The sequence below is a fragment of the Coregonus clupeaformis genome, chromosome 9 (assembly GCF_020615455.1).
Source record: "Coregonus clupeaformis isolate EN_2021a chromosome 9, ASM2061545v1, whole genome shotgun sequence".
Lineage (NCBI taxonomy): Eukaryota > Metazoa > Chordata > Actinopteri > Salmoniformes > Salmonidae > Coregonus > Coregonus clupeaformis.
The window spans coordinates 56,959,968-57,085,954 of NC_059200.1; the positions used below are offsets into that span (position 1 = coordinate 56,959,968).

Consider the following 125,987-nt stretch of genomic DNA (forward strand, 5'->3'; position numbering starts at 1 on the left):
CATCTTTGCCAATAATAAGCTACCTGGTGATTTCGTTGATCATTTTCATATTTCAGATAGGCCTAGTTTGGGTAGCACCTGATTACAATCCAAGTGCCAAGGCCATCTGCAAATGCGCTTCCGCGTTGTTGTGCTAATGTGCTGTTTGTTGCGACTTGGCTACCTGCCAAACTTTTCCTTATTTACTTTTAATAACTGTTTAATCAAAACTCTGCATTTCATACATTTACCAATGTCTTAGTTTTTTCCTCGCTGAACTTTTTCATTCAACTTTTTCAACCCGGACGCTTTAGTACCTGGATACCAACAACAAAGCCAGGCTATGAAGAGCTCAACTCATACAACGCTCTCTATAAAACTACTAAAGGAAAGTGCTAATTTCCAGCGTATGAGTGTGACTCCAATTGTTGGCCAGTAAATGCTTTAATTGTATGTTTTGTATCCCCCACGACTACAGACACTGCTCTGAAAGACTACACCGAACACAAACACTCAGCGGGGCCGGTGCGTAGAAAGGAACAGCCGGAGACCTGCCACTGATAACCGACCCAGACATCATCCTCACGATCAACGAGAGACAGACAACAACACAGTTGTTCGGGGGGCTGGTGGAGGCGTCCGCGGCCGTGGAAGGAGCATCTAAGTCCCCGGCGGAGCTGGGAAATGTTTTTTCGCTTGGACTGTCGGCGTGCAGCAGTGAAAACTAATTTGAATCTGCTGGGGACTCGTAAGCTATTAAATGTATAGTATGCGACATTTATTGAACTTGATGCAGCTAAAGAAAGGATTATTACTCTTCATGAAGAAATAAGAAATGTGACCAAGCACCTTCAACTGAATTAGGATTCTATGAGAATATCGGCATCTTTAAATACTTCCTATCAAAACATCCAAGAGGATCATAATGGGACCTTCCTGGACTATGATCAATTTCCGCCACTGCACCCCTCTACTAGCTTGAACCAGAAAATGGCTGCTCACTGTTTGACTCCAGGTGAGCGTAAATGGATGCCTGTCGGAACCAGAAAGGAGAATAATCGTTCTCGGCGCACCTGCCTTCTTCCCCGCGTCCGGACTTAAGACTTTCAAATGGCTTTGAGCCCCTGTACCAGCTGTCCTCTGTTGGGGGCTTGGGTGTTCCCTCCATGGCTGTGGATTACCCTCCAGCTACCTCTCCATGTCCTAGTCAATCAACTGCCTGGGCACAGCCTGGACCACCGCGGCCACCCTCCGCTGGGCCGTGCTCTCTGGATCAGAGCGCTGTCCCTTTGGCGGTTGTGGCCTGCACGCAGCCGGCGTCTCAGCAGCCATCTTCTCAGGTGAATGCTGTGGATCTGGCTTCGCAATCTGCTTCGAGACACGGCGGAGGCCGGATCATTCTGGCAATTGTGGTAGGGAGTTCGATGGTGAGGCATATATCTGTACCTGGGGCAAAGACTGTGTTTTTCTGTGGCAAAAGGTCAGGATATTCCGAGGCTGTGAGTCAGTCACCGGGGGCTGATACCGTCATGGTTCATGTGGGGTCAAATTACATTATGAAAGGCAGCTCAGAACAGCTGTAGATGGATTTTAAAAGAACTGATTGGGTCTCTACTTGACACCAACAAACGCCCCATAATATCTGGCCCTCTGCCCTCCCTAAATCGTGGCATTGAACGGTTCAGCAGACTTTTAGCCCTCCATACCTGGCTACAACACTATTGCAGCTCTGTGGGTGTAACATTTATTGACAATTTGGAAACCTTCTGGAAACAAAGCTCGTATTATAAGGAGGATGGAATCCACCGAAGTCATTTTGGTTCCTGGATCCTTTCACAGCATTATAAGACTGCGTTGAGAAAATGACTTATCAATGCTCATTTAATCCCTACCATTGTGTCGCTGAATTGTCAAAATGATTAAGCAAATGTACATTATCCTAGAGGCGTTTGAAGACACAATGAAAATAACCTAATTTATGTCCTTCTTACTGCCCCAAATGCCCCTGCTGATCCTACAGCTATTGTATGCAGTAATCATATGCCTAATGTAGTGTCGAGAAAGATGCTGAGATGCTGTAATGACAAGAAATCCGCTGACACTGTCCTCGATTATAAAAATGTATTACATTGAAGATTTCAGCGCCAATTTACAGACTTCTGCAGACATCTGGAGAACAACCGGCCAAATCTTTAATATGTTGTTACTCCCCTCCTTTGTCCAAACCATAGTATTTATATCCTATGTAACCTGATATGGGTGGTTTCCCCTACAGGCCAATCCCTGGACGCCACATAACAGACTTCCTCTGTTTTAGGGTGCCCCTATAGTAATGCTCTCCAGATGCTTCCACAGATGCTGAGTCAACTTCCTCTAAGACACCATTTGCAAATGTCAGCAAAGTCATAAATTGTTTAGACACTACACTAAGAACCAGAGTAATACTGTTAGCGCTGAGGTGGTGTTCCCTAGTAGGAAGTCCACTGTGTGCAGCTGACCCTGCACTAATAAAAATAACCAGAGTATGTCTACCTCTGCTACAGTTCCCAGTAAAGCAAGAAAAATTATCAAGCATCACAGAAAAGTGTTAAAAATAGCCCACGTTAACATATGTAGCTTAAGAAACAAGGTTCATGAAATCAATAATTTGCTAGCAACAGATGACATTGATATTCTGACAATCTCTGAAACTCACTTAGATAATACCTTTGATGATACAGTGGTAGCAATACATGGTTATAAGATACAGAAATGCCAATGGGGGCGCTGTTGCGGTCTATATCAAGAACTACATTCCTGTAAAGCTTAGAGAGGATCGCATGTTAAATACTGTTGAAGTAATATGGCTACAGGTTCACCTGCCTCACCTAAAGCAAATTCTGGTGGGAAGCTGCTATAGACCACCAAGTGCTAACAGTCAGTATCTGGATAACATGTGTGAAATGCTTGATAATATATGTGATATCAATAGAGAGGTATACTTTCTGGGTGATTTAAATATTGACTGGCTTTCATCAGGCTTCCCACTCAAGAGAAAGCTTCAATCTGTAACTAGTGCCTGCAACCTGGTTCAGGTTATCAATCAACCTACCAGGGTAGTTACAAACAGTACAGGAATTAAATCGTCAACATGTCTTGATCATATCTTTACTAATGCTGCAGAAATTTGTTTGAAAGCAGTAAACAAATCCATTGGATGTAGTGATCACAATATAGTAGCCATATCTAGGAAAACCAAAGTTCCAAAGGCTTGGCCTAGTATTGTGTATAGGAGGTCATAGAAGTATTTCTGTAGTGATTCCTATGTGAAGAATATTTGTTGGTCTGCGGTGTGTACTGACGAGCAACCAGATGCTGCACTTGACACATTTATGAAATTGCTAATCCTAGTTACTAATAAGCATGCACTCATTAAGAAAATAACTGTAAAAATGGTTAAATCCCCGTGGATTGATGAGGAATTGAACAATTGTGTGGTTGAGAGGGATGAGGCAAAAGAGATGGCAAATAGGTCTGGCTGTACAACCGATAGGCAAATGTACTGCAAATTGACAAATCATGTGACTAAACTGAATGAAAAGAAGAAGAAACAACACCATGAAACAAAGGTAAATGACATAAAGAATGATAGTAAAAAGCTTTGGAGCACCTTAAATTAAATGTTGGGCAAAAAGGCAAACTCCGCTCCATCATTCATTGAATCAGATGGCTCATTCATCACAAAACCCACTGATATTACCAACTACTTTAATAATTTTTTCAATGGCAAGATTATCAAACTTAGGCATGACATGCCAGCAACAAATGCTGACACTACATATCCAAGTATATCTGACCAAATTATGAAAGACAAGCATTGTAATTTTGAATTCCATAAAGTAAGTGTGGAAGAGGTGAAAAAAGTATTATTGTTGATCAACAATGACAAGTCACCGGGGTCTGGCAACTTGGATGGAAAATGACTGAGGATAACAGTGGACGATATTGCCACTCCTATTTGAAATATCTTCAATTTAGGCATAATAGAAAGTGTGTGCCCTCAGGCCTGGAGGAAAGCAAAATATATTCCCCTACCTAAGAATAGTAAAGCTCCCTTAACTGGCTCAAATTGCCGACCAATCAGCCTGTTACCAACCCTTACTAAACTTTTGGAAAATATGGTGTTTGACCAGATAAAATGCTATTTCATAGTAAACAAATTGACAACAGACTGCCAGCACGCTTATAGGGAAGGACATTAAACAAGCACAGCACTTACACAAATGACTGATGATTGGCTGAGACAAATTGATGATAAAAAGATTGTGGGGGCTGTTTTGTTAGACTTCAGTGTGGCTTTTGACATTATCGATCATAGTCTGTTGCTGAAAAAACGTATGTGTTATGGCTTTACACCCCCTGCTATATTGGGGATAAAGATATACCTGTCTAACAGAACACAGAGGGTGTTCTTTAATGGAAGCCTCTCCAACAAAATCCAGGTAGAATCAGGAATTCCCCAGGGCAGTTGTCTATGCCCCTTACTTTTTTCAATCTTTACTAACGACATACCACTGGCTTTGAGTAAAGCCAGTGTGTCTATGTATATGGATGACTCAACACTATACACGTCAGCTACCATAGTGACTGAAATGACAGCAACACTTAACAAAGTGCTGCAGTTAGTTTCAGAATGGGTGGCAAGGAAGTTCCTTCTAAATATTTCAAAAACTAAAAGCATTGTATTTGTGACAAATCATTTAATAAACCCTAAACCTCAACTAAATCTTGTAATGAATCATGTGGAAATTGAGCAAGTTGATGAGACTAAATTGCTTGGAGTAACCCTGGATTGTAACCTGTCATGGTCAAAACATATTGATACAACAGTAGCTAGGATGGGGAGAAGTCTGTCTATAGTAAAGCGCTGCTCTGCATTCTTAACAGCACTATCAACAAGGCAGGTCCTACAGGCCCTAGTTTTGTCGCACCTGGACTACTGTTCAGTCGTGTGGTCAGGTGCCAAAAAGAGCGATTTAGGAAACTTGCAATTGGCTCAGAACAGGGCATCACGGCTGGCCATTGGATGTACACAGAGAGCTAACATTAATAATATGCATGTCAATCTCTCCTGGCTCAAAGTGGAGGAGAGATTGACATCATCACTACTTGTATTTGTGAGAGGCATTGACATGTTGAATGCACCGAGCTGTCTGTTTGAACCACTGGCAGACAGCTCTGACACCCATGCATGTTGATAGGGCTCCCGATTGGCACAGCGGTCTAAAGCACTGCATCTCAGTGCTTGAGGCGTCACTACAGACCCCCTGATTCAATTCCAGGCTGTATCACAACCGGCCGTGATTGGGAGTCCCACAGGGCGGCGCACAATTGGCCCAGCGTCGTCCGGGTTTGGCCGGTGTAGGCCGTCATTGTAAATAAGAATTTGTTCTTAACTGACTTGCCTAATTAAATAAAGGTTAAAAAATAAAATAAAATAAACCACGAGACATGCCACCAGAGGTCTCTTCACAGTCCCCAAGTCAAGAACAGACTATGGGAGGTGCACAGTACTACATAAGACCCTTACTAAATGGAACTCTATTACACATCAAGTAACTCATGCCAGCAGTAAAATTAGATTCATAAACAGACAAAAATACACCTTATGGAATAAAGGGGACTGTGAAGCAATGCAAACATAGACACATGCATACAAACACATGATAACATACGCACTATGCACACATGTACATATGGATTTTATGTTATAGATATGTTGTAGTAGAGTAGAGGCCTGAGGGCACACACTTAATATGTTGTGAAATCTGTTATGAATGTATTGTAATATTTAAAAAATGTATAACTGCCTTAATTTAGCTGGACCCCAGGAAGAGTAGCTGCTGCCTTGGCAGCAGCTAATGGGGATCCATAGTAAATACAAATACAAATACTGGCTATACAATGCATTCGGAAAGTATTCAGACCCCTTGACTTTTTCCACATTTTGTTACGTTACGGCCTTATTCTAAAATCGATTATTACATTTTTATTTTTCCTCATCAATCTACACACAATACCCCATAATGACAAAGAAAAACATTTTTTTACTGTAAATGTGATATTTCTGAATACACCCCTACCTTGTCACAACACAACTGATCGGCTCAAACGCATTAAGAAGGAAAGAAATTCCACAAATTAACTTTTAAGAAGGCACACATGTTAATTGAAATGCATTCCAGGTGACTACCTCATGAAGCTGGTTGAGAGAATGCCAAGAGTGTGCAAAGCTGTCATCAAGGCAAAGGGTGGCTATTTGAAGAATCTCATAGAAAATATATTTTGATTTGTTTAACACTTTTTTGGTTACTACATGATTCCATATGTGTTATTTCATAGTTTTGATGTCTTCACTACTATTCTACAATGTAGAAAATAGTAAAAATAAAAAAAAACCCTTGAATGAGTAGGTGTGTCCAAACTTTTGACTGGTACTGTAGGTATTCAGACCCTTTGGTAGAGTGGCCAACGGGTTACCAGTATATTCAAATAAAATAAAAGGCTTTATTTTGATGAATTTATTACATTTTAGTCATTTAGCAGACGCTCTTATACAGAGCGACTTACAGTTAGTGAGTGCATACATTTTCATGCTGGTCCCCCGTGGGAAATGAACCCACAACCCTGGCATTGCAAGCGCCATGCTCTACCAACTGAGCTACAGGGGACTCAAACTATTATTCAAACTATTTCATCCATCCACAAGATATAGTCCCAACACAAATCTAGGGTTGCTACCCAAGCCGGGCCTTGGTCAGGGATGTGACCAAGAACCCGATGGTCACTCTGAGAGAGCTCCAGAGTTCCTCTGTGGAGATGGGAGAACCTTCCAGAAGCACAACTATCTCTGCAGCACTCCACCAATCAGGCCTTTATGGTAGAGTGGCCAGACGGAAGCCACTCCTCAGTAAAAGGCACATGACAGCTTTCTTGGAGTTTGCCAAAAGGCACCTAAAGGACTCTCAAACCATGAGAAACATGATTCTCTGGTCTGATGAAACCAAGATTGAACTATTTGGCCTGAATGCCAAGCGTCACGTATGGAGGAAACCTGGCACCATCCCTACGGTGAAGCATGGTGGTGGCAGCATCATGCTGTGGGGATGTTTTTCAGTGGCAGGGACTGGGAGCCTAGTCATGATCGAGTTAAAGATTAACGGAGCAAAGTACAGAGAGATCATTGTTGAAAACCTGCTCCAGAGCGCTCAGGACCTCAGACTGGGGCAAAGGTACACCTTCCAACAGGACAACAACACTAAGCACACATCCAAGACAACTCAGGAGTGACTTCGGGACAAGTCTCTGAAACCCAATCGAACATCTCTGGAGAGACCTGAAAATAGCTGTGCAGCGATGTGCCCCATCCAACCTGACAGAGCTTCAGAGGATCTGCAGAGAAGAATGTGAGAAACTCACCAAATACAGGTGTGCCAAGTTTATATAACTAGCAGTTAAGAGTGTTGGGCCAGTAACTAAGAAGTAGCTGGTTCATATCCCTGAGCCGCTCAATGCATTTGGCAAGTAGTCAATACCATCATAAATGGTTTGGCTCGTGAGACCGCTTTGAAATAAATCTTAATCACCAAAGCTTTATTAAAAGATCAAGTTTGGGAACATCCCGTATCTATACCGAGTATACCAAACATTAGGAACACCTTCCTAATATTGAGTTAATTGTAACTAGATCATAATTGTACATGAAGTACAATTGATGGGACTTGCTTTAACTCTTTAAAAGTATTTTTGTTGTAGATGTTTAAAAAGTTTTAATTTACTAGCAGTTTTAAAGTATGTATGGTTTAGAAAAAGTGTATAGTAGTGATGGTGCCTGAGGATTTAATGGTGGTGACTGCTTACAGTATAAAAGTAGGAAGATGAAAAGTTAGAATAGCTTGAATGGTTTAAGAGTTACTGTTGGTGTTATATTATGCTATTTTATGCAAATGTATATAGTGATAGACGCTAAACAAAATTAAGAATTAGAAGTTAGGATAGCGTGTCACACCTGACCTGTTTCACCTGTCTTGTGCTTGTGTCCACCCCCCACCAGGTGTCTCCCATTTTCCCCATTATCCCCTGTGTATTTATACCTGCGTTTTCTGTTTGTCTGTTGCCAATTCGTCTTGTCTTGCCAAGTCTTACCAGCATGTTTTCCAGTCTCTCTAGTTTCTGTTTTCTAGTCCTCCCGGTACTGACCTTTCTGCCTGCCCTGACCCTGAGCCTTTCTGACGTTCTGTACTTGTCGGACTCTGACCTGGTTTATGAACCTCTGCCTGTCCTCGACCTACCCTGGTGTCAGAGCTGGGAATCCCCATTCAACCCATCTCCATTCCCATGGACGTCAGAGCGCTGGATGGGCGCTCTATTGGTAAAGTCACCCATAATATGGTTCCTATCAACCTGCGAGTGTCAGGTAACCACAGTGAGTCTATGCAATTTATGCTCATCGAGTCTCCTCAGGTACCCGTGATTTTGGGGTTTTCATGGCTCCAGAGGCACAATCCCCTTATCGACTGAACTGTTGGTTCTATCAAGGGTTGGAGCCCGTTCTTTCAAGCTCATTGCCTGAAGTCGGCGCAGCCTGCCCCGGGACGTCTTCCTCTGGGCTTGGGAGAAGCCTTGGACTCGCTGGCTGCAGGGTGTATCCGTCCTTCTGCCTCCCCGCCGGCGCAGGGTTTTTCTTTGTGGAGAAGAAGGACAAAACCCTGTGCCCGTGTATCGACTACCGGGGTCTACCACTCCTAGCCTCGGCTTTCGAGCCTCTCCAGGCAGCTACGATCTTCTCTAAGTTGGACCTTCAAAATTTCTACCATCTGGTGTGGATACGGGAAGGAGACGAGTGGAAGAAAACCTTTAACATGGCTAGCGGGCACTACGAACACCTGGTGATGCCATTCGGACTGACCAACGCCCTGCAGTGTTCCATGTTGAACCGGTTCGTGTTCGTCTACCTCGATGACGTCCTTGTTTTTTCCTGCTCAGGTCAAGAACAAGTCCTCCAGCGTCTCCTGGAGAACCAGCTTTTTTTGTTAATCCATCCGGACCCATCCCGTCAGTTCATGGTGGAGGTTGACGCCTTGGACATCGGAGTTGGGGCCGTCCTGTCCCGGCATTCTGTCCAGGACCAAAAGCTGCATCCCTGTGCTTTCCTCTCCCATCATCTTAATTCCGCTGAGAGGAACTATGACTTGGGAAATTGAGAACTACTCGCGTGAAGATGGCGTTGGAGGAGTGGAGGCACTGGTTAGAGGGGGTGGAACATCCATTCATTGTGTGGACTGATCACAAGTGCCTCAACTCTAGGCAAGCTCGATGGGCCCTGCTATTCACTCGGTTCAACTTTACCCTCTCCCTACCACCCGGGGTCCAAGAATGTGAAGCCGGATGCGCTCTCATGTCTCTATAGCCCCGCTGCTACACCGTCGGACCCTGAGACCCTCCTCCCTACTTATTGTCTAGCGGCTGCAATCATCTGGGGTATAGAGAACCAGGGCCCAGCTAACCGGATGTTTGTCCTGGACTCCGTCCGTTCCCCGGTCCTGGAATGGGCTCATTCCTCCAGACTCGCCTGCCATCCTGGATCCCGTTGGACCCTGGCCTTTGTACGACAACATTTTTGGTGGCCCACCATGGTTCCTGATGTCTCCACGTTCATCGCGCCTGCACTGTGTGTGCTCAATATAAGAGCTGGCCTCCTTCAACCACTCCCTGTTCCTCACCACCTCTGGTCCCATATATCCCTGGACTTCGTCACTGGTCTCCCTCCATCAGATGGCACACCACTATCCTTACGGTGGTGGTTAGGTTTGCATCTGGGTCTTATCCTGACTCGTGATATAGCGTGAACATGTGAAAATTGGTTTGGTGTCTTTAGCTTGAATGGTTCAATAATGAATGTTGTTATTTTACACAAATGTATGTAGTTATTGTTGATAAAAGTTTTTAATAATTTGAAGTTAGGATAGCCTGAACATGTGAAAGTTGGTTTGGTGTATGTAGCTTGAACAGTCCAAGAGTTACAATTATTGTTGTTAGTATATTATATGCTAATATATACACATTTAAGTAGTTATAGACTGGCTTTCTGTATAAGCACTTTGTGACATCTGCTGATGTAAAAGGGCTTTGTAAATACATTTCATTTATAATTTATGAGAGAGAGAGAGAGAGAGAGAGAGAGAGAGAGAGAGAGCGGGAGAGAGAGACCACCCTCCCAGCCTACTAAGGGCTCTCGCATAGCTCACATACATGGGCCTGGCAGGAGAGAGACGGGTGTGAGGAGAGGAGACGGAGTGCAACTTTGACAAGTCCCAAAATAAAACTTTTAGAGGGAGTTGAAACTTGCTGCGAACGGGACGACAGTCAAGGCGGCTGCAGCAGAGGATGGAGGTAAACAGAGTTTTGGGGTGTTTTTAAATATGTTTTTGTTTGTGTTGAAGAGCTAAGTTGTTGATTCACCATGTCATATAGAATTATATCTGTGATTCTGTGCTGTCCAGTACAATGTAGTCTATAGCGGACTAAACTCGTAAATTGTTGAGTTGAGTTTAGTCGGCTATGTAGTCTAATAACATGCATAAGACATGACACTCTCTGTTTGATCTGTATGGACCAAACTGTGGCCTAGATAGCATGCAGATTAGATGATTCACGTGTTTTGAGTTACAGAGGGGCATAACAACCAGGCCTGGGCTTAGTTCTAACCCATAAATTACACTGAATTAAACTACTTTTAGTCATGCATATTGTCACTTGTCATGACATCTAACTCTCATTCTCTTTCTCTCATGTTCATCGTGCCATCACTATTTGAGAGACTGTCAAGCATATAGCCTAATGACTGGATTTGTATGCATTAAGCCCGGGGTGTCAACTGTCAAACTCAATTCCTGTTTTTTGTTATTACCTTTCAATTTGTGTACAATTAAGACAGACTTTTAAAAAGTATTTTTTTATTAGGATCCCCATTAGCCGACGCCAATGGCGACAGCTACTTTTACTGGGGTCCGAGACATAATGAAGAAGACATTACAGACAAAATACTTTACAATTTACATACATTTAAAAACATTAACATGTAGTGTGCGTGTGCATCCATCAGTTACACATCAGTACGTTGTGCCGTGAGGTGTTGCTTTATTTGTTTTTGGAAACCAGGTTTGCTGTTCACTTGTGCTATATGAAATAGAAGGGAGTTCCATGCAATGATGGCTCTGTATAATACTGTATGTTTCCTTGAATATGTTCTGGACCTGGGGACAAGAACAAATAGACAACCAGGTGAGGGGAGTTTCTAACTAATCAATATTCTTAATTGATCAATCAAGGACAAAGGAGGAGCAAAAACCCACAGACACTCGGCCCTCCAGGAATTAAGTTTGACACCTCTGCATTAGGCGATGATGAAAGAATGTTACTTGTGTGTCAGTCGTAAAGGGAGTAGTAGTTTTTGGAATAGAGTTGTAGCATTTGGGAGCAGACATATTGGTTTGTGTTAGATGCATGATGCATGTGGTGGTGGAATGATGGCGATGGTAGCCTATCACAAGAACACTTCCTGGTTTGCTGACCTTATACTGTAGCTGATTCTCCTCATCAATGCTGTTCAGTACGTTACTCAAACAGGAAATATGACAGGAACACACACCACACACACCCACACACATGCACACACACAGAGGAAGTGGTGTAACCGTTACCTTTGCAACAAGTTTCTACAGATGGAGTTGCTCAATTCTACACGCTGTAGCCATATACATGAGTGGGTTGTGAAACGTGATATTGATTGGCCGACTAGTTGTCCAGAGAAGAGGAGATTTTAGACCAAGGATGTGCATCCCAAATGGCACCCTATTCCCTATTGTCAAAAGTAGTGCACTAAATTGGTATATGGTGCCATTTGACAACAGGTCCATGCTAAAGACATGTTTTACACTCATTCTCTAGGTCTCCTGCCTTTAAGGATGAGAATGCATTTGTTTGTGTGTGTGTGTGTGTGTGTGTGTGCGCCTACGTGCGCCTGGCCTCCGGGCTATGTGATTTCATTATCTGCTGAATGCCAGCAATGTGAGTCCTTCAATTTAGAGGAGTGTGTATCAACCCCACTTCAACAGCTGTGTGTGTGTGTGTGTGTTTGTGCCTGAAGTGAGGGCAGATAATGAAGGACAAGGAGATACAAGACAGAGAGGGGGAGAACGAGAGCACGAGAGGGAGAGAGAGAGAAAGGAAAGAGGGACAGAGGAAGAGGAAGAGAAAGAGAGGAAGGGGAGTAAAGGACAGTAAAGATCTGGATATGGTCTTACTGAAAGTGTGTGTGTGTGTGTTCGGGGTGTGTTTGGGAAGGTCCTCTGAGCTAAATGTTTAGTCTCTGCCAACACACACACACACGCTGGACTCCACCTCATATCCACCACACATAAACAGCGCCAGATGATGATGTCATGAGAGAGAGAGTGAGAGCGAGAGAGAGAGCGAGAAGGATTTGTGTGTAATTTGTGTAATCTGACTGTTCCATTCTGACACACCTCTCTTGCTCTCTTTCTCTCACTCTCTCTCTCTCTCTCTCTCTCTCTCTCTCTCTCTCTCTCTTCCCCCTCTCTCTCCCACCATCCCTCTGTCTCTCTCTTGCTTTCTCTCACTCTTCTCTCTCCTCTTTCTGTTTCTCTTTCTTAAACACACATGCTGCCTCTCCCATGAAGCACCACTAATAGAGTCATGCTCATGAGTTCTGATGCTGGTGGTCTCAATCACACACTGACAAAGAACATCTTTGTGATGCTTAAACATACACACACACACACACACACACACATCACAGGATACAGGCATCCTTCCTAACTCAGATGCCGGAGAGGAAGGAAACCACTTAGGGATTTCACCATGAGGCCAATGGTGACTTTAAAACAGTTACAGCGTTTAATGGCAGTGATAGGAGAAAACGGAGGATGGATAAACAATGTAGTTACTCCACAATACTAACCTAACTGACAGAGTGAAAAGAAGAGAAGGAAGCTTGTACAGAATACAAATATTCCAAAACATGCATCCTGCAAAAAATACATCAAAAAAATGTGTCAAGCAATTAACTAATTAATTAACTGTTATGTTTGGGGCAAATCCAATACAACATTACTGAGTACCACTCTCCATATTTTCAAGCATAGTGGTGGCTGCATCATGTTATGGGAATGCTTGAAATCATTAAGGACTGGGGAGTTTTTCAGGATAAAAAATAAACTGAATGGAGCTAAGCACAGGCAAAATCCTAGAGGAAAACCTGGTTCAGTCTGCTTTCCACCAGACACTGGGAGCTGAATTCACCTTTCAGCCGGACAATAACCTAAAACACAACGCCAAATCGACACTGGAGTTGCTTACCAAGAAGACATGAATGTTTCTGAGTGGCAGAGTTACAGTTTTGAATGAAATCTACTTGAAAATACAGTGGGGAGAACAAGTATTTGATACACTGCCGATTTTGCAGGTTTTTCTACTTACAAAGCATGTAGAGGTCTGTAATTTTTATCATAGGTACACTTCAACTGTGAGAGATGGAATCTAAAACAAAAATCCAGAAAATCACATCGTATGATTTTTAAGTAATTAATTAGCATTTTATTGCATGACATAAATATTTGATACATCAGAAAAGCAGAACTTAATATTTGGTACAGAAACCTTTGTTTGCAATTACAGAGATCATACATTTCCTGTAGGTCTTGACCAGGTTTACACACATTGCAGCAGGGATTTTGGCCCACTCCTCCATTCAGACCTTCTCCAGATCCTTCAGGTTTCGGGGCTGTCGCTGGGCAATACGGACTTTCAGCTCCCTCCAAAGATTTTCTATTGGGTTCAGGTCTGGAGACTGGCTAGGCCACTCCAGGACCTTGAGATGCTTCTTACGGAGCCACTCCTTAGTTGCCCTGGCTATGTGTTTCGGGTCGTTGTCATGCTGGAAGACCCAGCCACGACCCATCTTCAATGCTCTTACTGAGGGAAGGAGGTTGTTGGCCAAGATCTCGCGATACATGGCCCCATCCATCCTCCCCTCAATACGGTGCAGTCGTCCTGTCCCCTTTGCAGAAAAGCATCCCCAAAGAATGATGTTTCCACCTCCATGCTTCACGGTTGGGATGGTGTTCTTGGGGTTGTACTCATCCTTTTTCTTCCTCCAAACACGACGAGTGGAGTTTAGACCAAAAAGCTCTATTTTTGTCTCATCAGACCACATGACCTTCTCCCATTCCTCCTCTGGATCATCCAGATGGTCATTGGCAAACTTCAGACGGGCCTGGACATGCGCTGGCTTGAGCAGGGGGACCTTGCGTGTGCTGCAGGATTTTAATCCATGACGGCGTAGTGTGTTACTAATGGTTTTCTTTGAGACTGTGGTCCCAGCTCTCTTCAGGTCATTGACGAGGTCCTGCCGTGTAGTTCTGGGCTGATCCCTCACTTTCCTCATGATCATTGATGCCCCACGAGGTGAGATCTTGCATGGAGCCCCAGACCGAGGGTGATTGACCGTCATCTTGAACTTCTTCCATTTTCTAATAATTGCGCCAACAGTTGTTGCCTTCTCACCAAGCTGCTTGCCTATTGTCCTGTAGCCCATCCCAGCCTTGTGCAGGTCTACAATTTTATCCCTGATGTCCTTACACAGCTCTCTGGTCTTGGCCATTGTGGAGAGGTTGGAGTCTGTTTGATTGAGTGTGTGGACAGGTGTCTTTTATACAGGTAACGAGTTCAAACAGGTGCAGTTAATAAAGGTAATGAGTGGAGAACAGGAGGGCTTCTTAAAGAAAAACTAACAGGTCTGTGAGAGCCGGAATTCTTACTGGTTGGTAGGTGATCAAATACTTATGTCATGCAATAAAATGCAAATTAATAACTTAAAAATCATACAATGTGATTTTCTGGATTTAGTTTTAGATTCTGTCTCTCACAGTTAAAGTGTACCTATGATAAAAATTACAGACCTCTGCATGCTTTGTAAGTAGGAAAACCTGCAAAATCGGCAGTGTATCAAATACTTGTTCTCCCCACTGTATATGGCAAGATCTGAAAATGGTTGTCTAGCAATGATCATCAACCAATTTGACAGATCTTGAAGAATTTTGAAAAGAATAATGGGCAAATGTTGCACAATCCAGGTGTGGAAAGCTCTTAAGAGATTTACCCAGAAAGACTCACAGCTGTAATCGATGCCTAAGCTGCTTCTACAAAGTATTGACTCAGGGGTGTGAGTTCTTATATTACCAGTCAAAAGTTTGGACACACCTACACATTCCAGGGTTTTTCTTTATTTTTACTATTTTCTACATTGTAGAATAATAGTGAAGACATCAAAACTATGAAATAACACATATGGAATCAAAAAATTAACCAAAAAAGTGTGAAACAAATCAAAATATATTTTATATTTGAGATTCTTCAAAGTAGCCACCCTTTGCGTTGATGACAGCTTTGCACGCTATTGGCATTAGCTGAATGAGTAGGTATATCCAAACTTTTGACTGGTACTGTATGTCAATTTGATATTTCTGTATTTAATTTTCAATACATTTGCAAAAATTTCTAAAAACATGTTTTCACATTATGGGGTAATGTGTGTAGATGGGTGAGAGAAAAAAAATAATTAATACATTTTTAATTCAGGCTAACAACAAAATGTGGAATAAGTCAAGGGGTATGAATACTTTCTGAAGGCACTGTATGTGTGAGGATGATGTATACAGGCATATCGATAGGGATCCAGTCATATAGATAGGGATCAGATGAGTTATGTCTGGATGTTTCCGGAAGGGTGCAACCAATAACGTCTACCCAGAACCCACACACATAGCAACATGACTGTAAAGAGAGCAGAGCGGAGAGGGAAAGAGAGAAAGAGAGTGTGGAGATTATAAAGAGTGTATGCTTGAGAGAAAAAGAGAGATAGAGGGAGGGAGAGAGAGAGGTCCAGCATGGTAAAGTGATTAAGATGTTGTGTTTTTGTTGTGCCGTTGCAGTGTTTCTCCTCTCCCTGTGGTTGGAGTGCTGCCCAGCCTAGTTAACACACGCACACAAACACACACTAAGTTAACAACAATTCTAGCGGGAAGGGGCGGGGCTGGGAAGGGAGTGCGTGAGGCTGGCGTGTTTATTTAACGTTGTAAAAGCATTGTAAAAACAACAGTTCAGAGGTGTTGAGGCTGTCTGCCATGGTGTGACATCATCTCCCATCATGCACTGTGGAACAGGTGTGTGTCTAGTAATGATGTTAGAAGAAGGCCAGGCAGCACTCACTGGATGCAGTGTGTAGTTTGGTTGATTAAGTACATATTTTTTTAAAGACAATTTTCACACAAATTGTACATAAATGTCTGAAGTTTCACCTTCAGAGAGTGTGTTTGGTTAGACCAGCTATAGTGTTTTCCTAAGCTCTTCTGTAACACACGTCTTATAGGAGACTAACTGAAGATGCACAGATAGTGAAGGAGAATAATTGTCTCATAGAGGAAGGAGGCTCAGTGAGCTAACTTGGAGCATGGTGGAGCATAGTACTGGCAGTGGCAACACTAGGTTTGGGGGTTTGATTCCTTGCATGGGTCCCAAATACTGAGTGTATGTGTTAACTGGCCACATTAAACAGGAAGAAAGGTCTGTACTGTAGAAGCAGGCCTGAATGAGGCATTAGAGCTGTCAACAGCTCTGGTCTCTCTCTCTCTCTCTCTCTCTCTCTCTCTCTCTCTCTCTCTCTCTCTCTCTCTCTCTCTCTCTCTCTCTCTCTCTCTCTTTCTCTCTCTCTTTCTCTCTGTCTCTCTCTCTCTCTGCCCTGAACAATGCACCTCAGGCAGCAGACTCTCAGTCTGTTACTGATATCCCTCCTTTTTCTCCCTCTCCCTCTCATTATCTCTCTCCCTCTCCCTAGTAGATCTCTCAGGCCAGTGCTCTCTCTCTCTCACCAGCCTGTCATTTACCTTATTCACTGCCACTTTATGTAATGTCCTCCAGTCTCAAGTCCCCGGGTCCCCAGCCACCAACCAACCAACCCACCCACCCCCAGCACTTCTCTCTCACACACACACACACACACACAGACACACGGGTTGCGCTCTCTCTCTCTCTCTCTCTCTCTCTCTCTCTCTCTCTCTCTCTCTCTCTCTCTCTCTCTCTCTCTCTCTCTCTCTCTCTCTCTCAATTCAATTCAATTTGCTTTATTGGCATGACGTAACAATGTACATATTGCCAAAGCTTACTTTGGAGATTTACAATATTAACATAATAAAAATAATTATAATAAATATTTTCAATATTGTCTCTCTCTCTTTCTCTCTTTCTCTTTCCATCTCTCTGTCTTCCCTATTTCTGTCTTCACTCTCTCTCTGTTCCTCTCTCTCTCTCGATTCAGTACCAAGATGTTTTGAGTTGTTTAAGTTGAGCAAAGAAATATAGATTGTCAGTGAGTGGGCAGTGGGGATGTCTAGAGAGTGAAGTGCTTGTTGACCAGAGCAGGGGAAAGCAGCTGAGAGTGGGGGAAAGAGAGAGGGTTATGACCTCAGCTCTGGATGGAGGATGGGGGCATGGGCTCTGTCCCAAATGGCACCCTATTCCCTTTATAGTGCACAAATCTTGACCAGGGCCCTTTTGGGATGCAGTCATGATCTGACTAGGTCTTGCCCTAGGGAGAGAGAGAGAAGGGTGAGGTCATACTTAGACTGTAGAAAGAGCCACAGTATATGGCAGAACTACTTACCAAAACAGACATTATGGTTCTCATCTATTTCTATGTTAGACTTACAGGAGTATTGAGGAAAGCTCCAAACTTGCTAGGAACTCTGGGTAGCCCAGACAGACAGAGAGAGAGGGAGGGGAGGGGAGAGGGGGAAAGAGAGAGCGAGAGAGAGAGCGAGAGAGAAAAAATGTTTATGCACTCACTAACTGTTAAGTCGCTCTGGATAAGAGCGTCTGTGTTAAAAAATGGGTGGAAGGGGGATGGAAGGAGAGAGAGAGAGAGAGAGAGAGAGAGAGAGAGAGAGAGAGAGAGAGAGAGAGAGAGAGAGAGAGAGAGAGAGAGAGAGAGAGAGAGAGAGAGAGGATTTGTGAGTAACCTGTGTAACCTGACTGTTCCAGAGCTAGAAGGAAAAGGGAGTGGGCCTGTGAATCTCACCATGGCCCATCCAGTCAAATATAAGTGTGGTGAGGTCACAGGATACAGAGAGACAGAGAGAGAGAAGAAGAGAGGGAGAGAGAGAGAGCATCCATAGACAGACATAATGGCAGACAGGCCGACAGACACATCCAACTGTTCGTTCTATTTCTATACCCCTCTCTCGGTTTTCTTTTAATCATGCTCCTCGCTGTATTCCCCCCTATATCCTACCTAGCCAAGCTGAGAGTGTGAGGTCATTTCCTGTTGTGGAAAATTGGAAAAGTACGAAAATGTATGCACTCACTCACTGTTAAGTCACTCTGGATAAGAGCGTCTGCTAAATGACTAAAATGTCAATGTAAATGTCCTGTGGTGTCAGTATGGTTGTGTATAGGGGAAGGGGTGTCCCAAATGCCACCCTATTCCCTACATTATGTGCTACTTTTGACCAGGGCTCTGTAGGGGAATAGGGTACCATTTGGGACGCAATCCCTGTCCAATTTCCCCCCCAGCTTCTCCCATATCAATGACCTCACCTCATCTGTGTGTGTGTCAGCAGCCATTTACTTTGTGTGTGTGTGCCAAAGTCATATTGTACTTTTTGTGTTTCATGAGGACGCCCCGCCTAAGAAGTCAGTTGCGGAGCTGGCTGGAAAGTTCAAAGGTCATGCCCCTCCCATCCCCACTGGAACTGACGGGGTGAGGTCATTATAACTTCCTTTTCCTCTCTTTCTCTATCTTTCTCTATCTCTCTTTCGCTCTCTTTTCTCTTCTCATCTTCTTTCTCTCTCACTCTATCAGATAGTTAGATAGATAGATAGATAGATAGATAGATAGATAGTACTGAAGCAGCTAAACGTATTAATACACAGAGACGTGAAACAGGAAGTTACACACAGGAAGTGAGGCGCAGGAAGTGGTTCTATGAATATCTGTGCCTCTGTGTGAATGCCGTGTCAGCCCTGCTTGAAAACACACTCACAACCACATTCATTGATGTAAAGATGGGCACTATATTGTGTTATTATAATACTTTTAGCTCCTCATTGATGTTTTTTTACTTGTTTATTTCTGTATGACCAAATAGATCTTAAACACACACTCGGTCGTAAACACTCTTTCATGAAATGTACTTCAACATGTCATTTATGTGTCATGTTGTGTGTCCTGTCAACATCATTTGTTCTGACGTGCTGCACAGTTCTTGTGCTTTGGTGTGTTCGTTGATGTCAGCATGCCAGTGTGTGTATGTGGAGTATGTTTGTTTGTCAGTGTTCATGTATGGATTGTGGTTGCTGTGTTGTCATTGTCAGTCAGTCTACTGCATTTGTGTTTTGTGCCTCTGAGTCATGTCAGTGACAGTACACTGTGATCGTTTTTGTTTATCACTAAAATGAACATTTATGTTGATGGTCAGTGGCATGTGTCAGTGTTGTAGTATCTTCTAAGATCCTGACATGGTTGAGTTATGTGTTTATTTGGTCAGATTTGTATGTCTGCATGTCTGTAGCGCCCTGTGTTCTAGTTGTGTTGTTCTGTTGTCTCCTGTTATGTTGACGTTTCAGTGTTGTGTGTGTGTTGTGTTGCTGGTAGGCCCATTGTGTCCTTGGCAGAGTGTTGGTTTAGTAGCCTCTGGTCTTGTGTCTCTTAATCTGTGTGTGTGTGTGATTACTATGCTATGCTAGTGCCATGCTAGTGCTATGCTATGTGTAATAGTATTATGTCTGTTGGTATAGCATTGTTTGAGTAGCCCCCTGGTGTTGGTTTCTCTTCCAGAGTACGCCTGTTAGGAGACGCCCCCCTCGAACCCTACAGCTCCCCAAGACCACAGCACAGGGACAGGGACAGGTGGAGGAGGAGGTGAGAGGAGTGTGTGGGTGTGAGTGTTTTACGGGGAATGTTTGACCATTGTGTGTTGTACAGTTATATTATGCCATGTCCCTTTTATGTGTGTGCGTACCTGTGCGTGAATGTGAGGGGAAGTGATGTGTGTTCTGCATTGTGTGTTGTACAGTTCTATTTTGTGTACATCATCTGTATCTTAGTATCATTGAATTAAGGGTTGAAATAGAGTTGACCCTAAACCTGGTATTTAATACAGACTAAGATAAAGTTAAAATATAGGATGAGACAGAGAAAGCATTCTGTGACGCAGTGTGTGTGTGTGTGCGCGCGTGCGTGTGTATTTCTCACCTGTGTTTCAGAAACCCATCTCCCCGTCTCTGCATCCTGCCAAAACCAAAAGGAACTCTGCTCTCATTGAGAAACTGCAGGTGAGCATGGTGTGTGTGTGTGTGTGTGTATGTACGTGCTTGTCTGCATCTGTGTGTGCTTGTTGATTTGGAGAGGGCAATGCTCTTGCTGTACCATACAGTTGGTGGTATGTGAAGAGTAGTCAAGGCTGCCCCCTGGTGTATGTAAGTGAGCAGTGCAGGTGCATGCAGAGACAGAGGGAAGAGAAGGGAAGGGAGATCAGGCAGAGAGGATCAGGTACAGTACGGTCTCACAGGTTGATAATAAGAGAGAGCAGCCATTTCCTGACTGAGTCTCTCACACCTCAACATCCAGTCAGTGTCACTGAGGACAGCCCACAAAAAATGGCTGCAAGCTCTCTGAATCTTAGGTACGTCTTAGTGTGTAATAACATTACAATAACTCTCTCTCTCTCCCTGTCTTTCTCTCTCTCTCTTTCTTCCTTGCTCTCTCTACTTCCTCTCGCTCTCTGTCCGTCCGTCCCTCTCTCTCTCCCTCTCTCCCCACCCTCTCTCTCTCTCTCCAGGCTAACCTGGCGTTATCCCCCTCTTCCCTCCTGCCCTCTCCTAAGAGCCCTGGGCTGAGACTGTTGCCACCCCCCTTCACCCCCATCTCCCCATGCTCCACCACCCCTCCTGTTACTACAGTAACCCCCACCTCCCCAGTCAGCAGGGCGCCCCTCCCTCGGTCGCTGAGCGAGGAAGAGACGCCTACCACCTTTGAGAACCCAGCCACACCCACTGAAGGAGCCCTACTGCCCAGCATCAACAAGGTCTGCTCAGTGTGTGTCTGTGTTTGGTTGTACTATCCTTGTGGGGATCAGAAGTCCTCACAAGGATAGTAAAACAAGGAAAATTTGGACACGTGGGAACATTTTAGGGCGGCAGGTAGCCTAGCGGTTAGAGTGTTGGGCCACCAACTGAAAGGTTGCTGGTTCGAATACCTGAGCAGACAAGGTGAAAGACAATGGCTGACCCTGTAAAATTTCACTGCACCTATCCTGTGTATGTGACAATAAAACACACACACACATACGGTACCAGTCAAAAGTTTGGACACACCTACTCATTCAAGGGTTTTTCTTTATTTGTACTATTTTCTACATTGTAGAATAATAGTGATGACGTCAAAACTATTAAATAACACATATGGAATCATTTAGTAACGAAAAAAGTGTTAAACAAATCAAAATATATTTTATATTTGAGATTCTTCAAAGTAGCCACCCTTTCCCTTTATGACAGCTTTGCACACTCTTGGCATTCTCTCAACCAGCTTCATGAGGTAGTCACCTGGAATGCTTTTCCAACAGTCTTCAAGGAGTTCCCACATATGCTGAGCACTTGTTGGCTGCTTTTCCTTCACGCTGCCGTCCAACTCATCCCAAACCATCTCAATTGGGTTGAGGTCAGGTGATTGTGGAGGCCAGGTCATCTGATGCAGCACTCCATCACTCTCCTTCTTGGTCAAATAGCCCTTACACAGCCTGTAGGTGTGTTTTGGGTCATTGTCCTGTTGAAAAAACAAATGATAGTCCCACTAAGCACAAACCAGATGTGATGGCATATTGCTGCAGAATGCTGTGGTAGCCATGCTGGTTAAGTGTGCCTTGAATACTAAATAAATCACTGACAGTATCAGCAGCAAAGCACCACTACACCATCACACCTCCTCCTCTGTGCTTCACGGTGGGAACCACACATGCGGAGATCATCCGTTCACCTACTCTGCGTCTCACAAAGACACGGCAGTTGGAACCAAAAATCTCACAATTGGACTCATCAGACCAAAGGGCAGATTTCTACCGGTCTAATGTCCATTGCTCGTGTTTCTTGGCCCAAGCAAGTCTCTTCTTCTTATTGGTGTCCTTTAGTAGTGGTTTCTTTGCAGCAATTCGACCATGAAGGCCTGATTCACGCAAAAACCTCTGAACAGTTGATGTTGAGATGTGTCTGCTACTTGAACTCTGTGAAGCATTTATTTGGGCTGCAAACTGAGGTGCAGTTAATTGCCGATTTCTGAGGCTGGTAACTCTAATGAACTTATCCTCTGCAGCAGAGGTAGCTCTGGGTCTTCCTTTCCTGTGGCGGTCCTCATGAGAGCCAGTTTCGTCATAGCGCTTGATGGTTTTTGCGACTGCTCTTGAAGAAACTTGAAAAGTTCTTGAAATTTTCCGGATTTACTGACCTTCATGTAATGATGTACTGTCATTTCTCTTTGCTTATTTGAGCTGTTCTTGACATAATATGGACTTGGTCTTTTACCAAATAGTGTTATCTTCTGTATACCAACCCTACCTTGTCACAACACAACTGATTGGTTCAAACGCATTAAGAAGGAAATAAATTCCACAACTAACGTTTAACAAGGCACACCTGTTAATTGAAATGCATTCCAGGTGACTACCTCATGAAGCTGGTTGAGAGAATGCCAACAGCGTGCAAAGCTGTCATCAAGGCAAAGGGATGGTTACTTTCAAGAATCTCAAATATAAAATATATTTTGATTTGTTTAACACTTTTTTGGTTACTACATGATTCCATATGTTTTATTTCATAGTTTTGATGTCTTCACTATTATTCTACAATGTAGAAAATAGTACAAATAAAGAAAAAGCCTGGAATGAGTAGGTGTGTCCAAACCTTTTACTGGTACTGTATGTGTATTCCCAGTCATGTGAAATCCATAGATAATGGCGTATTGACTGATTTCCTTATATGAACTGTAACTCAGTAAAATCTTTGAAATTATTGCATGTTGCATTTATATTTTTGTTCTGTGTATATATACAGTGTATGCAACCAAATGCTTCCTGTTGTTGTTGATCAGTCTCTCACATCACTGTCGGGGAATTGTGGCCCACTTCTGCATGCAGAACTGGCCAAAACCAAATACTGCATTCCACATTAAGAAGCTCATACCAATGGTCAAGCATGGTGATGGTAGTGTAATGGTTTGGGGATGCTTTGCTGCCTCAGGACCTGGATGACTTGCCTTAATAGAAGGAACCATGAATTCTGCCCTGTATCAGAGAATTCTACAGAAGAATGCCAGGCCATCCGTCTGTGAGCTGAAGCTGAAGCACAGCAAGACAATGATCCAAAACACACAATCAAGGCTACATGATAATGGCTGGTCAAAGTCCAGACCTAATCCCAATTGAGATGGTGTGGTAGGACTTGAAAGGAGCAGTTCATGCTTGAAAACCCACAAATGTGGCTGAGTTAAAACAGTTCTGCATGCAAGATTGGGCCAACATTCCTCCTCAGTGATATGAAAGACTGATCAACAACTACAGGAAGCGTCTGGTTGGAGTCATTACATTTACGTCATTTAGCAGACGCTCTCATCCAGAGCGACTTACAGTTACTGAGTGCATACATTTTCATACTGGCCCCTCGTGGGAATCGAACCCACAACCCTGGCATTGCAAGCGCCATGCTCTACCAACTGAGCTACACGGGGCCCAGTCATTGCAGCTAAAGGTGGCACAACCAGTTATTGAGTGTAAAGGGGCAATTACTTTTTCGCAGAGAGGGATTGGGTGTTGCATAACTTTGTTTATGAAATAAATTAAATAAGTATATCATTTTTGTGTTATTTGTTCACTCAGGTTCCCTTTATTAGGTTTTAGTTGAAGATCTGATAACATTCAGTATCAAAAATATGCAAAAGTAGAGAAAATTAGAAAGGGGGCAAATACTTTTTCACGGCACTGTGTATATATATATATATATATATATATATATATATATATATATTTACTTATTTAGCCGGTCCCCACAAGGAAAAAGGCTATTTTAGTCTTAGGGGTTAGGTTTAGGGTTACAATTAGGGTTTAGGGTTAGGTTTAGGGGTTTGGGGTTAGGGTTAAGGGTTAGGGTTAGGGAAAATAGTATTCTGATTGGAATCAATTGTTTGGTCCCCTCAAGGTTCATAAAACAAATGTGTGTGTGTGTGTAAGTGCACGCAAGTGTGTGTGTGTGCGTGTGTGCCAGGGTGTGTGTGTGTTACCTTTAAGCCTGTGTGTTTGTCTGTATGTGTATTATGTCATATCCTGTGTCATAGCTGTTCTTAATGGTCTGTGTCCCTGCCTCTCCAGGGAAGAGCCCGCCTCTCCATCCGGCGACGCCCACCTTCGAGACGACACAGGAAGTCCAGCGGAGAGGAAGGAGGCGGGGCCACGGGCGAAGAGACGCCCCTAACTACACCTGACGACCCTGCGGCCAAAGTTGGAGAGGAGGAGAAGGGAGAGGGGGAGGAGGAGGTGTTTGAAAAGGAAGAGGAGGAGAAGGAGGGCGAAAGAGCAGACACCACTCTGTCTACCAAAGCAAAGACAGAGACAGGCTCCTCCACCCCTGCTAACTCACAGCAACAGATTGCCACAACAGACAGCTCAACCACAGACACTGACCCACTTAAAAAGACAAAGTCAGAAAACACACTGGAGCCCCAGAGAGAGGAGAGACAGGAGAGACAGACTGGGGAGGAGAGACAGGAGGAGAGACAGACAGGAGAGGAGAGACAGACAGGAAAGGATGTAACTAGAGGAGAGGAGGTGAAAGATTGTGGTCAGGGGTGTGGAGGAGAAGAGGAGAAGGAGAAGGAGAGAGAGAGTTGTTCAGCATTCAGTAAGGACCAGGAGGAGTCATCTACAGAGAGAGAAAAAGAAGAGGGGGAAGAGCTGGCCTGCAAAGAGAAGGAGTGAGAGAGGGACACAGACCACAACGAAGAGAAGGTGAGGAAGGTGTTCTTTCACGTTCAGGGGCTCTATTCAATCCGCATCACAGAAGTTCAGCTTTACAGTGTGATTGAAATTTAAATGTATATCGTGGAATCGGTAAAGCTTCGACTTTACAGATTGAATAGAGCCCCAAGATATTGATATTAGATATTTCACGAACAAAGATCACTGAACTATCTATCTATGGACTATACATTTCCTAAAAACTCTGAAACAACTCCATTCAACATCAAGTCACCTCAAGTGATCCTTTACCATCCCCATGCACAGAATATAATCTGCTTGCTGATAACACGCCAATACAAAATATGTATGTACCACAACAATTGTTATTATCTTTAAGAAATGATTTGTATTATATCGGCTCAAGCTGACCTCTAACAGTCATGTGTGTATGTTGCTATGTTTCCACCTCTCAGGAGGACACCAAGCTCTGATGGCGTCACAGACTGAGTCCGTAACCGCACCATGCCCCTGCCTTAGAGAGAGGGAGACCCCCATAGTGTGCCCTGCCTCCCCTCATCCCATAGCACATACTGTAGAGGAAAAGGAGAGACTGGTATGGACTGCAGACTCTGCCACTGGATGGACTCCCTTTAGTCCTCTGCATCTGGAAGATGCTACACTCTGTCTGTGTCCAAAATGGCACCCTATGCCCTATATAGTGCACTACGTTTGACCAGGTTCCATAGGCCTCTGGTCTAAAGTAGTGCACTATGTAGGGAATAGGGTGTCATTTGGGACATACCTATGCTAATTTTTGGACCTGTTTTTTGTCAATTTTTCTTTGGTGTCTTAGCCTGTGACTTTGTTATCTTTAGGCAGAATAATGCAAGGGATTTGCCTGTACAGCTTTTTTCCCCCTTATTTGGTTAGCTTGAATTGTTTCCGCACAGAATGTTTTGGTGTTCCACTTGATTCTGTGTCCTTGGTAAGGATTAAGACAAGTAACCAGGATCCCGGGACCACTCTTCACATTTCCCAAAAACATTTTATGACAAGACCTGGGAAATTATAACTTTTTCCCTGAATGTCGCACTAATGCAATTCCGCAAAATACACAACATGCACAGCAGCAGATTAGCAAAAAATGTAATAGCTCATTCTCCAAACAGGTTGTCGCATGGAAGCCTTTAGCCTAGTGTATCTACTTCACACAAAGTCGCCATAAATTCAAAGCACACACATAATTAACACTGCTGGACTGCATACAAGACCCGAATGCAGTTATGAGTTTTCATCAGAACTGAAAATGTGATCCTGGTGGGCTGAAGCCCGAGCCCAGGCCTGGTCCGACATCACAGAATTTAAATGAGCCCGAATCCGAAAACCCCCCCCAGATTTCTAGAAAACAGTAGGCTATATTGATTTAAACTGGTGTTGAGAACAGCGCGGCGGAGGTGGGCGGCAGCGGAGTGAGGAGACAGGGAAACAGCCATTGGGCCAAGAAAAAGCACAGAGAGAGAAAAACTCACCTTAGTTATGATCAACTGAATGATGAAAATATTGGAATGTAGTAGGCTAATGCAATTGAAGGCATGTATCACATTTTTGCTTATACTGAAACTCCAAAAGTCAACTGTTATACTAATTTAAAGCAATAGTCGTGTGTGGTCACCTAGATTATAGTTTCAGCACTGTTTTGATTGGGACAGCACCATAGCGCTGCTTTGAGACAGGTGTGGGGGATTCAACTAGATCAGGGTTTCCCAAACTCAGTCCTGGGGCACCCCATGAGAGCAATGTTTAGTTTTTTGCCCTAACACTACACAGTTGATTCAAATAATCAAAGCTTGATGATGAGTTGGTTATTTGAATCAGCTGTGTAGTGCTAGGTCAAAAAACAAAACATTGCTCTCATGGGGTGCCCCAGGACTGAGTTTGGGAAACCCTGATCTAGTTGAATCCCCCACACCTGTCTCAAAGCAGCGCTATGGTGCTGTCCCAATCAAAACAGTGCTGAAACTATAATCTGTGTACCAGGGATTCCCACCGAGTTTGGGAATCCCTGGTCTAAATAAATCAATCAATGTCAGATTTTTGTTTTCACTTAATTTCCATTTGGATATTTGGTTACAATTAGGCTGGGAAAATGTTAGCTGAGTTGAGGTGAGTGCTAATGATCATCTTTATTCTAGTTTGCTCATATATTAGCTGATCAGAACATTTTGCTAGCATTTTATACAAGTTCATTTTGCTCTTCAGCCTGTCCTACTCCTGACCAAAAGCTTGTGACTTGTCTGATAATCAATCAATGTGATTTGGTTTCACTTCATCTCTGTCTGTATATTTGGTTAATTGATCTCTGGCTGGACACGTGGAAGAGGTAGCTTATGTATTTGTTTGCTCATCTATCACCGATCAGAAACATTCAGCATGCAATAATGTAGCCTAAATCAAGTGTTTTATTTATCTATTGACTCACATACCGTAGTAGCTTTATATAGAGGCTATTTTCCTATCGTCCCAATTCCTCTGAAACCCCAAATCCTGACTCCTGTCTTGCATGAACATTCCTAACTTTATTCTGCAGTCCATGGCTGCCGATATGAGAGCTTCGGTACAGAATGTGTGATCAACAAACGGTAGGCTGATGAGAGTAGATATGGATATTTTATTTTAACAGTTGGTCCCCGTTAAGATACCTTGATATTTAAACAATTTCCTCTCTTCATATCTCCGTTATTCATGAGCTGATATGCTATCATCAACTCGATTTTGCCAAATAGTCATTTGTTGGAGGTTATCTAGCAAGCTTAGCAACTTTGGCATTTTTTTTTTTGACTGCCGTTACAAAGTTTGTATGATTCGACAACGCTATAGCCTACTCTGGGTGCACTCTGTGTGTCCTGAGCGCGCTCTGTGTCGAGATAGCCTAGGCCTAGGTCTACTGCTGAAATGCGCTGAATTAATGCTAACGCTCTAAATTTATGAACGGCCTGTTTCGTAATTCACAACAATGTAATTGGCAATCAAAGTTACTCATGACCTAGTATCAGTTTCACTTGCTGTGAAATCTTTACAGCGCAGCGACAATCTTATTTTGGGAGAACCCTGGCATAGTGACCATATCTTGGTTTTAAACACTTTAAATAGGCATTTCTGATTTTAGTGGTATTTCCCGTGCCATCGGGATAATATGTTTTTTTTATTTAACTAGGCAAGTCAGTTAAGAACAAATTCTTATTTACAATGACGGCCTACCCAGTCCAAACCCGGACTACACTGGGTCAATTGTCCGCCGCCCTATGGGACTCCCAATCACGGCCGGATTGTGATACAGCCTGGAATCGAAGCAGGGTCTGTAGTGACACCTCTAGCACTGAGATGCAGTGCCTTAGACCGCTGCGCCACTCTGGAGCCCTAGTCCTTAGGAAGCCTATTTGGAGTTACAGGTTACAGTAGTAGATCTTCGGTCACAACATTGATACAAATGTGAGATGTTGTCCATGTTGTTCAGTTCTGTCAACTGTTTCCCTCCTGGGTCCTTAGTGCAAAACGGAACAAAACTTTTCACCATGGAAAGCGAATACAAGTTTTTCTTATTGGACAAGTTCAGGTAGATCCCTTCCGTTTTGGTTTGTTTGCTTCGGTTTGGTCTAGTGATTATGGCCCTAGTTTGTTCCTAATTTCAAATGGGTGTTATGTACTGTATGTTTGTCTTCACCACCTGTTGAAGCTATTATACAGCACAAGTACAGTTGGATATGTTGCCCACTAGGTGACAGTGCCTGCCGTATCACAGAGCAGTACACAGGCCTGCACAGTGCATTCGGAAAGTATTCAGACCCCTTGATTTTTTCCACATTTTGTTATGTTACATCCTTATTCTAAAATTGATTAAATCATTTTTTCCCCTCATCAATCTACACACAATACCCCATAAAGACAAAGCAAAAACAGTTGTAGAAATGTTGGCATATTTATTAAAAACAAAAAAATTACATTTACTTTGTTGAAGCACCTTTAGCAGCGATTACAGCCTTGAGTCTTCTTGGGTATGACACTACAAGCTTGGCACATCTGTATTTGGGGAGTTTCTCCCATTCTTCTCTGCAGATCCTCTCAAGCTCTGTCAGGTTGGATGGGGAGCGTCGCTGCACAGCTATTTTCAGGTCTCTCTAGAGATGTTAGATTGGGTTCAAGTCCGGGCTCTGGCTGAGCCACTCAAGGACATTCAGAGACTTGTCCTAAAGCCACTCCTGCGTTTTCTTGGCTGTGTGCTTAGGTTCATTGTCCTGTTAGAAGGTGAACCTTCAACCCAGTATGAGGTCCTGAGGGCTCTGGAGCAGGTTTTCATCAAGGATCTCTCTGTACTCTGTTCATCTTTCCCTCAATCCCAACTAGTCTCCTAGTCCCTGCCGCTGAAAAACATCCCCACTGCATGATGCTGCCACTACCATGCTTCACCGTAGGGATGGTGCCAGGTTTCCTCCAGACGTGACGCTTGGCATTCAGGCCAAAGAGTTCAATCTTGGTTTCATCAGACCAGATAATCTTGTTTCTCATGGTCTGAGAGTCCTTTAGGGGCCTTTTGGCAAACTCCAAGCGGACTGTCTTGCCTTTTACTGAGGAGTGGCTTCCGTCTGGCCACTCTACCATAAAGCCCTGATTGGTGGAGTGCTGCAGAGATGGTTGTCCTTCTGGAAGGTTCTCCCATCTCCACAGAGGAACTCTTGAGCTCTGTCAGAGTGACCAACGGGTTCTTGGTCACCTCTCTGACAAAGGCTCTTCTCCCCCGATTGCTCAGTTTGGCCAGGCGGCCAGCTCTAGGAAGAGTCTTGGTGGTTCCAAACTTCTTCCATTTAAGTATGATGGAGGCCACTGTGTTCTTGGGGACCTTCGATGCTGCAGACATTTTTTGGTACCCTTCCCCAGATCTGTGTCTCGACACAATCCTGTCTCGGAGCTCTTCGGACAATTCCTTCGACCTCATAGCTTGGTTTTTAATCTAACATGCACTGTCAACTGTGGGACATTATATAGACAGGAGTGTGCCTTTCCAAATCATGTTCAATCATTTGAATTTACCACAGGTGGACTCCAATCAAGTTGTAGACACATCTCAAGGATGATCAATGGAAACAGGATGCACCTGAGCTCAATTTCGAGTCTCATAGCAAAGTGTCTGAATACTTATGTAAATAAGATATTTCTGTTTTAATTTTTTTATAAATTAGCAAACATTTCTAAAAAACTGTCTGTCATTGTGGGGTATTGTGTGTAGATTGATGAGGATTTTTATTAATTTAATCAATTTTATAATTAGGCTGTAACATAACAAAATGTGAAAAAAGTCAAGGGGTCTGAATACTTTCCCGAATGAACTGTATGTTATGTCCCAAATGGAACCCTATTATGGGTTGGTGAGAGCCTTTCTCTCACCAACCATACATGATCAAACATTAGTGTTGCAACACTTACTGGAAGGCGTGGAAAAAGGAAAGCAGGTCTAGGTGGACCCTGGTCAAAAGTAGTGCACTACATAAGGAATAGGGTGCCATTTGGGACAGATCATAGGCTGTAGGGCACTGGTCAAAAGTAGTGTACTAATTAGGGAAAAGGGTGAACCATAATAGACTGGATCATGTCATGTAAAATATTATGTGATTCTATTTTCATGTGGGCATTTATTTATGCAATATATGCAACTAAGACAACATTGTTGCTTCAAAGCTGCTTTTTGAGCTTGTGTCCCAAAGATCTGAATTTTATCTCATGTGCCAAAAATCTCACCTCGTTTTTTTCTTTCTGCTGGACTGGAAAAATAGATAAATGACAAAGACTTGAGCATAGTTATCATTATTGAAAATTAAATGAAAGCACTGTTTAATGTCTTTAAAAAATGAGTGACTAAAATTGAGACTGATTTTGTAAATAAATAATAATAAAAACATTTGGGGTGGCTTGAGTTTTTGCAGGCAGTTTTTTTAACTGAATCTGAGAAAAATGACATGACCAAAAGTATGTGAACACCTGCTGCTATAACAGTCTCCACTCTTCTGGGAAGGCTTTCCACTAGATGTTGGAACATTGCTGTGTGGACTTGCTTCCATTCAGCCACAAGAGCATTAGCATTAGGCATTGATGTTGGGCAATTAGGCCTGGCTCACAGTCGGCGTTCCAATTCATCCCAAAGGCAATCAGAGCTCTGTGCAGGCCAGTCAAGTTCTTCCACACCAATCTCGACAAACCATTTCTGTATGGACCTCACTTTGTGCACGGGGTATTGTCATGCTGAAATAGGAAAGGGCCTTCCCCAAACTGTTGCAACAAAGTTGGAAGCACAGAATCGTCTAGAATGTCATTGTATGCTGTAGCATTACGATTTCCCTTCACTGGAACTAAGGGGCCTAGCCCGAACCATGAAAAACAGCCCCAGACCATTATTGCTCCTCCACCAAACTTTACAGTTGTCACTATGCATTGGGGCAGGTAGCGTTCTCCTGGCATCCGCCGGAATGTCAGATGGTGAAACGTGATTCATCACTCCAGAGAACGCATTTCCACTGCTCCATTGCTCCTAGACGTTTCCACTTCACAATAACAGCACTCACAGTTTACCGGGACAGCTCTAGCAGGGCAGGAATTTGACAAACTGACTTTGTTGGAAAGGTGGCATCCTATGACGGTGCCACATTGAAAGTCACTGAGCTTTTCAGTAAGGCCATTCTACTGCCAGTGTTAGTCTATGGTTGGGTTAAATGCGGAAGACACATTTCGGTTGAATGCATTCAGTTGTGCAACTGACTAGGTATCCCCTTTCCCACTCCTTCTCCAGCTGAGTTTGCTCCTGTTCCTCTTCAACTATTTGTGGCGGCTGACACCTCTCCTGTACTTCAGGTGTGCTCTGAGGATGGAACTCATGTGCTTTGTGGTTCAGTGTGGGTGGACATGGTGGCTTGGTGGTTGACCAGGTAAGTAGTCACAATCCTAGATTGCTGTTGTAGCTTCATGTTTTGGTTCTGTGTCTCTGTTAGGATGTTGGGTCAGCAATATTTCTGTAGTGATCTCAGTCAGCTAAAAGTTTTTATATCCCTCAGTTAATGGTATCTCTCTTCCTAATATATCTTCATACTCTGCTTCTTTTCAACAATGCGTTTTTATCCCTTGTGTTTTTAATACTCTTTTTATTCTCTTTGTCCCCTTGCTTCACTTCCCATTAAGATAACACACTCACTTTCCTGTGCTTCGGTATTATATTCTTATTTTTCTTTGTTCCCTTATCTTACCTCAAACCTATAAAACCACTTTCCTCTCCTGTGCATAGGTATTTTCCCAATGATTTATTCAGCTTTGGGTCACTAGACCCCACTCTATTTGATCAAGTATTCCTACTTTCTATTTTCTTAATCTATGGTTTCTTATCTAAATTGCTATACCTGTCTTTCAGTATATCTATATCATACGTTGTTATTTTTATGTTTGCTGTCACTGCGTAATCCACTACTGTATATCCCCTTATCCTATACTTAAATGCTGCTGGTTCTCGTTCTAATCTTCGTCTTGTCATTTATTCCCTAACATTTCCTTCTTATTTTTTCTCGTTTACTTGTCTATATCTGGACGCCTAGTTCATATCCTAAATTCTCCTACCTTCCATGTTATTACTATTTCCGGCTCCAACCACTGTTTTAATAATCGTGGTCTGACTGTTATCTTTTCTCCCGGTCTGCGCCCCCACCTTCGAATTTCATGTATCAATTTGGGTAATTCTATTTGTGCCTATTTCCGATAATGTTATCATTGTAGCCTATTGTATTAATTTATTCAAAATATAAATCTGTTGTTTAACAAATCTAGAACCTCCAAAAAGTTGGCGCTACCCTACCAGCGTAATAGTCCAAACTAACTGCCATTCACGTTAACATATTGTATCAACAGAACCCTCACATTTACACCATGTAGCGATCATTGAAATGCGTCGCCATACAAAGTTTGACTATTTGTAAACATCAATCGTGCCCTCGCACATACATACCACTAATTTCAATCTTACCGCATATCTTTTCTCCTTGATTCTCACAAAGGAAATCCAGCTCCCAAGCTAACTGGCTAAAGGTGGCTAGCTTGCGAGCTACTTCCTCATCATACCACTCCATTCACTCTAGCGGAGCTGGCTATGCTTTGAAATTCATGTTATCACATAAGATCATGGCCACAGTTATATCTCAATTGTCAATCCGCTGTTATTAGAAGTCAGTACATTTAGGTAACTGTCCCTTCCAATTAGGCTACAGGTAATACAAATATCTACTTGCTATAGTTGACAAGCATATAGTCCATTTGTATCCATAGTATTAATATTCAATTTAGTGATTGAAATTACGACCCCATTCACAGTAGTTTATGCTAGCAAACCATTAGGCAACGCAAAAAATGACTACCTCGAAATCGTCTCGCTATTCCGGTGGCATAAGTGAGTCTTTCGATTTGAACTCATCAAGCTGCAAAATCGTCCAGTCTACATAACAAAACCAACATTGGCTGCAGTATCTGTCTAAGCACCACATACCAACAGTTGAATTACAATCAGAAACCCAGATTTTAGTCAGTAACACCAAACAGTCATATAATGATTACCCTTATCTCTACCAAATGGTCCATAAACGGCACCAACTCAGAAAACGTTCATTTATTGTTTCCCTTCCCTCACGTACATCTACGTTTTGGGTGCGCAAGTTAGTATTCCAATTATTACTTTATCAAATCTCTAATAATCGATTACACACACATAAAATTCACCCTATTTTCATATATTCACATAAACCATATAGCACGTTAGAAATCCTTATCTACTCAAATCAAACAATCCCTTCGTGTTTTAAAGATTTTCAATCGACACAAATCAACTTCTTCAAACATGCTCCCACCGGAACCGAAAAACAGACTGTAGTTTCCAGGACACTGCCCTACCTGTCATGGGATCGTCCCAGAAAATACAGACTTTCCACTACTTTCTAAAACACCATCCTGCTCTCAATACCACTCCTTGATCTTCTATGACCTAAGTCTGTTATATATTAACCTTTAAAGACCAAATAATGATGATCCACACTTCTTTGACAATATGTATAATAAATGATCAACCCTGCAAGCAATACAAGACTCTATTATTATGGTGGGAGATTATAATACTGTTTTAAATAGCTGAATGGACCGTAAAAGAAATCACACTACAAACTATACCCTCATGCTCTTAAGGAAATCGTGAATGTCATGGATACATTAGAACTAGTAGATATATGGAGGCTTAAATATCCTGATCTAGTGAGATATACACGGCAGAGACTCAATCAAGCTAGTCGTCTTGACTTCTTTCTTATGCCATTCTCGTTGGCACCAAAAGTTTAAAAAGTGTTGATAGGGGACAGAATGCAGTCGGACCATCATATAATTGGCATATACATTACTCTTACTTAATTTCCACGTGGGCAAGGATATTGGAAATTTAATCAAAGCCTATTGGATGATAACTTGTTTTTAACTAGGACAGAGGAATTTATAACTGATCTTTTCCATCATAACATAGGTACAGCAAATCCCCTTATTGTATGGGACACTTTAAATGTGCCTTTTGGGGCCATGCAATTCAGTACTCATCTTGAAAACAAAAGCAATTTACAGTTGAAGTCGGAAGTTTACATACGCTTAGGTTGGAGTCATTAAAACTTGTTTTTCAACCACTCCACACATTTCTTGTTAACAAACTATAGTTTTAGCAAGTCGGTTAGGACATCTACTTTGTGCATGACACAAGTAATTTTTCCAACAATTGTTTACAGACATATTATTTCACTTATAATTCACTGTATCACAATTCCAGTGGGTCAGAAGTTTACATACACTAAGTTCACTGTGCCTTTGAAAATTCCAGAAAATCATGGCTTTAGAAGCTTCTGATAGGCTAATTGACATAATTTGAGTCAATTGGAGGTGTACCTGTGGATGTATTTCAAGGCCTACCTTCAAACTCAGTTCTTCTTTGCTTGACATCATGGGAAAATGAAAAACAATCAGCCAAGACCTCAGAAAAAAATTTGTAGACCTCCACAAGTCTGGTTCATCCTTGGGAGCAATTTCCAAACGCCTGAAGGTACCACGTTCATCTGTACAAACAATAGTACGCAAGTATAAACACCATGGGACCACACAGCCGTCATACTTCTCAGGAAGGGGGCGGCAGGTAGCTTAGTGGTTAAGACCATTGTGCCAGTAACCGAAAGGTCGCTGGTTCTAATCCCAGAGCCGACTAGGTGAAAAATCTGTCGATGTGCCCTTGAGCAAGGCACTTAACCCTAATTGCTCCTGTAAGTCGCTCTGGATAAGAGCGTCCGCTAAATGACCTAAAAAAAAAAAAAAAAAAAAAGGAAGGAGACGCGTTCTGTCTCCTAGAGATGAACGTACTTTGGTGCGAAAAATGCAAATCAATCCCAGAACAACAGCAAAGGACCTTGTGAAGATGCTGGAGGAAACAGGTACAAAAGTATCTATATCAACAGTAAAACGAGTCCTATATCGACATAACCTGAAAGGCCGCTAAGCAAGGAAGAAGCCACTGCTCCAAAACCGCCATAAAAAAGCCAGACTGCGGTTTGCAAATGCACATGGGGACAAAGATCGTACTTTTTGGAGAGATGTACTCTGGTCTGATGAAACAAAAATATAACTGTTTGGCCATAATGACCTTTGTTATGTTTGGAGGAAAAAGGGGGGCAAAGAACATCATCCCAACCGTGAAACACGGGGGTGGCAGCATCATACTGTGGGGGTGCTTTGCTGCAGGAGGGACTGGTGCACTTCACAAAATAGATTGCATCATGAGGAAGGAAAATTATGTGGATATATTGAAGCAACATCTCAAGACATCAGTCAGGAAGTTAAAGCTTGGTCGCAAATGGGTCTTCCAAATGGACAATGACCCCAAGCATACTTCCAAAGTTGTGGCAAAATGGCTTAAGGACAACAAAGTCAAGGTATTGGAGTGGCCATCACAAAGCCCTGACCTCAATCCTATAGAAAAAGTGTGGGCAGAACTGAAAAAGCGTGTGCGAGCAAGGAGGCCTACAAACCTGACTCAGTTACACCAGCTCTGTCAGGAAGAATGGGCCAAAATTCACCCAACTTATTGTGGGAAGCTTGTGGAAGGCTACCCGAAATGTTTGACCCAAGTTAAACAATTTAAAGGCAATGCGACCAAATACTAATTGAGTGTATGGAAACCTTTGACCCACTGGGAATGTGATGAAAGAAATAAAAGCTGAAATAAATAATTCTCTCTACTATTATTCTGACATTTCACATTCTTAAAATAAAGTGGTGATCCTAACTGGCCTAAAACAGGGAATTCTTACATGGATTAATTGTCAGAAATTGTGAAAAACTGAGTTTAAATGTATTTGGCTAATACACATCATGTCCAAGCAATTGAATTTACCACAGGTGGATTCCAATCAAGTTGTAGAAACATCTCAAGGAGGATCAATGGAAACAGGATGCACCAGAGCTCAATTTCGTGTCGCATAGCAAAGGGTCTGAATACTTATGTAAATAAGGTATTTCTGTTTTTATGTTCAATACATTTGCAAACAAATCTAAAAACCTGTTTTTTGCTTTGTCATTATGGGGTATTGTGTGTAGAGTAAAAAAAAAAATGTTAGTCTATGCCAAATTTTCCAACAGACCCACCCCTAAACCATCTATTGATCAACAGCACTATAGACAACTCCCACACATTCAAAATCCAGTCCTATTCCACAACTCATGACCATTCAGAGCACTAACATTGTCTGTGTCATAACATGCATACTATGTCACAACATTTATATAGGAGAAACCAGCCACACCATCTTAACACGCCTCAAACAACACCTCTACACAATTGAAAAAAACACACACTACAAACACACCTGGTCAGACACTTTCAAACCCACCCCACAACATCCCTCCGCATCACCAATCTGGAGATGAAAGCCTCCTGGACCATTGGCCAGAGAAGAAGCGGCTGAATCCAGGTGGATAGCCAAACTTAAGACCTTGGCTTCACTTGGCTTGCCTGGTAAAGAATAGCACACAGCCTTGGGGGTCGGTGAAGGCCCAATTAGGTGTCTCGGAACATTTGGTTATCAATATCCAGTTTATCGACCATGAGAGCTACACATTTCCCTTTTAATCTATTCTCCTTGAAGATTGGGTACAGAACTTTGCGCCGTTCTGCAATTTCCTTCGGGAACTGATCATTAAAATCACATCAAATCAAATTTTATTGGCCACATGCATCGAATACAACAGGTGTAGACATTACAGTGAAATGCTTACTTACAGCCCTTAACCAACAATGCATTTATTTTTTTAATAAAAAAAAGTAAAATAAAACAACAACAATAAAGTGTTGATAAAAAAAGAGCAGAAGTAAAATAAAATAACAGTAGGGAGGCTATATATACAGGGGGGTACCGGTGCAGAGTCAATGTGCGGGGGCACCGGCTAGTTGAGGTAGTTGAGGTAATATATACATGTGGGTAGTTAAAGTGACTATGCATAAATAATTAACAGCGTAGCAGCAGCGTAAAAAGATGGGGTGGGGGTGGGGGAGGGGGTGGGGGGGCAGTGCAACTAGTTCGGTTAGCCATGATTAGCTGTTCAGGAGTCTTATGGCTTGGGGGTAGAAGCTGTTGAGAAGTCTTTTGGACCTAGACTTGGCACTCCAGTACCGCTTGCCGTGCGGTAGCAGAGAGAACAGTCTATGACTAGGGTGGTAGGAGTCTTTGACAATTTTGAGGGCCTTCCTCTGACACCGCCTGGTATAGAGGTCCTGGATGGCATGAAGCTTGGCCCCAGTGATGTTTTCGTGCCAGCATGTAGTTTACCCAGGCTTTTAACCATTATTTTATATTTAAAGAAAGCAAATTTGGCAATGATTGGGTGCTCATATCGCTGTCCTCTCTGTCCAAAACGATGTACACGTTCGAGTTGGATTTTGTCGACAGCTTCACATGGGATCTGAAGCTCTGTAAGGAGGAACTCCCTCACTACACCCTCAGGAACTTCTGGGGACACCCCCGACACAGCTCTGAGAGGCTACACCAAAAGTTAACATGCAACCGGGCCGGTGCTTAGCAAGGAACAGCCGGCGACCTGCCACTGACAACCGACCCAGCCATCACCTGCCCCCCTGCGCTTCTCTCTCGCTCTTCAATCAATCAATCAATCAATTTTATATAGCCCTTCTTACATCAGCTAATATCTCGAAGTGCTGTACAGAAACCCAGCCTAAAACCCCAAACAGCTAGTAATGCAGGTGTAGAAGCACGGTGGCTAGGAAAAACTCCCTAGAAAGGCCAAAACCTAGGAAGAAACCTAGAGAGGAACCAGGCTATGAGGGGTGGCCAGTCCTCTTCTGGCTGTGCCGGGTGGAGATTATAACAGAACCATGCCAAGATGTTCAAAAATGTTCATAAGTGACAAGCATGGTCAAATAATAATCAGGAATAAATCTCAGTTGGCTTTTCATAGCCGATCATTAAGAGTTGAAAACAGCAGGTCTGGGACAGGTAGGGGTTCCATAACCGCAGGCAGAACAGTTGAAACTGGAATAGCAGCAAGGCCAGGCGGACTGGGGACAGCAAGGAGTCACCACGGCCGGTAGTCCCGACGTATGGTCCTAGGGCTCAGGTCTCTCAGTTGGCTTTTCATAGCCGATCATTAAGAGTTGAAAACAGCAGGTCTGGGACAGGTAGGGGTTTCGTAACACGCAGGCAGAACAGTTGAAACTGGAATAGCAGCAAGGCCAGGCGGACTGGGGACAGCAAGGTGTCAGCATGCCCGGTAGTCCTGACGTATGGTCCTAGGGCTCAGGTTCTCAGAGAGAAAGAGAGAACGAGAGAATTAGAGAGAGCATACTTAAATTCACACAGGACACTGGATAAGACAGGAGAAGTACTCCAGGTATAACCAACTAACCCCAGCCCCCGACACATACACTACTGCAGCATAAATACTGGAGGCTGAGACAGGAGCGGTCCGGAGACACTGTGGCCCCATCCGAAGAAACCCCGGACAGGGCCAAACAGGAAGGATATAACCCCACCCACTCTGCCAAAGCACAGCCCCCGCACCACCAGAGGGATATCCTCAACCACCAACTTACAATCCTGAGACAAGGCCGAGTATAGCCCACAGAGGTCTCCACCACAGCACAAACCAAGGGGGGCGCCAACCCAGACAGGAAGATCACGTCAGTAACTCAACCCACTCAAGTGACGCACCCCTCCTAGGGACGGCATGAAAGAGCACCAGCAAGCCAGTGACTCAGCCCCTGTAACAGGGTTAGAGGCAGAGAACCCCAGTGGAGAGAGGGGAACCGGCCTGGCAGAGACAGCAAGGGCTGTTCGTTGCTCCAGAGCCTTTCCGTTCACCTTCACACTCCTGGGCCAGACTACACTCAATCATATGACCTACTGAAGAGATAAGTCTTCAGTAAAGACTTAAAGGTTGAGACCGAGTCTGCGTCTCTCACATGGGTAGGCAAACTGTTCCATAAAAATGGAGATCTATAGGAGAAAGCCCTGCCTCCCGCTGTTTGCTTAGAAATTCTAGGGACAATTAGGAGGCCTCGTCTTGTGACCGTAGCGTACGTATTGGTATGTACGGCAGGACCAACTCGGAAAGATAGGTAGGAGCAAGCCCATGTAACGCTTTATAGGTTAACAGTAAAACCTTGAAATCAGCCCTTGCCTTAACAGGAAGCCAGTGTAGGGAAGCTAGCACTGGAGTAATATGATCAAATTTCTTGGTTCTAGTCAGGATTCTAGCAGCCGTATTTAGCACTAACTGAAGTTTATTTAGTGCTTTATCCGGGTAGCCGGAAAGTAGAGCATTGCAGTAGTCTAACCTAGAAGTAACAAATGCATGGATTAATTTTTCTGCATCATTTTTGGACAGAAAATTTCTGATTTTTGCAATGTTACGTAGATGGAAAAAAGCTGTCCTTGAAACAGTCTTGATATGTTCGTCAAAAGAGAGATCAGGGTCAAGAGTAACGCCGAGGTCCTTCACAGTTTTATTTGAGACGACTTTACAACCATCAAGATGAATTGTCAGATTTAACAGAAGATCTCTTTGTTTCTTGGGACCTAGAACAAGCATCTCTGTTTTGTCCGAGTTTAAAAGTAGAACGTTTTCAGCCATCCACTTCCTTATGTCTGAAACACAGGCTTCTAGCGAGGGCAATTTTGGGGCTTCACCATGTTTCATTGAAATGTACAGCTGTGTGTCATCCGCATAGCAGTGAAAGTTAACATTATGTTTTCGAATAACATCCCCAAGAGGTAAAATATATAGTGAAAACAATAGTGGTCCTAAAACGGAACCTTGAGGAACACCGAAATGTACAGTTGATTTGTCGGAGGACAGACCATTCACAGAGACAAACTGATATCTTTCCGACAGGTAAGATCTAAACCAGGCCAGAACTTGTCCGTGTAGACCAATTTGGGTTTCCAGTCTCTCCAAAAGAATGTGTTGATCGATAGTGTCAAAGGCAGCACTAAGGTCTAGTAGCACGAGGACAGATGCAGAGCCTCGGTCTGACGCCATTAAAAGGTCATTTACCACCTTCACAAGTGCAGTCTCAGTGCTATGATGGGGTCTAAAACCAGACTGAAGCATTTCGTATACATTGTTTGTCTTCAGAAAGGCAGTGAGGTTGCTGCGCAACAGCTTTTTCTAAAATTTTTGAGAGGAATGGAAGATTCGATATAGGCCGATAGTTTTTTATATTTTCCGGGTCAAGGTTTGGCTTTTTCAAGAGAGGCTTTATCACTGCCACTTTTAGTGAGTTTGGTACACATCCGGTGGATAGAGAGCTGTTTATTATGTTCAACATAGGAGGGCCAAGCACAGGAAGCAGCTCCTTCAGCAGTTTAGTAGGAATAGGATCCAGTATGCAGCTTGAAGGTTTAGAGGCCATGATTATTTTCATCATTGTGTCAAGAGATATAGTACTAAAACACTTAAGTGTCTCTCCCGATCCCAGGCCCTCGCAGAGTCTGTGCAGATCCAGGACAGCTAAGCCCTGGAGGAATACGCAGATTCAAAGAGGAGTCCGTAATTTGCTTTCTAATGGTCATGATCTTTTCCTCAAAGAAGTTCATGAATTTATTACTGCTGAAGTGAAAGCCATCCTCTCTTGGGGAATGCTGCTTTTTAGTTAGCTTTGCAACATTATCAAAAATAAATTTTGGATTGTTCTTATTTTCCTCGATTAAGTTGGAAAAGTAGGATGATCGAGCAGCAGTGAGGGCTCTTCGGTACTGCACGGTACTGTCTTTCCAAGCTAGTCGGAAGACTTCCAGTTTGGTGTGGCGCCATTTCCGTTCCAATTTCCTGGAAGCTTGCTTCAAAGCTCGGGTATTTTCTGTATACCAGGGAGCTAGTTTCTTATGACAAATGTTTTTCGTTTTTAGGGGTGCAACTGCATCTAGGGTATTGCGCAAGGTTAAATTGAGTTCCTCAGTTAAGTGGTTAACTGATTTTTGTCCTCTGACGTCCTTGGGTAGGCAGAAGGAGTCTGGAAGGGCATCAAGGAATTTTTGTGTTGTCTGAGAATTTATAGCACGACTTTTGATGCTCCTTGGTTGGGGTCTGAGCAGATTATTTGTTGCGATTGCAAACGTAATAAAATGGTGGTCCGATAGTCCAGGATTTTGTGGAAAAACATTAAGATCTACAACATTTATTCCATGGGACAAAACTAGGTCCAGAGTATGACTGTGGCAGTGAGTAGGTCCAGAGACATGTTGGACAAAACCCACTGAGTCGATGATGGCTCCGAAAGACTTTTGGAGTGGGTCTGTGGACTTCTCCATGTGAATATTAAAATCACCAAAAATTAGAATATGATCTGCTATGACTACAAGGTCTGATAGGAATTCAGGAAACTCAGAGAGGAACGCTGTATATGGCCCAGGAGGCCTGTAAACAGTAGCTATAAAAAGTGATTGAGTAGGCTGCATAGATTTCATGACTAGAAGCTCAAAAGACGAAAACGCCATTTTTTTTTTGTAAATTGAAATTTGCTATCGTAAATGTTAGCAACACCTCCGCCTTTGCGGGATGCACGGGGAATATGGTCACTAGTGTAACCAGGAGGTGAGGCCTCATTTAACACAGCAAATTCATCAGGCTTAAGCCATGTTTCAGTCAGGCCAATCACATCAAGATTATGATCAGTGATTAGTTCATTGACTATGACTGCCTTTGAAGTGAGGGATCTAACATTAAGTAACCCTATTTTGAGATGTGAGGTATCACGATCTCTTTCAATAATGGCAGGAATGGAGGAGGTCTTTATCCTAATAAGATTGCTAAGGTGAACACCGCCATGTTTAGTTTTGCCCAACCTAGGTCGAGGCACAGACACAGTCTCAATGGGTATGGCTGAGCTGACTACACTGACTGTGCTATTGGCAGACTCCACTAAGCTGGCAGGTTGGCTAACAGCCTGCTGCCTGGCCTGCACCCTATTTCACTGTGGGGCTAGAGGAGTTAGAGCCCTATCTATGTTGGTAGATAAGATGAGAGCACCCCTCCAGCTAGGATGGAGTCCGTCCCTCATCAGCAGGTCAGGCTTGGTCCTGTTTGTGGGTGAGTCCCAGAAAGAGGGCCAATTATCTACAAATTCTATCTTTTGGGAGGGGCAGAAAACTGTTTTCAACCAGCGATTGAGTGCTGAGACTCTGCTGTAGAGCTCGTCACTCCCCCTAACTGGGAGGGGGCCAGAGACAATTACTCGATGCCGACACATCTTTCTAGCTAATTTACACGCTGAAGCTATGTTGCACTTGGTGACCTCTGACTGTTTCATCCTAACATCGTTGGTGCCGACGTGGATAACAATATCTCTATACTCTCTACACTCGCCAGTTTTAGCTTTAGCCAGCACCATCTTTAGATTAGCCTTAACGTCGGTAGCCCTGCCCCCTGGTAAACAGTGTATGATCGCTGGGTGATTCGTTTTAAGTCTAATACTGCGGGTAATGGAGTCGCCAATGACTAGGGTTTTCAATTTGTCAGAGCTAATGGTGGGAGCCTTCGGCGTCTCAGACCCCGTAACGGGAGGAGTAGAGACAAGAGAAGACTCAGACTCAGACTCCGACTCGCTACATAATGGGGAAAACCGGTTGAAAGTTTCTGTCGGCTGAATGAGCGACACCGGTTGATCATTCCAACAGTATTTCCCTCCAGAAGCCATGAGAAAGTTGTCCGGCTGCGGGGACTGTGCGGGGGATTTATACTAACGTTACTATCTGTACTTACTGGTGGCACAGACGCTGTTTCTTCCTTTCCTACACTGAAATTACCCTTGCCTAACGATTGCGTCTGAAGCTGGGCTTGTAGCACAGCTATTCTCGCCGTAAGGCGATCGTTCTCCTGTATATTATGAGTACAGCGACTGCATTTAGAAGACATCATGTTAATGTTACTACTTAGCTTCGGCTGTTGAAGATGTTGACGAACCATGTCCAGATAAAGCGTCCGGAGTGAAAAAGTTGAATGAGGGAAAAAAGTTGCGATGGAAAAAAGGAAAATAAAGTAAAGTTGGCAGCGAGAGACAGACAACAACACAGTTGTGCAAGGCACTGGTAGGGGTGTCCGCGGCCATGGAGGGAGCATCTAAGTCCCCGGCGGCGGCAGGAAATGTTTGTTCCCTTGGACTGTCTGCGTTCAGCAGTGAAAACTCCTTTGAATCTGCTATGGACTCGCGTGCTATTAAGTGTATAATCTGCGACATGTTCGTAGTTGTCACGGGGAAAGGGCCGATGGATACCTTCATTGGTGAAACATTTCTTGAACTTGATGCAGCTAAAGAAAGGATTATTACTCTTCATGAAGAAATAACACATTTGACCAAGCGACTTGAACTAAATAAGGATTCCATGAGACTATTGTCATCTTTAAATGTTTCCTATCAAAACATCCAAGAGGATCATAATGGAACCTTCCGGGACTATGATACATTCCCACCACTGCAGCCCTCTACTAGCTTGAACCAGAAAAAAGCTGCTCATTGTTCGACTCCAGGTGAGCGTAAGTGGATGCGTGTCGGAATCAGAAAGAAGGAGAATAATCTTTCTTGGTTCGCCTTCCCCCGCGTCCGGACTGAAGACTTTCAAATCGCTTTGAGCCCCTGTACCAGCTGTCTTCTGCCGGGGGCTTGGATGTTCCCTCCATGGCTGTGGATGTCCCTCTAGCTACCGCTCCCTGTCCTAGTCAATGAACTGCCTGGGCACAGCCTAGACCACAGCGGGACCCCCTCCGCTGGGCCGTGCTCTCTGGATCAGAGCTCTGTCCCTTTGGCTAGTGTGGCCTGCACGCAGCTGGCGTCTCAGCAGCATCCTTTTCAGGTGAGTTCTATGGCTCTGGCCTCGCAATCAGCTTCGAGACACAGCAGAGGCCGGATCATTCTGGCTATTGTGATAGGGAGTTCGATGGTGAGGCATATATCTGTACCTGCAGCAAAGTATGTGTTTTCCTGGGGCAAAAGTTCAGGATATCACCAGCTCGTTTCCCGAGGCAGTGCGTCAGTCACTGGGGGCTGATACTGTCATGGTTCATGTGGGGTCGAATGACATTATTAAGGGCAGCTCAGAACAGCTGAAGATGGATTTTAAAGAGCTGACTTTTGGGTCACTACTTGACACCAACAAACGCCCCATAATATCTGGCCCTCTGCCCTCCCTAAATTGTGGCATTGAATGGTTCAGCAGACTTTTAGCCCTCCATAACTGGCTACGAGACTATTACAGCTCTGTGGGTGTAACATGTATTGACCATTTTGATACCTTCTGGAAACAAAGCTTGTATTATAAGGAGGATGGGATCCACCCAAATCATTTGGGTTCCTGGATCCTTTCAAAGCATTATAAGGCTGCATTGAGACAATGACTTATCAATGACCCAAGCTCAGCTCATTTAATCCCTTCCATTGTGTCGCTGAGTTGTCATAATACTTCAGCAAATGTACATTATCCCAGGGGAGTTGGAAGACACAATGTAAGTAACCTAAATTATGTCCCTCTTACTGCCCTGAATGCCTCTGCTGATCCTACAGCTATTGTATGCAGTAATCATATGCCTATGAACCAGAGTTATAATGTTAGCCCTTTGGTGGTGTGCCCTAGCAGGAAGTCCACTGTGTGCAGCTCACCCTGCACTAACATAAATAACATGTCTACCTCTGCTAAGCTTCCCAGTAAAGCAATAAAAACAGTCAAGCAATCAATCAAGTGTTAAAAATAGCCCACTTTAACATATGAAGTTTAAGATACAAGGTTAATGAAATCAATCATTTGCTAGTAACAGATGACATTCATATTCTGACAGTCTCTGAAACTAACTTAGATAATACCTTTGATGATACAGTGGTAGCAATACATGGTTATAAGATCTACAGAAAAGACAGAAACGCCAAAGGTGGAGGTGTGGCTGTTTATATTCAGAACCACATTCCTGTAAAGCTTGGAGAGGATGTCATGTTAAATACTGTTGAACTAATATGGCTACAGGTTCATCTCCCTCACCTAAAGCTCATTCTGGTGGGAAGCTGCTATAGACCACCAAGTGCTAACAGTCAGTATCTGGATAACCTTTGTGAAATGCTTGATAATGTATGTGATATCAATAGAGTGGTATATTTTCTGGGGGATTTAAATATTGACTGGCTTTCATCAGGCTGCCCACTCAAGAGAAAGCTTCAAACTGTAACTAGTGCCTGCAACCTGGTTCAGGTTATCAATCAACCTACCAGGGTAGTTACAAACAGCACAGGAATTAAATCATCAACATGTATTGATCACATCTTTCCTAATGCTGCAGAAAGTTGTTTGACAGCAGTATCCAAATCCATCAGATGTAGTGATCACAATATAGTTGCCATATCTAGGAAAACCAAAGTTCCAAAGGCTGGGCTTAATATAGTGTAGAGGTCATACAAGACATTTTGTAGCGATTATTATGTTGTTGATGTAAAGAATATTTGTTGGTCCGTGGTGTGTAATGAGGAGCAACCAGATGCTGCACTTGACACATTTATGAAATTGCTTATCCCAGTTACTAATAAGCACGCACCCATTAAGGAAATGACTGTAAAAACTGTTAAATCCCTGTGGATGGATGAGGAATTGAAAAATTGTATGGTTGAGAGGGATGAGGCAAAATAAATGGCAAATAGGTCTGGCTGTAGTACAACTGATTGACAAACGTACAGCAAGTTGAGAAATCGTGTGACTAAACTGAATAAAAAGAAGAAGAAACTACACTGAAACAAAGATAAATGACATAAATAATTATAGTAATAAGCTTTGGAGCACCTTAAATTAAATTTTGGACAAAAAGGCAAACTCTGCTCCATCATTCATTGAATCAGATGGCTCATTCATCACAAAACCCACTGATATTGCCAACTACTTTAATTATTTTTTCATTGGCAAGATTAGCAAACTTAGCATGACATGCCAGCAACAAAAGCTGACACTACACATCCTAGTATATCTGACCAAATTATGAAAGACAAGCCTCCCTACTGTCACTTTATTTTACTGTATATATAGCCTCCCTACTGTCACTTTATTTTACTTCTGCTCTTTTTTTCTCAACACTTTTTTGTTGTTGTTTTATTCTTACTTTTTTTGTTTAAAATAAATGCACTGTTGGTTAAGGGCTGTAAGTAAGCATTTCACTGTAATGTCTGCACCTGTTGTATTCGGCGCATGTGACCAATAAAATTTGATTTGATTTGAAGCATTGTAATTTTTAATTTCGTAAAGTAAGTGTGGAAGAGGTGAATAAAGTATTGTTGTCTATCAACAATGACAAGCCACTGGGGTCTGACAACTTGGATGGAAAATTACTGAGGGTAATAGCGGACGATATTGCTGCTCATATTTGCCATTGTCACGGATTCTGCCGAGACTGCTCCTCCTCCTGGTTCGGGCAGGCTTCGGCGTTCGCCGTCCCCGGAGTACTAGCTGCCACCACTCCATGTTTCTTGGTGTGATTGCTTTCGTCTGTCTTTTACACCTGTGTCCGTTTGTGTGCTGATTCCTTGTCCTATAAGTTCCTTGTTTTGCTTAGGTTAGATTGTGTGTTGTTTTTCTCCTGTCCGTTGTGCTGCGTGTTTTGTACCTGTTTTCTTGTTTGTTTGTTTTACGCACAGTTTGCGTATTTGCTCGCCTCTGTTTTATGTTGAGGCCGTTCTCTGTATTTTTGCCTATTGGTAAACTTCAGTAAACTTTGTTGGACTAGCTTCGGTGTCCTGCGCCTGACTTCCACACACCTTACACCTCAGCCCGTGACAGAACAACACACCTTCATGGAGTCAGCAGGAGCAGTGGCGGCACCCAAGTCGCTGGAGGATCGGATCAGCGATCAAGACACCATGATCCGGCAACTTGGGGCCGCCATGAACGAGGTGTCCAACACTCTGCGCCGGTTGGTGACTGGAGAGGTGCCCACGCCTTCTCACACCATCCCATCACCAATGGCCAGTCCTCCTCTCTCAGCACCGGAACCCAGTGGCATACGGCTCTCGCTCCCGAGGGCATATGACGGTTCTGCAGCCGGGTGTCAGGGGTTCCTCCTGCAGGTGGAACTCTACCTGGCTACCATACACCCAGCGCCCTCGGGGTACGAGAGCGTCTCCGCCCTCATCTCCTGTCTATCCGGCAAGGCGCTTGGAGTGGGCCAACGCCGAATGGAGGGGAATAGACGCCGCTACCATCACCTACGCGGAGTTCTCCCGCCGCTTCAGGGCTGTCTTCGATCACCCACCTGAGGGGAAGGCGGCGGTGGAGCGTCTGTTCCACCTCCGACAGGGGAAGAGGAGCGCACAGGAGTTCGCCCTGGAGTTCCGGACTCTAGCGGCGGATGCGGGGTGGAATGAGAGGGCCCTCATCGACCATTACCGGTGTAGCCTACGAGAGGACATTCGTCGTGAGCTGGCCTGCAGGGACACCAACCTAACCTTCGACCAGTTGGTAGACATCTCCATCCGTCTCGACACCCTGCTGGCTACCCGCGGACGTCCCCGAGTGGGGGTCGTCCATTCCACCCCTCCAGCACCTCCGAGCCGATTCCCATGGAGCTCGGGGTGCTGGCGCTAGAGAGAGGAGGAGAGAGAACCCGAGGGGGGGCAATCCCCTGCACCAACTGTGGCCGTGGAGGACACACCGCGGCCAGGTGCTGGGGAGGGTGTCCTGGGAGAGGGGACAACAGGTCACGCACTGGGAGTCATTTCAGGTGAGTAGGCGCCCCACTTACCCAGAGCTCTCTGTTGGTCACATGAGTATACCTGTGAGATTTCCACAGGTGGCACCTCATTCCCAGCATAAGGCGCTAGTAGATTCAGGCGCAGCTGGGAATTTTGTTGATCGTGCATTTTGTTATAAGTTAGGAATTCCCCTTCGGCCGGTAGAAGCCCCCTTTCCTGTTCACGCCCTAGACAGCCGGCCGTTGGGGTCGGGGCTGATCAGAGAAGTCACAGCACCACTTAAGATGACGACGCAGGGGGGGGTCTGAGGAGACCATTCAGTTTTATCTGATTGACTCTCCTGCGTATCCCGTGGTGCTGGGGCTTCCCTGGTTAAGCACCCATGATCCTACCATTGCGTGGCAACAGAGGGCTCTTATGGAGTGGTCTGCCCAGTGTGTAGGGAGATGTCTAGGTGTTTCCTTAGGGGCGGCCTCGGTAGAGAGTCCGAACCAAGTGCTCGCAATGCGCATTCCCCCCGAGTATGAGGATTTAGCACTTGTGTTCAGTAAAACGAGGGCTACACGGCTACTACCTCATAGACAGGGGGATTGTGCGATAGATCTCCAAACAGGAGCGGCACTTCCGCGGAGCCGTGTGTATCCACTGTCTCAAGAGGAGACAGCGGCTATGGAAACTTACATAGCCGAGTCCTTGGCACAGGGGTACATACGGTCCTCCACTTCCCCGGTTTCCTCGAGTTTCTTCTTTGTGAAGAAGAAGGACGGGGGTTTGCGCCCGTGTATTGACTATCGTAGTCTCAATCAGATCACGGTTAAGTACAGTTACCCTCTTCCACTGATTACGACTATGACAGAATCATTACGCGGAGCGCAGTTCTTCACAAAGTTGGATCTCAGGAGCGCGTACAATCTGGTACGCATTAGGGAGGGGGATGAATGGAAGACCGCATTTAGCACCACCTCGGTCATTACGAGTATCTCGTCATGCCATACGGGTTAATGAATGCTCCTTCAGTCTTCCAATCCTTTGTTGACGAGATTTTCCGGGACATGCATGGGCAGGGTGTGGTAGTATACATCGACGACATCCTAGTGTACTCTTCCACACGAGCCGAGCATGTAGCCCTGGTGCGCCGAGTGTTGAGAAGACTGTTGGAGCATGACTTGTATGTCAAGGCAGAGAAATGCCTGTTCTTCCAGGAGTCCGTCTCCTTTTTGGGTTATCGGTTGTCCGCGTCTGGTGTGGGAGATAGAGGTAGACCGTGTGTCGGCCGTGCGTAATTGGCAAACTCCAACCACTGTCAAAGAGGTGCAGCAGTTCTTGGGTTTTGCTAATTACTACCGGAGGTTTATCCGGGGCTTTGGACAGGTTGCAGCTCCCATTACGTCCTTGCTAAAGGGGGGTCCGGTTCGGTTGCAGTGGTCAGCTGAGGCGGACAGGGCATTTGCCAAGCTGAAGAATCTGTTCACCTCGGCCCCGGTGCTGGCACATCCGGATCCCTCTTTACCATTCCAAGTAGAGGTAGACGCGTCCGAGGCCGGCATAGGGGCAGTCCTGTCACAACGGTCCGGCACACCACCTAAGCTCCGCCCCTGTGCGTTCTACTCCAAGAAGCTCAGCTCGGCGGAGCGAAATTATGACGTTGGGGACAGGGAGCTGTTAGCTGTAGTCCAGGCCCTAAAGGTGTGGAGGCTTTGGCTTGAGGGGGCTCAACACCCTTTCCTCATTCTGACTGATCACCGTAACCTGGAGTACATCAGGGCAGCTAGGAGATTGAACCCTCGTCAGGCTAGGTGGAACATGTTCCTGACCCGGTTTGTTTTTAAGATCACATACATCCCAGGGTCCCAGAACGGTAAGGCAGACGCCCTGTCCCGGCGGTATGACACAGAGGAGAGGTCCATTGAGCCTACTTCCATACTGCCGGAATCTTGTTTTGTGGCTCCGGTGGTGTGGGAGGTCGATGCGGAAATCGAGCGGGCACTGCGTACCGACCCTACTCCCCCCGAGTGTCCTGTGGGACGGACGTACGTCCCGCTCGAGGTTCGTGATCGTCTGATTTATTGGGCTCATACATCACCCTCCTCTGGGCATCCAGGTATTGGCCGGACAGTGCACTGCCTTAGCGTGAAATATTGGTGGCCAACGTTAGCTAGGGATGTGAGGGTTTATGTCTCCTCCTGCTCGGTGTGCGCCCAGTGTAAGGCGCCTAGACATTTGCCCAGGGGTAAGTTACATCCCCTGCCCGTTCCACATCGACCATGGTCCCACCTATCGGTGGATTTTGTGACCGACCTACCCCCCTCCCAGGGGAATACCACCATTTTGGTCGTTGTGGATCGGTTTTCCAAGGCCTGTCGTCTCCTCCCAATGCCGGGTCTCCCTACTGCCCTACAGACCGCTGAGGCCCTATTTACCCATGTGTTCCGGCACTATGGGGTCCCCGAGATATTGTGTCTGACCGAGGTCCCCAGTTCACCTCCAGAGTTTGGGGGCGTTCATGGAGCGCTTGGGGGGTCTCGGTAAGCCTTACCTCGGGGTACCACCCAGAGAGCAATGGGCAGGTTGAACGTGTCAACCAGGATGTGGGTAGGTTTCTGAGGTCCTATTGCCGGGACCGGCCGGAGGAGTGGTCTAGGTTCATCCCCTGGGCAGAGATGGCCCAGAACTCTCTCCGCCACTCCTCCACCAATTTAACACCTTTCCAGTGTGTTTTAGGTTATCAGCCGGTCCTGGCACCATGGCACGAGCCAGATCGAGGCCCCTGCGGTGGACGAGTGGATTCGGCGCTCGGAGGAGACGTGGGGCGCTGCCCATGTCCATCTGCAGCGTGCCATCCGTCAACAAAAGGCGAGCGCCGATCGCCACCGCAGTGAGGGACCGGTGTTCGCACCGGGAGATCGAGTCTGGCTCTCGACTCGAAACCTGCCCCTCCGCCTGCCCTGCCGGAAGCTGGGTCGGCGGTTTGTGGGGCCCCTTTAAAGTCCTGAGAAGGTTGAACGAGGTGTGTTACAGGTTACAACTGCCTATTGAGTACAAGAATATTAACCCCCTCGTTCCATGTGTTTCTTCTCAGGCCGGTGGTAGCTGGCCCACTCCAAGAAGATGAGATAGGAGAGACCCCTCCGCCCCCTTTGGACATCGAGGGGGCCCCGGCGTACAGGGTCCGGACCATCTTGGACTCGAGGCGCCGGATGAGTGGTCTCCAGTATCTCGTGGAGTGGGAGGGGTACGGTCCGGAGGAACGGTGCTGGGTGCCTAGGAGGGACATCCTAGATCCGTCCCTCCTGACTGAGTTCCACCGTGGGCATCCCACGCGCCCGGGTCCGCGTCCTCCTGGCCGTCCCCGAGGCCGGGGTCGGCGCACGGCTGGAGCCGCGTCAAGGGGGGGGTACTGTCACGGATTCTGCCGAGACTGCTCCTCCTCCTGGTTCGGGCAGGCTTCGGCGTTCGCCGTCCCCGGAGTACTAGCTGCCACCGCTCCATGTTTCTTGGTGTGATTGCTTTCGTCTGTCTTTTACACCTGTGTCCGTTTGTGTGCTGATTACTTGTCCTATAAGTTCCTTGTTTTGCTTAGGTTAGATTGTGTGTTGTTTTTCTCCTGTCCGTTGTGCTGCGTGTTTTGTACCTGTTTTCTTGTTTGTTTGTTTTACGCACAGTCTGTTTTATGTTGAGGCCGTTCTCTGTATTTTTGCCTATTGGTAAACTTCAGTAAACTTTGTTGGACTAGCTTCGGTGTCCTGCGCCTGACTTCCACACACCTTACACCTCAGCCCGTGACAGTCATATCTTCAATTTAAGCCTACTAGAATGTGTGCCCTCAGGCCTGGAGGGAAGTAAAGTTATTCCCCTACCTAAGAATAGTAAAGCCCCCTTTACTGGCTCAAATAGCAGACCAATCAGCCTGTTACCAACCCTTTGTACATTTTTGGAAAAAATTGTGTTTGACCAAATACAATGCTATTTTACAGTAAACAAATTGACAACAGACGTTCAGCATGCTTATAGGGTAGGACATTCAACAAGCACAGCACTTACACAAATGACTGATGATTGGCAGAGAGAAATTGATAATAAAAAGATTGTGGGGGCTGTTTTGTTATTATCGATCATAGTCTGTTGCTGGAAAACGTATGTGTTATGGCTTTACACCCCCTGCTATATTGTGGATAAAGAGTTACCTGTCTAACATAATACAGAGGGTGTTTTTTAATGGAAGCCTCTCCAAAAAAATCCAGGTAGAATCAGGAATTCCCCAGGGCAGCTGTCTAGGCCCCTTACTTTTTTCAATATTTACTAACAACATGCCACTTGCTTTGAGTAAAGCCAGTGTGTCTATGTATGCGGATGACTCAAAACTATACACGTCAGCTACCAGAGCGACTGAAATGACTGCAACACTTAACAAAGAGCTGTATTTAGTTTCAGAATGGGTGGAAAGGAATACGTTAGTCCTAAATATTTCAAAAAGTAAAAGCATTGTATTTGGGACAAATCATTCACTAAATCCAAAACCTCAACTAAATCTTGTAAGGAATAATGTGGTAATTGAGCAAGTTGAGGAGACTAAACTGCTTGGAGTAACCCTGGATTGTAAGCTGTCATGGTCAAAACATATTGATACAACAGTAGTTAGGATGGGGAGAAGTCTGTCCATAATAAAGCACTGCTCTGCATTCTTAACAGCACTATCAGTGCATGTCCTACAGGCCCTAGTTTTGTCGCACCTGGCATCATGGCTGGCCCTTGGATGTACACAGAGAGCTAACATTAATAATATGCATCTCTTGGCTCAAAATGGAGTCTAGATTGACTTTATCACTACTTGTATTTGTGAGAGGTATTGACATGTTGAATGCACCGAGCTGTCTGTTTGAACTACTGGCACACAGCTCGGAAACCCATTAATTCCCCACAAGACATGCCACCAGAGGTCTCTTCACAGTCCCCAAGTCCAGAACAGACTATGGGAGGTGCACAGTACTGCATAGAGCCATGACTACATGGAACTCTATTCCACATTAAGTAACTCATGCAAGCAGTAAAATTAAATACAAGAAACAGATAAAAATACACCTTATGGAACAGCGGGGACTGTGAAGCAACACAAACATAGGCAGAGACACATGCATGCAAACACACAATAAATTCCGCACTAAACACACACATACATGTGGATTTTGTGTTGTAGATATGTGGTAGTAGAGTAGGGGCCTGAGGTCACTCGCTTAACATGTTGTGTAATCTGTTGTGAACGTATTGTAATGTTTTAGAAAATGCCTTAATTTTGCTGGACCCCAGCAGCTAACGGGGATCCATAATAAATACAAATACAAATATAAATTAGGAGAGCCAGAGGGGCCATCAACATGAGTAGGCAGTTCAGAAAAAAGTATATTTTTATTTGTCTGGTATTGTCTTCAATATTTATTTCAGTTTCTTGTATTAAGCCCTTTAGCATAGTACTTATTTTTGCAGCCCTTAAGCTCTTGGTGTGATTTTTCATGATTTACTATATTATTTACTTATTCAATTATTTATCTATACATTTATTGATCCAGCTTGCATGCTTTAATATTTTTTGTTTCAGCATTTAATCAACCCTTGTCTTCCTCTTAATGTTGAACTGTCATGGGTGACCCCTCTGAGCTCTTGGACTTCATTGATCCCTCTTGCAAAAACCCACCCAATGTTCTCCCACCCTCCCCAGACCAGACTGACTTGCAATTTACAGACAGAGCAGAAAGTTGTAGTAAGCCCGTGCAACCCAAGGTTTGATACCAGCACAAACAGAAACCCTCTTAAACCTAACCCTAATCATAGCTTCATGTCCACATCTCTGTTCAACCCTAACCCTGGCCTCAACCACAACCAGAACCCTAACCTTAGCTTCATGTCCACATCCCAGCTCAACCACAACCCCAACCTAGGACTTACCTACTCACTGATACACTAACACTAAACCTGACACACACGCACACACAGTTTAGCCAAATACAACACTGATCTCTGAACTGTGACACAAGACTGTGTTCTGTTGAAAAACACTAACATTCTGCACTTTTAATAGTCCCTCTCTATCATTTTCCAAGTACTGTATGTTAAAAAGGCCAGGCATTCAGATATAGAATTGTTCTATGCACCCGTAGTTTGTCCCCTTAAAACCCCCTCGAGTCAATGTCCCCAGTATGAAAATGTATGCACTCACTAACTGTAAGTCGCTCTGGATAAGAGCGTCTGCTACATGACTAAAATGTAAATGTAATGTCCGCGCCCCCGTAAAAAGCTAATTAACATAAGAAAACAATCCTCATACAAATCCGTCAGTTTAAGCTAGAGACATCCATTTTATTTGCATTGGATGCATCTCAATCCACCGCATCCGCCGATGTCACACTTCCATGGTGAAAGGTGACAGAGCTACAGAGGTGTTTGTTAGACCATGAGACATCCGGAAAATTGGTCTTCTCACGAAATCATTTGTAGCGTCCGAACAGTTTGGCCTACAAACGTCTTGGGACTTGTCTGAAGTCGGTACAGCCGATCTGGCAACTTCTGTCTGTAGCGTCCGAACAGTTTGACCTACACATTGTGGGAAGGTGAGACTCTCTCGAACACGTACATGTCGGTTGTTATGCTCTAGGATGCCCACAGGCCTCACAAGACTCGTCTGACGGTCCCCCAGTACCAGTTGAAAAAATGAATGGAAGTATTGTATATATGGAGGCTGTTTAGTGCCAAAAATAAGGCGTTAACTACATGTAAAAAATAAAAACTACAAGTGTTTCCTGATCTGTCTTATATGTCTTAGACACTTCGGAACAAACTTCCTTTAGATTTTTTGGGGGGACTATCTGTTGTTCCATTTAGTGAATATGTTATTCAATGCATTTGTATGGGCTAATAGCAGTAAGGCCAAAAATAATTTTTTATCAAATATTTTTTAAATACAGTATATTTTTTTATACTTCAAGGGGTCTTAAAATTCCAAATCAAATAGATAAATTATCCTTGGTATGACCTTCTTAAAGCAATTCCATTTAGCTTAGTAGAACCCCCCCCCCATCTTAGACAGGGCTTAGACTTTTATGGGTTAAAGGGATACTTACGGATTTTGTCTACTTCCCCAGAGTCAGATGAACTTGTGGATACCATTTTTATGTCTCTGTGTCCAGTATGAAGGAAGTTAGAGGTAGTTTCGTAAGCCAATGCTAACTAGTGTTTACGCAGTGACTGGCAGTCTATGGGTATCTGCCAGCATTAGCACAATGACAAAGTCTAGCAGATACCCATAGACTTCCAGTCATTGCGTTAACGCTAGTTAGCAATTGCACTAGCGCTCGTTAACAACTTCCTTCAAACTACACGCAGAGACTGTCAGTGTTGATGTGGATGCGGTTGAGGAGTCAGACGCAGGACGCATAGGCTGAGTCAAACAAGACTTTACTAACTGTATAAACAATACAAAATAAAGGACCTCAAAACAAGGAGGCGAGCGACAACGCAACACAGTGCGTCACAATAAACAAAGTCCAGAGTACTGCACAGGTGACACCAACGGACAGGCGGAAAATAACACACAAACTAACGAAAGCAACATAGGAAACTTATAAGGCACATAATCAGACCCAAACGGACACAGGTGTAACAGACAGACCCAACCAAACGAACATCGAAACATTCAACGGTGGCAGCTAGTACTCTGGGGACGACGAACGCCGAAGCCTGCCCGAGCAAGGAGGAGGAGCAGTCTCGGCAGAATTCGTGACAGAGACATACAAATGTTATCCACAAGTTCATAGATAAAGGCAAATCCTTAAGAGACGCACAAGTGCATCAATCTAAGTAACATAATAAAACATCCCCATCACAATCTGTCAGTTTAAGATTTTTTTTTTTCTTTCAAAAAGGTAGGGGTCAAACTTATTATACTTTATAAATAAAGTAATCAAAAGTGTAGTATTTGGTCCCATAATGCTAGCATGCAATGACTAAATCAAGCTTGTGACTCTACAAATTTGTTGGATTCATTTGCAGTTTGTTTTGGTTGTGTTTCATATTATTTAGTGCCCAATAGAAATTAATGGTAAATAATGTATTGTATCATTTTGGTGTCACTTTTATTGTAAATAAGAATATAATATGTTTTTAAACACTTCTACACAAATGTATATGCTACCATGATTACGGATAATCCTGAATGAATCGTGAATAATATAATATATAATAATAATAATAATAATAATAATAATAATATAATATAATAATATATAATATGCCATTTAGCAGACGCTTTTATGCAAAGCGACTTACAGTCATGCTTGCATACATTTTTTTTTGTGTGTTTATTGGTGGTCCCGGGGAATGATGAGTGAGAAAGTTAGAGGGTCAAAGATCATACCCCCAGGATATGCTAACCTCTCACCATTACCCATAACAGGGGAGGTTAGCATATCTTACAATAAAAGTGACTCCAAAATGATGTAATACATTATTTACCATTTCATTTATACTGGGCAAAAAATAATCTGAAACAAAACCAAAACGAACTGCAAATGCATCCAACAAGTTTGTAGGGTCACAACCTTGAAGTAGTCATTGCATGCTAGGAATATGGGGCCAAATACTAAACACTTGACTACTTTATTTATAAGAATCTTTAGGGGTGTCAATCATTTTGACCACTACCTTTTTGAGAAAAAATGTATTACTTGTTAAAGGGATACATCGGGATTATCTACTTCCCCAGAGTCAGATGAACTCGTGGATACCATTTGTATGTCTCTGCGTGCGGTTTGATGGAAGTTGCTAAATAGCGCTAGAGCAATTGATAACTAGCGTTAGCGCAATGACTGGAAGTCTATGGGTATCTGCTAGCATGCTAGCGGTCGATGGACAAGGTAAGATAGCAATCCATCCTTTGGTTTTGTTTAGCATTTTTAGCATGAAACCAATGCAAGTGGAAATCCCCGGTATAAGCATTTCCATGTTCCATTTCCAAATCATCCCAAATTATAAAAATTTGATTGTATAGCTCAATAAAGTTACTTTAAGATGATTTAGAAATGAAATGCGAAAAATGCTAACATCACGGATATTCACTTACATTGATTTTGTGCTAGAAATGCTAAAAAGTTGGAGACAGTGACCAGGTAAACAAAACCCAAGCATGGATTGCTGTCTTATCTCATTCATAGACTGCTTACAGGGTAAGGAAACCAATATGTCATTTTGTAATTTGTGTGAACTATCCCTTTAACACTAGAACCACCATAGGCCAACGGCCACTGATGTTTGATTTTGTTAAAAAAATCTTCCCCCAAAAATTGCCTGCTCCTTCCCTGACTTTTCCTGAATGTTTGTATTTTACAGCGCTCAACTGTCAGAATTTTGAAATCACAAACAGAAAAGTATTTAGAGCCTTTTTAACCTTTTTCTTCAACACCTATTGCCAACTTCACCCGCCAAGACAATGTGCTGGAGGACGTTGGTACGCAGCCAGGCACTAATGCGTCTCTCTCTCCTCACTGAATGATTGACAAATGAATGAATTGGGATAATTGTGCACCTTACTTCACAATTTAATTTAAATTAGGCCTAACTGAATGATAAGGTAAAGAGGTTGATTTAATGTAGAAAGAAAAGAGTGTATAGATGAGTTTGTGTTATAATTTTACCGCGCATCTCGCGGGTTGATACCATTATCTTTTACGTTTTACTTTGTAAAAATAAGTTGTTATGGGACTGTTTTATTTACTATAACTCTATTACTAATGTCCTCTATATTTTTAGTGTATGCAATATGATGGACTGACTGGTTTAAATGTGTATGATGTGAGAACGTATGTGTATGCGATTATTTTAATGTAATGTGATGCCAAAGGAAAATGTCCATTCTGGATGGACAATCAAGTTTTATTCTGTTCTATTCTATTCTAATTTACAGATGCAGGGAAAGGAGCATCAATTTATAAAATCCTCCTTCAGAGTTACATCCATTTAAAACATTTTGATTTCTATATAGTATCAGAAAGAGCATATTCTGCAGTTTCTATGACACTAACCTTTGTCAAATCACTCAAAATTCAAGAGGTGCAGCTCTATATCCAATCTGTCCATGCATTCAACACATGACCACTCACTCGGCAGCATTGCTCTGGCTATTAAGCAAAAACTGGTAACATAATCAAATTAAACTTAAAATATGCTATTCTGTCGTCAATGGATGAATGGGTGATAGAAAGCAGATAGAAACTGATAATGGTGAATGTGACTTCAATGAACTGAATAATGAGGAGGGTGAAGATGGTGATTGGATTTGATTGATCTGAATGATGATGAGGATGATTGAATTTAGAACAATAGTGTAATGATGATGAAGAATTGTGGGCTGTCTAATTCTTTTATTATTCCAAAATCATGGCCATTAATATGCTATAACAGCCTCCAGTCTTCTTGGATGGCTTTCCACTAGATGTTGGAACATTGCTGCGGGGACTTGCTTCCATTCAGCCACAAGAGCATTAGTGAGGTTGGGCACTGATGTTGGGCGATTAGGCCTGGCTCGCAGTCGGCTTTCCAATTAATTCCAAAGGTGTTCGATGGGGTTGAGGTCAGGGATCTGTGCAGGCCTTTCAAGTTCTTCCACACCGATCTCGACAAACCATTTCTGTATGGACCTCGCTTTGTGCACGGGGGCATTGTCATGCTGAAACAGGAAAGGGACTTCCCCAAACTGTTGCCACAAAGTTGGAAGCACAGAATCGTCTACAATGTCATTGTATGCTGTAGCATTAAGATTTCCCTTCACTGGAACTAAGGTGCCTAGCCCGAACCATGAAAAACAGCCCCAGACCATTATTCCACTTCCACCAAACTTTACAGTTGGCACTATGCATTCGGGAAGGTAGCGTTCTCCTGGCATCCGCCAAACCCAGATTTGTCCGTTGGTGATGGTGTCAGATGATTCATCACTCCAGAGAACTCCAGCACTCGGCGGTCCCGTTCTGTAAGCTTGTGTGGCCTACCACTCCTAGATGTTTCCACTTCACAATAACAGCAATTACAGTTGTCTGGGGCAGCTCTAGCATGGTAGAAAGGTGTTCTTCTCCAGGGTTACAACAAAATGTTTGCTGTAGTGTTGGGGGTACTCTTGAGTTTGGAACAACGGTTAAATGAAGGTTGGGTTTTGATTTGAAGATGTCCATTTGCCCACTAACATGGAGTGAACAGCTGCAGTGATTGCTCTCTATCCAATAGCATAGACAGTGAAACAAACCTGCCCAGCTGCTTCGACTTTGTTTACATAAGACAACACGTCACCAAAATTTTTTTACTTGAGAAATACTGCACCAAACGCCTTAGTTAGATGTAAATATGTGCAACTAAACATCCTCGGCAAAAACGTCAAAATTAATTATAGATTTCTTGAGTTATCTTAGATTCATTCTGGGGATTTTGAGGAAGTGAAATAGGCTTCCGCAGTGTCTCATGGGGGACAAACATCATTAACCAAGCGCGGAATCGGTCAGGAAACACACTTCTAAGACTGAAATCTCATTTTTCTAATGAGCAACAGAAAAACGCACATGCCAATCAACGTGTTCAGTGGCTCTTTAAGTGGATCGCTAACCTGGTCTTTGACCTGTTTATGCTCTTGCCAACTCTATTGTTGTCATTGTCAAGCCATACATGTTTGGCATGACAATGAGTGACAAGGAGTTGGCATGATGGCACAAACAGACTGGCACTCAGGGTAGATGATTGTAGGTGCAGCACAAATGAACCACTATTCAAACCTTATGAACTACTATTCAAAGCTTATGAACCACTATAAAATTTTATGAAACACTATTCAAAGTCTTCTTCTTCTGGAACAGGGTGACCAGACTATTGCTCTTGCTTTGTGTGTCTGTGTTTATTTTGTTGTTGACAATGTGAGGCAGGAGCACACGCTCGGTCCTGGGCTCCATCTCATAGTAAGGGCACACCTTCAGGTGGTCTGACATGGAGGGTACATCGTTGTCGAAACACCATGCTTCCACTGGAGAGAACAGTGTACTGAACTGCCACACCTGGGCAGAGGGAGGGGAGGCGTGGAGGGAGAGTACAGGGGAGGGGAGGCGTGGAGGGAGAGTACAGGGGAGGGGCGGCGTGGAGGGAGAGTACAGGGGAGGGGAGGTGTGGAGGAAGAGTACAGGGGAGGGGAGGTGTGGAGGGAGAGTACAGGGGAGGGGAAGATGAGAGGAGGAAGGAATAGAGAGAAGAGGAAATCAACAAAGGAAAAGCACCGTAAAAAAGTAAGATAGAGACTTCTCCTGTCTCGGCTAACTCACCACCTTCTTGGCCTTCCACTTGGCCATGCCAGTCTTGTAGGTCTTCTTCTCCCAGAGGAGGGAGACCATCCCCCTGTCCTGCAGCAGAGAGGAACACACCTCCCTCATGAGGCGGGAAACCAGGGCCAGTTGGGACAGGGACAGGCTGTCCAGGAAGCTGGTCATGTGGTACAGCACCTCGTAGGGCAGAGCGCTCAGAGAGTCCCAGTCCCCTCCTCCTCCTCCCCTCGACCTTCGCCTCCTGAGGTTTGAGACTGGTTCTTGAGCAGGCTGGGACTTGGAGTGTTGGGGTTCCTCATTTAGAGAGGCAGGGACACTGGGTCTCAGGCTGAAGCTACTAAGCTCTTGGCTGGAGGTACAGGTTAGATAGAGTTATTGTCAGGGTCAAGGTAAGGGTAAGGGCAGTCTGTATATTTCTATGAGGGAGCTTTCTTACTTGTAGGTGACGGTGGCGGTGTGTGTGGAGGGCTGGAACCTCCTCTGGCTGTAGGTGCAGCCCAGGTAGGCCAGGGGACACCTCTGCTCAAACCAGCCACTAGCGCACATCTGTATGTCGGTGTGCACGTTCCTGAATAATAATGATGAGGAACATTCCTTTTATTTGTCTAGACACCATACTAAAGGAGGCTGTACAGCCATATCAAGGCTACTACATGACAGAGTGTCAGGTACCTGAAATGTTTGGGGTACCTGAAGTGTTTGGGGTAACTGAAGTGTTTTGAGTACATTACGTTTTTGCGGCACTCTCTCCGTTGGAAGTGTTTGAGATACCTGAAGTGTTTGGGCTACCTGAAGTGTTTGGAGTACCTGAAGTGCTTGGGGAACTCTCTGCGCTGGAAGGAGTGTCCACAGAGGAAGGTGAAGGCGGAGCTAGTCTTGTTGTGTCGGGTCGTCACACTCTTCGCCTGCAGTTGGAGGTGGAGCTGGAGGGGGCGGTCCTCCGTCAGACTGGCCAATGAGGTGTCACGACCGAACGGAGCTGACAGGAAGGCGTAGGTCTGCGTCCCCGTGTCGCTCAGGAGAGCGTCGCTGGACTGTGACTCAGCGATTAGGTGACCCCTCAGCTCCTTCTCCAGAGAACACAGCAGACTGGCCTGGAGGATACATGCAGGAAGAGTTTGGGAGTAATATGCAATCCTAACCTTTTACACTGTTGCTGGACAAGATTAAACACCCACACCAACCAGTAGAAATCCACTTTTTTGAGCTGAAAGAAAATGGCCAGAGCTTACCCATGATATAAGTAAATAAGTCATTGTTTTAGTCAAAGTATGATGTATTTGGGCTTGAAGTGACAGAACCGAACTGCCCGCTTTGTGCAAATTTGTGCCAATGACGTGTCTTTTCCTATGAAATGACGTGTAAATTATTTTTCGCCTACATTTCGTTTCAGTGCTGGGTTTAATTTGAATGGTACCACCCACCAGCATGGAATTGTTTATTAATCAGAAACACCTGCAAAGTTCGCAAGTCACCACTGAGCTGAGCAAAATAATAGATTATCTTTGGCTACAGCAAAGATGGTGGATAAATGAAGATAGTTCACTAAGACCGTTTACCATTTTAGAAAAATTGTCAGTTCCGGTCTACTTAACACTAGAACCGCTAACGCAGTCATTTTGACTGCTCATGAATTTATTTATTTTATTACTCTACTATTTTCTAAATCATGCCCTCCTCCGTCCTTGACTTTTCCTAAATAAGTATATACAGTACCAGTCAAAAGTTTGGACACACCTACTCATTCAAGGGTTTTTCTTTATTTTTACTATTTTCTACATTGTAGAATAAGACATCAAAACTATGAAATAACACATTTGGAATCATGTAGTTACCAAAAAAGTTTTAAACAAATCAAAATACATATTATATTTGAGATTCTTCAAATAGCCAACCTTTGCCTTGATGAGCAAGGGGAAGTGAATGATGCATAATTATGTGTAATCACCAATTGTGAATGAAGAACAAGGCGGGTTATTGTATTGTATTTGTATATTCAAATTATAATCTCAAAATGGTATGTACCCTATATCAGTCCACCAAAATCCAAGCAGTCTTATGAATCTACTCTGGCCTACATGGAGTACACAGTGAGAGAGTGCGTAATTTACAATAGCAAGAAGACCAAGACGAATGGATGCACATGCTGCGTTAGCGCTGCTACAATCAAAGGTATGTCAATATTATATAATACCCATCGCCATATATATAGATAAACTTATGCAATGCATTATTCTCTTCTGTATAACAAGTTTTTTTTCTGATGGAAAAATCATCCTAATGTTTTCTGCTCTATTCTGTTCCACAGGTTGGTGTGGATGTTTTGGAGAGACTTCATCATGAGTCTGGCATGTGGGCTACGTGAGAGACATATGAGGGCCAAGGCAGCAGCAAAGATTCCATGGGAGCCTTTATGCATGTCAAATTCTCCAAGCTTCCAGGGAGGAGACAGTGCCTTGTGACCAGATGCACAAAGAACAGAACCCAAGACACTTGTGTCACCTGCAAGTGACGTGTTTGTGGGAAGTGTGTCAAGCAAGTGAAAGGGGTGAAGATTTGTGTCGACTGTTAGCACAAGGGATAAGCGCTAAATGAAATCCAACTGATGCCATTGCGTGAAACCATGTAAGCATGAGCTGACAATAATTGACTATTTATGACTGCTGTCATATCGACACTTATATTCATTATAATGCCATTATTGCTTTTGTGCAAATTAATTACTTAAAAATCATACAATGTGATTTTCTGGATTTTTTGTTTTAGATTCCGTCTCTCACAGTTGAAGTGTACCTATGATAAAAATTACAGACCTCTACATGCTTTGTTAGTAGGAAAACCTGCAAAATCGGCAGTGTATCAAATACTTGTTCTCCCCACTGTAGCTAGCTAGCTTGTTACTCTGACAACTGTCAGTCAGTATCTTATTTGTTGTTATTTCTCTGCTACACATGGAAATCACCACAACGTTCCCACCCCCAATTCCTGAATATGTATTAGCATCCTGCGTCAGTCTTTGAGGTGGAACCTAAATGAGAATTTCCGCTCTAGGACAGGAATTACTCAAAATACAGTGCCTTGCAAAAGTATTCATCCCCCTTGGTGTTTTTCCTATTATGTTGCATTACAACCTGTAATTTAAATTGATTTTTATTTGGATTCCATCTAATGGACATACACAAAATAGTCCAAATTGGTGAAGTGAAATGAAAAAAAATTCTCAAACATAAATAACGAAAAAGTGGTGAGTGTATATGTATTCACCCCCTTTGCTATGAAGTCCCTAAATAAGATCTGGTGCAACCAATTACCTTCAGAAGTCACATAATTAGTTAAATAAAGTCCACTTGTGTGCAATCTAAGTGTCACATGATTTTAGTATATATACACCTGTTCTGAAAGGCCCCAGAGACTGCAACACCACTAAGCAAGGGGCAACACCAAGCAAGCGGCACCATGAAGACCAAGGAGCTCTCCAAACAGGTCAGGGAAAAAGTTGTGGAATAGTACAGATTAGGGTTGGGTTATAAAAATATAACCAAAACTTTGAACATCCCACAGGGCACCATTAAATCCATATTTTTTTTATTGAAAGAATATGGCACCACAAGAAACCTGCCAAGAGAGGGCCGCCCACCAAAACTCACGGACCAGGCAAGGAGGGCATTAATCAGAGAGGCAACAAAGAGACCAAAGATAACCATGAAGGAGCTGCAAAGCTCCACAGCGGAGATTGGAGTATCTGTCCATATGACCACTTTAAGCCATACACTCCACAGAGCTGGGCTTTACGGAAGAGTGGCCAGAAGAAAGCCATTGCTTAAAGAAAAAAATAAGCAAACACGTTTGGTGTTCGCCAAAAGCCATGTGGGAGACTCCCCAAACATATGGAAGAAGGTACTCTGGTCAGATGAGACTAAAATTGAGCTTTTTGGCAATCAAGGAAAACGCTATATCTGGCTCAAACCCAACACCTCTCATCACCCCGAGAACACCATCCCCACAGTGAAGCATGGTGGTGGCAGCATCATGCTGTGGGGATGTTTTTCATCGGCAGGGACTGGGAAACTGGTCAGAATTGAAGCAATGATGGATGGCGCTAAATACAGGGAAATTCTTGAGGGACACCTGTTTCAGTCTTCCAGAGATTTGAGACTGGGACGGAGGTTCACCTTCCAGCAGGACAATAACCCTAAGCATACTGCTAAAGCAACACTCGAGTGGTTTAAGGGGAAACATTTAAATGTCTTGGAATGGCCTAGTCAAAGGCCAGACCTCAATCCAATTGAGAATCTGTGGTATGACTTAAACATTGCTGTACACCAGCGGAACCTATCCAACTTGAAGGAGCTGGAGAAGTTTTGTCTTGAAGAATGGGCAAAAATCCCAGTGGCTAGATGTGCCAAGCTTATAGAGACATACCCAAAGAGACTTGCAGCTGTAATTGCTGCAAAAGGTGGCTCTACAAAGTATTGACTTTGGGGGGGGTGAATAGTTATGCACGCTCAAGTTTTCTGTTTTATTTGTGTTATTTCTTGTTTGTTTCACCCCAAAAAATATTTTGCATCTTCAAAGTGGTAGGCATGTTGTGTAAATCAAATGATACAACCCCCCCCAAAATCAATTTTAATTTCATGTTGTAAGGCAACAAAATAGGAAAAATTCCAAGGGGGGTTAATACTTTCGCAAGCCACTGTAGGTGCGGCAATTTCCTCAGTGGTGAGCCCAAATTTTCACTTAGGCAATGAATTGATGTTAGTAGGAGACTAGAGAACTATAATGGGAGACTGTCGGTCTGCAACTACTTTGACTGGAGATATCCAGAGAGTTCACCTTGAACTCTTACCTGCACCTCCTCCCAGATTGGCATGTCCTGTGGCTCCACCCCCAGGTCGCTGGTGTCCACGGCCACATCCACCCTCTTCCAGTGTCCGGGGTTCCTGATGCGTGTGTGTTTGGCCGTGAAGCTGGTGGGAATCTTAAAGGTCCTCACTGTGTTGATCTTCATGGGCTCCAGCTGGCCGTAGTAATACATCTGCTTCTTCTTAGGGCCGGCCAGACAGGCCACACACTGGGAGTTGGGGCATGTGTCTGTGTGTGCGTCATTAAGTGCGTGTGTCTCTGTGGTGGTCAGGGTCTGTGACTGATGTGCCTCCGTCTCTTGACCTCTAACCCCTGATGCTTGACCCTGACCTCTGCCCCCTGCCCCTGCCTCTTGGTTAGCCTCAGCTATCATGCAGCCTCCCCTCTCCATGTTAAACATGCGCTCCCAGATGTAGCCCACCAGGCCCTCTGATCCTACCCCCCTTCCCCTGGCCAGCTCCTCCCTCTCCTCCTGGGTCAGCTCTCTCTCCTCCTCCCTCTCTCTGTCCCTCTCCCTAACCGCCTCCTGAATATTCTCAGGGAGGGGTCCATACCATCCTCGATCAGCAGGAGACCCACAGCCTACCCTGTTAGGGAAAGACACTCCTCCAACCACTCCCTGTGCCTCCAGGGCCTCCCTCTCCTTCTCCTCCTTCTCCCTCCTCCTCCCCCGCCTTCTCCTCTGCTCCTCCCTCTCCTCTTCTTCCACCCTCTCAGTCAGCTCAGGGAAGAGATTCTTCATCTTCAGGGAGTGGAACAGGTGGTGCTGATCTCTCAGAGCCATGGCCAGGTCCAGCGCCTCCCCGTGTCCTCCTCCCTCCTCCTCTTCCTTCACTAGGTTCTCCTGCAGGGCCGTATGTGTGTGTGACTGGGCGTCCTCGGCTGGCCAGCGGTTCCACTCCATGGAGCAGCACACCACGCTGGCTGGACAGACGTGCAGGTGCGCCGCCAGCCTGGAACGGGGCATGCTGATTGGACAGCCGAAGCCCGCGTTTAGGCATGGCACCCTCTCATTGGGGCAGAGCAGCGCATGCTCCTCCTCTTTGCACAGGTGGAAGAGGGCGCCACACAGCAGGTGGCAGGGGATGAGCACACATGACACCGAGATCTCCACAGGGGCCTTGCAGCACTTGTTGAAACAGCTGTCACAGTGGCGGTGACCAGGTGGGCGGGAAGGACGAACCTTAGGGGAGGGCGAGACACAGGGAGAGAGGGAGGTAGAGGGAATGAGAGAGACAGCAAGAGAGTGAGGGACGGAGCGAGAAAAACAGAGACAGAGGGTGAGAGGGAGGAAGGGAGTGAGGGACAAAGCAAGAGAGAGGTAGTCATAGGCAAAGAACACAGGCAAAGAGTCAAAACTACTCTCAATCAAAAACATGAACTCTGTTTTAACTTCCTATTTTATGATTGTCTTTATTTGGTTTCAATAGCTATTGAAATTTGATTCATTTTTAGTTCAAATTAATTTTGAACTTACCATACCCACAGAACTTCAGTGTGTCATATAATTGTTGAATATCCTGAAAAACAAATAATTGATATCATAAGTCAATAAAGTTGTTTTGTGTCAACTTGCCTAAAGGTAGAGGTAATAACAACAAACAATAACAGGGCAGATATAACACTGACAATCATGAGAATCACATTAACTTTGTTGGCAAGTAATCTGTCATAAATCTGCCGTAAAGACATGTAATCATAATATAGTCACTGTTATGCCCCACTCCCTCCATGTACACAACCATAAAACAAGAATTGACATTGTCAGCTAGAGACCTGGGGGTGGTCCAGCGGTTAGTCCCACCACCCCCATGGGTGAATCCGTCCCACTACCTATTTGACACAACGTCTGTGTTCTTATTATCTTCCCTTGTCCAGAAGTGTGCACTCATTCACTCCCCCTTATGCATTTAAACGCATTGGATTGGTGCAAGCATGCCTGGAGGGAGTTTCCACCATATTCCTCAAACAAGTGCGCACTTCTGGCTAGGGTAGAGAATCGGAATGTAGTCCATGTTTTCTCATGTCTTTCCTGTTACCTCTAGTCACTGTCTATCAACAAGTAAAAACATGTTTAAAATACAATGAACAAAAATATAAACGCAACATGCAATAATTTCAAAGGTTTTACTGAGTTAGTTCATTTGAGGAAATCAGTCAGTTGAAATAAATTCATTAGGCCCTAATCTATAGATTTCACATGACTGGGAATACAAATATGCATCTGTTGGTCACAGATACCTTAAAAGAATGGGCCTCACAATGGGCCTCAGGATCTCGTCACGGTATTTCTTTGCATTCAAATTGCCATCGATAAAATGCAATTGAGTTCGTTGTCCCACCGCCACCATGGGGCACTCTGTTCACAACGTTGACATCAGCAAACCGCTCACCCACATGACGCCATACACATGGTCTGCGGTTGTGAGACATTCCTGCAGTCAGCATGCCAATTGCACGCTCCCTCAAAACTTGAGACATCTGTGGCATTGCGTTGTGTGACAAAACTGCACATTTTAGAGTGGCCCTTTATTGTCCCCGGCACAAGGTGCACCTGTGTAATGATCATGCTGTTTAATCAGCTTCTTGATATGCCACGCCTGTCAGGTGGAGGATTATGTTGGCAAAGGAGAAATGCTCACTAACAGGGATGTAAACAAATTGGGGCACAATATTTTAGAGAAATATGCTTTTTGTGCTTGTGGAAAATTTCCAGGATCTTTTATTTCACCTCCACTTTGTCCATGACAGCCAACAGACACTCATCATAGAAATTATTGAAGACTTTGGATGGACTGTTTGTTGTATTGTGTGTGAAGTTGAATTATGACTGATATGAAGATGATCCCATCTGTAACTTGGGTGTTTGCTTGCAACACCCAAGTTACAGAAATAAGCTTTTGTGCGTATGGAACATTTCTGGGATCTTTTATTTCAGCTCATGAAACATGGGAACAACACTTCACATGTTGCGTTTATATTTTTGTTCAGTGTAGTTTCTGAACAATATAATGATTTAAATGTGTATACATTTGCATAAAAGGAATATATTTATCACATTACCTAACTTCCCCCATGATGTGTTTTAGATGTTGTTTAATCCGTTTTTTTAAGATCATTTTGCTGTTGTTTGGATCCTGATTGGACGAGCAGTGTACCAAGCCGTGCTGTATTGGCCGTCACAGGCACACTATGCCTGCCAACAGTTCCATTATCACAAAGCCTTCATAGGAATATCATCATGTTCATGTTGCTGTCCAAATCATCTCATCTTAACTCGCACATTATTTCCCCTTGCTTCTATCCTAAGATTTCATTTGGTACCAGTTGATTGATTTGATACAATGATGCAATTCACTAGCGATAGCTCAAGTCAAGACAGATAGAAAGGAAGGCAGACAGGCGGAGCAGAGAGATGAATGCGATTGAAATAACCAGAATTCTTATCAGGATATTTTCTACTGTTTTCATTTGTCGGCTTTAGCCCTACCGTGTATTCGGAAAGTATTCAGACCACTTTACTTTTCCACATTTTGTTATGTTACAGCCTTATTCTAAAATTGATTAAATAGTTTCGTTTTTTCTCTCATCTACACACAATATCCCATAATGATGACGCAAAAACAGGTATTTAGAATTTTTTGCAAATGTATTAAATATAAAAAACTGAAATATTACATTTACATACAGTACCAGTCAAAAGTTTGGACACACCTACTCATTCAAAGGTTTTTCTTTATTTTGCTATTTTCTACATTGTAGAATAATAGTGAAGATAATGTTTTGATGTCTTCCCTATTAGTCTACGATGTAAAAAATAGTAAAAATAAAGAAAAACACTTGAATGAGTAGGTGTGTCCAAACTTTTCACTAGTAGTGTAAGTATTCAGTCCCTTTATTCAGTACTTTGTTGAAGCACCTTTGGCAGCGATTACAGCCTTGAGTCTTCTTGGGTATGACGCTACAAGTTTGGCACACCTGTATTTGGGGAGTTTCTCCCTTTCTTCTCTGCAGATCCTCTCAAACTCTGTCAGGTTGGATGGGGAGCATCACTAAACAGCTATTTTCAGGTCTCTCCAGAGATGTTCGATCGGGTTCAAGTCCTAGCTCTGCTGAAAAACATCTGCACAGCATGATGCTGCCACCACCATGCTACACCGTAGGGATGGTGCCAGGTTTCCTCCGGACGTGACACTTGGCATTCAGGCCAAAGAGTTCAATCTTGGTTTCATCAGACCGGAGAATCTTGTTGCTCATGGTCTGACAGTCCTTTAGGTGCCTTTTGGCAATCTCCAAGTGGCTGTCATGTGCCTTTTACTAAGGAGTGGCTTACGTCTGGCCACTCTACCATAAAGTCCTGATTGGTGGAGTGCTGCAGAGATGGTTGTCCTTCTAGAAGGTTCTCCCATCTCCACAGAGGAGCTCTGGAGCTCTGTCAGAGTGACCAACGGGTTCTTGATCACCTCCCTGACCAAGGCCCTTCTCCCCCGATTGCTCAGTTAGGCCGGGCGGCCAGCTCTAGGAAGCGTCTTGATGGTTCCAAACGTCTTCCATTTAAGAATGATGGAGGCCACTGTGTTCTTGGGGACCTTCAATGCTGCAGAAATGTTTTGGTACCCTTCCCCAGATCTGTGCCTCGACACAATCCCGTCTCAGAGCTCTATCGACAATTCCTTCGACCTCATGGCTTGGTTTTTGCTCTGACATGCACTGTCAACTGTGGGACCTGTGAGACAGGTGTGTGCCTTTCCATTCCTGTCCAATCAATTGAATCTACCACAGGTGGACTCCAATCAAGTTGTAGAAACATCTCAAGGATGATCAATGTGAACAGGATGCACCTGAGCTCAATTTCGAGTCTCATAGCAAAGGGTCTGAATAATCATGTAAAAAAGGTATTTCTGTTTTGTTATTTTTAATACATTTGCAAAAATTTCTAAAAACCTTTTTTCGCTTTTCCATTATGGGGTATTGTGAGTAGATTGATGAGGAATTGTTTGTTCCAATTTCGATCTTGTCTCATCGCTGCAACTCCCCAACTGGCTCGGGAGAGGCGAAGGTCGAGTCATGCATCCTCTTAACACCTGCCCGCTTAACCCGGAAGCCAGCTGCACCAATGTGTCAGAGGAAACACCGTTCAACTGATGACCGAAGTCAGCCTGCAGGCGCCCAGCCCTCCACAAGGAGTCGCTAGAGCACGATGAGCCAAGTAAAGCCCCCCGGCCAAACCCTCCCCTAACCCGAACAAGACTGGGCCAATTGTGCACCTCCCTATGGGACTCCCGGTCACAGCCAGTTGTGACACAGCCTGGGATTGAATCCGGGTCTGTAGTGACGCCTCAAGTACTGTGATGCAGTGCCTCAGACCGCTGTGTCACTCGTGAGGACCTGGAAAACATTTAATTTAATCAATTTTAGAATAAGGCTGTAACTTAACAACATTTTGAAAAAGTCAAGGGGTTTGAATACTTTCCAAATATACTCCAGAAAATATTCACACCCCTTGACCTTTTACACATTTTGTTGTGTTACAGCATGAATTAAAAATGTGTTAAATAGAGATTTTTTGTCACTGGCCTACACACAATACCCCATAATGTCAAAGTGTAATTATGTTTTTCAATTTTTGTCCAAATTAATTAATAAGTCAGTATTCAAGCCCTTTATAAATTCAGGAGCCTAAATAAGTTCATTAGTAAAAAATATGCATAACAAGTCACATAATAAGTTGCATGGACTCACTCTGTGTGCAATAATAGTGTTTAACATGATTTTTGAATGACTACATCATCTCTGTAAAACCACACATACGATTTCCTGTAAGGTCCCTCAGTTGAGCAGTGAATTCTAAGCACATATTCAACTACAAAGACCAGGGAGGTGTTCCAATGCTTCGCAAAGAAGGGTACCTATTGGTAGATATAAATAAAAATAGTAGACATTGAATATCCCTTTGAGCATGTGGAGTTATTAATTGGATGTATCAATACACCCATTCACTACAAAGATACAGGCGTCCTTCCTAACTCAGGAGAGGAAGGAAACCACTCAGGAATTTCACCATCAGGCCAATGGTGACTGCCCAATCAAGAGAAAGCTTCAAACTGTAACTAGTGCCTGCAACCTGGTTCAGGTGATCAATAAACCTACAAGGGTAGTTACAAACAGCACAGGAATGAAATCATGTATTGATCAAATCTTTACTAATGTTGCAGAAATTTGTTTGAAAGCAGTATCCAAATCCATCGGATGTAGTGATCACATTATAGTAGCCATATCTAGGACAACCAAAGTTCCAAAGGCTAATATAGTGTATAAGAGGTCATATAAAAAAGTTTTGTAGTGATTCCTATGTTGTTTATGTAAAGAATATTTGTTGGTCTGTTGTGTGTAGTGACAAGCAACCAGATGCTGCACTTGACACATTTATGAAATTGCTTATCCCAGTAACTGATAAGCATGCACCCATTAAGAAAATGACTGTAAAAACTGTTAAATCCCAGTGGATTGATGAGGAATTAAAAATGTTATGGTTGCGAGGGATGAGGCAAAAGAGATGCTAAATAGGTCTGGCAGTACAGTACAACCGATTTTCAAATGTACTGCAAATTGAGAAATCATGTGACTAAACTGAATAAAAATAAAAATAAACTACATTATGAAACAAAGATAAATGACATAAGATTTGGAGCACCTTAAATGAAATTTTGGGCAAAAAGGCAAACTCCGCTCCATCATTCATTGAATCAGCTGGCTCATTCATCACAAAACCCACTGATATTGCCAACTACTTTAATGATTTTTTCATTGGCAAGATTAGCAGACTTAGGCATGACATGCCAGCAACAAAAGCTGACACTACACTTCCAAGAATATCTGACCAAATTATGAAAGACAAGCATTGGAATTTTGAATTCCGTAAAGTAAGTGTGGAAGAGGTGAAAAGTATTGTTGTCTATCAACAATGACAAGCCACCGGGGTCTGACAACTTGGATGGAAAATTACTGAGGATAATAGCAGATGATATTGCCACTCCTATTTGCCATATCTTCAATTTAAGCCTACTAGAAAGTGTGTGCCCTCAGGTCTTGAGGGAAGCACAAGTTATTCCCCTACCTAAGAATAGTAAAGCCCCCTTTACTGGCTCTAATAGCCGACCAATCAGCATGTTACCAACCCTTAGTAAAGTTTTGGAAAAAATGGTGTTTGACCAGATACAATGCTATTTTACAGTAAACAAATTGACAACAGACTTTCAGCACGCTTATAGGGAAGGACATTCAACAAGCACAGCACTTACACAAATGACTGATGATTGGCTGAGAGAAATTGATGATAAAAAGATTGCGGTGACTGTTTTGTTAGACTTCAGTTCGGCTTTTGGCATTATCGATCATATTTTGTTGCTGGAAAAATTTACAGTATGTGTTATGGCTTCACACCCCCTTCTATATTGTGGACAACGAGTTACCTGTCTTAAAAAACACAGAGGGTGTTCTTTAATGGAAGCCTCTCCAACAAAATCCAGGTAGAATCAGGAATTCCCCAGGGCAGCTGTCTAGGCCACTTACTTTTTTCAATCTTTACTAACAACATGCCACTGGCTTTGAGTAAAGCCAGTGTGTCTATGTATGTGGATGTCTATAATGCTATACACGTCAGCTTCCACAGAGACTGAAATGACAGCAACACTTAACAAAGAGCTGCAGTTAGATTCAGAATGGGTGGCATGGAATAAGTTAGTCCTAAATATTTGAAAACTAAAAGTATTGTATTTGGGACAAATCATTACGAGATGAAAAGAGTAGCAGATCGAGCAGCAGAAGAAAATTCAAATGTGGAGGAGAGATTGACTTCATCACTACTTGTATTTCTGAGAGGTATTGACATGTTGAATGCACCGAGCTGTCTGTTTGAACTACTGGCACACAGCTCGGACACCCATGCATACCCCACAAGACCTGCCACCAGAGGTCTCTTCACAGTCTCCAAGCTCAGAACAGACTATGGGAGGCGCACAGTAGTACATAGAGCCATGACTACATGGAACTCTATTCCACATCAAGTAACTCATAAAATTAGATTTAAAAAACAGATAAAAATACACCTTATGGAACAACGGAGACTGTGAAGCAACACAAACATAGACACTATACACACACGTTATAGATATGTGGTAGTAGAGTAGGGGCCTGAGGGCACACACTTAATATGTTGTGAAATCTGTTATGAATGTATTGTAATGTTTTTAAAATGTTTAACTGCCTTAATTTTGCTGGACCCCAGGAAGAGTAGCTGCTGCAGCTAATGAGGATCCATAATAAATACAAATACAAATGTTATGGGTATGCTTGTAATCGTTAAGGACTGGGGAGTTCTTCAGGATGAAAAAATAAACAGAATGGAGCTAATCACAGGCAAAATCCTAGAGGAAAAGCTGGTTCAGTCTGCTTTCCACAAGACGCTGGGAGATTAATTCAACTTTCAGCAGAACAACAACTTAAAACACAAGGCCAAATCTACACTGGAGTTGCTTACCAAGAAGACAGTGAATGTTCCTGTTACAGTTTTGACTTAAATCTACTTGAAAATCTATGGCAAAATAATAATGGGCAAAAGTTGCACAATCCAGGTGTGGAAAGCTCTTAGAGACTTACCCAGAAAGACTCACAGATGTAATCGCTGCCTAAGGTGTGTCACGATCGTCGTTAAGAGAGAAGGACCAAGGCGCAGCGTTGAATGCGAACATATTTATTTAGATAATGATCACACGAACAAAAACGAAAACGTGACGTCCCTGGTTACATACACAAACCAACACGGAACAAGAAACCACAATGAATGAATGCCTAACGGCTACCTAAGTATGACTCCCAATCAGAGACAACGAGCTACAGCCGTCTCCGATTGGGAGCCACCCTGGCCAACATAGATATACAACAACTAGAACCAACACACATGAAAACTCACACCCTGGCTCAACATACTAGAGTCCCCAGAGCCAGGGCGTGACAGTACCCCCCCCTAAAGGCGCGGACTCCGACCGCGCTAACCAAATACCACAGGGGAGGGACCGGGTGGGCACTCCGCCTTGGCGACGGATCCGGCTCCGGGCATGATCCCCACTCGCTCTCTAACCCCCCAAAGTACCCCTGGTCCGGTCTGGCCCTGCTGACCGGAGCTGGACTGCACACTGGTGGAGCGGATTGCTCTAGCTCCGGCGTGAAGCAGCTGACCCGTGCTGAACCAGGCACCAGTGGAACAGGCACGGGCTGTGCCGGACTGACGACGCACACCACTGGCTTGGTGTGGGGAGCAGGAACGGCCCGAGCCGGCCGACCAAACGCACCCCTGACTTGGTGCGGGGAGCAGGAGCGGGCCGAACCGGGCTGAAGAAACGCACCACTGACTTGGTGCGGGGAGCAGGAACGGGCCGAGCCGGGCTGACGGGCGCACCACTGACTTGGTGCGGGGAGCAGGAACGGGCCGAGCCGGGCTGACGAAGCACACCACTGACTTGGTGCGGGGAGCAGGAACGGGCCGAGCCGGGCTGACGAGCGCACCACTGACTTGGTGCGGGGAGCAGGAACGGGCCGAGCCGGGCTGACGGGCGCACCACTGACTTGGCGCGGGGAGCAGGAACGGGCCGAACCGGGCTGACGGAGCGCACTACTGACTTGGTGCGGGGAGCAGGAACGGGCCGAGCCGGGCTGACGGAGCGCACCACTGACTTGGTGCGGGAGCAGGAACGGGCCGAGCCGGGCTGACGACGCGCACCATTGGCCTGGTGCGGGGAGCAGGAACAGGCCGGACCGTACTGGGGACACACACCACTGGTCCTACGCAGGGATCTGGAATGGGCCGGACCGGACTGGTAACACACCCCAGTACCTCTCGCCGTGCCTCTACACCTTCCATCCCCTCTTCGACCAGTGGCCCCCGTAACCTGGCGGCCTCCTCTGCCAACCCGCTGGGCCGCTCTGCCGCGGTCTCCTGCTGGCCCGTCGTCCACGGCGTTAGCCCCCCCCTAAAAATTTTCTGGGCGTCTCTCCTACCCGTGGACCAGGTCTCCATGTCCCTCACCAGCCTTTCGCCCTTCTGCTTCCATGTCAAGCCCTTCTTTTCCTCACCCGGCTTGACCCAGTCGAGGAGGCGAATGAGATCTGCTAGAGATCTCCCTGGCGATGGCTCCTGGACACGCTGCTTGGTCCAGTCTTGGTGGTTTCTTCTGTCACGATCGTCGTTAAGAGAGGAGGACCAAGGCGCAGCGTTGAATGCGAACATATTTATTTAGATAATGATCACACGAACAAAAACGAAAACGTGACGTCCCTGGTTACATACACAAACCAACACGGAACAAGAAACCACAATGAATGAATGCCTAACGGCTACCTAAGTATGACTCCCAATCAGAGACAACGAGCTACAGCCGTCTCCGATTGGGAGCCACCCTGGCCAACATAGATATACAACAACTAGAACCAACACACATGAAAACTCACACCCTGGCTCAACATACTAGAGTCCCCAGAGCCAGGGCGTGACAAGGTGCTTCTACAAAGTATTGACTGTGGGGTGTGAATACTTATGTAAATTAGATATTTCTGTATTTCATTTTCAATTCATTTTCAATCATTTCTAAAAACATGTTTTCACTGTCATTATGGGGTATGGTGTGTAGATGGGTGAAAAAATATATATTTCATAAATTTTGAATTCAGGCTGTAACAACAAAATGTGGAATAAGGGGGATGAATATTTTCTGAAGGTACTGTATTTTACTTAGTTGACGATGGAAGTTATAGGCCTACTGCTTAATTGGCCTATAGGTTCTTTGAGTTCCATTCTTATTTATTTAGTTGCCAATGGATCACGGTGTGTCAATGTGTCCATATGGCAGAGGCTGGTGCTCTCGCTTTAGCTGAATTTTTACTTTTACATTTTTATCATTTTTAATTAAGATTTTTATGATTAACCACATCACAATGATTTTGAGGAACAAAAACGCTATTATTGAAATGAAACTGTTCCACGAAAATGCAGATATAAAAATGATCATGACTGGCATGCAGATCAGTAGAAATGGTAGGATAAATTGTAAACTTCCCCAAACTTGAAACTCAGGTGCCGCCTATGGTCTTTACTATAACACCCATAAAAAAAATAGGAGGTCCGGTGAAAAAACGTGCCCCCCTATGGAAATCAAATGCCCATCCAAATGATTTGTTCTGGTGCCAGCCCCGAGCTGTACGGAATCATGGTGGAAGCAGAAGTGCTGCTTGATTCTGATGGCGCATTGAGGAAGCTCGGCGAGAGTGAGTGGAAGACTGTGGAAATGTAAGATAGAGCTAAAATAGCAAAAGTTGTAAATGATCATCGGTGAAGTGCAATTTGTTAATAATTATGTATACTTGGGAGATCCATTTGAGATCACAAAGATGATAAAGGATGCATTAGGAAAGGTAGAATCATTCAGAGATACCAGGAGTGGTTTTCATGCCTCTCGGAAGAGCAGAAGGAGAAAGCTTTGTGGGTCCATAAGTTGGCAACATAATATTATGAAGTGGAGAGCTTAGATTTTTGGAGCAGGGCATCAATTAAAGGTGTGAATTAAAGGTGGGACATTGAGGCTTCATGTTTTAAGAAGAAGATTCCAGGAGTGGTGGGAGCACGGAGCCTGCACCATGTAGAGTATGGAAAGAATGGAGGAAGCCAGTCGGTTTTACTGATGTTTGATGTAAAGATGGGATACATGAGATACGCTGTAAGAGCCTTCGTAAATAAACCGTTACAGTGCCGAAATTGCAAAAAGTATGGCCATGTCTCAAATGTGTGTCGACGGAATCAACATGTAGTTGAAGAATGTGATGATGTACTGTGTAGCAATTGTGGTGGAAATCACGTTGCCGAATTCTCGGAGTGCCCTGCAAGGGCAAAGGAGGTAGAATTTGGAAGGGTCTGAGCTGCACAACAGATCTCCTACAGAGAGGAGTGGGAAATACTATAGTTGAAGGAGCAAGTGGAGCTGAGGAATCTATGGCAGTGGATGACCCGCAGCCGGTTCAGAATGTCGCTCAACAGTTGAGGGATACTGATACATTTATTGTAAAGAAGGTGCGTTTTGGCGTTTATTGCGCAGGTGATTAATTGTACTCCCAAAAAAACAAGAAGTCTAATAATTAGACATAATTGTAGGTGCGGCTAAAAGGTTTTTGGGTCTGAGGGAATTATTAGATACACCAGATAGTGGCAGTGAAATGTGTTGTTTTAATAGCCGAAGCATTGCAGGGAATACGCAATGAAGATGTTCCCCCCCTTCCAGGCCCCTGAGCCTGTGTAGGTATTTGATTTGGTTTGGACTGTGACTGAAGGAGTGAGATGTTTTTTTAATTTATCTGTTGTTTTTTGTAAAAATAAATAAACAGTACATTCCGCAATGGATTTATTTTTTCTACAGTTTACTACCCGTACAGCAGGTTGCTAAATGCACAGCAGGTGGCTAAATGCATGGGAAGTAAAGTTGAATCGGCGATATTAGCAGACACGTTAGCTAGCGAATTAGCTATCTAACAAGCTAGCTAGCTAACGTTAGGTCACAGACAATTAACTAGCCAAGTTATGTATTATTGTAGCCATTTGCTACAGCCTGTCAACTATGCCTCTGCCTATCCCTGTTCTCTCCTCTCTGCACAGGCTACACAAACGCCCCACACCGCGTGGCTGCTGCCTCTCTAACCTGGTGGTCCCTGCACGCACCCCACACCTGGAGTTCCAGGTCTCAGGCAGCCTCTGGAACTGCCGTTCTGCTGCCAACAAAGCTGACTTCATCCCAGCGTATGCTAATCTCCAGTCCCTCGACTTCCTGGCGCTGACGGAAACATGGATTACCACTGAAAACACTGCTACTCCTACTGCTCTCTCCTCGTCTGACCATGTGTTCTCGCATACCCAGAGAGCATCTGGTCAGAGGGGTGGTTGCACAGGAATCCTCATCTCTCCCAAGTGGACATTCTCAATTTTTCCCCTAACCCATCTGTCTATCTCCTCATTTGAATTCCATGCTGTCACAGTCACTAGCCCATTTAAGCTTAATATCCTTGTCATCTATCGCCCTCCAGGTTCCCTTGGAGAGTTCATCAAATTAGCTTGACGCCTTGATAAGTTCCTTTCCTGAGGATGGCTCACCCCTCACAGTTTTGGGGGATTTCAACCTCCCTATGTCCACATTTGACTCATTTTTCTCTGCCTCCTTCTTTCCACTCCTCTCCTCTTTTGACCTCACCCTCTCACCGTCCCCCCCTACTCACAAGGCAGGCAATACGCTTGACCTCATCTTTACTAGATGCTGCTCTTCTACTAATCTCACTGCAACTCCCTCCATGTCTCCGACCACTACTTTGTTTCCTTTTCTCTCTCGCTCTCCTCCCACACTACTCACTCTGCCCCTACACAGATGGTAATGCGCCGCCCGCAACCTTCGCTCTCTCTCTCCCACTACTCTCTCCTCTTCCATCCTATCATCTCTTCCCTCTGCTCAATCCTTCTCCCTCCAATCTCCTGATTCTGCTTCCTCAACCCTCCTCTCCTCCCCTTTCTGCATCCTTTGACTCTCTGTGTCCCCTATCCTCCCGGCCGGCTCGGTCCTCCCCTCCAGCTCCGTGGCTTGATGACTCATTGCGAGCTCACAGAACAGAGCTCCGGGCAGCGGAGCGGAAATGGAAGAAAACTAAACTCCCTGCCGACCTGGCATCTTTTCCTCCCTCCTCTCTACATTTTCTTCATCTGTTTCTGCTGCTAAGGCCACTTTCTACCACTCTAAATTCCAAGTATCTGCCTCTAACCCTAGGAAGCTCTTTGCCACATTTTCCTCCCTGCTGAATCCCCCCCTCCTCTCTCTCTGTGGATGACTTCGTCAACCACTTTGAAAAGAAGGTTGACGACATTCGATCCTCGTTTGTTAAGTCTAATGACACTGCTGGTCCTACTCACACTGCCCTACCCTATGCTTTGACTTCTTTCTCCCCTCTCTCTCCAGATAAAATCCTGCGACTTGTGACTGCAGGCCGCCCAACAACCTGCCCGCTTGACCCCATCCCCTCCTCTCTTCTCCAGACCATCTCCGGTGACCTTCTCCCCTACCTCACCTCGCTGATCAACTCATCCTTGACCGCTGGCCATGTCCCTTCCGTCTTCAAGAGAGCGAGAGTTGCTCCCCTTCTCAAAAAACCAACACTCGATCCCACTGATGTCAACAACTACAGACCAGTATCCCTTCTTTCTTTTCTTTCCAAAACTATTGAGCGTGCCGTCTTTAGCCAACTCTCTTGCTATCTCTCTCAGAATGACTTTCTTGATCCAAACCAGTCAGGTTTCAGGACTGGTCATTCAACTGAGACTGCTCTTCTCTGTGTCACGGAGGCTCTCCGCACTGCTAAAGCTAACTCTCTCTCCTCTGCTCTTGTCCTTCTAGACCTGTCTGCTGCCTTTGATACTGTGAACCATCAGATCCTCCTCTCCACCCTCTCCGAGCTGGGCATCTCTGGCGCGGCTCACTCCTGGATTGCGTCCTACCTGACCGGTCGCTCCTACCAAGTGGCGTGGCGAGAAGCTGTCTCCGCACCACGTGCTCTCACCACTGGTGTCCCCCAGGGCTCAGTTCTAGGCCCTCTCCTTTTCTCCCTATACACCAAGTCACTTGGCTCTGTCATATCCTCACATGGCCTCTCCTATCATTGCTACGCTGACGATACACAACTAATCTTCTCCTTTCCCCCTTCTGATAACCAGGTGGCGAATCGCATCTCTGCATGTCTGGCAGACATATCAGTATGGATGACGGATCACCACCTCAAGCTGAACCCTGGCAAGACGGAGCTGCTCTTCCTCCCGGGGAAGGACTGCCCGTTCCATGATCTCGCCATCACGGTTGACAACTCCGCTGTGTCCTCCTCCCAGAGTGCGAAGAGCCTAGGCGTGACCCTGGACAACACCCTGTCGTTCTCCGCCAACATCAAGGCGGTGACCCCCTCCTCCGCACACTCCACTGGCTTCCAGTTGAAGCTCGCATCCGCTACAAGACCATGGTGCTTGCCTATGGAGCAGTGAGGGGAACGGCACCTCTGTACCTTCGGGCTCTGATCAGTCCCTACACCCAAACGAGGGCATTGCGTTCATCCACCTCTGGCCTGCTGGCTCCCCTTCCTCTGCGGAAGCATAGTTCCCGCTCAGCCCAGTCAAAACTGTTCGCTGCTCTGGCACCCCAATGGTGGAACAAGCTCCCTCACGACGCCAGGACAGCGGAGTCACTCACCACCTTCCGGAGACATTTGAAACCCCACCTCTTTAAGGAATACCTGGGATAGGATAAAGTAATCCTTCTACCCCCCCCCCCCCCAAAAAAAATTGTAAAGTGGTTATCCCACTGGCTATAGGGTGAACGCACCAATTTGTGAGTCGCTCTGGCTAAGAGCATCTGCTAAATGACGTAAATGTGCCCTTGAGCAAGGCACTTAACCCTAATTGCTCCTGTAAGTCGCTCTGGATAAGAGCGTCTGCTAAATGACTAAAATGTAAATGTAAATGTAAATGTAGCTGGCTAGCTACAGACTTGCAACCTTCTGCAATGCGACACCATTAACAACTAGCTACAGGCTTGCTAGTTAGCATTACATTCCTCCTGCTAGTAGCCTATTCTCTCTGGGAGACCTGTACACATTGGATACACCAATGTGTGCACATCTCCTGGAGCGAAGAGGCTATCTTGTTTGCTGATGGTACCAATAATAGTTTTTACCTGTCAGAGAACTCGTCTAGGTCCAAAAGGTTATGACGTTAGCTAACTATCCAGTTATTTAGCCAGCTAGCTAGCTATTTATGACTATGCCAGAAATACAAATATCTGGCTATACATTGCTTTGACCTAGCTAGTTAACGTTATCAACCAGAGAGACATGCAGGTCCTGTCTATGATTCCTAGCTAGTTGTCTAACACTAGCTGTAAATAGACGAGTTGACTTCCTGTTTTAAAAGGGCTTGATGAGTAGAATAACTAGCTAGCTATCTAATTAAAGTTAGTATTTGAAACCATCCAGTTCTTTGATTAAATGTCTATCATTTACAAAGTTTTATTTGTTTCTGGCAGTGTAGTGTTTTTAAAAAAAATTCTAGATCAAGGATATCCACCTGTAATCCATCAACACGTTTGAAAATACAGTACAACCCCAATCAAAGTAAGTACAGAATATATATATTTTTTTACATTTACCCTTTTTTCAATATTGTAATATTGCAATGACATGATGTTCTACTGGAAACCTACCTTTATCTATGTATGTGGGTGTGTGTAATAATGTGTACATCTCCCTCCAATGCGACACCCCCAGGTGTGAGCCCGCTTTGAGAAGGTTCTGGACGAGGTGACCAACCTCCATCTGGAGTAGATGGAGTCTATCTTTGACGCATCACAGGAGGAGATGAAGAGGATCGTTATTAGAGACTGCTGGAGGGTAATATACAGGAGTCTAATGAAACCTCTCTTTCAGGAGTGGGCACCAGAAAAGAAAAGCGAAAAAGGGAAGAAAGAGGTAGAGGCACAGCAAGGAACAATAGAGGTGAGCATGTCTCCATCTGTCTTTATGTCCTCATGTTACAGTACAACTATCATTCAGTACCCACTTACCATCTCATTATGATGAGTCATCAGTTCCTCATTACTGATTGGTTTGTTCATTGTTTGTAGATAGTGTTAGTGTATGGTTGATTTACATTTCTGTCTCCTCTGTCTCTGTGTCTGTGTGTGTTTTTGGATGGATGCATTCACAGACACAGCGATCAGCTGGTTGGGGGTGAACTGGGAGCACAGTGCTGTAGCAGTTGGACAGAGGAGATAGCAACAGAGAGGGCTTCATCCTGAGCCCTATACTACGAGTCAGATTTGAGGAGTTAGCAAGGTAACTTTGGTTTTGAGTTCAACTCGGGATAACCAGTACCATGAAAATGGCTCACCTTTTAGCCAAATACATTTCTATAGCAATGAATTCTTCAGAACTAACCTGCTCCGTGGCAAGTGTCTGAGCTACGAGTTGAGGACCAATGAAATCAGATACCCTCCCTTTTGCAAAGATTGTGTCATCATTCCCTTCATCTGAGGAAGACGACTGATTAAATATTTCATTAATGAAATGTTTTTTTGTGTGTACATTTTTTAAATGTTATAATACCTATCACATTACACATTTAGTAAGGACAGCATTTGCTTTCCAAACTGTAAGTTTTCCGTGCAATTGAATTGTGAAATTTGCGAAAGGCAAATCACAGCCACAACCAACCATAGACATATCTAAAACAAAAATCCAGAAAATCACATTGTATGATTTTTAAGTAATTAATTTGCATTTTATTGCATGACAGAAGTATTTGATCACCTACCAACCAGTAAGAATTCCGGCTCTCACAGACCTGTTAGTTTTTCTTTAAGAAGCCCTCCTGTTCTCCACTCATTACCTGTATTAACTGCACCTGTTTGAACAAGTTACCTGTATAAAAGACACCTGTCCACACACTCAATCAAACAGACTTCAACCTCTCCACAATGGCCAAGACCAGAGAGCTGTGTAAGGACATCAGGGATACAATTGTAGACCTGCACAAGGCTGGGATGGGCTACAGGACAATAGGCAAGCAGCTTGGTGAGAAGGCAACAACTGTTGGCGCAATTATTAGAAAATTGAAGAAGTTCAAGATGACGGTCAATCACCCTCGGTCTGGGGCTCCATTCAAGATCTCACCTCGTGGGGCATCAATGATCATGAGGAAGGTGAGGGATCAGCCCAGAACTACACGGCAGGACCTGGTCAATGACCTGAAGAGAGCTGGGACCACAGTCTCAAAGAAAACCATTAGTAACACACTACGCCGTCATGGATTAAAATCCTGCAGCGCACGCAAGGTCCCCCTGCTCAAGCCAGCGCATGTCCAGGCCCGTCTGAAGTTTGCCAATGACCATCTGGATGGGAGAAGGTCATGTGGTATGGGAGAAGGTCATGTGGTCTGATGAGACAAAAATATAGCTTTTTGGTCTAAACTCCACTCGCCGTGTTTGGAGGAAGAAGAAGGATGAGTACAACCCCAAGAACACCATCCCAACCGTGAAGCATCATTCTTTGGGGATGCTTTTCTGCAAAGGGGACAGGACGACTGCACCGTATTGAGGGGAGGATGGAAGGGGCCATGTATCGCGAGATCTTGGCCAACAACCTCCTTCCTTCAGTAAGAGCATTGAAGATGGGTGGTGGCTGGGTCTTCCAGCATGACAACGACCCGAAACACACAGCCAGGGCAACTAAGTAGTGGCTCCGTAAGAAGCATCTCAAGTTCCTGGAGTGGCCTAGCCAGTCTCCAGACCTGAACCCAATAGAAAATCTTTGGAGGGAGCTGAAAGTCCGTATTGCCCAGCGACAGCCCTGAAACCTGAAGGATCTGGAGAAGGTCTGTATGGAGGAGTGGGCCAAAATCCCTGCTGCAGTGTGTGCAAACCTGGTCAAGACCTACAGGAAATGTATGATCTCTGTAATTGCAAACAAAGGTTTCTGTACCAAATATTAAATTCTGCTTTTCTGATGTATCAAATACTTATGTCATGTAATAAAATGTAAATTAATTACTTAAAAATCATACAATGTGATTTTCTGGATTTTTGTTTTAGATTCAGTCTCTCACAGTTGAAGTGTACCTATGATAAAAATTACAGACCTCTACATGCTTTGTAAGTAGGAAAACCTTCAAAATCGGCAGTGTATCAAATACTTGTTCTCCCCACTGTATATGGCCAAAACGCAACAAGCTGTTCCATAATGCCAGAGAAGCTGGTTCGTTCTATCGGTTCGTTTGCCAGTTGTTCAGTCTTTTTGTTCTGTATCTATGGACGCAACCCAGTCGTTTGTTCTAAATATTCCATTGCTATACTGGCTGGCAACGTTCTTATATCTTGCTTGCTAGCTAGCCAACTACGGCTAATTTACATTCATGTCAAAATGTGCAGCCAGAAAAACAGCAAAGGAGCTGCATCTGCATTTGTTTAAGCTTTTTTCTAGAGACATTTATTTGGATACATCCATAACAATGAGCGAATGACGTGCGATTTTGCCTGGCATAGAAAATGTGCTCACTCGTCAGGACACTGTTTTTCAGAGGAGCTAGCCAACAACACAGCTAACACAATCACTTCAAATTGAAGCTGGAAAGATGGCAAACTAGCTGCACTTCGTTTCGTTTGACCTTTTTCAATTGACATTTCTTTGTATATATCCATTAAAATGATGCCAGCTGATTCATGATTTCGACTGGTTGAGAAACGCTGCCTGCCTGCCTGTCTGTCTTGTCCTGGCACGTACATTACTATGGGACAGCTGGAGATCGAATTTGAATATTGAAATAATATTGCAAATGTTGGAAGACAGCAAGGTTTATACAAATCTCTGCTGTTGAAAACTAAATGTTAGTCTGAAAGAAAAGGGAGATAATGTCTAGATGCTTTTATAGTGGAGATAAAGTTTCTAAATGACATGGCTGGGCTGATAAGACAGTGGATTGCGCAGTCACATGGAACAGAGTATCATTTTAACGTCATAGATTTAGCCGGTGGTAACTTGTGGAATAGACACCGGCTGTAATGCGGTTTTAACCAATCAGCATTCAGGATTAGAACCACCCGTTGCATAAAGTGTGATAGGAGTGGGAAAAAGGTTCTCGTATATTGATAAGCACACCAAAGACAGCATTAACAATAAGTAATACAAAAAAGACGGCACTTTAAAAGCCTATTTCACACCATAGTCTGCTGAATTTGCAAGATAACTTTTATTTCATTTTCATTTCGGCGCAAATTAAAATGTGACACTGACTCACCCATGGATTGATGTTTCAGCATTGTCTCAATGAAGAGTTTGGCGTTGGACTAGCAATGTGCGACATGCACACGCAGTTACAAGCCTGGTAGAGTTAGCGGCAGGCGGGCGGGCGAGCAATATCCACCGTCATAGTACGGATGAAGCCTGACCTGGAATGTGAAGCTAACTGAAGCTGGCTAGCTTTACAAAAGCCTGTGTAGATCTAGCTTAGTATCTAGCTGGTGACACACAGTGAGACCCACACACTAACCACCATTCCCTTGTATCTCTCTCTGTTAGTCTAATGGCTGGGATGCCATTGAGATATTCAACTACGAGACGTACAGATTCAACTCCACCTATGGCTTCCTTTCCATGTACATGTAAGTATTGTTATATCTAGCTTAGCTGTAGAAGAAAGCACATCTGCACAGTTTCACATTGTACATCACTCTGACGTTTTATGACGTGCCACTCATTCTGACAACCCATTCATACATAAAGCAGCACACCGTCATTAACCATAACAACTGACAGTACGACGTACAGCACGTTGTACCATACATAAAATTTTACCCCCCCCCCCCTTACCAAAACCAGGGACTGGTACCATATATAAAAATGTCCATAGGGCAAGAACCTAGAGTGTTACCTGTAAGAAATAAACTTTAACCCTTTAACGGAAGAAGTAAACAACAACTCTCCAAACTAGACAGTTCAGTCCATTAACCTGGAGGTTGGCTAAGACCCCTAACGGAGCCTAAAAATGAAAGGAGGTTAAGTAGTCCCCCAGATGAGCAGGGCGAGTTCGTGCCCGCATAGGCCGTTCTTCAGCCGCCACCGCTTGTGGCTCTGGCCCTTGGGGAGCCCACAGAGGCTGGGGCTCGGGTGGTAGTAGTGGAGGAGGTCCATCGGGTGTTGTCTCTGGCCTCTATGTCCGTTTTCCGTTTTGTGGGCATTTGTATACCTTGAGGGGCAGGGATATTTCTGAGGCGGCTGGCATTCCAGCGTGATCCATTGCTCAGCATGAAGGTGGCGGGCCCCAGTTGTCACCTGACCTGCAAGGGGTCCGACCAGAATCAGGCTATTTTGTTGCACCGCTGAGGCCGTCAGGCTCGGACCCAGTCTGACATTTGGATGATTGGCTTCTTCACCCTGTGTGCCTTGTCAAAACGCTGTTTCATTGCTCTTTGGTGCCTGGTCACTGCCTGCTTTGCCTGGGTGCGCCTAGTCACCGGTGCTACCACGATCTGTGTTCTGAGTCTGTCCAGTTGCAGTTCCATCTCACGACCTAGCCTGAGAGATGCCGGGGAGACCTGTGTTGTTGTGTGTTTGCTTGCTCTGTAGTGCATTAGCGTATGGTTCATGGCAGTTTGGAATGTGCACCCCTGGACCAGGTAAGCTCTGATGCCGTTCTTCAGTGTTTGGTTGAAGCGTTTCACCCCTCCGTTAGCTTATGGGTTGTAGTAGGCCATGCGGATGTGTTTGATTCCCTTGTTGCTGAGATAGGAGGAGAACTAGACAGAGGTTAGCTGGGGCCCATTGTCCGTGGTGAGGGTGAGGGGTAGGCCCCACCTTGTGAACAGGCTGTTTAGGATGTCCACAATGGCCTGTGCTGTGACAGTTCCGACAGGAACCACTTCTGGCCACTTAGAGTGGAGGTCATATGCCACCACCAGGAAGTGCTGATGGTGAGGGACTGCGTGCCAATGGATCTTGCCACAGATGTCCAGCTGGATGTGCTCCCAGGGACGGGATGGCCATGAGAGAGGCTGCAGGGGGGGTGGGGCAGACTTTACTGTTTTCCCACTGAGGAGGCATGCAGCACAATCCCTGACCAGGGCTTCAATGATGTGGTCGATGTGTGGCCACCACACAAGGTCTCGACATCGCTGCTTGACCTTCACTATGCCCAAGTGACCTTTGTACGCCATGGATAGAACACACGCACGCAGGCCACTCAGGACCACAGTGCAAAACCCTCGAGAGATGCAGATGTCTTCCCAGCAAGAAGGTTTGTGCTTCACCCTGGCGAAAGGCACCAGCTCTTCTGGCACACGTGCTGGCCATCCAGTGGGGGGTCCTGTTCCGATGCTTGCTTCAGCTCCTCCAGTGAGACGGCTGGCTGAAGGGGAGCGTAGAGCATTTGTACGAGCTCTGTTTCGTTGTCGTCTGGCAAGACGGTCGGAGTAGGAGCGTCAATGGAGCGTGAGAGTAGGTCTGCAACCACATTATCCCTCCCTGGAGTGAACTTCAGCTGATAGTTATACTGTCTGAGGCGGTCGGCCCATCTGTGCAGCCGAAGTGGCTTGAGGCTGACAGTAGCACCGTGAGGGACTGGTGGTCGGTTCGGAAGCATGAACAGCCGGCCGTATAGGTAGAGGTGCCACCTTTCACATGCCCAGACACAGGCCAGTGCTTGTCGTTCGTCCACAGAGTACCGATGCACAGTGGGGCGAAGGGCCCTTGAGGCGAAGGCAACAGGCCTCTCAAAGCCATCCTGCAGCTGTGAGAGGACAGCTCTGAGTGCTCCAGCTGAGGCGCACAGGTGACAATGGTGGGGCAGACGGGGTCAAAGTGAGCCAAGACTGGAGCTGTGGTGAGCTGGCTCTTCAGTGAGCGGATATCATTTGAGCAGGCCACAGTCCAGGCCCATGGCTCATCCTAGAGGAGCTGGCGAAGGGGCGCTGTGGTCTGAGAGTAGTGTGGCAGAAACTGGAGGTAGTAGGCTGTCATGCCCAAGAATGAGGCCACCTGAGAGGCTGAGGTCGGTTCCGGGATGTGATGGACGGCTTCAATATTCGACATGAGTGGGGCAATGCCTTTGGACGACAGGCGGAACCCCACAAACTCAACAGCTGGACCTGCAATGGTGCACTTTTCACTGTTCAGGGTCAGGTTGTTCCGCAGTAGAGCACTGAATACTCTGTGGAGTCTTCTACACCTGCATTACTAGCTGTTTGGGGTTTTAGGCTGGGTTTCTGTACAGCACTTCGAGATATTAGCTGATGTACGAAGGGCTATATAAAATAAAATTGATTGATTGATTGAGTCGATGGTCATGAATGTGGAGGTCGGGCCATGGACCACGATGTCGTCCAGATAGACTGCCACTCCGGGTATTCCAGCGAGGATGGTGCTCATCACCTTCTGGAAGCAGCTGGGGGCGGAGCTAAGTCCAAAAGGCATGTGTGTATATCTGAACATGCCAGCGTGTGTGACAAAGGCCGTGAGGTCTCTGCTGGCTGGGTGGAGGGGCACCTGAAGATAACCCTGACACAGGTCGAGCTTCGTGAAGCCATGTAATTGTGCGGTCAGCTCCTCAGCTGTAGGCAAGGGGTCCTTATCCGGGACAACAACCTTGTTCACAGCACGGAGATCCACACAGGTCCAGGTTCCAACTGACATTTTGGTTGCAATGACCAAGTTTCAAATCCAAGGGGCAGCATTGACTGGTTCAATGATGTCTGCCTCCAACTGTGACTGGAGATCTTTTGTGACATCATCACGCAGTGCAAAGGGAATGTACCGCAGGGGCTGCATGACTGGGGTCACGTCCGGGTTCCCTAGGAGCCTGTGAGTAAAGGCTGTGAGGCAGCCTGGCCAGCTCTGTCATGTGCAGGTAACCTGGTGGATAGCTGACCCACTGTCATCTCTCAACGTGAACCCCAAGCCTGTAAAGAGGTCGTGGCCTAGGAGGTTGGCACCCCGCTTTGCAACGTGAAATATGAATGATGGTAGATGCTTGGCGCCGTAGTGCATTGGGACCTGGAGGGTGCCTGCAATGTATATATTGGAGCTACCATACCCACACAGGGCAGTGGAGGGCTGTTGGAGTGTTAGGTGACTGAAAACATTGTAGTAAGTGGCAAGGTTGAGCAACGACACCGCAACGCCAGTATCCAGTATCAAAGGCAAACCCACCTCACCCAGTGCATGTCTTGAATGACACATGGTTAGTGGAGACGGTTCGGATTTCAGTGTGTTCATGTTGAGAGCGAGACGAAAATAAGGGCCTGTTCTGAGTGGAGCTAGTAGCTGGGGCAGAACGACACACTTTTGAAAAGTGATTGTATTTTGAACAGTTGTTGCATATTTTTCCAAGGGCTGGGCAATTTGAAGCCCTTGAATTGCGAGAGCTAGCCCCACAGTTGCCACAGCTACTTCTATTTGTTTGTCTGTGTGCCTGCTGCACGGGCATGCCGGTGTCTGTGTCCATGCAGCTATCGACTTGGGAGGGGGTGCGCAGCACGTGATCACTGTAGTGCGCCTGCTTGGGCTGAAGCTGCTGTGTGAGAATGGCTGGGGGCCGAGTGTATGCTGCAGAGCTGTCTGTTAGCATAGTAGAGCATTCCAAAGCCGCTTCAACCTGGAGTGCTATTTTAATAGCTCCATCAATTTGTAAATCATCTGATTCCAAAAGTAGTTTCTCCCTTGTCTTTTCACATAACGTTCCCTCTATCAGCTGATCCATGATCTTTTCCTGAAGTGTCCCGTAGTTACAAAAATTTGGCAAATCCCTCAGATTAGCCACGCAGTTTTGACCGTAGAAAAGTCCATAGCTTCGAGATTAGCGGTACCGGAGCGCCAAATCTAGGTCCAAGAGGCTTCTAAACAGCTTCTACCCCCAAGCCATAAGACTCCTGAACATCTAATAAAATGTCTACCCAGACTATTTGCATTGCCCCCCTCTTTTACGCTGCTGCTACTCTCTGTTTATTATCTTTGCATAGTCACTTTAATAACTCTACCTACATGTACATATTACCTCAATTACCTCGACTAACCGGTGCCCCTGCACATTGACTCCGGTGCCCCCGCACATACCCCCTGTACATGGCCTTGCTATTGTTATTTTACTGCTGCTCTTTAATTATGTGTTACTTTTATTTCTTATTGTTTTAGGTATTCTTTCTTAAAACTGCATTGTTGTTTAAGGGCTTTTAAGTAAGCATTTCACTGTAAGGTCTATACCTGTTGTATTCGGCGCATGTGACAAATAACATTTGATTTGATTTGATTTTGATTAGTGTTAAAACTTTCAAGCCAGTTATTCCATGGGACTGGAGGTTCACCAGGCATGGCAAGAAATGGTGCTGGCGGTGGTAAGCTGAATTCAGCCATCTTCGTCGCCAATGTTATACAGTGGTTCTTCCTTTAAAAGTTGCGTCATACCTCAGCACAGCTTGTGGGATGCTGCGGAATGGTATGGCACGTTGGAGAGCATGACGTCGTAGTATTTCACTGTCAGTCATTGTTGCATTTATACTAGTTTGACCACCAGAGGGCATCTTTGAGAAGCTAAATTATTGAAATGACATGGAGCTGTAGGCCTAAGAGTCCTGTTTACTATAGCTGTTTTAGCGTAACTTACTTATTGGCATAAAGGCCTACTTCAATATACAGTATATCAATCAGTCATTCATTCATTTGTGCATGTCATCACACAGCATACAAGTCATCCATGTCTTTAAATACAGTCAAGCATTTTAGTTATAAAACAAAATAACAATTTAAATTTTCCTTTATTGAACTAGGCCAGTAAGTTAAGAACAAATTCTTATTTACAATGACGGCATACACCGGCCAAACCCAGACGACGCTGGGCCAATTGTGTGCCGCCCTATGGGACTCCCAATCACGGCCGGTTGTGATACAGCCTGGAATCAAACCAGGGGGTCTGTAGTGACGCCTCAAGCACTGAGATGCAGTGCCTTAGAACACTGCGCCACTCGGGAGTCCAAAGGGAGCCTTGAATAATTAAACAATAAATAAATAAACACAATTTAATTCACAAATGTATTTGATTGTTTTTAATATTGGCTGTACTAGAGACTTTAAAACATTTTTTTGTTAGAACAGACTATATGGGATTGATTATAATTTTTGTAAATTATTATTGTATTTGTTTGACTGTTTATACTGTTAGAAATGTAGCTTAATTAAATTGATTAATATTATGGTATTTCTATTCCAAGAACAATGAAAATGCATTTTACAGTAGCCTATGTAGGCCTCAAGGTTTCCGTTAGGAAAAAATGGCGCTGTATAACGTGACTGGTCGGAAGTAGGTACTAAGTGACCGTGAGTGAAGCGCAAAATAATCCTAACATTTCCACACACTAATTGTAGGCTAACCAATACCCAAACGGAGATTCAGTGAAAATAAAATCTGATTGATTTTTCAAGACCAGTCCCCATGCTTATCTCAAAGCAGCGCGAAACGGTGCTAAAATAGTTGACCACACGCGGGTAGGCTATTGCTTCAAATCCTATTATACAAATTGGATGACTTTGGGTGTTTCAGTAAGCAACTATTTGTTGCCTTCAATTGCATTAGCCTATTTTATTCCAATATTTGTTGTTATCTATTAAAGTAATATGTTATCTAGTAAATGTAATAAATAAAACACCTACATTAAATAGCTCAGGTCTTGAAAATATGTGAAACCTATTTTTTATTTTATTTTGTGTTTACTAGCGGAGGATTTACGGCTTCGCCATCAACGTGTTAATTTAGCAGACATCATATTCAGTCAACACATAAAACTCAGCAAAAAAAGAAACGTCCTCTCACTGTCAACTGCGTTTATCTTCAGCAAACTTAACGTGTAAATATTTGTATGAACATAACAAGATTCAACAACTGAGACATAAACTGAACAAGTTCCACAGACATGTGACTAACATAAATGGAATAATGTGTCCCTGAACAAAGGGGGGAGGTCAAAATCAAAAGTAACAGTCAGTATCTGGTATGGCCACCAGCTGTATTAAGTACCGCAGTGCATCTCCTCCTCATGGACCAGATTTGCCAGTTCTTGCTGTGAGATGTTACCCCACTCTTCCACCAAAGCACCTGCAAGTTCCCAGACATTTCTGGGGGGAATGGCCCCAGACCTCACCCTCCGATCCAACAGGTCCCAGACGTGTTCAATGGGATTGAGATCCGGGCTCTTCGCTGGCCATGGCAGAACACTGACATTCCTGTCTTGCAGGAAATCACACACAGAATGAGCAGTATGACTGGTGGCATTGTCATGTTAGAGGGTCATGTCAGGATGAGCCTGCAGGAAGGGTACCACATGAGGGAGGAGGATGTCTTCCCTGTAACGCACAGTGTTGAGATTGCTTGCAATGACAACAAGCTCAGTCCGATGATACTGTGACACACCGCACCAGACCATGACGGATCCTACACCTCCAAATCAATCCCGCTCCAGAGTACAGGCCTCAGTGTAACGCTCATTCCTTCGACAATAAACGCAAATCCGACCATCACCCCTGGTGAGACAAAACCGCGACTCGTCAGTAAACAGCACTTTTTGCCAGTCCTGTCTGGTCCAGCGACGGTTGGTTTGTGCCCATAGGCGACGTTGTTGCCAGTGATGTCTGGTGAGGACCTGCCTTACAACAGGCCTACAAGCCCTCAGTCCAGCCTCTCTCAGCCTATTGCGGACAGTCTGAGCACTGATGGAGGTTTTGTGCGTTCCTGGTGTAACTCGGGCAGTTGTTGTTGCCATCGTGTACCTGTCCTGCAGGTGTGATGTTCGGATGTACTGATCCTGTGCAGGTGTTGTTACACGTGGTCTGCCACTGCGAGGACGATCAGCTGTCCGTCCTGTCTCCCTGTAGCGCTGTCTTAAGCGTCTCACAGTACGGACATTGCCATTTATTGCCCTGGCCACATAACTGTGACCTTAATTGCCTACCGTCTGCAAGCTGTTAGTGTCTTAACGACCGTTCCACAGGTGCATGTTCATTAATTGTTTATGGTTCATTGAACAAGCATGGGAAACAGTGTTTAAACCCTTTACAATGAAGATCTGTGAAGTTATTTGGATTTTTACTAATTATCTTTGAAAGACAGGGTCCTGAATAAGGGACGTTTATTTTTTTGCTGAGTATATATCTTAAGAATATAATGGAATATAACAGACCAGTTTATTTTCTCTTAGAATAAAACCCTTACAGTGTAACAACAGTTTTAGTAAGTAATAAGCTACGGTCTTCCTCTGACAAAGTAGAAACAAAAAAATGTGTCAGAGGAAGAGCAATTCTTACACTATTGTACTAAATTAAATCACTCTCTTCTTTATCTTCATCATTCGGTTCATTCAAATTCAATTGTAATACATTTTGTCACTCCCGTTCAAGAACTCCAAATCGCTTTTGCATGTGCTTTTTGAAATGACATGATATAGGTTAATTAACTAATCGAAAGGAAAACTTTGATTATTTATTAGCCTAGTGGATATACAGTACCAGTCAAAAGTTTGGACACACCTACTCATTCAAGAGTTTTTTTTTTTTTTTTTTACTATTTTCTACACTAGAATAATAATGAAGAAATGAAAACGATGAAATAACACATATGGAATCATGTAGTATCCCAAAAAGTGTTAAACAAATCAAAATATATTTTATATTTAAGATTCTTCAAATAGCCACCCTTTGCCTTGATGACAGCTTTGCACACGCTTGGCATTCTCTCAACCAGCTTCACCTGGAATGCTTTTCCAACAGTCTTGAAGGAGTTCCCACATATTCTGAGCACTTGTTGGCTGCTTTTCCTTCACTCTGCTGTCCGACTCATCCCAAACCATCTCAATTGGGTTGAGGTCGGGGGAATTTGGAGTCCAGGTCATCTGATGCAGCACTCCATCACTCAGCTTCTTGGTAAAATAGCCCTTACACAGCCTGTAGGTGTGTTGGGTCTTTGTCCTGTTGAAAACCAAACGAAAGTCCCACTAAGCCCAAACCAGATGGGATTGCGTATCGCTGCAGAATGCTGTGGTAGTCATGCTGGTTAAGAGTGCCTTGAAATCAAAATAAATTACAGACAGTGCCACCAGCAAAGCACCCCCACATCATAACACCGCCTCCTCCATGCTCATCCGTTCACCCACACCGCGTCTCACAAAGACACGGCGGTTGGAACCAATAATCTCAAATTTGATCTCCAAACCAAAGGACACATTTCCACTGGTCTAATGTCCATTGCTCGTGTTTCTTGGCCCAAGCAAGTCTCTTCTTATTATTGGTGTCCTTTAGTAATGGTTTCTTTGCAGCAATTTGACCATGAAGGACTGATTCACACAGTCCGCTCTGAACAGATGATGTTGAGATGTGTCTGTGACTTGAACTCTGTGAAGCATTTATTTGGGCTGCAATTTCTGAGGCTGGTAACTCTAATGAACTTATCCTCTGCAGCAGTGGTAACTCTGGGTCTTCCATTCCTGTGGCGGTCCTCATGAGAGCCAGTTTCATCATAGCGCTTGATGGTTTTTGCGACTGCACTTGAAGAAATGTTCAAAGTTCTTGAAATGTTTCGTATTGACTGACCTTCATGTCTTAAAATAATGATAAAATAAAATTGTATTTGTCACATGCGCCGAATACAACAGGTGTAGACCTTACAGTGAAAAGCTTACTTACAAGCCCTTAAGCAACAATGCAGTTTTAAGAAAGATGGACTGTCGTTTCTCTTTGCTTATTTAAGCTGTTCTTGCCATAATATTTTACTAAATAGGGCTATCTTCTGTATAAATAGGGCTATCATCTACCTTGTCACAACACAACTGATTGGGTCAAACGCATTAAGATGGAAAGAAATTCCACAAATTAACTTTTAAGAAGGCATACCTGTTAACTGAAATGAATTCCAGGTGACTATCTCATGAAGCTGGTTGAGAGAATGCCAAGAATGTGCAAAGCTGTCATCAAGGCAAAAGGTGGATATTTGAAGAATCTCAAACATAAAATATATTTAGATTTGTTTAACAGTTTTTGGGTTACTACATGATTCCATATGTGTTATTTCATGGTTTTGATGTCTTCACTATTATTCTACAATGTAAAAACAGTAAAAATAAAGAACAACCTTTGAATGAGTAGGTGTGTCCAAACTTTTGACTGGTAGTCTAAGTATGTTAGGCATATCATGTAAATTAGGCCACATGTAAAATCATTGTCAAAAGCGCAAGAAATACAGTGAGGGAAAAAAGTATTTGATCCCCTGCTAATTTTGTACATTTACCCACTGACAAAGACATTATCAGTCTATAATTTTAATGGTAGATTTATTTGAACAGTGAGAGACAGAATAACAACAAACAAATCAAGAAAAACGCATGTCAAAAATTTTATTAATTCATTTGCATTTTAATGAGGGAAATAAGTATTTGACCCCCTCTCTTAAAGGGAGTGCTCCTAATCTCAGCTTGTTACCTGTATAAAAGACACCTGTCCACAGAAGCAATCAATCAATCAGATTCCAAACTCTCCACCATGGCCAAGACCAAAGAGCTCTCCAAGGATGTCAGGGACAAGATTGTAGACCTACACAAGGCTGGAATAGGCTACAAGACCATCGCCAAGCAGCTTGGTGAGAAGGTGACAACAATTGGTGCGATTATTCGCAAATGGAAGAAACACAAAATAACTGTCAATCTCCCTCGGCCTGGGGCTCCATCCAAGATCTCACCTCGTGGAGTTGCAATGATCATGAGAACGGTGAGGAATCAGCCCAGAACTACACGGGAGAATCTTGTCAATGATCTCAAGGCAGCTGGGACCATAGTCACCAAGAAAACAATTGGTAACACACTACGCCGTGAAGGACTGAAATCCTGCAGCACCCGCAAGGTCCTCCTGCTCAAGAAAGCGCATATACAGGCCCATCTGAAGTTTGCCAATGAACATCTGAATGATTCAGAGGAGAACTGGGTGAAAGTGTTGTGGTCAGATGAGACCAAAATCGAGCTCTTTGGCATCAACTCAACTCGCCGTGTTTGGAGGAGGAGGAATGCTACCTATGACCCCAAGAACACCATCCCCACCGTCAAACATGGAGGTGGAAACATTATGCTTTGGGGGTGTTTTTCTGCTAAGGGGACAGGACAACTTCACCGCATCATAGGGACGATGGACGGGGCCATGTACCGTCAAATCTTGGGTGAGAACATCCTTCCCTCAGCCAGGGCATTGAAAATAGGTCGTGGATGGGTATTCCAGCATGACAATGACCCAAAACACACGGCCAAGACAACAAAGGAGTGGCTCAAGAAGAGGCACATTAAGGTCCTGGAGTGGCCTAGCCAGTCTCCAGACCTTAATCCCATAGAAAATCTGTGGAGGGAGCTGAAGGTTCGAGTTGCCAAACGTCAGCCTCGAAACCTTAATGACTTGGAGAAGATCTGCAAAGAGGAGTGGGACAAAATCCCTCCTGAGATGTGTGCAAACCTGGTGGCCAACTACAAGAAACGTCTGACCTCTGATTGCCATCAAGGGTTTTGCCATGTTTTGCAGAGGGGTCAAATACTTATTTCCCTCATTAAAATGCAAATCAATTCATAAAATTTTTGACATGCGTTTTTCTGGATTTTGTTGTTGTTAATCTGTCTCTTACTGTTCAAATAAACCTACCATTAAAATTATAGACTGATCATGTCTTTGTCAGCGGGCAAAATCAGCAGGGGATCAAATACTTTTTTCCCTCACTGTACTGTTGCATGACAAACAAGTTCTGTTAGATTACGATATAATTTATCTGCCAGTTTGGAACAGTGTAAACAATACTAAATAAAGTATAAGTAATACCAGAGAGTCTGTTGTAATGATTTTTTTTGTAAGCCTTTAATACTGCATAGCAAAGTTTAAAAAACAGCCGAATTTGTGAAATTGCTTTATCCGATATTTTGCGATCGCATGAGGCTTGGTGATCACAGAATCAGTAGGATACTAAACAAACACTCAAATAGGCAACAGAAGCAGAAACAGCATACGGTTGAGTGGCTTTTCTTCAAAATAAGTTATATTATAATGCAGGGTTAAAGACACATTCTTTCTGATTTTCTTTAGAATGCAGTCTCTCCTCTCGCTAATTTTGTTTGAATTATTATGTGGATCCATAAATTACTATATTTGTAGGGGTTGATGCATTTTTCGTTAGGGCAAATCTGGTCTGTGATATTGAGTTAGAAATGTAAAACTTTATAGTACTTAAGCATCATTGCAAGTTTGCCCTTTTTTGGCCATTAGGCTACACTTTACAATAGGACTCAACTCTGAGTGACCGCAGCACCTATCGGTAGTCTTAACTGTGGCACAAATTGGGGGATTTTTCACACCTAGCCGAGCTATTAGACTATGTGTGAATGTTTTAGTCAGTCTCCCTCCTATCGCACTAGAGTCTTGCGTCAGGCAGAAAAAATCAGCTGGCGGGTGGTCCCGGAGTTGAGAGAGAACTTGGGTAAATACAATGATGCAATTACACTTGACATGTGGACTGACGATTTTCGAAAAAGAAGATACTGCATCTTAAAACTGCAGATAATATAAGGCCAGCTACTGTGAAAGAATATTTGTGGATCTTGTTGATTTCCTCTATCGCTTCAAGAGGCCTACTGTCCACCTGGTCATTGTGTGGTTCCAAAGGATAAAGCATCACCTTCAGATGGATGTGTGGTTTCAGAGAGAAGCCAGCTGCGAGCCTGCGAACAGGCACGGTGGACGACATCCTTTTCCTGCACAGCAATTTGAAGAAATCCAGTGATGAATGGACTGTGTTGAAGTTATTGTTTTCGTATATTTATTTGTTGTCTAATATTAAAAGGCTCTTTAAAGCGATTTGAGTTGTCAAACTGTGGCACAAATTGCATTGTAAAAAAAAAAAAAGATATCTGTTATTAATTAATGGCGGGTTTCTTTTTAGCCAAATGTTGAATAGACATGCAGACAAATTAACACAGGAAAAGAGGAATAATAGCCTACTGTCTGTAGTCATAAAACCAATTAGGCTAAATCAATTTATATTATTTTGTTGGGTAACGGATCGGCTCTCGGAAGATATTATATCTTCAATATAATCATTCATTCAGAAGGTTAAACCCATAGTCTTAGGCCTGCAGTAAATTAAATTAGATAACTAGGTTAATTTTTCATTAGGTTATAATAATCCATGCCTTCTGGGAATGTTATAAAGCCAAAAAATTATGGGTGGAGTTAGAAATTTGGCTGTCAGAAGTATTACAATGGAAATTAACTTTTAATCCGTCTGTCTGAATATTTCAAGACAAGGCATATAAGGGTGCTGTTATGTGGGCAGCTTGTCTCTCCCTTTTCTGTTTCCCTTCCTCCTTGTTTTGTCCCCTCTGTGTCTGTTGTATCTGTATGTGTGTTTGTCCCCTTTATGTGGGTGTGTCTGGAGTGGATCAGGGGGCGTGCTCAGGATCTGCCTCTCCTGTGCAGCTGCGGGTTGTTTCCAGTGATTCCTGCCTACGCAGCTGCATCCTATTCTCTAATCAACCTGCACTACTTATTCCGGGGCATGGCTCTCCACCGGCGCCAGATCGTTGTTCTTACCAGAGCGGTAACTTGGCTCACCAGTAAAGTTATTTTGTCTTTGTCTTCAGCCTGGCTCTCCACTCTCCTTAACCTGTCGTTTGTTTTGTCTTTAGTTTCGGACATACCTCCCAACCTGCCTGCCTTCCTGCCTGTCGGTCTGCCTGCCTGCCTGCCTGCCTGCCTGCCTGCCTGCCTCAGCCTCTCCTTCCTCCGGAGCCGACTAGCCCACTCTGTTCCTTTACTTCAGTTGTTTTTTGGACTAAGACAATTTTAACTTTTATTAAATATTTTTGTTTCTTCCACTCCCTTTGTCGTGTTTGTTTCTCTGAGTGCTGGGTTGAACCATAGCCTAACAGAACGATCTGGCCATGGACCCAACAGAGAAACAGCACGGGGCAAACGAAGACAGCTTCCAACAAGCTATCCAGGCTCAAGGAACGTTGCTAGGACAGCATGACCAATTGATTCGGACTCTTGTGGAAGATAATCATCAATTGCTGAACCAGGTGACTCAGTTAACTACACAAGTCTCTAAATTGTCTGTTATCAGTTCTCCATCTCTCTCTGACCCCCAGTTTGATGCACCCCAAGTTGTTTCCTCTGACATTATGCAGGCGTCGTTCCGTCGGGAACCCCCTGTCACGTCGCCTGAACCGTTCAATGGAGAATTGGAAAAGTGCCGGGATTTTTGCTTCAGTGTGACTTGATTTTTTGGCAGAGACCACTGTCGTTTTCTACTGATTCCTCTAAGGTACATTATGTTCTGGGGCTGTTAAGAGGGAGAGCTCTGGTTTGGGCTGAGGCTGTGTGCTCAGATCAAACTTTGACTGGATTGACTTTTGCTGATTTTTCTGCTAAATTGAAGACTGTTTTTGACCATCCTGACCATGTGGGTAATTCCTCCAAGATACTTTTTAATTTGAGGCAGGGTTCTAACAGTGTGGCTGAGTACTCTATTGAGTTCTGGACTTTGGCAGCGGACTCCAAGTGGAACAATGTGGCACTTCAAGGAGCATTTCTAAACGGTTTGAATGAAGCCATTAAGGATGAACTGGCTGCTCGTGACGAGCCACATGATTTACATTCTCTCGTTTCCCTGTCCATTAAGCTAGACAACCGGTTGCGGAGAGGCGTCGGGAGAGAGGCGGTCGGCCGCATCTAGAGGACGAGTTCCCCAGCCGTCAACCACTCGAGTCTCGCCTCCCGGAGCCGGCAGCTTCTTGTTCCTGATTCCATCCCGAGCACAGAGGAGGAACCTATGCAAGTGGGTCGAGCTCGACTACCTCCAGCAGAGCGGCAACGGCGCCTCCAGGCGGGTGAGTGCCTGTACTGTGGAGACGCCACACACATTCTGGCTACATGCCCTAAGCGGCCAAAAGACAAGGCTCGCTCGTAACGGTGGGTCTACTTGCGAGCCCAGAGTTAGATCCTGAACCCATCATTCCCCGATTACAAGTACCTGTAACCTTACGTTTCCAGAGTCATTCCCTGCCACTCTCAGCTCTCATAGACTCAGGTGCAGAAGATAACTTTATTAGCCACCAGTTCGTTTACACAAGCTCGTATCCCCATGGAGCCACTACCTACCCCCATTCGGGTCACAGCCCTTGATGGGCGCCTCCTCGCGGAGATAACTCATCAAACCACCCCCGTTTCCCTAGTGATTTCTGGCAATCATTGTGAAAGCATTCAGCTAAGAGTTATGTCTGGCTCAGCTACCTCACTAATCCTTGGCTTCCCCTGGTTGGCTCTTCACAACCCACAAATTGATTGGACACGTCACACCATTCTCAGTTGGAGCACTAACTGCCATTCAGAGTGCCTTAGGTCAGCGGTACCCCCACTAAGTGTAACCCAACTCATCCCTCAGCTCCTCTTGATCTGTCATCTGTCCCCAAAGAATACCATGACTTAGCGGAGGTTTTCAGTAAGGACAAGGCTCTGTCTCTACCACCACATAGGCCTTATGATTGCCCTATTGAACTGCTTCCTGGTGCTCCCTTGCCCTCTAGTCGCTTATACAATCTGTCCCGACCGGAAAGAGAGGCAATGGAGCAGTACATTGGTGATTCTCTGGTCTCGGGCATAATCCGTCCCTCGTCGTCTCCCTTTGGGTGCAGGTTTCTTTTTCGTGGAAAAGAAGGACAAGTCGTTACGCCCCTGTATCGATTTCAGGGGGTTTAAACAACATAACTGTTAAAAACAAGTATCCCCTTCCACTCATCAACTCTGCTTTTGAACCTCTGCATGGCGCCACGGTTTTCTCCAAGCTCGACCTCAGGAACGCTTATCACCTTGTCCGGATCCGTAAGGGAGATGAGTGGAAAACCGCTTTCAACACTCCACTGGGACATTTTGAGTATTTGGTCATGCCCTTTGGGCTCTCAAACGCCCCTGCTGTTTTCCAAGCCATGGTGAACGATGTTCTTAGGGATTTTTTGAACCGTTTTGTCTTTGTATACCTGGATGATATTCTTGTTTTTTCCAAGTCACCCGAGGAGCATGAGTCACACGTCCGTCAAGTCCTTCAACGGCTCTTGGAAAACAAGCTGTACGTCAAAGCAGAGAAGTGTGAGTTCCACAAACAGTCTACATCGTTCCTGGGGTTCATCATTGAGAGCGGGCAGGTGAAGGCGGACCCGAGAAGATCCGGGCAGTGACGGAATGGCCCATACCCACCACCCGTAAGCAACTTCAACGATTTTGGGCTTTGCTAACTTCTACCGTAGGTTCATTAAGGGTTTTAGTAAAGTGGTGGCACCCCTTACTAGACTCACATCCCCAAAGGTCCCTTTTCTGTGGTCCCCTGAGGCGGAGCAGGCGGTAGGGGTTTTGAAGGAACTGTTTTCCACCTCCCCTGTGTTGATACACCCCAATACCTCTCTGCAGTTTGTTGTGGAGGTGGACGCGTCGGACTCAGGTGTGGGAGCCGTCCTCTCCCAGCGCTCCCCCCACTGACCAAAAGCTTCACCCCTGTGCTTTTTTCTCCAAAAAATTGTCACCCACAGAACGGAATTACGACGTTGGAAACCGAGAGCTGCTGGCGGTCAAGCTAGCACTGGAAGAATGGCGGCACTGGCTGGATGGAGCTGAACTGCCGTTTGTGGTCTGGACTGACCACAAGAACTTGGCTTACATCCAAGCCACTAAGAGACTCAACTCACGCCAAGCCAGATGGGCCCTGTTTTTAGTAGGTTTAACTTTATTCTTACATACAGACCGGGGTCAAGAAATGTTAAACCAGATGCTTTGTCCCGCCAGTTTGCTGACCCTTCGGAGACCAGCGAGCCTGAGGCAGTCCTGCCTTCCTCATGCGTCGTGGCGGCTGTTCAGTGGGAGATCGAGTCTCTTGTGAAGACTGCACTTGCCACGGACCCGGGACCGGGTGATGGACCTCCCAACCTACTCTTTGTTCCCGAGACGGTCCGGTCTCAGGTGTTGCAGTGGATTCACACCTCCCGTTTTGCTGGTCACCCTGGGATGAGACGCACGTTGACGCTGCTTAGGAGACATTTTTGGTGGCCTTCAATGGAAACTGACGTTCGGGCTTTTGTGGCAGCCTGTTCAACCTGTGCTCGGGGCAAAGCCTCCCATCAGTCCCCTTCGGGGCTGCTGCTACCCCTCCCAGTTCCCAGCCGTCCCTGGTCCCACATAGCCTTGGATTTTGTCACCGGCCTACCCAAGTCTGAAGGTAATGATACTATACTTACCATTGTGGACAGATTCTCTAAATCTGTTCACTATATAGCATTACCAAAATTACCGTCTGCCAGTGAGACAGCGGACCTCCTAGTCCAACATGTATTCCGTCCCCATGGAATACCTGTGGACATCGTATCTGATAGAGGCCCACAGTTTACTTCCCGTGTTTGGAAGGTTTTCTGTTCTGCTTTGGGTGCTTCCGTTAGTCTGTCCTCAGGGTTTCATCCCCAGACCAACGGTCAAACAGAAAGAGCCAATCAAGACCTCGAAGCAACCCTTCGTTGTGTGGCTGCTCAACATCCATCATCCTGGGCCAAACATCTGCCTTGGATAGAGTACGCCCACAACTCCCTCACCACCTCTGCCACTGGTCTTTCACCCTTCGAGGTTACCATGGGTTATCAACCCCCTCTGTTTCCTGCTCAGGAGAAGGAATTGGCTGTTCCTTCGGTTCAGGAGAACCTCCGCCGCTGCCAGAGAGTGTGGCGCGACGCTCGGGAAGCGTTGCTTCGGACCACTGACAGGAACAAGATGACAGCGGATAGGAGCAGGACTCCCGCACCTGTGTTTCATCCTGGTCAAGAGGTTTGGCTGTCGTCTAAGAACGTACCTCTTCGTACCAAATCACGCAAGCTGTCTCCTCGGTACCTGGGTCCGTTTGTGGTGGAGTCCATCATTAACCCCGCTGCGGTTCGTTTGAAGTTGCCTTCAGCCATGAAGATACACCCTACTTTCCACGTCTCCCAACTGAAACCTGTGTCCTCCAGCCTTTTGTGTCCGCCGGCTGTTCCACCTCCACCTGTTCGTCTCATTGACGACCATCCGGCCTACACCGTCAGTAGGCTACTGGACTCTCGGAGGCGGGGTAGGGGTCTCCCAATACCTAGTCGATTGGGAAGGTTATGGACCAGAGGAGAGGTCTTGGGTCCCGAAGCGTTTTGTGTTGGATCCTCAGTTGATCACGGACTTCCATCACGACAACCCTGACAGGCCTGGTGGGTCGCCAGGTGGCGACCATTGAGGGGAGTACTGTTATGTGGGCAGCTTGTCTCTCCCTTTTCTGTTTCCCTTCCTCCTTGTTTTGTCCCCTCTGTGTCTGTTGTATCTGTATGTGTGTTTGTCCCCTTTATGTGGGTGTGTCTGGAGTGGATCAGGGGCGTGCTCAGGATCTGCCTCTCCTGTGCAGCTGCGGGTTGTTTCCAGTGATTCCTGCCTACGCAGCTGCATCCTATTCTCTAATCAACCTGCACTACTTATTCCGGGGCATGGCTCTCCACCGGCGCCAGATCGTTGTTCTTACCAGAGCGGTAACTTGGCTCACCAGTAAAGTTATTTTGTCTTTGTCTTCAGCCTGGCTCTCCACTCTCCTTAACCTGTCGTTTGTTTTGTCTTTAGTTTCGGACATACCTCCCAACCTGCCTGCCTTCCTGCCTGTCGGTCTGCCTGCCTGCCTGCCTGCCTGCCTGCCTGCCTGCCTCAGCCTCTCCTTCCTCCGGAGCCGACTAGCCCACTCTGTTCCTTTACTTCAGTTGTTTTTTGGACTAAGACAATTTTAACTTTTATTAAATATTTTTGTTTCTTCCACTCCCTTTGTCGTGTTTGTTTCTCTGAGTGCTGGGTTGAACCATAGCCTAACAGGTGCAGTGAGATATCCTATTGGTTGGACGATACATTTCTCATCAATCATCTTGAAAAAACGTAAACTTAAAAACTGAAAATCAACCAATGTCAGCCTTTTAATACTTTATTGAAAGTGCGTGTGGGCGACGGAGAAAAACAAAATGGTGGAAAATGGTTTGAGGCCATGTGGCGGAGAGTGATGCGAGCGCTGGAGATGGGGGTGTGAGCAGGTGGGTCTGGGCAGGTGTGATGTAGTTGTCATTTGTATGTGTATGTTTTCTATTGTCTAAAAATATCAAATAAAATTGTACCAAAAAATTTAATAAAGAAAAATGATAAGCTCGCAACACGCATCTGATCATTCATTATGAATAGGATTTATATGATTTATTTCGTTTACATTCTTCATTGTAACCACAATGTCACAAATAATTGAACACACACAACATGAGCAGATTAACTTGGCCCAAAACATTTCTTTATGAAAGAAAATCAGAAAGAATGTTGGTATTTATTTATTTTGATCCAAAGCCACGAATGAGTGAGTCACTCAGCTTTATGCTGACAAATATAGCTTTATGCTGCGAAATAGCCAACTAAATAGGCCAAGCCTAAACAAATACATTAAATTGCCTAAATAAACTACTACATTTGATTAATAAATGAAGTAGCTCAGGTCTTGAAAATATGGGCAGCCTTTTTCCCCCTCCCTATCCTCACAGGACTCTCTTTCATTCAGTTTCTTCTTCACATCAGCAAAAGGACTCTGTGTCTCAGAAACACGTACAGCACGTCTTACCATAGATAACAAGTATCATCCCCTCAGCTCCTCAATGTCTCAATCAGTGGAGGCTCTTCAGAGCAGGAAGGAGAGGACCATCCTTCTCAGTGAATTTAATAAAAATACAAAGAGTGAAACATAAAAAGAAGTTATCCTTTTTAGATAAAACTCGACTAAATATGTCACCTGATTAAACTGATTAAAACACACTGTTTTGCAATGAAGCTCTACAGCAGGCTCAACAGTACTCAACAGGGTAGCACCATGGTGTAGCCGGTAGACAGCTATTTTTCGCACTCTTCTGGGTACATCGACTTCAATACAAAACCTAGGAGGCTCATGGTTCTCACCCCCTTCCATAGACTTACACAGTAATTATGACGACTTCTGGAGGACATCCTCCAACTTATCAGAGCTCCTGCAGCATGAACTGACATGTTGTCCATCCAATCAAAGGATCAGAGAATGAATCTAGTACTGAAAGCATAAGCTACAGCAAGCTAGCACTGCAGTGCATAAAATGTGGTGAGTATTTGACTTAAAGAGAGAGAAAAACAATAGTTGAACAGTTTTTAATTTTTAAAAAAAATCTAAAATTAAGGAGAAGCAGCAGAGAGAGAGAAATATTTCGTTGTATTATTTTTTTCAGTTTCAGTTTCACTTATGCTAGCTAATGCAGCTAATTAACCTACTCAACAACCTGACTCAAACAGAGAGGAATTATATTTATATTAGGTAGCTGGCTAAGGCTATCCAACACTTCCAATTCAAGGTAATCTTTCGGGCCCGCCGTTGTAACTGCTAAACTGCTGGCTGTACACTACTGCATGATTGTACACATGGATTAGATTGTGGGTTTACTTACGCGTTAGTTCTAGTAGCTATGTTGACTATCACTTTAGCTAATATGGTGACAACGATGTAGGCTGTGTGTAGAGGTTATGGTATGAAGGTTTGGCTTGGAGTGTTTTTTTCGCCTGGTGTCGTGAATGAGCCTGGTCATTGTGACCTGATGACTCCTTCAGTCCCCCGACTCTGTTAACAGTGAAACAAGGAAGTATAAGAAGAAGCGCATGAAGGACAATAAAATGATCCAGCCTGGATCAGCTGAGGAGCAGCATGGCCCAGTTAAAGGCAGGGAGGAAGTGGCGGGTGTGGGTAGTCTGTATACAGATGTTCCTCTGCCGGAGGGCGGAAAATAATTTTATATGGCGACACGCCCGTCGAACTCAAGCCCTGGGTTAGAGCTGGTGGAGCTACCGGATGGCACGTGGGCGTTGATGTAGATGTCACCACGGATCATCGTCACGTGTGAAGGAGACAATGTGTTACCTAACTCTGTCTTGACATCACGTGTGAGGGGGAGGATGTGTTGTATTGCTGCAATTAAGGGAGACATTGGCTTGGGCAAAATGTATAAATACCAATGTATAAGATAGGAAAGGGCAGATGCTGGGACAGAGCAGGAGCAGATTGATTTGTCAGAAGCGTGAAGATTTTGGGGCAAGGTGTCACGATCGTTGACTGAAGCGGACCAAGGCGCAGCGTGATAAGCGTACATTCTTTATTTAGTACACACACGAACCAAAACAACAAACGAAACGATACGTGAAGTCCTAGGTTATACACAAAACCTTACGGAACAAGATCCCACAATTAACTAGTGAAAACAGGCTACCTAAGTATTGGCCCCAATCAGAGACAACGAGCTACAGCTGCCTCTGATTGGGAACCACCCTGGCCAACATAGATCAAAACGAACTAGAACCAAAAACATAGAAACAAAACATAGAAAATCCACACCCTGGCTCAACATATAAGAGTCCCCAGAACCAGGGCATGACAGTACCCCCCCCCCAAAGGCGCGGACTGCGACCGCGCCACACCAACACAACGGGGTAGGGGCCGGGTGGGCATTCCGCCTCGGAGGCGGGTCCGGCTCCGGGCGTGACCACCACTCTCTCTCTACCCCCCCGTAGCGCCCCTGGTCTGGTCTGGTCTGGCCCCACTGGCCGGAGCTGGACTGGACACCGGTGGAGCGGATTACTCTGGCTCCGGTGTGGAGCAGCTGACCGGTGCCGGACCAGGCTGACGGCGCGCACCACTGGCTTGGTGTGGGGAGCAGGAACAGGCCGGACCGGGCTGGCGACGCGCACCACAGGCTTGGTGCGAGGGACAGGAACAGGCCGGACCGGGCTGGCGACGCGCACCACAGGCTTGGTGCGAGGGACAGGAACAGGCCGGACCGGGCTGGCGACGCGCACCACTGGCTTGGTGCGGGGAGCAGGAACAGGCCTGACCGGGCTGGCGACGCGCACCACTGGTTTGGTGCGAGGGACAGGAACAGGCCGGACCGGGCTGGCGACGCGCACCACAGGCTTGGTGCGGGGAGCAGGAACGGGCCGGACCGGGCTGGCGACGCGCACCACAGGCTTCGTGCGAGGGACAGGAACGGGCCGGACCGGGCTGGCGACGCGCACCACAGGCTTGGTGTGAGGGACAGGAACAGGCCGGGCTGGACTGTGGAGATGGACTGGAGGTCTGGAGCGGAGAGCTGACATAACCCGTCCTGGCTGAATGCCTATTTCCACACACTCTGTGTGAGGCATCAGCACAGGACGTACAGGGCTGTGCACTCGTACTGGCACTACAGCACGTGGCACTGGCGCAGGATATCCGGGACCGAGGAAGGGTACTGGAGGCCACGAGCGTTGAGCCGGCACACTCCGTCCTGGCTGCATGCCCACCTTAGCACGACACGTGCGTGGTGCTAGCACAGGACGTGCAGGACTGTGCCGGAACACTCGCGGCACAGTACGTGGCTCCGCATAACACGGAACCTGTCCAGTCTCACGCTGCCTAGCCTGAGTACGGGAAGTTGGCTCTGCTCTACCTCTAGGCTCCGCCAACCACCCTTCCATCCCCCCAAACCTGATGGCCTCCTCTCCTAGTCCGCCGATTCGTCCTGTAGCTGCCTCCAGCAGCCCCATCGTCCACGCCGTGTGCCCCCCCCCAAAAAATGTATTGGGGTTGCCTCTCGCGTGTCCGACGTCGACCCGGTTGGCGCCGTTTCTCCTCTCCTGCCTGGGCATTTACTTTTGCCCATGGCCCTCTGCCCGCGAATATGTCCTCCCAAGACCACCATTCGCCCACCTGGGACATCGCCCACTTCTCCTCCTGGGCACGCTGCTTTGTCCTCTGGTGGTGGGATCTTCTGTCACGATCGCTGACAGATGAAGCGGACCAAGGCACAGCGTGATAAGCGTACATTCTTTATTTAGTACACACACGAACCAAAACAACAAACGAAACGATACGTGAAGTCCTAGGTTATACACAAAACCTTACGGAACAAGATCCCACAATTAACTAGTGAAAACAGGCTACCTAAGTATGGTCCCCAATCAGAGACAACGAGTTACAGCTGCCTCTGATTGGGAACCACCCTGGCCAACATAGATCAAAACGAACTAGAACCAAAAACATAGAAAACAAAACATAGAAAATCCACACCCTGGCTCAACATATAAGAGTCCCCAGAACCAGGGCTTGACACAAGGTAACAACAGAGCTTGATTACTACTGTTAGAAGCAATTGTAGAAATAACTAAGCGTTATTGCTATTAAAACTAAAAAAAATCCATCAGTTGTGAAGCTGAGGAACCAAATCAAATCAATCTGCTCCCTGTACATGTGACTATTAAACACTCTGGATCTCTGAATCAAATAAGAAGTGTGACTGGTTTTCATTAACTAGTTATTGTGTTGGTTTGAGAAAGTGCTCAGAAGTAAAGGAACATTATAACAACTTTAGGCTAAGGGGCTTCACCTTCACAGTGGCCCGTTGCCAGACCATATTGTGAGCTCGAGCAGGGAACCAAAGGGGAGCTTGAGGGTAACTGTGTTAAAGGAACACTCAAAGGAGCACTGGGAGTCTAGCCTATAGAGCTTTAGTCCTCTACCCAGACGAAGTGCTGAACCCCTGTTTTCAGCTAAAGATGATTTAGTTGAAACCCTATGCCTGGGACTTAATGAGTGTGACTCACTCGTGAGGGTGTTGTCCGGACAGTTAGGAAGGGAGGACCAGCCACTGGTAGGAGTGTTCGTGATTATGCCACGCTTATAACAAGTAGTGTAACCCCGTGGCGGAACGTAGCCTGCAAGTACAGTGACAGCAGCGCAGTAAGAGCCGTGCCACGTATTAAAATAGTACAGAGTGTACTATAACTAAATATCGGATTGCTCGATCGCATTATATATAAGAATAGCCCCCGCTGACGCATAGTTTACCGTGTCACGAACTACTCGTGAAGTGTAATCAGTAGGAAGGAGTGAGCTAACCCCTGTGGCAAGCAGGGATAGACCAAGAGGAGTGACCAGGTTGTTAAAGTTGAGTTTGGCGCTCTTAACACAGCTTAGGGTAATCAGTAGAAAGGAGTGAGCTAACCCCTGTGGCAAGCAGGGATAGACCAAGAGGGGTGACCCGGTTGTTAAAGTTGAGTTTGATGCTCTAAACACAGCTTAGGGTAGGACGACAGGGAGGCCCCCTCACCGGGAAAGAGGCTTTTACCGTGGGATAATCCAGGCCTACAACGTGTGGTGAGAGTTGACCCACCCTGTGAGGTCAAGTGACGACCCACAGGCTAAGACTACCCATGCATGTGTGAACCTAGTAGGATCATCAGGGAGACGACCCATACTAGTCACCTCAACATTCTTGGCGCCCAACGTCGGGCCCTTAAATAGTTAAAAATCTACAAAGTAACCTACAGTAATTGGTTAGTAGAATAAAGGCGAGGCGCCAAACTAAAAGGGCCCTGAGAAATAAAGACTAAAAGCAGAGGTACAAGAACTAAAACCCTAGGAACAGAGTCTTAATTCATTAAATCCAATTAGGGACAAGTTTTGAGCATATTGACCTAAAGTAACCGGTCTAAAGACAGCAAGCGTAAGAGATACCTGGTTGTAGAAAAAGCTACTTAAAGTAATTAGTTGTGAAAAGAAGCCTCTTAATCTTAGTCAAATTAATCAAAATGGCACATGGTTCAAATGAAGACTTAGCCTTTCCAGTGACCCTAATACCCATCAGAGAAGTATGGGACAAAATACCAGAAACAGTAAAAGGAATGTTAATGAATGAAGGAATCAACTGTGATAAATGGATAAATCTAATGGTAGAATTGAAAGGAGGATAATTCTACTGGAACCCGGTTAAACAACAGCATAGGCTGATACTGACCAGAGTTCCTAGTTCAGGCTCAGTGGCAGAAGCCACATTGGAAAACTGGGTGGCCTGGTTTACGAAACGTTAGGAGAAGAGAGGGAAATTTAGGGAAAACAATGAGTTCCTCCCTTAGAATGGATAGATGGTTGGTGGCTCTTGGTAAGTACGACACCACCTTGAATATTCAGACGTGTGAGTATGTGGTTCCAGGGGATGTCATGGACGTGACACCCACAATAGTAACACAAGTGGACTATAAATGTAGCTTACACTATGAGAGGGGAGTGCCTAGTACAATATGTGGGTATAGTAATTTAAGAAGGTTATACAGTGTTGGAATGGTGGGGGGGGGGGGGCAAGCAGCAACGCAGTATCCCCTTTAATGTCGACTCCTATGATGCCCTCAGACCTGCAATGGCATGCAGGCTGGGTACAGTTGCGCAAAAAATGGGATAGTAAGGAACAGTTGGAAACTGGGTGGAGAGGTTCAGGGCCAGAATACCTAGACCATGAAAGGTTGGCTCATCTATATCTACCACCACCTCCCTCTTACCAAAAAGCAGGGCCTCATGGACACCCTTCGGCGCCCGCGCAAGAAGAAATGGGAGGCCATGGGCCCGAAAGGGGTGAAAGTGGGCCTGCCCGGAAAAAAACAGAAACACCTAGAGGTCTGACATGCACTGTCAACTGTGGGACCTTATATAGACAGGTGTGTGCCTTTCCAAATCATGTCCAATCAGTTTAATTTACCACAGGTGGACTCCAATCAAGTTGTAGAAACATCTCAAGGATGATCAGTGGAAACAGGATGCACCTGAGCTCAATTTTGAATCTCATAGCAAAGGGTCTGAATACTTACAGTGGGGAAAAAAAGTATTTAGTCAGCCACCAATTGTGCAAGTTCTCCCACTTAAAAAGATGAGAGAGGCCTGTAATTTTCATCATAGGTAAACGTCAACTATGACAGACAAATTGAGAAAAAAAAATCCAGAAAATCCCATTGTAGGGTTTTTAATGAATTTATTTGCAAATTATGGTGGAAAATAAGTATTTGGTCACCTACAAACAAGCAAGATTTCTGGCTCTCACAGACCTGTAACTTCTTCTTTAAGAGGCTCCTCTGTCCTCCACTCGTTACCTGTATTAATGGCACCTGTTTGAACTTGTTATCAGTATAAAAGACACCTGTCCACAACCTCAAACAGTCACACTCCAAACTTCACAATGGCCAAGACCAAAGAGCTGTCAAAGGACACCAAAAACAAAATTGTAGACCTGCACCAGGCTGGGAAGACTGAATCTGCAATAGGTAAGCAGCTTGGTTTGAAGAAATCAATTGTGGGAGCAATTATTAGGAAATGGAAGACATACAAGACCACTGATAATCTCCCTCGATCTGGGGCTCCACGCAAGATCTCACCCCGTGGGGTCAAAATGATCACAAGAACGGTGAGCAAAAATCCCAGAACCACACGGGGGGGACCTAGTGAATGACCTGCAGAGAGCTGGGACCAAAGTAACAAAGCCAACCATCAGTAACACACTACGCCGCCAGGGACTCAAATCCTGCAGTGCGAGACGTGTCCCCCCTGCTTAAGCCAGTACATGTCCAGGCCCGTCTGAAGTGCATTTGGATGATCCAGAAGAGGATTGGGAGAATGTCATATGGTCAGATGAAACCAAAATATAACTTTTTGGTAAAAACTCAACTCGTCATGTTTGGAGGACAAAGAATGCTGAGTTGCATCCAAATAACACCATACCTACTGTGAAGCATAGGGTTGGAAACATCATGCTTTGGGGCTGTTTTTTCTGCAAAGGGACCAGGACGACTGATCCGTGTAAAGGAAAGAATGAATGGGGCCATGTATCGTGAGATTTTGAGTGAAACCCTCCTTCCATCAGCAAAGGGCATTGAAGATGAAACGTGGCTGGGTCTTTCAGCATGACAATGATCCCAAACACACCGCCCGGGCAACGAAGGAGTGGCTTCGTAAGAAGCATTTCAAGGTCCTGGAGTGGCCTAGCCAGTCTCCAGATCTCAACCCCATAGAAAATCTTTGGAGGGAGTTGAAAGTCTGTGTTGCCCAGCGACAGCCCCAAAACATCACTGCTCTAGAGGAGATCTGCATGGAGGAATGGGCCAAAATACCAGCAACAGTGTGTGAAAACCTTGTGAAGACTTACAGAAAACGTTTGACCTGTGTCATTGCCAACAAAGGGTATATAACAAAGTATTGAGAAACTTTTGTTATTGACCAAATACTTATTTTCCACCATAATTTGCAAATAAATTCATTAAAAATCCTTCAATGTGATTTTCTGGATTTTTTTTTCTCATTTTGTCTGTCATAGCTGACGTGTACCTATGATGAAAATTACAGGCCTCTCTCATCTTTTTAAGTGGGAGAACTTGCACAATTGGTGGCTGACTAAATACCTTTTTTCCCCACTGTATGTAAATAAGGTATTTATGTTCTTAATTTTTAATACATCTGCAAAAAAAAATGCAAACCTGTTTTCGCTTTGCCATTATGGGGTATTGTGTGTAGATTGATGAGGATTTTTTTTTTATTAAATCAATTTTAAAATATGGCCGTAACGTAACAAAATGTGGAAAAGGTCAAGGGGTCTGAATACTTTCCGAATGCACTGGATAACAGATAGATCTCCAATGAGGACATGCTGCATTTCTCACTTTCAATGAGACTGTATGATCTGTAATTCTAATTCTTTGTTTCTCCTTCAACAAAAAATTTAATATTAGCCTGTTAGCCCCCATGTAATTAGTTAGCTTTCCTTCATTGTTTGCTGTAAAAGATAGCAGAGAAAATTTGATTAAATCAACAACACCTTTTTCTAATATTTAAACGGAAGGAAGAGATCTTAATCCATCTTTCTCTGTGATTCGAGTGTCACTGTTGACAACTTCGTGCAATTTCTTAGAGGTAATCAAAAAAAAAATGCCAATGGGATAACACTAATATTTCAAAAAACTACATTAGCTGAGGTCCCAAATGTCGTTCAGGAATATTGACGGAGAAAAGAGGAGGGGTACAACTCACTTTAACATGCATTGGCTAATCAAAACTATCCATGTGTCAACAATGTAAGGAGTGGGAACTGTCAGGAGAAAAAATAGAAATAAAAGGAAAAGGAAAACAGCAGCAAGAAAACTATAGAATAACTTCAACTCAATCGAATAGGTTTTTTGACTATTGTAGCTGAGAAGTAATTATCTCTATGACCAGAAATGTCAAATAAAAGTGTGAATCGAGCACCAACACATTGTCTATCTAGTCTGTCTGTGTGGCTAGGAGCCCTGAAAGTCATGTGACTATACTGAATAGTTCTTATAAACACCTCTAATCTAGAATTTACAGTATATCACTTGTGGTCCAGGAGAGCTGCAACGTGTGGAGGTATTTGTCCCAACCCAACACTAACACACCTGATTAAAATAATCAACTAAGTCATCAAGACCTTGATTAGCTGAATCTGATGTGTTAGTGCTGGGCTAGGACAGAACCCTGCTCATACTGCAACCAGGGTTGGGGCATTGTCTTAAACAGCGTGACAAACTGAGCAACGAGCGTCGTGTAGTGTCGCCACCTCAATTCCATTTCAATTCAGTCAATTCAGGAAATAAATAAAAACTCAAACTCCAATAAAAAAACATCTCAGTGCTTCTATATGAGAAAAAAAATGGAATTGGAATTTCAGTTTACTTCCTGAATTGGCTCAATAGAAATGCAATTGACCTCAACCCTGATTGCAACCCTCTAGAACTAGGAGTTCAGAACAGTGTACTTACTAATCTGACACAGTGTTGTCTTCAAGGGTATCAACGCTGAAGAGTCTTTCCTCTTGTCTCTCTCTCCTCTGAGGCTAAGGTCCAGCTATTAACTTTTATATAATAACTATTCCAGTCAGTCAGTCAGATAGTCAGTCAAACAGACAGTCGGTTAGTCAGTCAGTCATCCCTGCATGTGCTACAGTCCTGCAATTCGTTACGACACTGACCAGGGCAGTGTTAAATATAGTCAGGTTGCATTCTGGTCTGCAGGGTGAAGGGGGTCTCTCTCTGGAGCAGTGGAGTCAGGTTACACCTTGAGACAGACAGAAGGAAACCACTGCACAGATTTCATTAGTGTTTCAAGGCATTATAGATTCAACATGGATGTCATGTTGTCAATCAGTTCAGTGTGTCTGTAATGATCAGTGTCAGTGTGTATGACTGTCTCCCCATGGTGGAAACTGTCATGGTGGAAGGCAGGCATGCTTTTGTGGGTTGGGCAGAGTTGCCTGCCATATTTCTTACACCCATCCAGTTGTTTTCAGCTCCACAAGGGGCCTTCAAGACTTGTCTGAGGGGTAGGGCTATACTATACTAAGAGTGGGAGGTAGGAGTTGATATTGAACTGGGGCTATCATAGCTTTACTTTCATGCAAGTTGTGTTGTAAACAGCCACTGAAGGACACTGTGTTGTATATAGAGGAGTGTTCCTCACATGGACTTAGTTAGACATCACATCTTTGCATCTGTCCCATTATGGCGTCTGTGAGGGCATGGGCAGTGCCATTGAGGCCATCTCCATTTTGAAGTAGTCCATTTTCTTATTCTACTACTTGAATTGGATACTGCCACCTGGAATGTGCTGTTTGAGCATATATAAAGCCAAGGTTGGCGATTTACTGCCACCTGCAGTTATGGAATATTTGCTCCCAAGTATAATTCCTTGGCAGATCCCTCCTGATGACCTAGATGTAATTGGGTGATCCTTCCTTAAACCATAGGAAGTCCCACCCAGTTGACTACTTTAAAATGGTGGAAGTCCTCAATGACAATGTCCATGCAAAAAACGGGTTATTTCCATGTAGTGTTTGTATTTGTATTTATTAGGGATTCTTGGGGTCCAAACACATTAAGGCACTTACATTACATATAAAAAAAACGATAAAATAGTATAACCTTATTACACCACTACATATCTACAAAAAAGTTTTGTAATACCACCATACAACAATGTTACAATATACGTGTCTGTAGAGTGTGTGTTCTAGCGTTAGTGTGCGTATGTGTGTCTGTACCTGTGTGTGTGTCTCTTTATAGTCCCCGCTGTTCCATAAGGTATATTTGTATCCGTTTTTTATATCGGATTATACTGCTTGCATCAGTTAACTGATGTGGAGTAGAGTTCCATGAAGTCATGGCACTCTGTAGTACTGTGTGCCTCCCATAGTCTGTTCTGGACTTGGCGATTGTGAAGAGACCTCTGGTGGCATGTCTTGTGGTGTATGCATGGGTGTCTGAACTGTGTGCTAGTACTTTAAACAGACAGCTTGGTGCATTCAGCTTGTCAACACTTCTTACAAAAACAAGAAGTGATGAAGTCACTCTCCTCCACTTTGAGCCATGAGCGATTGACATGCATGTCACTAATGTTAGCTCCCCATGTGCATTTAAGGGTCAGCCGTGCTGCCCTGTTCTGAGCCAATTGTAATTTTCTTAAGTCCCTCTTTGTGGCACCTGACCACATGACTGAACCGTAGTCCAGGTGTGACAAAAATAGGGCCTGTAAGACCTGCCTTGTTGAAAGTGTTGTTAAGAAGGCAGAGCAGCACTTTATTATGGAAATACTTCTCCCCATATTAGCTACTGTTGTATCAATATGTTTTGACCATGACAGTTTACAATCCAGGGTTACTCCAAGCAGTTTAGTCACCTCAACTTGCTCAATTTCCACATTATTGATTACAAGATTTAGTTGAGGTTAAGGGTTTAGTGAATGACTTGTCCCAAATACAATGCGTTTAGTTTTTGAAATATTTAGGATTAACTTATTCCTTGCCACCTATTCTGAAACTAACTGCAGCTCTTTGTTAAGTGTTGCAGTCATTTCAGTCGCTGTAGTAGCTGACGTGCATAGTGTTGAGTCATCCGCATACACAGAAACACTGTGGCATGTCATTAGTAAAGATGGAAAAAAGTAAGGGGCCTAGACAGCTGCCCTGAGGAATTCCTGACTCTACCTGGATTATGTTGGACAGGCTTCCATTAAAGAACACCCTTTGTGTTCTGTTAGACAGGTAAATCTTCATCCACAATATAGCAGGGGGTGTAAAGCCATAACACATGTTTTTCCAGCAGCAAACTATGATCGATAATGTCAAAAGCCCCACTGAAGTCTAACAAAACAACCCCCACAATCTCTTTATCATCAATCTTTTTATCATCAATTTCTCTTAGCCAATCATCAGTCATGTCCTTCTCTATAAGCGTGCTGAAAGTTTGTTGTCAATTTGTTTACTGCAAAAATCATTGTATCTGGTCAAACACCATTTTTTCCGAAGTTTACTAAGGGTTGGTAACAGGCTGATTGGTTGGCTGTTTGAGCCAGTAAATAGACAACAAAAACTAATTCACCTCTTCCACACTCGCTTTACAGAATTCAAAAGTACAATGCTTGTTTTTCATAATTTTGTCAGATATACTTGGATGTGTAGTGTCAGTGTTTGTTGCTGGCATGTCATGCCTGAGTTTGCTAATCTTGCCAATGGAAAAATAATTAAAGTAGTTGGCACTGTCAGTGGGTTATGTGATGAATGAGCCATCTGATTCAATTAATGATAGATCTGACTTTGCCTTTTTGCCCAAAATGTAATTTAAGTTGCTCCAACGCTTTATACTATCATTCTATATATAATTTATCTGTGTTTCATAGTTATAGTTTCTTCTTCTTTTTATTAAGTTTAGTCACATGATTTCTCAATTTGCAATACGTTTGCCAATTGGTTGTGCTGCCAGACTTATTTGCTATACCTTTTGCCTCATCCCTCTCAACAATAAACATGTTCAATTCCTCATTAATTCAAGGGGATTTGACCGTTTTTACAGTTATCTTCTTAATGGGTGAATGCTTATTGTTAAATGGAATAAGCAATTTCATAAATGTGTCGAGTGCAGCGTCTGGTTGCTCCTCACTACACACCACAGACCAGCAAATATTATTTACATCATCAACATAGCAATCACTACTAAACTTTTTGTATGACCTCTAAAAAATGCTGTATGACACTAATTAGGCCCAGCCTTTGGAACTTTGGTTTTCCTAGATATGGCTAGTATATTGTGATCACTATATCCAATGGATTTGGTTAATGCTTTAAAGCACATTTCTGCAGCATTAGTAAAGATGTGATCAACACATGTTGATGATTTCATTCCTGTGCTGTTTGAAACTACCCTGGTAGGTTGACTGATAACCTGAACCAGGTTGCAGGCACTGGTTACAGTTTGAAGCTTTTTCTTGAGTGAGCAGCTTGATGAAAGCCATTCAATATTGAAATCACCCAGAAAATGTACCTCTCTGTTGATATCACATAAATTATCAAGCATTTCACAAATATTATCCAGATACTGACTGTTAGCACTTGGTGGTCTATAGCAGCTTCCCACAAGTGTCACGACTTCCTCCGAAGCTGCCTCCCCTCCTTGTTCGGGCAGGCTTCGGCGTTCGGCGTTCGTCGTTCGTCGGCCACTGCCGCTCCATATCTCATCATTCCATTTATCTTGTCTTGTTAATTACACACACCTGGTTCATATTCCCCTCATTAGGACATGTTTAAGTGTTCCCTCTGCCCCCTTGTCCTTGTGGGTGATTGTTCATTGTGAGGATTAGTAGCTCGGTTGAGCTCAGTATTTTGTATTGCCAGGATATTTTTGCCCGTGTGCATGTTTGTTCCAGTGCGCCTGTTTTGCGCCCTGGACTGGTTACGCTGGATTACGGAATAAACTCTGTATACTGTGAATTACCCTCCTGCGCCTGACTCTTTCAAATCACGCATCACAACAAGAATGGGCTTTAGGTGAGGCAGATGAACCTGTAGCCATATAACTTCAACAGTATTTAACATGAGATCCTCTCTTAGCTTTACATTAATGTGGTTCTGAATATAGACTGCAACACAGCCCCCATTGGCATTTCTGTCTTTTCTGTAGATGTTATGACCATGTATTGCTACCACTGTATCATCATAAATTAAGTTACTTACAGTGCATTCGGAAAGTATTGAATAATGGCGCCGGAGGGGGTGGCTGCAGTTTTACGGGATCCTAACCAATTGTGCTATTTTGTGTGTTCTTTAGTATTGTTTGTAACTTATTTTGTACATATTGCTGCTGCTACCGTCTCTTATGACCGAAAAGAGCTTCTGGATATCAGAACAGCGATTACTCACCTCGAACTGGACAAATATTTTTTCTTTAATGAATCTGATGCGAAGAATATACTGTTGCTCCCAGACCAGGTCCAAATCCCCGTCATTCGCATGAAGAAAATATGGAGACACAGAGGGCACAGATCCGGATGCCTTGTGAGAATTCATCGGCGAGAGGGTAACCCGCCTCTACCATCCGTTCTATTGGCCAACTTGCAATCACTGGAGAATAAACTGGATGAGCTCCATTTGAGACTATCCTACCAATGGGACATTAAAAACTGTAATATCTTATGATTCACGAGTCGTGGCTGAACGACGACACAGATAAAATACAGTTGGCTGGGTTTTCCGTGCATCGGCAGGTCAGAACAGCTGCGTCTGGTAGGACGAGGAATGGTGGTGTGTGTCTATTTGTCAATAACAGCTGGTGCGCGATGTCTAATATTAAGGAAATCTCTAGGTATTGTCGCCTGAGTACATCATGATAACCTGTAGACCACACTATCTACCAAGAGAGTTTTCATCTATATTTTTCGTAGCCATCCATTTACCACCACAAACTGATGCTGGCACTAAGACCGAACTCAACGAGCTGAATAAAGCCATAAGCAAACAAGAAAATGCTCAACCAGAAGCGGCGCTCCTAGTGGCCGGGAACTTTAATGCAGGCAAACTTACATCCGTTTTCCTAATTTCTACCAGCATGTCACGTGCAACCAGAGTAAAAGAAACACTAGACCACCTTTATTTCACACACAGAGACGCGTACAAAGCTCTCCCTTGCCCTCCATTTAGCAAATCTGACCATAATTATATCCTCCTGATTCCTGCTTACAAGCAAAAACTAAAGCAGGAAGTACCAGTGACTCGCTCAATACGGATATGGTCAGATAATGCGGATGCTACGCTACAGGACTGTTTTGCTAGCACAGGCTGGAATAGGTTCCGGGATTCATCCAATGGCATTGCATCAAGAAGTACATCGACAACGTCGTCCCCACAGTGACTGTAGGTACATATCCCAACCAGAAGCCATGGATTACAGGCAACATCCACACCGAGTTAAAGGCTAGAGCTGCCGCTTTTAAAGAGCGGGACACTAATCAGGACACTTATAAGAAATCCCGCTATGCCCTCAGACAAACCATCAAGCAGGCAAAGCGTCAATACAAGACTAAGATTCAATCCTACTACACCGGCTCTGACGCTCATCGAGATGTGGCAGGGCTTGCAAACTATTACGCACTACAAAGGGAAACCCAGCCACGAGCCTGACAGACGGGCTAAATGCCTTTTATGCTTGCTTCGAGGCAAGCAACACTGAAGCATGCATGAGAGCACCAGCTGTTCCGGACGACTGTGTGATCACGCTCTCCGTAGCCGATGTGAGCAAGACATTTAAACAGGTCAACATTCACAAGGCCGCGGTGCCAGATGGATTACCAGGACGTGTACTCAGAGCATTCGTGGACCAACTGGCAAGTGTCTTCACTGACATTTTCAACCTCTCCCTGACTGAGTCTGTAATACCTACATGTTTCAAGCAGACCACCATAGACCTTATGCCCAGGAAAGATATAACAGAACCTCATCTTCTCTGAGACGCTGGAAGAGCATGAGAGTAGGCTGCTACGGGTTCTCCAACGCCTCAATGAGTATGGGTTGGTGTCTCCCGAGAAGTGCAAGTTCTACCAGTCTATCCGCTACTTGGGACACATCGTATCCTAAAACGGCTTTGAAATGGAACCTGAGAAGATCAAAGCCTTAAAAACCTGGCCAAGTCCAAGAAACCTGAAAAAGCTCATACATTGTTTACCAGGGGGCAGGGCTACCGACGTAAAGACTAATCTAAAGATGATGCTGGCTTAGGCTAAAACTGGCGAGTGCAGAGAGTATAGGGATATTGTTATCCACGTCGGCACCAATGATGTTAGGATGAAACAGTCAGAGGCCACCAAGCACAACATAGCTTCAGCGTGTGACTTAGCTTGAAAGATGTGTTGGCATCGAGTAATTGTCTCTGGCCCTCTCCCAGTTAGGGGGAGAGATGAGCTCTACAGCAGACTCGCACAACTCAATTGCCTTCTTTCTGGGACTCACCCACAAACAGGACCAAGCCTGGCAAGCTTAGTGGAGTCTGCCCCTAGTACAGTCAGTTTAGTCAGCTCAGTTTTCCCCATTGAGACCGTGTCTGTGCCTCGATCTACAGTAGGTTGGCCAAAACTAAACATGGCGGTGTTCGCCTTAGCAATCTCACTGGAATAAAGACCTCCTCCACTCCTGTCATTATTGAAAGAGATTGTGATTATACATCACGTCTCAAAATAGGACTACTTAATGTTCAATCCCTCACCTCCAAGGCAGTCATAGTCAATGAACTAATCACTGGTCATAAACTAATGTCATTGGACTGAAAAATGTCTTAAGCTTAACGACTTTACTGAGTTACTGTAAAGGAGGTCCTCTCCTCCTGGTTACACTAGTGGCCATATCCCCTGCGCATCCCGTAAAGATGGAAGTGTTGCTAACATTTATGACAGCAATTTTAATCTATGCAGGCTATTCAATCACTTTTTATATCTACTGTTTACAGGCATCCTGGGCTGAATACAGCGTTCCTCACTGAGTTTCCTGAATCCATATCGGACCTCGTAGTCATGGCAGATTATAATATCCATCCACTAGGACTCATATCACATCCATCACCCATCCCCACACATAATCCTCACATTACAGACACAAATAATTCTATCACCACAACACAACCGCTATCCAATAGATTGTCTTTGACTAATAAACATACATCTAAAACACGTAACATTTGTGAAAATGTTAACCTAAACGTCAACCCTAACCCTAGCACTAACCCAAACCATGACACAGGTGTTATCCCACACAACCCCTTTACACCCTCACACCCCACTAACATGCCTAATCATGCGCCCCAAAAATGTAGTCTAAACAGTGTTGATGACAGAGATGACCCTCAGCTTGTAGAAATATCACAGCACTATCTTTGATCATCTTTGATAGATGAAATAATCATCCTTAACTCTGCCCCCAACCATCCCCCTCATCATACCCATAACCCGGTCACTGCTAATACACACACACCCTTGACATCATACCATGACACAGGCATTAACATATACAAACCCTGTACACCCCTATACCCCACTAACACACTTAATCATGCTCCCTCTACCACAACCCAAAACGGTGGTACACAGCCAACAATCCCTCAATGAAACATACAATCATAGACAAAATAAACTGTGGACAATTTGATGCAGATTTGGTTGACTAGCCTTCAGACTCTCCGATGCATTCTAATTACGATGACCCTTCTGATTTTGAAAGATATGCTATAGCAGCTGTTGTATGCACCTCGGATACCCTAGATGACCAGGCAATTGATGAAGTGCCTCAACATGTCCAAGATTTAATCGCTAAGATAAACAGTGGGGGATTTAATGCTGATTGAATCGCTATACCAGCAAACTCACCGATGCTTTCTCAACATCATAATCTTGCAGATTTTGATAGATATAGGGATATCTTACAACAGGGTGGTGGTCGAGAAGACATGAGAATAACACAACATAATCACTTTGGCAATGTAGACAGTTTTAACATTTGAAGGTATTGTAAATGCTGGAATAGAAGATTTTGCAACATTCTTTTTACTCATTATGCTGACTTTGGATGATTTGGTCCTTAGAGCCTCAGAGTTTGCAGACGGTCCTGTTGACAGTCTACAAATATATTTGTTTGGTGATTCATTTTTATCACCTGTACATGCAATTGAGACTTGAATAATATGATGAGTGTACTATTGGAATTATGCTTGAAGCTGTGATGCAAAGCAATCAAGGGCTTTGACTGATGAGACATTGGAACTGGTCATCCAGATTGTTAAAAATCCTAAAGGCGGCGTAAAGTGCAAACCCTCCTGGAGGTGGCGTAATGTGCAAACCCTCCTAGAAGTCATATTGTCAATCGGAACAAAAGCATTTGTATATTGTGGGGAATGATGATGGCATGTGTTTTGCCATATGTGTAGTGGGTTTGCTGAATACCCACTACAATACACAATGGCTGAGGCAATAGCGCATTGTAGGGAGCTGCATACAATTGCTGGCTTATCATCTAATGAATGTGTGGCATTCACAGACATTGACAAGTTTGAACAAATGTTGTGGGTAAAATTTTTTGTAATCTATCGCAATCAAGAAGGCATCTTTTACAAGTTTCAAAACATTATTTCCATAACTGCAAAATGAACACCATCACGGCATCTTGAATCTGAAAGGTTTTCTAAGTGTTTCATATGTTTGTGAGTTCTGTTACACTGATTTCAACACCATAGGTGATCATAGTTGTAAACCCAGCTGTAATGTCTGTCTTCATAAGGATTGCCGTGCACAGGTCAAGCGGACAATGCAATGTGGCGATTGTAAACGCATTTGCTACTCGCGATTTTGTCTTGACTAACATTGTCGCTTGACGTATCACAAAGGTACTAACTGATGGGTTAGCCTTTGTGACCAGAATAAATACTGTTCTGACTGTGGACCTCACAAGTGTGTTGTTAACGCACATACCCATTGCAAGGTGGATCTGACATCAGAAATAAACCACAAATGTTTTATTCAACAAGTCGCAAAAGTCATCAGTGAGAAATACATATTTTACGACTATGAGACTAGAATTTAACCATTGTCCGGTCAGCATACGGCACATTTTGTGTGTCTGATAAGTTTTGATAACAAGATGTGGTGTGCGGAGAGTGATGGGTTGTGTCGTCGCTTTTTTCCAAAAGTTTCGACAAAGAAAATATAGGGACCACACATTTATAACACACAATTCTAAAGGTTTTGATGGCTACACCTTGACGAAGTGTCTTCTTGTTAATGGTATTAAATTATTGCTCAGGGGAGTAAACTGATGTGTTTTACAGATGGTGTTTTCAAATAAAATAAAATAAAATGGTATTTGCCACATGCAAATAGTCCGGGTAGCCACAATTAGCTTTTCAGGAGTCTTATGGCTTGGGGGTAGAAGCTGTTAAGAAGCTTTTTGGACCTAGACTTGGCGCTCCGGTACCGCTTGCCGTGCGGTAGCAGAGAGAACAGTCTATGACTAGGGTGGCTGGACAATTGTTAGGGCCTTCCTCTGACACCGCCTTGTATAGCGGTCCTGGATGGCAGGAAGTTTGGCCCCAGTGATGTACTGGGCCGTACGCACCACCCTCTGTAGTGCCTTGCGGTCAGAGGTTGAGCAGTTGCCATACCAGGCGGTGATGCAACCAGTCAGGATGCTCTCAATGGTGCAGCTGTAGAACTTTTTGAGGATCTGAGGACCCATGCCAAATCTTTTCAGTCTCCTGAGGGGGAATAGGCTTTGTCGTGCCCTCTTCACGACTGTCTTGGTGTGTTTGGACCATGATAGTTTGTTGGTGATGTGGAGACCAAGGAACTTGAAGCTCTCAACCTGTTCCACTACAGCTCCGTCGATGAGAATGGGGGCGTGCTCAGTCCTCTTTTTTTTCCTGCAGTCCACAATGATCTCCTTTGTCTTGATCAGCGTTACATGGGTAGAAATCAGTGACTGTCAATGTAACTTGCTGCGATACCTGCTGCTATTGGATTTAATTACTCTAAAAAGGAATACTATGATGGCAAAAAAAAGTTGAGTTTACAGAGCGGTACTCTGTAAACTCTGTTTCTGATGGGGTCTTTGTCGTGAAAGATTAGATAATATCTTATTGTGTGAACGATGTAGTTCTCTTGGGAAGCATGCATGAGGTATAGAGAGGAGTTCCTGGAGTGTGGAGGCGCTCCTTTAAGATAGCTCCAATCTGCATGAAAGTCTTTCAAAACAAGTTCCTCCCCAGGGATACAATCGCCATGGTGCCCTCAGATAATTACATGCGTTGCCGGAAAACTTTCTCCATCAGTTCTATCAAATGGCTTGAATATCTGGCAACTATTGAGAATGTACCGACACAACATGCTTTGATTCAAGGTGTGGTGAAATTGGGTGCTTACTACGTTGAAGGTTACTCTGAACACGGCGATGCGCACATATTCTATGAATTTCTAGGGTGTTTCTGGCACGGGCATCCTAACTGTCATTGGCAGACAAATATCAACCATGTAACAAAGATTCAGTTTGGGTTGATGCATCAACAATTGTTGACAAAACTTCAATCTTTGACAACTTCACAACGTGCATGTAAGGTTTATTTGAGTGGAATCAGCATAACACCTGTTTGTTGGAGGTCCAGGCATTCTTGAAACACTTTGACGCTCCAGAATGCTTGGACCCCCGACATGCTCTTTTTGGGGGCTGAACTAACTCGATTCAATTGAAGTTTACAGTTGAAGGAGAGACAGCCTCCTATTATAATGTGACTAGTTTATATCTGATTATAAATAAAACCAAACAATATCCAATAGGTCATCCAACCATAATTTTCCATGACCTGGAGAGATACATTGGGATTGTCAAGGCAAGCGCTAATCCGGCAAAAGGTCTGTTCTATCCTGTATTGCCCTACAGGGTGGGTGGCAAGTTGTTCTTCCCTCTATGTAGAACGTGCAGTCTGAGAACTAAACAACTGAATGTTCACATACCGATCAGGAGAGGATGTTAACAGGTACCTGGATTTCTGTTGAACTGTCCAATGCGGTCGAAAAAGACTATCGAGTGGCGCAAATCTCAATGCAAAAATCTCATTACATATTATGTGCAAACCTTCCTGAAACAAACAGGAAGCTAGTGGTTTCACCTCATCAGTGATTGACAATGTCGGTAAAGCACGCTATATTCGGGAATATCAGGAAAAGGAAGATGACCAGCTCGATATAAAAGATGTCAGTCAATAAAGCAAAAAGGTGGATGGCCAAATTATGTTTGAACTGCCTTTGGGGAAAATGTTAAGAAATGACAAATCTGTTAAATACAGTGATAATAAACTATTCTGAAGAATTTGTAGACTACCTTTTCTCCAGCGAAAAAGAGGTCAGCTATTTTTCTTTCCTTTCAGACAAGGTCTCGACAGTTCAATGGCGCTATATCAAATCAAATTGTATTGGCCACATGCGCCGAATACAACAGGTGCAGACATTACAGTGAAATGCTTACTTACAGCCCTTAACCAACAGTGCATTTATTTTTTACAAAAATGTAAAAATAAAACATCAACAAAAAAAGTGTTGAGAAAAAAAGAGCAGAAGTCAAATAAAATAACAGTAGGGAGGCTATATATACAGGGGGGTACCGGTGCAGAGTCAATATGCGGGGGCACCGGCTAGTTGAGGTAGTTGAAGTAATATGTACATGTGGGCAGAGTTAAAGTGACTATGCATAAATAATTAACAGAGTAGCAGCAGCGTAAAAGGATGGGGTGGGGGGGCAGTGCAAATAGTCCGGGTAGCCATGATTAGCTGTTCAGGAGTCTTATGGCTTGGGGGTAGAAGCTGTTGAGAAGTCTTTTGGACCTAGACTTGGCACTCCGGTACCGCTTGCCGTGCGGTAGCAGAGAGAACAGTCTATGACTAGGGTGGCTGGAGTC

The 125,987-nt window shown here is 44.5% G+C and overlaps 1 protein-coding gene across 1 annotated transcript; it reads right to left on the reverse strand.

Annotated features, from left to right (window-relative positions):
- Positions 1 to 59,865: 59,865 nt before the first annotated feature.
- Positions 59,866 to 114,175, reverse strand: LOC121574129 (F-box only protein 40-like). The gene is made up of 7 exons (XM_041886738.2): positions 114,000 to 114,175; positions 67,099 to 67,141; positions 65,605 to 66,804; positions 61,566 to 61,852; positions 61,195 to 61,326; positions 60,759 to 61,107; positions 59,866 to 60,497 (listed from the first exon to the last, which is right to left on the reverse strand). Exons 2-7 carry the CDS (start codon positions 67,099 to 67,101, stop codon positions 60,264 to 60,266), a joined length of 2,205 nt encoding a protein of 734 aa, XP_041742672.1. The 5' UTR covers positions 67,102 to 67,141; positions 114,000 to 114,175; the 3' UTR covers positions 59,866 to 60,263.
- Between the last annotated feature and the right edge of the window lie 11,812 nt (positions 114,176 to 125,987).

Excerpts from the sequence above, each read along its gene's own strand:
- LOC121574129 (XM_041886738.2), bottom strand. Across the intron at positions 61,108-61,194 it reads ACCGCCACCGTCACCTACAA|CCAAGAGCTTAGTAGCTTCA; the intron begins GTAAGAAAGCTC and ends CTGTACCTCCAG. Across the intron at positions 60,498-60,758 it reads AGTGGAAGGCCAAGAAGGTG|GTGTGGCAGTTCAGTACACT; the intron begins GTGAGTTAGCCG and ends CCCTCTGCCCAG.